This window comes from Cylas formicarius, unplaced genomic scaffold (assembly GCF_029955315.1).
Source record: "Cylas formicarius isolate icCylForm1 unplaced genomic scaffold, icCylForm1.1 PGA_scaffold_10__41_contigs__length_53128322, whole genome shotgun sequence".
NCBI lineage: Eukaryota > Metazoa > Arthropoda > Insecta > Coleoptera > Brentidae > Cylas > Cylas formicarius.
The window spans coordinates 50064126-50208304 of NW_026844214.1; the positions used below are offsets into that span (position 1 = coordinate 50064126).

A 144179-nucleotide genomic window follows, 5' to 3' on the forward strand; every position below is an offset into this window, starting at 1 on the left:
ATAACTGTACATTCAGTTTAAAGCAACTACTGAATATACTACGTGCAGCCTCCAAAAGATGCAAAATATGTTAATCAAGAAAAGATGAAATGTTAACCTCCACCTAAAATATAAATACCACATACATATGTAATACTTTTGCACAATAAATTTTATGAAATTATTTACTCAGTTGTCAGGCTAAAATTTGACACTTTGTAATGGCCAACTAATGTTGTTGCAATAGTGTTAGATAGGGTAAGAATGGTAAATATTGAAAAAGTAGGTATATGACTATTACTAAATAAGTTTTTCTAAGATATTTCAGAAATAATAATAATATACGTGTCACTTCAGAAAATCGAAATTTCTCCAATTTAAAATGGTCGAAATTTATTCCTTCAAATTCCGTTACATACAAGTTTTACGTCATTTTTGAATAACGCTAATATAAAAACGTAGCTAACTGACTACTTTTAAAAATAATGGCGCTATAGTAATTTTTTTCCAAGTGTGAAAACTAGTGTATTTCTAGAAAAATCAAAATGTTGGAAAAACTATTTAAAAGTTGAAGAATTTTAAAAGGAATCAAATACAAAACATCCAAGCAATCTTTATGATTTTTGCATTTACCATATTCTCATAACTTTTGAAACCAATTAGATAATGAACTTTATTCTAAAGTTGGCCTTGTACCTTGGCCTTGACCTTGTACTTAATGGGTTTACAACGGGTAGTAAGATGGTAAGGGCATATTTCTGTATAAACAGTGAATTTGAAATAAAAAAAAAAGAATGACAGCAAACGTAAATCAACTAGACATGCAAAAATGCCTGAAAAAAAAAATATATACGAAGAAAAAATAAAAGAGCAACTAACCCAGAACCTAGACGCTAAAAACAGGAAAAAGGTGGGAATAGAAGCAGCTAGAAGAGATTGGAAAATAAATACATATATATCAGACCCAACAAAAACATTGATAGAAAAAAGAAGAAAACTTAATGAGAAAGGAAAACAATTGAATACATCGAGACTAATAAAACTATTTAAAAAGAAATAAAAGAACAAACCAGGAAAATCGAAGAAGTGAAGATAAAAGATGTTATGGAAAAAAATATATATACATGGAATGTCTGAAAACCAAACTAGGAAGAAACGAAATTAACAAAAGTAAAGACCAAGTCGGAATAGAGAAGAACAGTAAGGATGATATTTTAAAAAGATTTTTAAGTATACTACACTGGACTATATCGCACAAAACAAGATACCCCAGAATAAACATAGAAACAACTAAAAAGAATTAAAAACGGTGACTCACCCTGTGGATATTGACAAACTAAATATCTTTATTATTATTTACTATTTTTAATTTGAATTTATGTGAATAATATTTGGTAGGCGCTATTCCCGTCTTAGTCTCTTGTCAACAAATAAACATTCAAAACAAAAAAAAAAGATCTCAAGGTACATGAACAAGGTGGCACGTTTTATTTCGAGATGCAAAATAGGTACGCGTTGACGTCATAAAAACGAAACGCCACGCTTAATTAAAAGATACTTATCAAATTAAGTGTCCCAAACGAAAACAAAACGAATTTGTTTGGCGAATTTTTTTTATACCCTCAGTGCTGCGAGTGCGTCATCCTCGGCCATGATTGTCATCATTTTTTCCGAGAAATTTTGCGACGTTTATTTGTTTTTTTTACGATCTGTCTACGATGCTTTCTCGGGAAAACAATTATTTAATATACGCGAATTAGCCAACGATCAATTAAAAACCCATGAAGATTTTCAATACTTTTTTACAACTTGACAGCTGTGCCAATACATATTTTTCAAATATTATTTTCGTAACCGAACTTTTAATTTTTAAAAAAGTAAGCAAACAATTTAAACCATTTCCGGTGGAACTTTAAATTTTGATAATTATTTTGTAGTATTATTCAGGCATTAAATTTTTTTTGAGCACTTTTTTGGGGTATCTCTGTTATTTTCTAAAATGAAGCGTAGGTTTGCGCGACACTGAGCTACTGTTTTGTGAAATTAAAGATGCCGTCAACAAAATTATCATGGCACTCTTCGTTTTTGAGATACAAGGTGAAATCAAAAACTAACGATTTTAACGTTAACGGTTTTAAAAACGTTCTTATAGGATTTTTTTCGGAGATTCCGTAGTCTTTCTCTAACCGTTTGTCGGTAATTAGGAAACATTTATATTTTTGAATGGAACACCCTGTATACATATTTTTTTCCTTAAAATTTAAGCTTTTCAGAAATATGTATTAGTACAAAGTTTTTTTGAAAACTAAGCTCAAATTACGAATTACTATTTGTAATAATTTTCAACTTATTATGATCCATTATTACATTCTTAATACGAAAAAATATTATATCTAATAGTATATTATGCAACAAGTGCGGTAAACGGTATTTTACTCACGAGTTTATTAGACACGAGCGGAGAGAGTTTTTAATAAATGAGTGTTAAAAAGTTTACCGAACGTGTTGTATACTATACCCTTTCTACGATCGTTAGTTTTTGAATACATTTTCGCGAAACAAGACGAATCCATTCACTGACATGACCGTCAGAATTGACAAACGTCAAAATTCAAAGCGTGGGAAATATCTCCGAAAACATCCGATTGCTCCCAAATCCGTACGGTAAAATCCCGGAAATATCCGAAGTGGCTCGGATTCACGGGAAACGAAACTGACGTGGTAAAGTGGCGTTTCTCGCACGCTAGATCGGTGTGTAATTAGGTATTTTACAGACGGGAGTAGAAAAAGGATATTAACATTATGTTACACCTGAAACTGATGTTCAAATTGGGGACCATGTTCTAGCACTTTTTTCTACATGCTCGTATGTTTTATATGCTTTATTTTGCATATGTCACCATAAAAAGAAATCTAAAACTGAAAGATCCGGAGATCGTGTAGTATCCATTTTTGAGAGAAGCTGTCATCTAAAAATGGTCTTAAAAGCCTTGCTGAAGGTATATTAGATTATAATATACTAAGGGAATATCGGCTAGGCTATTCTAAAACACGATACCCCAACCCCAAAGCGTCCTTGTTGGGGCCTTTTATAAATTTAACTGTATAAATAGTGAATTTGAAATAAAAAGAAGAATGACAACAAACATAAATCAACAATACATGCAAAAATGCGTAGAAAATAAAGATACATACAAAGAGAAAATAAAAGTGGCAACAGAAGTAGCTGGAAGAGATTGGAAAATAAATACATACATATCAGACCAAACAAAAACATTGATGGAAAAAAGAACAATACTTAATGAGAAAGGAAGTCAATTGAATACACTAAAGTTGAATAGCGGTTTTCCGTTCACAAGTTTTTCATGTTATGATGACCAAAAATTCCGAACTTGAAATGTAACATTCGTCGAGCCATATTAGAAGTCTCCCAAAAGAATCGTTGATTCGTGTTGGTTGTAAATGCCAGTGGCAAAACTGCGTCCGACACTCGGTATCCCCAGGATGGAGATCACTCTTAAACTGGATGGTATTTGTTTTCTTTTTTAAATTCTTTGGAGTCGTTGGATCCCCCTTCTGCTTGTGCAATGTGATGATGATGTGGCTTCTACGTAATCTAATACATTTGTTACTATTTGCTCGCTATTCTCTTTCAAGTAATATTTAGGACGTAGTTGAATAAAGTATGCGTGCTTAACTAGATTTATTTTCAGACCATCAAATATATCTATTATATATAAACAAAACACATTTCTATAACATAAAAATTATACTTACTATATTTCTTAAAAAAATAATAATAATAAACAGTCTTTATTGAAAATCAAAATATTACAATATAAGTTATAATACAAGAGTGGCGACATCACCAACACCATAATTGTCAAGAAAATACACACCCGTATATACATCGTAAATACAAGGAATAGACGCACCTCATACTCATACGCTTTTGCTAGATACCGGCGGGCCTAATAAACAATGTTAATGCTTTTTTGAAGGACTTTATTGTGGGAAGGGACGTTATAGGATAAGGTATTTCATTAAAAAATTTAACTTCGTTATAGCTAAGAAGAGAGTTACCGAAGTGTGTCTAGAAACGCAATATCTTAAATGACGGGTATCTCGATTATAAATTCATAAATTATATAAAAAATGAACGAAAAAATTATATTTCTAAATTATGGTCCAATATACCAGACATACTAATCTTGAGCGCCTAAGCGGTACAACATTTTTCAAATTTTTATATAACTTTTTTATTCAAAAAACTTTTTTTTTGCTACTTTAAGATTTCCCTTCTAAAGGTTGACCAAATTCCAAATTTTTTAAATAAAATTTATATATTAAAAAAGACAAATTTCCGACTTATAGGCTGGGGCATTGGGAATTGGAGTTTAGTAAAAAAACACATTTGGATAACTGAACTGTAGATCGGTTCTCCAGCTTGAGCCAACCCGAATCAGAGAGGCACTATGAAATAATGTCGTACTTTCTGAGATTGTAACTAAAACGAATAAAAGCATTCTGAAGCTGTCGGAGTCTCTTTTTATCTCGATTATTAAGTATAGCTGGCCAATAGAGGGTACTGCAATAAGCGGCATGCGATAAAACTCACATATCACAGAGTTTAAGTTAACTGAGTATCATAGGCGTATTGATGAGATTTACAAAATTTAAGAAAAGTAGAGACGTCAGCTGTATAAACTGAGAACAGAATGGGTGCCAGAATACTCCCCTGGGGAACACCCCTCACCAAAGCAATGACACCTGAATGAGTATTCCCTACAGCTACCCTTTGGTGTCTCTGACCAAGAAAATTTTTTAAAAATGAAAGAGCAGTAAAGTCTGTTCATAGATATAAGAAAGTGACTAACTGATACGATACGACGATACATCCTTCACTACATCTGCTCAGAGTATCGAGGAGTTGTCCGTTAGGGTTGGCATGTTGGAGGACAGGGCTAATGTCTGGTTCGAAAATAATTATCTTGAATTAAATTTAGACAAGACCCAGTGTATTGTGTTTTCCTCCAATTGCTTGGTAAATAGTGGACAGTCCGTCAAGTTGCTTTAGGATCGATGATAGTCTAAATTGGAAACAACATATCTCGGACCTTAAAAATAGATTATCCAGCAACATATTCGTTCTTCGACGACTGAGAGGCCTGATAGGAACAAGGACTCTGTTTATGGTCTATTTTTCTTTGTTGCATTTACCCTTATGCTATGGCACGGCACTATGGGGTGATTCAACAGCTGCTGTGGAGATTTTTAGAATGCAGAAAAGGGCCATTCGAATCGTTGCTAATATAGGATATAGGGACCATTGTCAACCTTATTTTAAAAAATTAAAAGTGATGCCCCTTCCTTGCATCTATATCTACTACCAGTTATTAGAGATACAGAGAACGAAAGGAAACTTTAGCGCTAATTCCGATTGCCATGCCTATTCAATTCGTTTGGGGGATCTCCTTAGACGGCCTAGGTTTAGACTGAGGAAGTCTGAGAACAACTCATTGAACCTGAAATTGTATAATGTTTTGCCAGGTACCGTGAAAAAGATGAGCAATAGAAAATTTAAACATACTATTAAAGAATTCCTACAACGTCATTATTTTTACTCCCTGCGAGCTTACATTGACACTGTCACTGGTATCGATGCGCTATAAAACTGTATACTACTGTCTAATTTTGTTTGTATTAGATGTGTGTTTTTATGTTATTTCTTAATTTGATTTTATTGCACTTGAATATCACTTCTGACTTGCTACAATTGTACGTCCCTTTTGTACGAAACGTAGTCAATAAATGAATCTATCTATCTATCTACGAATTAAGGAAAGACTCGAGCAAGCTGTAAGAATGAAATATGGCCGAACAGGTCCGTACTTTGCTTAGAATTTAATTATTTGGGGTTTTGTTAGCAAAGATATTAAACAATATTTATTTTTATTTATGTATTTATTAATGTTTAAATCTAAAATAATATTACAAATTATTTTTATTACCTACTTAAATTTCAGAATCGCTTCTTTTTTTCCTCGCTGAAATGTCATTATTCACAATTTTCCATACAGCTGATGTTGGAATTTTCGTCAATGTAACCGTTTCTTCTAAAGATGCTTACTTGCTGGCACCACGTTCAATGAGAGTCAAAATTTTTTATAACTTCCTTAGTTTCATTAGAATAGTGTTTCCTACATTTGGGCGCGAGTATCTCCTGAGGTACACTAGACTCACACATATTTTGCATAATTCGCCCACGATTCAACAAACTTAAACTAGGTAGTATACCAAACCAAAGAATATTAAACACAGGTAGGTATAAAATTATTTTCTATTACGGACCACAATTTTACCTGAATTTAAATTAAAAATTTAATAATCTTGTAGATGTTTATGTTACTGACCACCCTCGGAAAATTGGCCACTTTCTTATATCTATGAACAGACTATTCCTTTTATCCAGAATAATTTCAGTTTAGTTAGGAGAAGGAAATGTTCGAAGGTAATATAATTTTGAAGCTTCTTGGGCATTTTCATTGAATTGTATAAAATATGCCGACAGATAATATTTTTCAGAATTTTCATACACTGCTGTTATAACAGACGGAGCGTTTTTTGGTTTGGTCAGGGCCACTTCTTTAAAATAATAAATTAGAACAAAAATTTTACTCTAACAACTAAAATTAAAAACACGTGGCAAGGTGTTATACATATTCGGAAAGCCCATGGCGCATATTATGGAATACGCTGCTTTTTTTCGTTTTTGCTTGTTCCTCTATCTTCTCAGCCGACATAATTATTATTATTATTATTCAGTAAATTCTTCTGCTGCATCATATTTGTTGCTGGTTAATCATTCTTTTAACTATACAGGGTGTCCAAAAAGTGTGTCAAACTAAGATAACTCACTTATTATTTATTTTTGAAAAAAAAAGTTAAATATAAAAGAAACAATTTTGAATTATTTTCAAATTTACAGGGAAATTCGTAATTATTTTGAAAACCAAATTTTTATTTTATAGAACGTGCTGTATATTATTGCATCAGTAGATACCCATTGCGGGGTTGTTATGGTCTATAACGTGTGTTTTCCAAAAATTGTAATTGTATTATGCCAAAAAATTTATAAAGTGGTACGGTTATTTATCCTAAACTTTTCTTGAAGTTACTCCAAATCGTTTAAATAGGTTGAGTCAAAATGAAAAACGTTAATTTTCGTAAAAAAAAAACAAATGGAATATGTATATTATACTTCCATTAATTACTTCTTTCAATTCTATTAAGCATTCCCTATAACTGAAGTTCGTATCTTTTGAAGTATACACATTTTTACAAAGGAAACCCCGAAAATTTGTCAAATTATGAGAAAATATTGCAATAAGCACAGAAAAATAAAAATAAATTTACGATTTCGGCCTTTTGACTATAGCCCAAATTATTATTGTTATTATTATTATTATTTTAGTGCAAAAATAAGTTGGCCATGAAAATCCAAGTGTGCCATGCAAACAAACTTATATTTGACATGCAAATAAATAGTTATTTGAAACCTGGGGAAAACATTGTTGCGACGAATGGCAGATTTCAGTTGGTCTCAAACATGGTCAATGGGCTTAAATATACAGTGGTAAGGTGGAAGCCTTAAAACTGTATGCCCTAGATTTTTTGCATAATTATCACAGACGTATTCCTTTTATAGGTTCAAGCTTCGTAGAACCTCAATTAATTGCTCTTGTGTCACACGAGGAAGAGGTTTTAGTCAACTGTCTAGTGTAATAACTTGCATTGACCATTACAATGACGCTATTAGGAGGAATGTTTGGAACTAGTTTGTTTCTAAACCAACTTTCAAATAAATCAGCGGTGGTGTCTTCATGGTAATCCAGAGAACAATATTTCATTAAAGCGCGTTTGTTTTACACTTATCGGTTGAGTCAACCCAACCCTTTTCCGGGGTGTCATAAGTGTCGAACCCGGTTTCATCCAAGTAAATAATTGGCCTTTGTTGTTCTCTGTAAATCCTAATTTTTTCTAGATATTCCAGTCGCCATTTCCGAATTCTAGCACATTCCATTAAAACTTGCATTTTGTCAATTTTTTTAAATCTAAAACCCATGTGTTGAATACATTTCCATAAGGTAGTTCTGCCACATTTTACACCGGTTTCATTTTTTTCAAGCCTGCTAGTTAAGATATCTAATGTAGGCACGCTTTGTTCCTCGTATAACTGGTAAATTTTACGCCGTATTATATCTTGATCACTTTCATCTACACTCGAGAAAATGTCAGCATCGCTTCTTGTTTTCCTCGCTGAAATGGGATTATTCACAATTGTCCAATTATTCTCTATTACGGACCACAATTTTACCTGAATTTAGATTCCGAAACATTAGGTAATAATCCTGTTGCATTGTATGTTAATGACCACCCTTGGATAATCCCATTCAAAAGCAATTGGTCACTTTCTTATATCTATGAACAGAACATATCTTTAAGTAATGGGCGCTGTTCTTTTCTAAAATTTTGTTGCAATTTCATTTTTTTCATACTTGTTATCCTGATAACTACTTGGCTAACTTTTACTTTTTGATTCACGCGTATGCTGGGTAGCTGGTTAATTTTTTACATAATCCAAAGTGTTTTAGTTGACAACCATATAAGATATTGATAAATCATATTGCTTATTAAATAAAATTAAAAACCATCAATAATTTTAGCTGTGACAACAATTGGGCACACGTTTTTATTAAACTGCAATGATTTAGTTAAAATAATTGAGAACCTTTAAACAAACACATTCATGATAGGTTTGGCTCTTTGATTAATTAAAATGCAACTGAACCTTTTAAGATCAATCACTGTACATATTAACCGAGGAAAATTCTTTCTCCACGCTCCTCCCTCCCGCGCTGCCCCGAAGGAGCCCCGAACGCCCCAATACGATTTGGACAAATGAACATTTGGACGAATACGGCCATCTCACAATTTGCTACCATCTCCACCGCACGTATTTGAGGGCATTCGGACGTTTTCGGAGATTTGACCGCACGGCTCGAATTTTGACGCTTGTCAATTCTGACAAACGTTTGTGTTTTGCAAAAATTTATTGGGAGACTCTGTATAAAATAACCGCACGGAGAAGGAAAATGCCGTTTCGTGGTTTCAAATTCCAAGCGAATGGTTTCGCTCGTTACTAATAAATCGATAATCGTTTGGACACTTACTAGCGGTACATAATAATTAACAATGTAGACAAAAAATTAATAATTACGTGAATTCGACGAAAGGAAAAATCGTTAAACGGCGCAAAACGAGTCCGCCCGTGTCAAAACCAGTTCCATCTTGGGTCGAATTTGTTTGTTTCTAGATTTAATTAAAACCAGTTTCGGGCTAAAGCCCTACGTAGCGAGCCATAAGCGACCAGACGTTCGACCACGGTATATAAAAGGTCGGGCGATTTTTCGGCATTCATATTTCGCCGTGCTTGACACACGACTACTTGATTTTCACGCAAAGAAGTCGACATGAATTCCGTAATCGTTTTGTTCGCGACGGTGTGCTTGGCGCTGGTATGCGGCCAAAAATACACGGAAAAATACGACAACGTCGATTTGGATGCGATCATCCGCAACGACAGACTTTTGCAAAACTACGTCAACTGTTTGCTGGACAAAGGCAAATGCACAACTGACGGAGCCGAATTGAAAAGTGAGTATATACAAGGCTTGTTTTAAATTTAGGTGAATATTATTGAGCCTACTTTATATAGGCGTGTGTTTTAGACAGGGAGTGTAAAGGTCACTTTTTTTATCGACATCTAAAGTGGTCACATCTTTTACCCATCAAATTGGGACTCAGTGGCACCCGTAAGGGGCTTAAAATGAATAATTTTCTATAAAAATAAACTTCAGCAGTACATAATTGGGTATCTGAGAGTAGGGAGTAGAAAAAATTATAAAAAAAATATCTGAATTAAGCTGAATACCAAAAATTTGCTAAATATCTCCCTTTTTCGACTTTCCTTCCCTTGGAATTATTTTCTTGAAGAATCAAGAAGAAGAAGAAGAAAAAGTATGTAAAGATAATATTATATACAACACATAACTTATTAGTTAGTTAGTAGTACTTTAGTAAAAGCCATTTTTTAAATTTTGGACCATTTAGCATTCTGCAACTGTTATATTTAATATTTGTTAAAATACCCCCACGCAGGCCAGTAAATACAATTGTAATTACTAAAGATGACTCAGAATCACTTTCTAATGGAACGCTTCCTTAAAAGTGTAGAGGTTGAAGACGTTCATTTACAATTATGAGACTGCCTTTTTGGGGGTCTTTTAATACTTTTGCCCCTTATCCTCTTCGACATAATACTGTTTATGGATTTAAAAAAAATCATGTATAATTAAGTAGGCAACATACGAGAACCTTTTTTATTAATTGTTGCTTACGATAAACATTTACAATAAAAATTATGCACTTTGACTTAAATATTTTTAAATTTATTTATTGAAATATACCTAAACGAAATTTTGCCATATTTTGAATAGTTCCAAAAAAAAAGTTTCGTAATAATTACCGTCTTTAAAAAAAATGCTCGGAGGGTTATGCTTTGGTATATGTGTATAACTTTTAATTCTTCGCGAACTTTCCTAGTAGTATTTTGAAATTAGAGCACTTTTTATATTTTAAAAATTGAAGTGAGGTGGCTTTTACTTGATGAAAATCCATTTTTCAAAATGAATAAGAACTAAAAGTTCAGATTTTCACGAAATTATATATTATGACATGACAATTGTTTCGACAACACCGTGTCTTTATCAAATGTAATGTGTTGTCGTGTCATGTCATAATATACAATTTCGTGAAAATCTGAACTTTTAGTTCTTATTTATTTTTATATTTTACAACAATTTGACTTGTATCAACAATAATTGTATTTCAGTACAGCAATTAATATAAGAAATGTCTAAACTATCATTAAAAAAAACTATATAGTTGTACCCTGTTTCCTGCTACTACTAAGAATATTATCATAACCTAGAACACGAAAATGAGGTTTCTCTTTTCTTTATTTTCTTTACATGCTGTTTTTAAATGAATAAAAAAAGCGCTTTTCATGAGCCAATTTTATATAGGCGTATGTTTTAGACAGGGAGGGTAAAGGTTAAGGTTGAGGTAAAATTCGGAGTAAATTTTGCTGTCACTTGATCATTGCATAATTGGGCATCTAAGAGTGGGCAGTAGAAAAAAATAGGTTTTAAATATTTTTTAATAACAAAAATTGTTAAACAATTTTTATCTCAATTTTTTAGCTTTCCTTTTTTTCTAATTCCGAACACCCCTTATATTTAAAAAAAATGTTTCTATGAAATCTGCCAGTAATATAATGTAGAACACATTACTTATTAGTTAATTAGTCATACCTTTGTAATAACTGAGTAAACATAGAAGTATTCTGCAATTGGATACTCCCAAAATGGTTTCTGAGTTCAATATTTTCTTTGCAAACTAAAAATACTTAATATTTCTTAAAATGCTGCCACGCAGTCCCGCAAATAGAGTTGTAATTACTTTAGATGACTCGGAATTACTTTCTAATGGAACAATTCTTTAAAAGTGTAGACGTTGGGGGATCTTTTAATACTTTAGTTGCTTATCTTCTTCGACATAATATTAGTTATGGATTTTAAAAAAATCTGCATAAATTAAATGAAGACCAGATTGTGATGCATACTTTTTGAATTATTACAAATTTTTTATTTTGTTATGAGAATTTTTTACGAAATTTTAAATTTTGGGTTTAATATTGTTGCAACAAATAGTGTGTGACGGCCTAAAATATTTAAATTTTAAGTGTTCTTTTCAACACGTTTAGGTTTCATACAAAAAAATGATTACCAAATCAAAAAAAATGCTTGTAGGGTCATGTTTTGGTATACGGGTATAACTTTTAATTCTAAACGACTTTGCGTAATAGAATTTTGAGATCAGAGCACTTTACTCTTTTGTATTTTACAATCTAACATATTTACGATTTGACTTGGTTCAACAATTGTATCCTGCCATTTTTTTTTTCGTTAAAATAATTGCTACTAAAATAATTAAATATGTTAGCTACTCCTGCTACTAGTAAGAACGATGCAAATACACGTCCGATCAAAACCTAAAACACGACATCAAAGGCAGTGGCCTTCTATATAGCACTGTCAAATTTGTTTGCACGTATATGTTTAAAATGCCCAATTTTCGACATAAAAACAATATCTGCAAATGTCATTCTCAAAATCTCATTTTAAGTTATTTTTTAATGATAAGATGGGTCATGTGATGTGATAAGGTCTTTTCACAATCTATTCGCATTTTGACAATAATAAAACCTGTCAATAAACTCGTTCCTAATATTATGCAAGATCCAACTGATACAAAGTATTTAACTTCCTAAAAAAATAACGAACTTAGAACTACCGATAGAACGCCGATTAAATACTAAATAGAAACGAATACGAAAAAATATGTTTTGGTTAGTTTGACTCACTGACAAAATAGCTAATTATTATTATTATTTGTATTAAATTAAGTCGTAATTAAAAATATATTTATTTAACTTTTGTCTCGCAAAAGCTGGCTAATCAAAAGGGTACGCGAATAGAACATGAAAATACCTTTAACATGACCCATCTTACCATAAAAAAAATCTTAAAATGTCAAATTTGACATTTGAAGACATTGTTTTTATTTCAAAAATTAGATATTTTAATTCTACACATATACATCTTGTACGCCTCAAAGAGTGCTGCAGTGACACCCGTAAGGCGTTTTCAATCGATAATTTTGAACGGAAATAGCTACCACCGTTTCCTATAAAAACAAACATTATTGCTGTCACTTGATCAGTACATAATTAGGTATCTGAGAGTCGGGAGTGGAAAAAATATCTTTTAACAATTTTTTAATAGAGATTTAATGTATAAATGTATATTCTATAATGTACAAATTAAATGAATTAAACGAAACTGTGTGGTGTCTGTGGTCACCTAAGTATGCAACTAACGAGAACCTTTTTTATTAATTGCTATAAATATTTATAATAAAAATTGTACGTTTTGAGTTAGATGTTTTTCATTAATACAGATATTATACTTTGTTACGGGAGAGTTTTATAAAAATATAAATAAAACTTTATATAGGCATGTGTTCTCAAGCGGTCCTATCTTTTACGCATGTGCCGCAGTGGCAGTGGCATCCGTGAGGCGTTTTGAATGCATTATTTGGAAAGGAAAACCAAAAATACCAAAACTTGTTAAACCTTTTTTTGTTTCCCTTTTTTGAACTTTGTTATTATGTAGAACACATTACTTATTAGTTAATTAGTTGTACTTTTGTAAAAACGGCTATTTCTTTAATTTTTTTAAGCACATAAGTATTCTGCAACTGGCCACTCCTTAAATGGTTTCTGAGTTCAACAGTTATCTTTGCAAACAAAAAATAGTTAATATTTGTTAAAATGCCGCCACGCGGCCCCGTAGATAGAGTTGTAAATACTTAAGATGACTCAGAATCACATTTTAATGGACAGCTTCTTTAAAAGTGCAGAGGTTGAACAGGTTTTGTGACTGCCCTTTTTTACATCTTTTAATACTTCAGTTGCTTGTCTTCTTCGACATAATATTATTCATGAATTTAAAAAAAAATCCTGTGTAATTTAAGTGAAGACTAGACTGTGTGGTGTCTGTGGCCACCTAAGTGTGCGACATACGAGAACCTTTTTTATTAATTTTTGCTCACGAGAAACATTTACAATAGAAATTGTGCGCTTTGAATTAGATATTTTTTAATTATTACTGATTTTTTACTTTGAAAAATTTTGAATTTTGTGTTTAATATCGTTGAAACAAATAGTTTGTGGTGGCCTAAAATATTTAAATTTTAGGTGATTTTTTCAAATATAGATAAAAAAAAGTTTCCCAATGATTTTTTTTAAACATAAAAAAAGTGCTGGGAAGGTCATGCTTTGGCATATTTGAATAATCTTTAATTCTAAAGGGCTGTTTATAACAGTATTTTGAAATTACAGTACTTTACTCTTATTAAATTTTTATATTTTACCCTACAATCTGACTTGGACTCACAATAATTGTATTTTAGTGCAGCATTAATAAAAGAAAATTCTATAAATTGAACTGAGTTGACTTTTATTTGATGAAAATCCATTTAACATAATAAATAAACACTGAATGTTCAGTTTTTCACGAAATTATATATTTTCACATGACAATTGTTTCGACAAAATGTAATATTTGCAAACTACCTGCTACTATATATACCGAAAAATGACAATAAAACCTTAACTAAAGTTGTTGTGAGGATTTAAGTTTAATGATGGAGAAGTATTTAAATCTCATTGAACGTTAAGAAATACATTTGAATATCGCATTTTGTTGCTGCAATTTTTTGTTAACGCTGTTTTTTTGTTATTTTTTTCGATGGCAAGTTTAAAAGAACAACGTGCAGCTGTGAAATTTTGTTTTCTGCTCGGTAAAAGTGCTGCTGAAACTGTTTCAATGTTAAAAACAGCTTATAAAGACGATGCGATGGGAAAAACTCAAGTGTACCAGTGGTTTGACGAGTCAATTGATGACCGACCTCGTTCTGGACGTCCATCAATTGCTCGAATCGACGAAAATATTAAAAAGATTCGAGAGTTTGTGCTCACAGACCGTCGACAGATAATTGAACAATTATCAAAGATAAGTGGGTTCTCTTGGAGCACGGTTCAGCGAATTTTAACCGAAGATTTTGGAATGAAAAGAGTTGCTGCCAAGTTTGTTCCTCGTGTTCTGCCTGACATGCAAAAAGAACGTCGAGTTGAAACATGTCATGCTTTGAATCAACAGCTTGAAACGGATCCAGATTTTCTTTCAAAGTTACTGGTGACGAGTCATGGTGCTATGGTTACGATCCAGAAACGAAGCAACAGTCCAGCCAATGGAAGACGTCACTGTCTCCCCGTACAAACAAATGTCGTCAGGTCAAATCAAACATCATAACGATGCTGATTTGCTTTTTCGACATCAACGGCATAGTTCATGCAAAGTTCGTTCCACCAGGTGAGATCGTTAATCAAGCTTTTTATCTGGAAGTTTTAAGAAGATTGCGCAACAGTATTCGACAAAAAAGACCCGATTTGTGGCGGACAGGGGACTGGTTCTATCACCACGATAATGCACCTGCACACACAGCCATTTCTGTTAAGCAGTTTTTGGCTAAAAATGGCATGGTACCTCTGCCCCGTGCACCTTACTCGCCTGATCTCGCTCCGTGTGACTTCTTCTTATTTCCACGTATGAAAAGGGACATGAAAGGACAGCGATTTGACAACATTGACGAGGTCAAGAAAAAAACGAGGGATGAACTGTCGGTTATAGCCAAAGATGAATATAAAAAATGTTTCGAACAGTAGAAGCACCGCTGGGACAAATGTATTAGTTGTAATCGAGAGTATTTTGAAGAGGATAAGGTCGTTCTGTGATTTTCAAAACAATATGTAGTATATAAAAAGTGGTTCCGGTTTTTTTGGATACCCCCTCGTATATACAGAAAAATGACAATAAAACGTATCAAAACCTAAAGTATGAAAATATGGTTTCGCTTGTCTTTATTTCCTTTTCATGTCGTTTTTAATGTATTCAAGAATGAATAAAAAAAGCGCTTTCGGTTTAGGTGGACGTTTTTATGACTCGCATTAGCGGAAATCTTATTTCGCGCGCGACTGCGAAACGAATTTAAAAATTAAAAAAACAACATTTGTTAAAAGTTACGATCGCTTATCCATAAAACATTTCGACGGCGACGGTGTGAAAATATTAATAACAATTCCCGATAAATTGATTAACATGTCCTGTCAATTGCGTTAAATACTGACTATTACCGACTGTTTTTTCGTGTAATTGACGGCGACGATTTCCCAAAAAAATTGCAATATTTTGCTAATTAATAATCGACGTTGAGTCAGAGTTTAGTCTGAAATTATGTGAAAAGAATACTTTATTAAGTTGTTACTCATATACAGAGTGTATAGGGTGTGCTTGATCAAATTTGAAAGAGCATTAATAGGAGTAATTCATGGAAGCGAAGTAGAATATACAGGGTGTTCGATAAATGATCGTGCCACTTAATAATAATAATAAAATTAAAGCTGTCGGAAAAGTCGTCAAAAACAAAGAGTATTAAACATTGCTCATTTTTGACGAAAAAATGGCCACACATTCGAAAACACTCCATAGACCATAACAATCCATTGGGTGAGTGTAAAAGGGAGTATTTATTAATGTCATTATATAATGGGCGTTTGATCTAACATATATTAATGAATCTCCCAAATAATTTTAAATCATTTCTTTTAGTCGCATCTATAACTTTTCTATTCGTCATTTTCCTCTAAAGCAAATAATAAACGAGATATATTATTTTGACGCACTATTTGGACACCTGTACAGAATCTTTGAGCTTCAAGTTGTATAAGCCAGCATTTTGAAAAACAGGTGTTTAATTATTATAATTTTTTCGCACTTTTTTTTCAATATTGTCTCTTTCATTTATCGAAATTAAAGCAAAGCAACACTTAAAACGCTAATCATTATGGATAATTTTTATTAAAACCAAAAAATTTATTTGCGTTTTTAGTTTTTTTTATCTTTGTAACGTGTATCGTAAAAATTATATTTTCCGCCTAGGAAATGGAAAATTTCAGCTACATATTTTGGAATAATTTTTGTTTCTTTTAGTCTTTTAATAATTATTTTGCATTTCTTTTTCAATATTTGTCATTTTTATTTATCCAAATTAAAGCAAGGCAACGTTTAATACGACAATTATTATGTATAATTTTTAGTAAAAAAAAAATTATGTTCGTTTTTTTTATCCTTGTAAAGTGTAACGTAAAAATTATATTTTCAGTCTAGGAAATGGAACATTTTAGCTACATATTTTAAAATAATTTTAAATTTCCTTTTAGTCTTATAATAATTCTTTTGCATTTCTTTTCAATAAATGTCTCTTTCATTTATCGAAATTAATGCAAAGCAGCCCTTAAAACGGTAATTATTATGGACAATTTTTATTAAAAGCAAAAATTTATGTGCGTTTTTAGTTTTTTTTTTATCTTTTTAAATTAATGTTGCACATGTTCCACTAAATGGAAAATTTCAGCTACACATTTGAAAATTATTTTAAATTGTTTTTTTAGTCTCATCTATAACTTTTGTATTTATCATTTTCCTCCAAAAAATAAAAAATACAATAAAACGAGATATATTACTTTGACACACTATTTGGACACCCTGTATAGAAACTTTGAGCTTCAACTTGACTATGCGACAGCTTCTTCAATAGCAGATTAATAATTATAACAATATTTTGCATTTCTTTTTCAATATTTCTCTGTTTCATTCATTGAAATTAAAGGAAAACAAAACTTAAAACGGTAATTATTATGGACAATTTGTATTTAAATCCAAAAAAATATGTGCGTTTTAATTTTATTTTTTTTTAGTAGCAAAACATGTAAAAAGTATATGGTATAAATTGAATTTCTATCATATGTTCTAGAAAATATGATGAATATAATTTAGAACAAATTCATTTAAGAATCAAGCATTCAATTTCAAGAAAAATGCTCCCACACATCATCATCAATTAAGAAAATATACAAGGCTAATTCAAAAGTGGATGGGGATTATCCTCAAATCCTAATAAAATGTATAATCTTGTATTCTCATTACTTGTTCCTAGAAATGTTCTATCAGTTTTATTCACTGTGGAACTTGTAGCGGGTGTTTGTGGATATTTTGCGTTAAGCAAATTACAAACCTGCTCTTGAGTTCCCGTTTTGGCTCCATATTCAATAAAAACTAAAATTTCAAATTTCTGAGTTTCATTGTGCCGTAATTACTTCCATTACTGACAAAAAACTAATTATGACAATTTAATAATGTTAGTGGTACTAGCTACTTATCTGTTCATTTGCTCCTAGCAAGTAAGATAATGCAGAAGTAGGTATTGTTTCACTTTAATAGTCAAAGTTAGCATCATCCTGGGGCTTTCCTTGGCTTGAATAATTGGTATCTGTTTGCATCCGTTGTTCAAGAGGAAAAACTGATCCAAAGTGTTTTTAAATTTGTCTTGGACAAATTCCAGCAGACTTAAAGCCATTCATCAGCTTTTTCATTACTTGTGGTGTGCCGTAATTTTGGTGCCCAGATGGTTGACCATGAAGAATTCACATTCTGCGTTATAATCGCTGTGCAAATCGTTGAAATGATGAAGTCAATTAACGAAAATTGATTCAGTTATCCGGCCTGAGTTTGAAACACAGTGCATTTGTTTGCTTTCTCTTGAATATGGGAAATGGAGGAATGTATGTGCCTCCCGCATTATATAACTGTGGTCATTTACCTACTTGTTTAAATCCTTTCATCAACATTGTAGAATGACTTCAACTTAAATTGGTATTTTATCATGAATGTTTTTAAATTTTCCAAAAATATATCTCTTTCTTATCGATTAAATGCTGTGATTTTATTTATTTATCTAGCCCTAAAATTATAAAACCAATCTATACCTGCCATTTTGGTATCTTTACTATTTGCTATATTATTAGCAGCGGCAAAATGAAAAGCAATGTCCATACTCAGAGATGGGTTCGTGTATTTTGATGATATGATGAATGATATGCGAATATTTAAGTAGCTAAATCTACATGAAAAAAAATTTTTTTTAAATAAACTCTGTCCATGCAATAAAAATTAAAACAATACCAAAAAATCGGAAAATTAAGGCAGCTGCCCTCCAAACAGATACTACTGCAGCATCGGTGTGCCTTGCTTCACTTGCAATATTTTTATTAAACAATATTTTGCACTGAGGCCACACCAATTCCAAAACTTAAAGACCATTTCAGCAATTGTTTCGTCTGTAGCATAAGGCAAGCTTGGTTTCTAATTAATTCTTCAATGAAACTACCACAGGCTACTCTAATACTTTTTACAAAACTTCTAGATTCCTCCTACGTCACTTTATGCTGAGTCGAAATTGCTGACATTTCGCCTGAAACTATCAAGCTCTGAAGAAGCCAACAGGATGATAGGCGAAACGTCAGCAATTTCGACTCACAAAAATCGACGTAGGGTGGTTTTTAATTGATGTTCATTTTTAACAACCCACATGTTAGACTATTTTCCGGGTAATTAATCCGCTTACTGCGCAACCAGTTGATAATTTATTCTTTTCTTGTCGACGTATTTGATACACTTTCGCTATGTCTATAACGGTAGCAGTTTTTCAAAAATGCGACATTGTTTTGTACTGGAAAATATCATTATTCGGTAATTGGTACTATCTGGGTCGAGTGTTCAACACCTGGACGTAATAAACAAAGGTAGAACACTGGCAGGTATACTTGGACCAGAAATATAGTGCTTTTACATTGGACCCCGTGATTAACTTTGCCTACTGTTTATTACTCCAAAACCGCAGCTAGAACACCCTGCCGAGTAGACCCTTACCCGTAACCATTCCAGGACCGGCCTAGGGATTTATTTACCTACACTAAAAAGCGGGACATAGTCTCTTTTTCGCCGAGAAATTCTTGAAACATGTACATAAAAAAAATATTACAAGGTAACAATTTCTTACGTTCTATTTCGTTACATTTCTACATAGTATCATTATTAATATACAGAATATTAAATATAATAATAATAAAGTGTCAGTAACTTAAAAAAACGTCACTATCGCTACTGTCGTCACTTAGTTTAATGATCAACTCTGCCACTAGACCAATTAGACCAGCTTTGCACTGATATTTTAGCTATCACCAAGTTTTGGACACGTGTTATTTCTTCTTATACACGCGCTCAAGTGTCAATCATCTCAATTGGGTTAAATAAACAATAACGCTGGGGTAATCTCAAGATTTCATCTTCTTTTTGTTGTGCTATCGAATCGATTTTGTAGTCTTTATTAAAATGTTTTATTTTTAATAATTCTAGAAGTTGTTTTTTCGTCTAGCTCTCTTCAAAATATAAATCGTTTTCGTACAGAAATTCTTCAATTTCTTCTTTATTTGAAGAAGTATTTGGAATTTTTCTAATTTAGGCTGAATGATAATGACAATACCTCATTTATTCAACACAATAACAGTGTTTCACTACGGTTTTGGCGACAGTTATGCCATCGCAAATCGTACCTACTACATATAATGTATAATAAATATAATGTATAATATATATATAAATATGTAATTTAATGTATTAAAACCTCCATCCGAAACTCTTACGCTAGAGTCAAAACACAAGACGTTAATCATTACTTAAACAAATTTGCAAGCAATTATTAACCATATAATTTTTCTTAGGTTTCTATTAAATAAAAATAATTAACTAACATTCTCTATAATCATTTTACGCGAATCTTGCTTTCCAAATATACAAACCAGATAAATCAGATAAAATCGATAACCTTAAACGAAGGCACAGAATTTAAGGTTATAACCACTGATGACTCATCTATTGACGTATCTACTTAATATTAACCCAGTTCAAACCCAAGACCTTGCTATATTCCGAGAGCAATTGAAATGTTTCCACACGAATGGTAAACAAACTCAAAGACGCAACAAATCAAGTCCAACGCGCATTTCAATTTGTTTTCGCTTTTGTCTATTTGAATAAAAGATTTGTAACCCTCATCGGCAATTCGTGTTTTTAGGAATCCTGCCTGATGCACTTCAAACCGCGTGCAGCAAATGCTCCGAGAAACAAAAGAACGGCAGCAAGAAGATCGTCAACCACTTGATCGACAACAAACCGACCGTATGGAGCGAGTTGGAGAAAAAATACGACCCTCAGGGAGTCTACTTGAAGAAATACAAAGCGGAGGCCAAGACTCAAGGAGTCCATTTGTGATCATTTTAGTTTTTAAGTACCGAAATTGGAAATAGATTTGAATAAAGTACGATTTATGTCAGATTGCGTGTTTCCGTCAACAACGAACAAACGAACTCTTAACAAATTTAATTTAAATAATTCATAAAGTCATAACTAATAGCTTGGGCGGGTTCCGCTGGACAATGGACAATTTTACACGTAATTTTAATTTTAATAAAATTGCGGAGTAACAATTCTCGGGATTACTTGTCTGCAAAAAAGAACTGTATGATATCAGCGCAAAAGTAATAATTTAATTCCCATTGTTACTGTTTACTAACGCATATGCGCATGGGCGTAGCATGGGAACGGACGCCGACGAGTTTCCAAGACAATTCATATAACGCTGCTAAAGCAAATAAAATAAAAAAGGCAGCAATAAAAAAGCCACACTAGTGGCGATAAAATATAGTGACGTAATCAAAGGCCGTATGTCTTGGCTATATTCCTACCATTTTTAGTAGGTACGTTCGGATATGCAACGCCAAAAACTAAATAAAAATTCTATTTTGTAGGGGTTTTTTCCACATCGCCATGTAGTAAATGGTAGAACCTACTATAAAGTCTGCATTTTTTTTTCCTCTTATTTCTTCTATGTATGACTTATCATATTTTGTGTTCTGAATACGAAGTTCAATAAGCAAATAAGTACAGCCCACAGATTTTGCAAAAAATGTCCATTTAATTGAAAAATTAAGGTAACAACAATTATAAAAAATTAAAGAAATATTACGGTGAAAGTTTTACAGTGGAAAATGTTAATTTTACTCTTATAAGTTATAAAGATAACAGTAACAAGCAACAAGTTACTTTGTAGTTTTTTCTCTTCATCGTTTCCAGCTGATCATTTTCAATTGTAGCGCCTTTCAATTTGCATAATATCCTGATGAAACCTCTCACTATGCTCATCTGATACGGCACCTAGATTATCAGAAAAGAAATCTGCATAGGAATCAAAAAAATGAATTTTAAGTGACATATTGCATCATAAAACTTTATAAGCAGAAAGAAGCTCTCGAATGATTTGTCGGTAGTTGTCAGCTTTAGTATTCCCAAGAAAATTATGACATACATTTACAAAAACCACCCAAGTTCTGTTTTCTGCTTTGTTCAACTTCGAATTTAAAGCTCCAGCCGTCATAAGCTCGCGTATTTGCGGACCTACAAAATTCTCAACTTTATGTGAAGTTTTGGCAGAAAAATTTTGTCACTTGGCACTTAAGGTTAATGAGATATATTTTTGGTTCCCGGAATCACGCTTTTTCTTTGTGGCCATGTTTTATTTTTTCAAGGAATACCTCCAGATTTGCATAATTTTCATTCATGTTTGGTTGCATGCGCAACAGGGTATTTATTACCATTATGGAGTAAAACGGCTTTAAAACTTATCTTTGAGGCATCGATAAAAACTTCCATTCATCAGAATTTTCTACTAAATCATCTCCTTTCCAAAATTAACTCGTGAAATCTTCTTGTCTTGTGTCTTCTTGTCTTGTACTTTTATCCAACAAATCCCACTGTTTATCTTGATGAGAATAATGGTGCTTTAGATTTTGATAGCCCCAAGGCTCTAACAGGATCATTTAACTCACATGGTTTAAGTAAATGAGGTTGTTTTGATGGACTTGAAGATTCAGATAAAGTGTATGAAGGTGAAGATGTACAGGCAGAAATAAAACTCGATTGAGGCTGTAGGCCGGAAGTATATTCATATTCCATCTTTTTGTTACTTTTTTGGTGGAACTGGAGGTAAAGTGCCTTCACCACAAAAATAACGAAAACCCATAACGCACAGAGCAAAGAAGGGGAGCAATAACTAGTCATCATGAGAAAAAATATCTTCCTCCGAGTCGGACAACTTTTCCCTTCACTTAATAAGCCTACAATAGTTCATCAACTTTTTGCCAGAAACCTGAAACAAAGTGTTGTGCTTAGGTATTGCCTCAGCAAGTCTACAGTGATAGGATGCATTTGTCCATTATTATTAATGAAGGTTCACTAAGATTGGACAACTGAATGAACCACCTTTTAAAGTAAAAAAAAAATACGTCAGTCAGTTTTTTGCCAAAGCGTATTAGTATTAAAGAAACGAAAGTTGCCGTGTGTGCAAAACTAGAACATTTAACTCTGTTCATAGGTCAGAAAAAGTCAACTTCTGAGTCACGAGTTTTTTTGGCACGAGCGGATCGAGTATTTAATAAATGAGTTACCAACTTTCAGTTTTTGGGTACATTTTTGCAAAATAACACTAATACATTCATTGACACGACCGAATTGACCCACATCAAAATTCAAACCGTGCGGTAAAATCTCCGAAAATAACCGATTGCTCCTAAACCCGTGCGGTAATATCCCCGGAAATGTCCGAAGTGGCTCGGATCCGCGGGACAAGGAACTCACGTGGCGAAGTGACGCTTTCCGCAAGCTAGATCGGTGTGTAATTATGTATTTTACAGAAGAGATTAGAAAAAAGCGATCTTTAAAAATGTTTTAGTGTAAAAGCGGTTTCCTCGAAAGGTAAATCCAAAGATTACTGAAAATTGGTTAATACTGAAAGAAATCAAACAAAAACGAATATAATAAACGACAACTTAAAACGAAATGAATTTAATGTGTGTTTTAGCTCAGTCGCTGGAAACATTGCGAACTCATCAACCACCTGCCTTAAATACCATCAAAATAATCCAGTTTCATTTTATCTCCAATCAAAGTTGACGAGGTTTCCAATGCTATCAAAACTGATTATTTTAACATAAGCAGTATAATTCTGAACGTATAAACCGCTGCTTCACAGACGGTGTATACCCAGATTGTTTTAAATTTTCTCTCTTTAAGACAGGATACCCACCGCAAATGGAAAACTGTCTCACTATATCCATCATGTGTCGCAACAGAATATGCTGTGCCTCATAGGTCAATCTTGGGAGCAGCACTCCTTGTGATCTACATTAATGACCTTTGAAATTTTATAATACCAACCAACAACGCAATATCTGCAGACTATACCTCAAATTGTTAGGTATTACGATTGATGACTCGTTCAAATGGTCGCAACATGGATACTGTGAGGTCGAAGTTGTCTAGACTTTTATTTGTCATGCGACAATTGAAGAGCTGTTTAAAAGCGATTACTTGAGAAAGGTAGGTATACTTTGCTAATTTCCATAGCCATTCGCCTTCAAAACAGAGCCATTAGGTTGCCGGTCGGAGTCGGCCACAAAGAACACTGCCAGCCGTTTTTTGCTCTTTCAAGATAATACCCCTTCCTTCTGTATTTACCACATTTTGCTAGAGATTAATAGGAGATATTTGTTAACTCTACATTCTGATATACATCATCATCAGACAAGATCAGGTAACTTAGTAGCTGACAAAAACTGTCTTTACCTGAAACTTTGTAATTATTTTCCGTTAAAAATCAGAATGTTAAATTTTGATAGGTACAAAAATATAATAAAAACACATTTATTAAAATATTGAATTTATTCTATAGATATACATTTTACGACACCATTTAATAAATTAATAAGAAATGAAACACGTATTATCAAAAAAGGATCATGTATACATTAGTATATATAAGTATTGGATCCGGAAATTGTTAGTATAATTTTTTGACGTGTAATTCGAATATGGAAATGGTTTTTAATATTTTCAAAACAAATCCGCCTGATTTGTATTATATTCGTATATGTCCTGCTTATTATTATTATTATTATTATTATTTTTATTATTGTTATTATCATTATTATTATTTTTTATTTTTTCCATTTCCACATGTAATTACTTTGGACATGGATTTCAGCAAGTGCCCAAATAGTTTTATGATGTTAAATCTGTTTTGTTTTCAGGAATTGACATTCAAGATCCTCCGAGCAATGTGGCATGTTCCCAGTATGGCCGCCTTCTGAAGCTTGAGGTACAATTTCGATGATAATTGCAGCATTTGAAGACTCCATTGTAATTTTAGAGGCATTTCACCAGTTGCTCCCACATTTATTGCCACAATAACCACTTTTTCTTGGCGTTGGCGGCACTGGTATCTATTTGACCTAGTTCAATAGTAGCGAGGTACCGTCCATATAGTTCTTTTGCTTTCCATCTCTGCATCTTATATTCAACAGTGGTTATTTCAAGCAATGGTTGATAGTCTTTATCCGCCGTATTAAGAGGCGTGAGTTTCTTATCTGCATTCCCGATGTGGCGGTGGTACGTGGATGTTGTGCTTTTTTCATAAAAGAACCTTCTCAATTCGTCAATTCATTCTCGGTGGACATCTTTTAGGTCTTGTATACCTCTTGCTCCTTTCTTTCTTGGTAGATCAAATATTTATATGGAGCTTTTGGGGTGCCTGGCTCTATTTTTTGTGAATTGTACTCTCATATCACGGTTCATGCTTGGATTATCAGTGTTGGTCAATTTAATTAGCTCGAAGCTGTATGCGACTGCTGCCATAGCATAGGTGTTGATCGTTTTTGAGGTGCGTTTTCAAAATAAACCTGGTTCTGCCCATTAGTCGATTTGGTTAAACCTCTTTCATTCTACAGTGGCTTATCCTCCTCGCCTGGTCCATTCCTAGGTATTGTTATGTTTCACGCCTGTTCATGGCTTCTATGGTTCTATCTAATTCCATATTGAATCCCTCCTTTTCATTGCACTGATCTTGCACTTCTCGATTAGAAACTCCATGAGCGCGTCATCATTATATTATTATTATTATTGTTATTATTATGTTTTTTTTGCACCGAACTTTCCTGGATATCAATTTTTTTCCGGTGCTCTCGTACATAGACAAAAAGCTGGTCGGACTTTGAGTTAGTCTGTAGAGAGATAGTTTGTTTTTTAAAAAGTTCATTACTTTGCGTACTATTCCGCTAGTTTCTATCAGAACGATTTTTTGCATGATGTTGATTGTACTTTCTCTTATTTTCAGGTCTACTAGGCTTCTCAATGTGACGTGCGAAACTTCATCAGTGGCTCCGAGAATGATTGGAATTATGATTACGCTGTCTTGATCCCACATTTCTTTGATTTCGTGGGCTATTGGTAAGTATTTTTTAACTTTTTCTTTATGTTTTCGTTGTAAGTTTGTTGATAGTGGTACCGATATGTCAATAAGGTAAATTTGTTTGGTTTTTTTGTCTACGAATTCCGACTCAGGTTTGAATTTGTAATATGGTTCTTGTTTCGTCGCTGAGTCAAATTTTTCTGTAGCTCTTCGTATACTGCTTTTCCTACATTATCGTGTCTTTTCGTGTACTCGTTGGACGCCAGTGTTTTGCATTCACCAATTATGTGATCTATTGACTCCGTTTCATCCCCACACATACGGTATTTGTCGGATTCTATTCTTAATTTTATTATGTAGTTTTGGTAGTTCCGAGTCGCTATTACCTGATCTTGAATGGCACATACAAATCCTTCCGTCTCAGGAAACAGTCGTCCTTCCTTCAACTAGGCCACCGAAGCTTTCTCGTCGATATGATTTTGCCTGAGCAACGCAGTTTATCGACCCTAATCAGTTTTCCATATAATTAGTCGGTGCTCTTTCTCTAGGGTTTCTGTTTTTTAGGTTAAGTGGAGATACATTTTTATATATGTTTACTATAGCTACATATAATCTGTTCTCTTCTGCTTTTTTGTGAAAGTATATGCGAAGATTGGTGATTTGCTTCTGATGTTGCTCCGATGTTTTCATGAATCCCCCTCCACCAACTTCTCGAGGCAGAGTGAACCTTTCTATTGAGCTTCTAGGGTGGTGATTTCTGTGTTTTGTTGCCATTCTTCGGATCTCTCTGTCAAATTGTTCTAGCTGTTTCTGACCAGCTGATGATTCCATAGCTATATGTCAACACAGGTCAGATATTGCATAGGTGTTAACAGCTTTTACCATGCTCTTATTAATATTATTATTATTACTATTATTATCGTTATCATTTTCATTTTCATTATTATTATTATCATTATTATTATAATTATTCTTTAATTCACGCAGGTAAGTACGGTTCAAGATTCCAGTGTCGGTGAAGTGTTGTCACAAAACATTGGAGTTTTGCGTCTAATGTTCGATTGTGATTTTGTGGTTTAACACCTTTCGCATTATGCTGCAGGTTGCTTTCTGGAGTTGCGTTGATCGTCCCTGCACACCAGGTCTGCTTCATTTCCTCAGCGCGTGACATGTACTTGTCAACTTTCTCCTGATGTTTCTTGTCAATGTTAGTGGGGGAAGGTACGGAAATGTCAATCAAAGTAATATTTCGTTGGTCCTTGTCATATATCATGATGTCTGGTCTGTTGCGTTGTACCGGTCTATCTGTTTGTATTTGTCTGTCCCAATCTTTTGTAAGGTCGAGTTTGTGGCAAATCTCGTTGTGTATTATTTTTGCAACGTTGTTGTCCCTGGTCGTATACTCGCTCGGTGCCATTATTTTGCATCCACTAAGAAGGTGTTCTATGTTTTCGTGACACTCGCCACACATACGACATCTTGTATCGGTTATTCTTTCATCCTTGACGATGTATTTCAGGTAAGATTTTGTAGGGATGGTTTGATCTTGTATTGCACATAAGAATGTTTCGGTCTCTGGAATATGTTGCTCGATGTTAGCCATTTCATCGTAGCTGGGGCGTCGATATATTCGCTGCTAAGGAGGTGGTGGTATCTGCCGATGCTTGAATTAGCCTATGGCCATCCGACTCTTGCCACTCTTCCCTTCTTATGCAGTTTGTCTTACATTTGTCCAATCCAAATCTCATTCTGACATCATTAGAGAAATTCTCAATGCACTTGATCTGCTTTTTAGGCCTTTTTCTGTTGTTGAAAACACTTTGATGTTATCCATGTATATCAGATGATTTAGCGTAACGTTGTTCAATAAATCGTACCCATTTCCTATGTTCCTCAGAGCAGTCGATAGAGAATTAAGGGCGATACAAAACCAGAGAGCGCTCAAGGCGCCCCCCTGGAAGATTCCTCTTTGGATCCTAATGGTTATTTTTTCGTTCTCCATCCTTCCATTGTTGATAGCGAGTTGTGTTTCCCACCTGCTCATCATCACTCCGAGAAAATCAGTTATAGTCGGGTCAATTATGTTTGTAGATAGGCATTGCAACTGTCAGTCTTTTCTGTTTTTTACGGCATCTCGGGTAACCACCTGGTGGATCACAAGCTGCTCCCTGCAGCCTTGAGACCGCTTTATTATTATTATTATTATTGTTATTAATATTATTATTATTATTATTATTATTATTATTATTATTATTGTTATTATTGCTTTGACTGAATTTTAGTAAGGTTCCTTCGCTAATCACATGTTTTCATTTGCACGCCTTGTCCTCAGTACAAATCAAACGGGTAAAACTTTTTACAGGAACGTGGCAACAGCTTGTTTAATTGAAATAGGAACTCGTTGTTAGGTTTGGTTAGTAATAATAGAAATTTTAAGAATTTATTGTTATATGACATCATATTTCCAAAATTAATAAGGACAAGTCAAATTGTCGAAGCCCATTTATATAAAGAAATGTTCGCCGGGTTTCCGGTCACGCCACTGGCTCATTGCAATACCCGAATGCACTCATTCGTGGATAATAAAACAAATACGTACCAACGTATAAATTGAAAGTTACGGCGCAAAGGCAATAAATTTGAGTAATCACTGCCGCCAAGGTAATCGAATACATTAAGTATGGTAATAAAAATATAAAATGATTTTATTAAATTAGCTTTGGTAAACTATTTTTTATGTAAATAACTCGATCGGTTCCCAGTTTTATTCATTTATCAACAATTGACAATGTCTGTTGTTGCTTCACGGTCCGAGTGAACACTGAGAACAAAAAAAAAGCCTTTAAGCCTTAGAAAAGATTTCCTTAAATTGCAAAAGTTGTCCGCAGATATGCCGAAAATAAATGGCTTGATATTAATGACCGCCAGTTCCAAGATATGTTAGTTTAATTATGACAATGATTGGGACAATGTTTTACAACTCTCAGTTGATGAATATGTCTTTAAATATCATACGTATTGTTCTATAAAGCGTTCCGCTCCATCTTATTATTATTATTTAGAGAACGCAGGGAAGGGGATAGTCGTAAAAGCAGAAATATCAACAACATCAAATATTCTGGCAAGACTTGCAACTAGTGATGGATAGAATCACAATCGTATGTGAGCGGTATGGACTGAAAACGAACACAAGGAAAACTAAATATATGATTATAATTAAACAAACTTCACTACAGGACAACGACCTTCTTGCCGGTAGAAAAAGTTACTAAGCACCAGAAATAAGTGTGGTTATCAAACGCGTTGGCTACAATATTTTAGACACATCATGCGAAACCCCGATAAGTATTGACTTCTACATCAAATCATGGAAGGAAAGATAAAGAGCAAAAAGGCACCGGAGAAAGAAGAGCATCATGGTTGAAAAAATAAGGTCAATGGTGTGGTCAGTTCTGCGTGGAATTGTCTGGAGCAGCGATAAACAAGACAAGAATCGTCAACATGATAGCCAGCATGATAGGTAACAATCGTTAAAGGTTACGGCACTACAAGAAGAAGATTATATATGGTTTCTAAGGAAATATAATTATTGCGATAACGAGGATTTTGAAAGTTCACTATCTCATTGATTCAATGAAACATAGATTTTCTTCAATGGAACACACTATTTTTAAATTTTGTTATGAATTCGTTTTATTTTTATATAAAAATACCAAGCTAGTCGTTACAATATTTCAATTTAAACATTTTATCGATATCTTCATTTTTCTAAAAAAAATGCTAGTTTTCACACTTGCAAAAAAAAATTGAAATTTTGTTTCGAATTATTTCTCAACCTTTTTATTAATAATGATACATAGCTAAACCTTTTTTCGATATCCTAATCTTTCTAAAAAAATACTAGTTTTCCCACTTGCAAAAAAATACTATTTTCAAATTTTGTTTCGATTATTTTCGCAACTTTTTTATTAATAATGACACACAGCTAAACCTTTTTTCGATATCTTAATATTTCTTAAAAAATGCTAGTTTTCACTTGGACCTTCACTTTCACTTGCAAAAAAAATATTATTTTCAAAATTAGTTTCTAATTTTTTCTGAACCTTTTTATTAATATTGATACTTAGCTAAAGCTTTTTTAGATATCTCAGTTTTCACACTTGCCAAAAAGTTTCTATTTTCAAATTTTGTTTCGAATTCTGTCTCAACTTTTCTCTTATTAATTATACATTGCTAAACCTTTTTTAGATATCTTAATTTTTCTAAAAAAATGCTAGTTTCCTCTTGCAATTTCACTTTCACTTACAAAAAAATTATTATTTTCAAAATTTGTTTCGGCTTGTTTCTCAATTATTATTAATAAGAAGGCATAGCTAAACATTTCATCGATATCTTCATTTTACTAAAAAAAAATGCTAGTTTTCACACTTGCAATTTTTTTTTTAAATTTTTGTTTCGAATTCTTTTTCAATTTTTTTATTAAAATGATACATAGCTAAATCTTTTTTCGATAACTTACTCTTTATAAAAAAATACTAGTTTTCAAACTTGCAAAAAAATTACCATTGTCAAATTTTGTTTCGCATTATGTCTCAATTTTTTTATTAATATTAATACATTGCTAAAGCCTTTTTAGTTATCTCAATTTTTCTAAAAAAATGCTAGTTTACACTTGCACTTTCACTTTCACTTACAAAAAAATTATTATTTTCAAAATTTTTTTCGAGTTCTTTCTCAACTCTTTATTAATAACAAGGCATAGCTAAACATTTCATCGATATCTTCATTTTACTAAAAAAAATACTAGTTTTCACACTTGCAAAAAAAGTATTCATGTTTAATATTAACGTTATTCGAAAAGTATGAAAAAATATATGCAACGGATTTTGTTAAATGTCACACCATATATATTATATTTTTTTATGAAAGATATACTATCAAAAACCTACTACTTTTATTACCGTACAACTATTTTTAATACTTTCGAATATATATATATATATATATATATATATATATATATATATATATATATATATATATATATATATATATATATATATACAGGGTTTTTCACTTAAAACTCCGCACGCCAATAACTCCAAAACGAAAAGAAATATTTAATTTATATAAAAAGTAGTCAAAGTGTGGGGTCAAGTAGATATTTCCTAAAGTTTAAAAAATTCGACGCCTGCAAAGAGCTGGGCGTCGCGACGCGTCGAAAAATTATTCGATTGCAGGGACTTTGGAAATACGCGCATACAAAAGTACATATTATTTAAAAACTTTTTTGTTATTTACTCAAACTTATTTACTTTACCCGTTTCTAAGTTATACCGATTTAAAGTAAACATTTCTTGATTAATAAAAAATGTGATTAACGCTTATTTTTACAAAATGCGCAAATACTAACGAGGTATTTGAACCGAGAATATCCCAATAGATGGTTTGGTACTAATGGACCGGTAAGGTGGCCGGCGAGGTCCCCGGACATTACGCCACCAGATTATTTTCTTTGGGGCTACCTAAACAACGTTATCTATGAAGAACCTATCGAAGATATGGCTGATCTCATTAACAAAATTAGTGCAGCGTGTGCCGCTATCACAAGAAGGACTCTCCTACAAGTGACCCAAGCTCATCTGTTAAAAGTTTTTGATAGTTGCGTTCGAGCAGATGGACATAATTTTGAACAAAATTTTTGAAATGTCTTATTATGTAGTTAATTGCAATAATAATCTTGGTTATTAACTTGTAGGTATTTTACGGTTTTTTCATTTATTTATCATGTTATCAGAACTAAATCGATAAAAAATAATAAATAAAATCATACTAAAATAGTTGAAATCTATTGTTTGTAATTGCACTTAAAACAACTGCGATAACAATGGTTGCCATAGTAACTAACATTCATGGCATACTTTTAAAAATAAGCATTAATCAAATTTTTTATTAATCAAGAAATGTTTACTTTAAATCGGTATAACTTAGAAACGGGTAAAGTAAATAAGTTTGAGTAAATAACAAAAAAGTTTTTAAATAATATGTACTTTTGTATGCGCGTTTTTCCAAAGTCCCTGCAATCGAATAATTTTTCGACGCGTCGCGACGCCCAGCTCTTTGCAGGCGTCGAATTTTTTAAACTTTAGGAAATATCTACTTGACCCCATACTTTGACTACTTTTTACATAAATTAAATATTTCTTTTCGTTTTGGACTTATTGGCGTGCGGAGTTGTAAGTGAAAAACCCTGTATATATATATATATATATATATATATATATATATATATATATATATATATATATATATATATATATATATATATATATATACAACAACACAACAACACAAACATATTCCCACAGAAAGAAATCTAATGGTATCTCGAACTGCCTACATTGGTCTCTTTCAGTCACGATTATCGTATAGACTTCTGAGCTCTGCTGATTGGGAGCGATTATTTAAAATACAATTCACGGAATATAGGATTCTGAACTTGCAAGGTCTGTTTGTCTATTAGTATCTAATTTCTATTAGGTCGAGAAGGTCGGGCTACCTAACTGTCAAAGATAGGTATATCTATGATACAACCCATAAAAACTATATATTTGTAGCTATAAAACTATTTAATTTACTCCACCCTCCCCTCATAAGAGAGCCACTAACTCAAAGAAAGCAGAAATAAAGAGAATAATCCTCGAGATCTCACTGCACCCAGTGGACGAGTTTTTTGCTGGATAGGCGTTGGTCAGAAATTTTAAATGTAAACCTTATCTATTGTGTTAGTTAAATTTTTATCTATTTATATTTTAGTTTTTTTTTCATGCTTAATTGATCACTATTATATACTTTGGACGATGCCGGACATGATGTAGTGTGGAAAAGCAAATAAGTTATTATTATTATTATTGTTGTCTCGTCTATTCTTCGCCTTGTAAAGTCTGACTTCTAACAAAGTATTTTTTCCGCCTCATCCAGTATATAAATAATGTCAATTAATGTTAATGTTAATTAATTAATTAATTTATTCGGTTGTCAGGTAAAGAATTGACAATGTAATGTTATGTTACCATACACCCTAAGAAACTGCTGAGTGCTCGCATCATATTATGATGGGAAAGATGCTCAGCTGGTAGTCAGTTGGAAATATTTATGTAGTAATCTTCTAAATTTGTAATTCGAAAATTAAGTTATTTTTAAAAAATCGGCAACCACGGTGTAGTTAGTTAATTGGCGCATTCGGTAGGATTTTTGTGAATCTGTAAGTATTCGTATTCGATTTGTTTAATGATTCGTTTAATGTAAGTGTAATTGATAACTTAATGACAAGTGTCTGACGACATCATTTGCGAATTTGGTAAGTGGCGTTTAAGTACCCATTCAACTCATTCTGTTTCAAATCCAGAATAATTATTTCCAAATGAACTAACCATTCAATTGATAACTTTTCTCAGCACAAGAAAATGACTCATTTTTACGATATCGGCACCACTGTCTAGTTAGTTAATTGGCGCAGTCATTAGGATATATTTACGTTGTAATCTTGTAAACTTGCAATTCGAAAATTAAGTTTTTTTTTTTAAAGAATGGTAAATATTGGAAAAGTTAAAATAAACGGAAAAAATATTAAAAATAGGTCTGTGACATACAAGGTTGTAGGTTTTTGTAATATATTTCAGAAAAAATAATAATGTATATGGTGTGCAATTGTAATTAAAAAATCTAGATTTTTTTAAATAAATTTCCGTTGCATATATATTTTACGTCATCTTCCAAAAACGCTAATGTCAATTAATAATAATAATATTAAAAATAATTGCGCTGTCGTTAATTTTTGCAATTGCGAAAACTAGTATTCTTTTAGAAAGATAAAAAATATCGGAAAAACTGTTAATTTTAGGCATGTATTAATACTAAAAAATTGAATAATTAAAAATAAAATTTAAAAATAGGTTTTACCTCTACAAGTTTTTTATTTAACATTTTCTCATGACTCATGCTGTACAGTATTCTTCTTTTTCTGTAACCTTATCCATGTTAACGTTAATTAGGAAATATTAAATTAAGATCAAAAGGCTACAATCAAATTCCTCATCGCCGTCGCATTGAACCAATCCAGAGTGACATCCATTTGCAATTTTCCTGATCCATAACGTTCTACTACCTTTCTATACTCAACTATCGAGATCTCAATCGATATTCCGCAAACGGACCTAAAAAATACTTCTGGGAACCAGACAAAAATTAATTTAAGTTCAAGAGATCGAGCTGCCGCAAGATTTCGAGCAAAATAGGTATTTCCACCCGCAAAAAGTTATGCGGAATATTCCAATCACCCGTCGAAAAAAATCTAATTAATATTAACTCGTTTGATTGCATAATTTGAGTCGGTTTTTGCTTGCAAGATGGAGAACAATGTTAGATACAATCATTGTTGTCATGTAAACAAGGTAAAATAATATTCAGCGTCGGAGAGGATTTTTTTTTTAAAGCGATGGGAGAGGGTGGGGCAAGGTGGCCCACTTATTTTTTTTATTATTTTTTGCGGCTTTTAACCATAAAGTCGATTTTATTTTTGACTATTTAACTAAATTTACACAAATTTTGACCCAGCTTCAGGCCGTCGTCTCCCACATATCGTCCATATACAAGAGAAAGCGACCAAGTTTACTATTAACAGTTTTAAGCTATTAATATTTGAAGATTTATTAACAAGCATAAAATTGAATTATTTTTTGTAAGTCTATTATAGTGGAAGTACATTTTGAAAGTAGGTTTTCGTTAATCTACTGCATAATCAACAAATCTTGTATTGTTCGAAGAAAATTAAAGTCAATTTGTTCCCCTAAAATTTAAATAACAAATTCACGATTACAACAAATTATTAAACAATAATAATTACTAATAAGAAAAAATAAGTGGCATTAAATAATCCTAATATTATACTTCATCATCACTGCTTTCATCTTGTGCAGGTTCGGGGCATTTGTCTTTTATGGAATTATCACTTGGGAAATTCGTGTACCAGCCATGACACTCGTTGGGAATAATTCCAGTTCGGCAAAGTTTAACTCTTTTTGGATATTGGCAATGGTTCTGAGTAGCACTTTTTTTAATTTGATTCTTTCGGAGTACTACTGGATCTGCCCTTTACTTTTCCTCTTACATTTACAACTTTGTATTCTTCATCGTAATTGTACCTGAACAATATTAAATTTTTGGTTCCTTTTTCACATCGGAGTTGTTTGATCTTCAGCCATTCTACCCTTTGACAGCGTATTTTTTAATGTTGATTCTTTAAGATTGATAAAATCATTGTACGTCAGCTGGTGAACATTATATACACTTGAAATTTTATTTTTTCCTCTCTTGGATCGTGCTTCTGTCATAATTGTTGTCCAGTCAGCAAAAGACAGGGATATACCTTTTGGCTCGTTCTATTGCACTATGCATCGAATCTGCTTCCATGTGTGAATTGACTTTATCTAAAAAGTGATGTGTTCCTGTAAGAAAAACTTGAACGATAAACAAAACAAGTGCAGCTATGTATTCGGAGTTTCGTAGCAATGATATCAGGAGAACTCTTCTCTTTTTTTTTTTAAATATGGGCTTGAACAATTGCAAAATATCAAGTGATGGAATTCATTTATAAAAAAAATGGGACTCATCAATTCTTTCTGTAAGTATATATTAGGTTTCGAACATTTTACTGTTGCAAATAAAATTCTAGAAAATTCGTTTTGGCCACTTCCTTTTGTATATCGACGAAAATAAATAAATAAGTATATTTATTTATTAAAAAGCAGTTACTGATTAGTAACTCTTTTTCAATAGATTAATTTTTTTTATTGGTATTTATAAAATTTACTATTATTTAATTATGATTATTTAAATGAATTAATAATTAAGGATTAATTATTCAATAAATAATTTTGGTTAATTTTTGAGGTTGGCCCGGGGGGGTAGCCTTGCACCACCCGCCCTTACAAAACATTGTTTCGTTTACATTCGCGTCCCAATCGAGATGAACGTAAAAAATGTCACCACGGAAACCGACAATTTACGACGCCGCTGGACAGTTCTTTCCCTTCTCGAGCATTGTTTTGTGTAACTATTGTATAAATAATAGTTATTCGTGTATTTTCCGTTCAAATCTTTCCCGAAGCAAGGGCAACACGTTTCGCGATGAGGTTGTGTTTCGTATTATTCGTAGCATGCTTGGGCATCGCCCTCGCCAAACCCCAAGAAGCCAAATACACCACCAAATACGATAACGTCGACTTGGACGAGATCATCAAGAGCGACAGGCTCATGAAGAATTACGTCAATTGCTTGCTGGAGAAAGGAAACTGCACCCCAGACGGAGCTGAATTGAAAAGTAAGTTTTTCCTCCATTTTTCTTTAGCGTAGACCGGGCCTAGCTGACGTATTTCCATTACATTACTCTTGAATTTTTTTTAACCTTCTATGTAACGTGCGTTCAGTTTATCTTGATTTTAATCGGCTGTAACTTTTTCGTTTTTTTAGATATCAAGGTAAACAAAAAAACAAAATATATGGTTAGAAGTCAAGTTTTTCACGCACATCATATTTTTTAATGGAACACCCTGTATATCATATATGCAAAATACAATGATGTAACACACTTTTGACAAATCGGCAAAATTAGGAAATTTTTATATAATTTCAAGGAGTGCCCTGGCTGACAAATAAAAATATGTAAACAACGTTGATGGTTGAATTATTGTCCAAGTCATTATTGTTAAAATGGTTTTTCTCGAATAATAAAAGTGCAAACGCCAAGACTAGCAAAGAAATTTGCAGAAAACGGCAACGTACTAAATTGTAAAAAGATATGCCGAAATCATAATTTTTTGAATGAAGAAAACAAGGCAGACCTATTAGGATTCTATGAGGCACATCCAGTTTCCTCTATTAGCAGAGTATATGTCTACTCAGTTTTGAAAGAATATAAACATAATGCATCTAAAATTCATAAAACTCAAAAACAAAGTGCGGAACAATGTCAAAGGAAGGTGCATTTTTGTTTGGATTTTTTATTTAATGAGAATAATAGTTTTTTGAAAAACTTTTTTTAGAATTATGGTTAATTCTTTCTTGATCATTTTGAATGTAGTTAGTAAACACCGGACATTCTGAACTTCTGACTGTATGATCGACAGTTAATTCCTTTTTAAATGTACAGAAATTCCTTTTAGAAAATCAGTTTGCGTAGTACAGGTAGTACTTCTATAATCAAATTTATTTTATTGAATTCCTTCGATTGTACAATTATTTTTATATCCTTTCTAGCAAAATCGGATAAATCATTCGAACCTATTATATTATCCAGTATTTGCATCTCATTTTCCAAACAACGTAATTCAACATTTTCTTAGGCAAGTCTGCTGTAATGTTTGTTACATACTAGTATTAGCCTAAGTAAACGTCCTTGCAAATATTACTCCACTGACTGACAACATAAAAGCAAGGAACTTTACGCATTGTTTACGCAGGTTACTGAATTGGTGACCAGAATATGGAAACATGTTCGAGCTTAAATCTAACCAGCGAACAATAAAATATTGACTATAATATTAGTGTGTTGAACAAACGAAAGCTGTGAATTGAAAATCACACCTAAATCTCCAATAGAGCTACATCTGGATAAAGTAGTGTTATTTAATCCGAAGAAAAATAAGAGCACTTTGCGATATTGATGGTAAGATTATTTCGTTCACACCACTTTTTAAGTCATTCGCAAATAGCAGAAAGTCGTCGATAAAGATGGAAAACAATAATGGTCCGAGATTACAACCCTGAGGCACTCCGGATGTTGTGACAAACTGCACCGACTTGAATCCATTATAGTTTATTGAGAGCAGTCTATTGTGTAGATAACACTTAAATAGATACAAAAGTGGAGGTCCAAGACTTCAACAATCTAATACACTATACAATATCAACATCAACCAGCTCCATTATCTTCGTAGTAGTAGATCATCCTGCTATGTTGATTATTATTATTATTATAGAGGGGAAACGAAACTCGAAGCGCAATCCCTAAAAATAAAGCCCAAAACCCTGTCACATCCAGCTGTAAGTTTGTGGTAAGGTGGTATCACCTTTGAGACTATAGAGAGTACTAAAGTACTCTGCAGTACTGTAATCAGCGATATAGGGGTCCTAGAAGTACTCGTTTGCCATTTAAATAGCTCCAAAATATTTTAAGTAGCAACAAAAGTCTCCGCATGCCTCAAATAAATATAAAAAAATGAAATAATAATACACACGCAAGTATATACATCGTAAATACACCGAAGTGTGTCTAGGAACGCAATATCTTAAACAATGACGGGTGTCTCGACGAAGAATTTTACTTTAGCTAGGATAAGGAAATGATTCAAGGTGTCGAACACTTTGCTATAGTCCAAGAGTATGAGACATTTAGAATCCGCTGCTCTCAATAAATCATCAGTAACATGAAGTAAGGCAGAGGTAGTGCTGTGAAGAGGTCGAAAACCAGATTGAGTGTCTGGGAGGATTTTGTTATCGCATAGGAACGGACGAAGTTGTCTAGCTGCAATTTTTTTAATAATCTCTGAGACGGTTGGCAGCAAAATCGTTAACGCTACTTGGACACTCTTTCTTTGGAACGGGTATAACTTCAGCCTGTGATAGTGATATGATCGATTAAATACGGATTAGTCTAAAGAATCATTTTTATATCAACATTGTCTGAGATATGAGGGTTAGTTTTAATGCTAATCAAAGTTTTAGTAACTTCCTCAGGGTAAACTTTAGCAAAACGGAATGTTTGAAAGTCAACTTGTAAGTTTATATCATCAAATATGACTCAGATTTCGTACTACAGAATTTATAATAATTGTATTGACTATTAGCTGTCCTAAATTTTCTGTAATATAAAGATTTTGATTTTAAACAGTAAGCTAAATCCGGTGGTTACCAGTTAGGTAGCCGCGTTTGTTATTACGAAAAATGGGAACCGAACCGTCAAACGCAGTGCACAGTTTTTCATAAAATGGCTGACCCATACTGTTAACATCAGAAAACTCCCCCAAGAAGTCAGGACAATTAGCTTCCCTAAAGTTGACCGAACTCATTCAGATATTAACAGGAGCAGACCCAAAAGCCGCGTCACTATTTAACTCAATTTTAATCAACAGTGTCAACAAGCCGACAAACTGCATTCCAGAGATGACCACCTCAATAGTTCTTGCATGGGAGTTAAGTACAGTATTCACTGTACGCATAATTACAAATTTAAGAAAACGCGTGATTATTCCGGTTTTTGCATCAAGAATATCAGTGATAATAAAACGACTTATGTTAAATTCACCGACTCTACCAATAATAAAATAATAATAAAAACTCTTTTTATTTTTACTATATACTGGAAAAGAAAGTGAAAATACGATTGATACCTCAAATTTTTCAACAAGCTGTACAAAACAAATTGTTGCCAAGTGAATGTCCGATAGCTCTTTACCAATGTATGGAACCATGTATAGAATTTGGTTTTCCGCATTTTTACAAACACTCGACAGAAAGACACAAACAAAATTCACTGTACAAAAGTATATATAAAAGTATACGATTCAGTTTGCAATATTATGTCATTAATTTACCAAAGAACCTTTTGCTCTTGTAGTATATGTTTATCGTGAGTAATTCTATGAATCTATTTATATATAAGAAACCAGTAAACTAGTATTGCGATTTAATGATCCAATAAACACATGCCGTGTCGAATTGGGCAATAAAATGCAATAAATTCTCTATTATTCCAAGTAATATATAATGCAACAAGTGCGGTAAACGGTATTTGACTCACAAGTTTATTGGACACGAGCGGAGCGAGTGTTTAATCAACGAGTGAGTTAAAAAGTTTACCGAACGTGTTGCATACTATACTTTTTCTAAGACCTTTAGTTTTTGGCTACATTTTCGCAAAGCAACACGAATACATTCACTGACATGACCGTCAGAATTGACAAAATTCAAAGCGTGGGAAATATCCCCGAAAACATCCGATTGCTCCCAAACTCTTGCGGTAAAATCGCGGAAATGTCCGAAGTGGCTCGGATCCGTGGGAAACGAAACTGACGTGCCAAAGTGATGCTTCACGCACACTAGATCGGTGTGTAATTAGGTATTTTACAGACGGGAGTAGAAAAACATATTAATCATTCTTAGTCAAGGATGTAGCTTTCGGTGGCATCTCGAAGTGATTTCAAGAATCTTCGAAGCCCATGGTCTGATATTAAATGATTAAAAGACGCAGGCTTGTTCCTTTTGATAAGAGAAAAGAGGAAATTATCTAGGATAATGATTTGAAACCCTCCTTGAATGGTACTCCGCTTGATATGCTCATTCTTAATTCTCACTTGCCTTATTGACTACAGAAGTCCTACGGTAAACTGGAAGTACTCTACCTATCTACTGAAAATAGACTAAAATTGGGCGACTCTTATACTCTCCCTATTGGGATCTCCGGAGGTTTTATATTGGCCGGCAGTACATTATTGCTTGTTCGTCAACTTCTACATTAAGCAGAAACCGAGAGAGAGGCTGAACGGCTGAGGCTTTTCCTTTTACGCGTTTTCCATTCACTTGCTTATGCTTATGCTCATGCTTATGTTTTCGTTTTTTTTGGGAACATAAAATGTTTATATTCATCTCCCTTTAAGCGGTTTTAAATTTGAGCAACATCGATTTGTGAATTTGGGTGGATTTAAGAGCTGCTATTTATATAGGGTGTTCAAATATGATATATTTCGTTTATTTTTTGTTTAACAGAAAAACGTTAAATAGAAAAGTGTGACTAAAAGAAAGAATTTAAACTTATTTTCAAATATACATTGCAATTCATAAATATATGGAAAATCAAACTTATTTTTTAATGGAACAGCCTGTATATTATGACATTAACATTTTTATACTCAATCACCCAATGTAGGGTTGTTATGCTCCATACCGAGTGGTTTGGAATTTAAGGCCATTTTTTAGTCAATACCCTACATTTTATTATGCCAACGATTTTATAAGGTGAAACAGCCATTTATCATATAATTGAAGTTAGGTCGAATCGTATATACCGAGTGAGTAAAAAAGAAAAACAAATTCGGGAAAATCCTGTATATTATACGTCCTAATAATGCTCTTTCACTTGTATTAAGCATCGCTACACCAAACTTAATATCTTTTGCGGTATACATATTTTTACTAACAAAACTCCGAAAATTTGTCAAATTATGATAATTTATCGCAATAAGTCAATAAAAATAAACATAAATTAGTAAATTTTTAATTTTGTAAAAAAAATGTTTCTTTCTTTTCAGTAATTTGAGAATTCTGTCTGTCTTACTAAAATGCTAACGATTTTATGATGACATTCAGGAAAAATGGTCTAATTTTTATTAAATTGCACGAAATTTACAGCAAGAATACTGGAAATTACTTAATAATAAAATTACCGCAGGATGTTATCATTAGCATAAATTATCATTAAGATATGTTCGTATTTTATTATACCAATTACAGGTATAAAGCACTTTGGAAATAGATAATTAAAGCAAATATGTGATATAAATTGAAAGAGACCTAATAGTGTAGGTTGCTTTAGCATTAATTATTACAAAATACAATTTTTTTTCCAGTCAAATTTGGACCTATATTTAAAAATACAAGGTTATTTTTATTATAATTTATAAAATGCAATTGACCATCTTTTAATATCAAACTTTTCATAACACAAATATCCCTTTATAACACACAAGGTTATTTGTTTTATAATAAATATTCGGTCTCTATTTAAATACTCCAATTGTGATTTTATTACAATTAACGCAATTGATTATCTTTAACCATAAAACGTTTCGCAAATCAATTATTGTCCTCGGCCAGTTACTGGTAACAATATCATTAAGCTGGAAATTATAAATATTCAAAACTTTCATTAGCGTTTACTATAGCGATGGCACTCCACTGAAATTATATGTCTATTTTTCAAAATTTTGACACATCATGTAGAAAAAGTTCGTCATCACTCCTAAAACGTAGTGCCAGAAAAAGTTTGCATTCTTTAATTTTTAATGTTGAAAGCCAACAGTTCCTGATATTTTGTATTTATTGACCATTAAGAAAAAAACTTTACTAATTCTTCGAAAAATTATCCCATTTGCAATATCATTAAGCCGAAAATGTCAACTCAAGCGAAATTGGAAAACTTGCTCCGCACCTGATAATGCCAAACGGGTATCGACTAATTATAGTGGTTTTAACATGTCTTGAAATCCTCTTAATGATTCGACAACTTTACAGCCATACTGGAGATATACTGTTTAAAATTTATATATTCACCGTGTAATTCGCGCTTGTTAAAAATTACAGCTACAAAATTTGCTGTGTCTATCTGCTCGACACAACGTACATCAAAAAATGCCATTTTGGTGAACCACAATTTCTAATGCTCAGAGTAGATAGGCTGCTTTCATTGCAGATACTGCTGAATGTGTTGCATACCCAAGATTTAGTGGAATTTAATTACACTCAAAATACTTGTTATTCGTGTTTCGTAATTATATTTTACATCGATAAATATAATTAACCACCTGTTTAATATATTCGAAATTCGACGTCAGTGCGGAATATCTTGGTTATGAGTAAAACTACGTTTTTGCGGTACAAAAGATGACCGCAGGAGAATTTTCTTATGCCATTGCCTTTTTAAGCTACAGCCCATATCTCTGCTATTGGAAAAATCAAAATACTTCCATAGAGATTTTTTTTACGTAGAATAAAATGAAGTAGCTACACACTTTACAATTTGTTTTTAATTTAAGTTGTTGAAGTGCGATTTTTGTTCTAATTTATTATTTTGCGGAATTGGCTCAGACCTTAATCCGGTTTTCAATTTATTAAATAAATTGTCCTAAGCATTACGGCTCTAAAAAAAAAACTTTGAAAATGTATAAAAATATGACATACTGTGTCGAGAAAATAGGGATGAATGCATCTGAACTGCTTTTGCACAGGTTTAATGGACAATAAAGTATGTTTTACTTTTATGTCACTTTTACAAATGTACTACGAAGGTATCTAGAACGAAGACCACCTAATAAATTAAAATTTGGTAAGCTCAAAGCCAACCTAATTAATTTTTGGTCATATAGTAGCCAAAAACATATAATAATTTGTATTGGGAAATTATTGAAATTAAACAACAAATTCTAGAATTGAAGCAACTTTAAAAAAGCACAAGTGTAAACTCTATAAAATTAGATTAGTTCATAATTTGCACCGACAAGGCTAGAATTTTTTCATTGGTATGTACCAAATGTAAATAAATAAACAGTTGTTTAATTTCCAGCACATTTAAGCAAAATACAAGAGAAGAACGAAAAACAAAGAAAAAAATTCTAACTAGAGTGAAGAGTGCCAAAAAAAACCCGAAAATCACTTGACTATTTTACAAGTAAAAACAGTCCTGGGAAAGTGTAAACAATTTTTTAATTTTCCAACATCTTAAATAACTAATAGACCATACAAATGGAAAAATATAATAATTATGAATTAAACAAGTAGATTCGAATAATGGACTTTTATTGATTTTTGAAGCATTCAGCATTTTTAATTTTGTTCTTTAATACCAATTATTGTTCTGCAGTTGATCACTGTGAAGAGTTTTTTGCTTGCGTGAATTTTGACAATACTAAAGATTCGCAGACAGTTTTTTAATTTTTTGACATGTTTTTCCAGCCGTGAATCAATAATTGAAATATATATATAGTATTTTAGGTTTCTAACTTGTTTCGTTATCAAGATTTACGAAAATTTCATTTCAACATTTCTTTGTTCCCAACATTTTTGGCAATTATCATGAGAGAATGACTATTTGACCAATTAACAGTGCTAGATATGTCTTTGTTGATGATATCCGCAGATCTAACGTGCAGGAAGCGTCACTTTACCGCGTCAGTTTCGTTTCCCACGGATCCGAGCCACTTCGGACATTTCCGGGATTTTACCGCACGGGTTTGAGAGCAATCGGATGTTTTCGGAGATATTTCCCACGCTTTGAATTTTGACGTTTGTCAATTCTGACAGTCATGTCAGTGAATGTATTCGTGTTGTTTTGCGAAAATGTACCCAAAAACTAACGGTCGTAGAAAAAGTATAGTATGCAACACATTTGGTAAACTTTTTAACTCACTCGTTAATTAAAAACTCGCTCCGCTCGTGTTGCTTGCCGTTTACCGCACTTGTTGCTTTATATACTATTAACAATGAATGTATTAAATTATAAAACCTATTAAAACATGTTTCGCTACAAAACGGTGTATCTCCTATAATAACAAAGATTATGAAGTAAACTGAAAAAGAAAATGTTCTTCTATTGTCCACCGACATATCTTTTGGTTGTTGGTATAATCACTATTACGAATTTTCGGAAAAGAACATAACATTTTCACTAAATAAATCGAAAATGAACTTCAATCGTTCAAATAGGATTATAAATTTAGAAAAAAAAAACAGGTCTATAATTTTGCCTTAACTTTGTCTAGGAATTTATATGTATCCTTTAAAATTAAAATAATAGTAATTATAAAAAAGTATAATAAAATTTTTTTAAAATTTTACAATTACAGAACATTTGCCGGACGCCCTTCACACCGACTGCTCCAAATGCAGCGAAACCCAAAAGAACGGCAGCAAGAAGATTATGCGCCACCTGATCGACAACAAACCCGATTGGTGGAAACAGCTCGAAGACAAATACGACAAAGAGGGCACCTACAAGAAGAAGTACAGGGAAGAACTTAGCAAAGAGGGCATCCAGTTGCAATAATTCACCTAAATCTAAGTTAATTAAATGTTATTTTGGAATGAAACGCTATAAACAACACACAAAAAAGTCGAAGCTATGTATTTCTTTAAACACATACGTAGGAAATTATGTTTAGTTTCATTTTCACATTTACTTCGAAATTATTGTTTATTTTTTGTATCTGTGGATAAATGAATTATACCTTAGTGACTCGCTAGCTTATTTTATTGTACAAATAAATCCAACTCTGCATTGCCATTGATTTACAGATTTACGCATATTTCTTTAAAAGGTACCTTGGGCAAATGTATAAATTTGTTTTTATTTTCTATCATTACTATCATAGCTGCGGATATCGTCGGCTATCATTCTCGACGCGTATAAAAAACCACAACTTCATCATGGAGAAAACAATAGATTATAGACTATTGGATTTTAAGAATAAAATTTCGTCTATTAATAACTGCTTAAATTTCTTAAAACCTAATTTTCAAAAGGTTAAATTACTTAGAAAAAAATATTTACAGGGGAATCGACCAAGAGAAAAAGAGCTGGAAATTATTTTCAAGTTCCTAAAATGACCGCTAGGGGGCGCAATCTCTACTATGAAATAGAAAAAATGGGGTTTCTCATAAATATTCAAAATTAACCATATATCAAAATTAGTTTTTGCGTAATCTACTCGAGATAAGGAAACTTCTGTTTGAACAATTTTATTCTATCTTGTCAAATTAAGGGTGGGCGATATTAATTCTTTTACGAGTCGAGAGGAGGCGCTTGATGTCAAAAACCGTTATTTTTATGATTATCTAGAAAATTTTAAATATAATGGTATAAATACTGTTAGCCTACATGAAAGAGCATAAAAAACACTCAAGGCAGTGAAAACGGAATGGCAATATCTTTTTTCCCCTTTGAGATATAAGTAAAAATGTGTTTGTTAAACATTAACCGTAACATAGTAATAGTAGCAGAGACGGTAGACGTGACTGGGGATGTTTATATTTTCTACTATAATTAAATTTGATTTTGTCCTGTTTGTTGTCAATCATAAAAAAAAATAAATCGTCAATATAATTTATTAATATATTATTATTTATTATATTAATTATTTTATATACATATTTCAACATCTACTTAGAAACATTTTATATAAATATTTAAGAACTACATTTAATGTTTCAAATAATCGGTCATTTTCTTTTGAATTTTTTTAGTATGCCAATACGCATCTCGTACTTTGGCTTGCATTTTCACCATTTCTTCGAGAGGGGCATCCTTCCCATGATACATAAAAAATTTCTTATCTTAGATTATACACAAAAAAAAACTTTAGCAGCTTAACTGAATATAGGGCTTGTTGGCTGGTTGGTGGTGGTCCCAGATCAACTTCTTCATCTTCTTCTTCCTCTTGGTGCTCTACCTCACCTCACCTCAAATCCTGATCTATCACCATAGAATCTTGCAACTCCTCACTTGTAAACGTAATTGTTGTTTAAAACTGCTTTATCCACTCACTGATCATCTTCCAAGTCCTGTTCGCATTCTGTCTCGGTAATAAGTCCTGCATGACAATAGGAGTATTGAATTGTTTCTGCTATCACCTCTTTGCAAACTTTACTAATAAAGTTGACTGCATCTAGCATATTAATGGCAAATTTGTCTTCGGGCTCTACCATTTCCATTAAAATGTTTTTCCTGTATCGACTCTTAAGACTTTTTATTATGCTCTGGAAATTTAGGAGTTTTATTGGGCCTCATTTTGTAAAAAATACCAGTTTCGTCAGCATTAAATATCTCGTTAGCGGGGCAGTTTTCTGCTAGTTTTGGCCACGTCTTCTCCAGTCAATAGTTAGTGACGTTTATGTCGACATCACGGGCTTCGCCACTTATCTGTCCATAATTTATACCATGGCTCTGTGTGAACTTCCGGGATTAAGCTTTGTATGAAGACCTGATAGTACAACAAATTTGGTTCCTAATACAGAGATTTACGTTATACAGAATTTCGCTATAGGGAGTTTTCACTGTATTTAAAGAATAAATTAGTTACAGTTTTATACCTATCATTTTGTTCATTTCCTTAGATACTGACTAATAAACACATACTTCTACAGTCTATTAAAGCGTAGTTTAGTTAGTTAAAGTTTGCATTTTTTAAAGAATTAAATTTTTTAATGCCTTCAGGTAGACAGTTATACACTTTTGGAGCAAAGTATCTACGGCATCTCGATGCTATAGTCTTCTCAAGAACTATGAAATTTGTATTTGTTAAGTTTGTTCCTTTACTGATCCCCGAGCGACTCCATGATTCACTTGTATAATATGAGAATATCCTTGACTTGTTATATACTGGTTTCGATTTGCGAGATATGATTGACAATTTCTCAGTTCTAGTAACATTCTACTTTTTTTGGTAGAATTTTATGTTTAAAGCAGTTGAAGGTTATTCTGAAGTCGAATAGAGTGATGGACATTCCGGGGACACTCCGGAAAACCCCAAAAGCTCCACGACGACTCGGTCGATAAAGTCTTAGCATTAGATTCCACTTAAATGGAAAAAAGGTAGGGTAAAGTCTCTTCATAGATATAAGAAAGTGACTAACTGATACGAGCTGTAAGAATAAAATATGGCCGAACAGGTCCGTACTTTGCTTAGGATTTAATTATTTGGTGTTTTGTTAGGAAAGATACTAAACAATATTTATTTATTTATGTATGTATTTATGTTCAAATCTAAAATAAGATTACAAATTATTTTTATTACCTACTTGAATTACTTAAAATTATTCACATAATATATCAGTATCACTATCGCTATCATCGCCTAGTCTAATTATCAATATGGATATACGCTTTTTCTACATATTTAACAGAATTTGCCCAACTTTGTGGAGGGATGTTAGAAACTTCGAATGGCAGATTTCAGTTGGTACCAAACATGTTCAATGGCATTAAATAGACAGTGGTAAGGTGGAAGCCCTAATTTTTTTGCATAATTGTCACAGGCGTATTCCTTTTGTAGGTTCAAGCTTTGTAGAACCTCAATTAATTGCTTTTTGGTATAATCTTTGCGAAAATAAATTTGGTTATTATTGGATTGTTGCTTTTGTGTCACATGAGGTAGGGGTTTTAGTCAACTGTCTACTGTGATAACTTACAAGGAGAAATGTTTGGAACTAGTTTGTTTTTAAACCAACTTTCAAATAAATCAGCGGTGGCGTCTTCACGGTAATCTAGAGAAGAATCTTTAATATTTTTCGCAGACAGAGAAAGTCCATTTGGAATTCAACCATCTTTAGAGCCAGCATGCAAAGTAGTTATTCTTTTACCTCTTTTTGATTGCGCGTTTGTTTTACACTTATCAGTTGAGTCAACCTAACATTTTTCCGGGGTATCATAAGTGTCGAGCCAGGTTTAATCCCAGTAAATAATTGGCTTTTGTTGTTCTCTGTAAATCCTATTTTTTTCTAGATATTCCAGTCGCCATTTCCGAATTCTAAAAGATTCCATTAAAACTTGCCTTTTGTCAATTTTTTTAAATCTAAAATACACTTCTTTTATTCCTCGCTGAAATGGGATTACTCACAATTTTCCATACAGTTGATGTTGGAATTTTCGTCAATGTGGCCGTTTCTTCTAAAAATGCTTGCTTGCTGGCATTACGTTCAATGACAGTCAAATAAACATTGTTTATAACTTCCTTAGTCTCAATAGAATTGTGTTTTCTACATTTGGGCGGGAGCATCTCCTGAGATACACTAGACTCGCACATATTTTGCGTAATTCGCACACGATTCAACACACGCTGTATTACACACGAAATAAGAATAATTACTAATAAAATTAAACTAAGTAGTATACCAAACCATAGAATATTAAACACAGGTAGGTATAAAATTATTACGGACCCTAATTTTACCTGGATTTAAATTCCGAAACTTTAGGCAATAATCTTGTTGCGTTGTATGTTAATGACCACCCTTGGATAATTCCATTCAAAAGCAATTGGTCATTTTCTTATTTCTATGAACAGATCACAATATATATGCCAAAAAATAATCTAGCTAGGTTTTATTTTAAATCGAAAATGTCCACTTTTGAAAAAACCCAATATTATCCTTATTATACGAGCTGAAATGTTCATATTTTCAGGATATGAGTAAAAGGATACGGCAATGCAATTTCCACATTTTCAAAATCCTCTTTAAACATACTATCCGACCATGTGTAACACATTTATGTTTGGTCCCCCTACATGCCGAAAAATAACAAAAATAAGATTTCATTATAGTAGGCTTTGATATCGCTGCTTTTGTTTTCCACCAAGTTGGCCATGCAAGCGTATCCCAGGTGATTCGTAATTATTGGCAACAGTCACTGTCAGTTGTGTGAAGTGTAAAATGAATTACTTTTCAAATAGTTAATAAGTATGATGCCAGAGTGTTTTTTATTCTCTGCCGTAGAAACGAAGCAAAAGCCGAAGAAATGTATTTAGGCGATGCATGTTTAGGCGTCTGTAAGACAACCTCGTCGCCTATGGGAATTCTGCTAAGGTAAAAAGGAACAAACTTTCGGATGAAAATAAAGAAAATTTGATCTTGAAAATTGTAATTTAAATCGTGATAAAAGTCATCCTTATCTTCAACTGCCTTACCAGGGACTTCAGACTCACGATACTGTTTGAAGAATGACATTGTGCCAGTGGTGAATTCAAAAAAATAATGAAATTTGAAACTTTTTCTTAAATGTCTTGATGAGTATCGATTTTCTGATTGTGGACTGTTTAATCAAAAGAACACTTTATTTTGAGCAGATGTAAATCCACTGTTAGCTCGTGAAGTTAGGCATCAAGTGAGGTTTAGATTTAACGTTTGGTTTGGTAATTTGGGTACAGAAAAATTGAACCATGTTTTTTCGCCGATGACATAAATTCTGAGATTTTTAAACTTAATTTTTAAACTAAAAAAAAAACGTAATCTGCGACAAATGTAGAAATTTTCACACCGTGTATACTACTATTGAGATCATTAGGGAGATTCCTTCGAGTTAAACAATTTTTCTAAATTTCGTATGAGACAGAAATAAATAAAATAGTCAATATTTCAGAAATTATTCGCAAATGCCGTAAGAGAAGATCCACCCAAAACACCGGAAATTTAAACTAAACCCGGCATATTGTTTTAATCAAGTTCGCATTCCACGCAAAATTCTAAGTAACCACTAACTACGTCCGAAATTAAGTAGCGATTAAAACAACGTGTATTTTTCAGGTTTTGTCAACTTTACCGAAAAAATTTATTTCTGTAGGTTTCCCGTCTAATTGCCTATCGATGTTACCGGGAAAAAATCGCCCATAAAATGTTCTAGGAGCTGCGTCGTTATATAAATTTTCAGTTAAAATACGAAACCGGACGAAATTAAAAAACAACATAGTATAAGTCATCCGTAAGAATTACCTTAAGAGTGACCTTAAGGCGAAATATATCACAGTCCTTACTTCGTTAAACGTTTGCCTTTAATAATATCGCATTTGACGAAGAAAAAGACCGTTTATTTCGTGTTTGCAATTTAAAGACGTCTTTAACATATTTTTTCGCTTGCAATTAGATGCGGACGACCTCGTGTTTCATACGTCAAGTTGAGCAATGTAAATAATAGATTGCATTAAACTTGCGTTTTAAATTTTAGGTAAATCTAGATACGGGTCGCGCTAATATACCGGGTGTTCACAAGATTACATTCGCGTATGTATTATTTTCAAGCAAAATATTTCTCCATAAAATTTCGATATTTTAGGTGGTAATTTGATGAAAAAAAACACAAAAAAGTTTGCTTTTCTATTTTGGACACCGATTGAACCATATTTTTCAAAATTTGTGATTTTAATTTTTAACTAAAAATAAAACCATTCAAATAAACATGTTTACAAGTTTTTTATCAAAATAACTTACAAACAAGTGTAAAATAATTCCAAAGTGTAGGCCTTTACTTTTTCTTTTATCTTTATAAGTACTGTCTCTCGATAAACCCCCATGTTTTGGAAATCTATATCGAGATGAGCATGCAACATAAATACGTACTTTTAATGACATCCTGCAGCGGCCACAGCCTTAAAATGTTCTAGCATGTTCTCAACTACATTTTCGTAGTTTTCAGCTTTGATATTTCCTAAAAATTTTAAAACTACTGCTCTAAAACTTGCTTTTTGAATGCGATTTAGCAGCGTTGAAAATTCAGATCGGCGAAAATCTGTCTAATTTGCGGACCCACGAAAACTCCAGCTTTAACCTTTGCTTCTGATAACTTCGAAAAGCTTCTGAAGTTTCCATACAATTTCTTATCAAATTGTTTCATCAACCCCAACGCATAGTTCGGTTCTTACTAGCCATGCTCGTGCTTAGGATCCTCTCTGCTGTCTCATAAGCACAGATAACAGAGATACTTTCCAATGCGGTTCCATTAAAAATCCCACTTCTCTCACATTTCCAATTAGCTGCCAACTATACTCGTGAAACTTTACCGATTTAAGCAAGATTTTAACATCTTCATTATTTTCTTTTAGATGTACTGAGTGACCCATTGGAACAAATGGAAAGTTATTTCCGTTTTGTAATAAGGAAAATCAAATTTGACATAAAATAATATAATATAATAATATAATAAAAATAAAAGTATATCTGCAGTGTGCCATTTAAAAAAATCGAGTTTTATGATCCGCCACTATAACACTAGTATCAAAGATGAGTGATCTACCTTCAAAAATAATGGCGCTTGCGTAATTTTTTGTATGTGTGGAAACTAGTATTTTTTTGGAAATATTGGAAAAACTTAGATATACCGGGTGTTTGAAAGTCGATTCTCGCCATCTCAGTAACGGTAAGAGATAGAGAGTTACTTAAATTAGGGCACGGTTGCGCATGTTCCGTTATGAAATTGAAGTTATTTTTGTTTCTTCCGGAAATATGACGGAAAATCTTTTGGTTTTTGCTATTTTATATCTTTATTTTAAAACTTGGCACAAATCTGTAAATATTGGGTTGTTCGGAAAGTCATTTCGTTTTTTTTATTAAATTATATATTGGCCATTCTGGTCCAACACCTTTTGCCATCTTTCTGGCAGTAACATAATTCCCCTCTCATAAAAGTTTTGGTCCTTGCTGGCAAAAAACTGGTTCAGGTGGTTTTTGACATCTTCATTTGAGGTAAAGGTTTTGCCATCCAAAAAATTTTGCAGGGACCGGAACAAATAGTAGTCGGAAGGCGCCAAATCTGGAGAATATGGTGGATGTTGCAGTACGTCCCATTCAAGCTGTAAAAGTTTTTGGCGAGTGACCAAACTTGTGTGAGGTCTCGCATTATCCTGGTGGAACACTACACCCTTCCTGTTGATTAATTCGGGCCTCTTCTCTTTAAGTGAATCATTCAATTTGTCCAGTTGATGACAATAGACTTGTGAATTAATCGTTGTATTATCCGGCAAAAGCTCAAAAAAAACGATTCCTTTCACATCCCACCAAACGGAGAGCATCACCTTTTTTTGGTGAATGTTGGCTTTTGACACGCTTTGACCTCTTGCGTTTAACATTGTTGTATACAACCCCTTTTTCGTCCCCAGTAATAATCCGCTTCAAAAATGGATAATTTTCTTGACGTTTGAGGAGCGAATCACACACGTCAACGCGACGACACAAATTTCGCTCCGTAAGGACATGGGGCACCCACACATCGAGCTTCGAGGTTAAGCCCATGCCTTTCAAATAGCCATAAACAGTCGAATTCGACAAATTTAATCTCTCACCGATCTCTCGTGTGTTTATTCGCCGATTTGCATCAACTAATGCCTTTATCGCATCTTGGTCAGCTTCGACCGGCTTTCCAGACCGTGGTGCATCAAATCAAAATTGCCGGATCGAAATTTTGCAAACCAGTTTTGGCACTGGAGTACTGTTAACACGCCTTCTCCATACACATCCGTCAATTTTTTTCTCGCTTGGTCAGCATTTTTACCATTTCTGAGGTAAAAAAGTAAAATATGACGAAAATGCTGCTTATTGCTCTCCATATTTAAAAGGGCACCAACCAAAAACTACTGCGTAGAATTAGTAGAACTTTTTCACACACAAGCCTTGCTATATCAGCTCTCAAGACATATAATGGTTATGCGGCTCAAGTGTGAAGTTGGTTTCGAAAAAACGTAATTAAGTCCTCTGACGGGAAAAAACGAAATGACTTTCCGAACAACCTTATACATTCTCATTGGAACTTTTCAGGCTTGATCTTATGGCCAGGTCAAAAATCCCTTAGGACGATTAGTTTTTCGCAAACCATCATCAACTTTTGTTTTCTTACGGTCGCCATATTGGATTTTTGCAGTGATGAATAGTCCGTATTATTACCTTTTTATTGATGTATCACAAGTTGTATTTATATTCCCTCAAATTCGAGATTTTGAACAAAATCTTCTATACCATAGTAAACTATGCATTTTCAAATCTATCTGTGATATTCTAATATCAATGAACTTTGCCAATGAAGAAGAACGAGATATGGTAAAATTTTATTATAAAATCCATAGAAACAGTGCGAAAACATCGGAAATGTAGTTGAATATATATCCTGAAAGACGTCAACCTTATCGAACTTTGTTTAAATTATTGGGTAGAAATTTCGCTGAGTTTCCTTAGTTTGAAAAACTCGAATAAAATTAATACGATTCTCCATTCGGAATGCCGTTAAGAAAATGTGGACCCCAAAATCTTGTCTTTATAAATACCCGCTAACCAAATTGGACTTGCGGTCGAATTTTTCAAAATTGCCTAACCACTATTTCTAGGAAAACTGGAAAATCGCGCCTCCCTTGTAGCCAGTTACAAAATTTGTAATCGGTTTTCGAGATCACCTGGAGGATTTTTGTAGTACTCGAAACCACATTTTTTAGGTGTCTCCAAGCGTTCCGTTCATATTTTTTTACAAAATGCCAACTTTTATTGAAAAGAATAAAATAATCAATCCTAATACATTCTGCCTCCATATTATTGCCTTAGTTTCTCAAACGAAAGAAGATTTCTAACCAATAATTTAAATAAAGCTTGATGAGCTTGTCCTCCTTCAGGATACATGTTTTAATACATTTCCGATGTGTTTCTGTTTCTGTTTCTATCGCTTTTCTTCATTTTTAACCACACAGTAATGCAATTCTTCTTGACGTGCCATATTTTTTTTAACCGAATGTTAGCAATCATGTTGGCTATCAATACTTTATTTACCGCTGTCCTAAACAGCGTATTAGTTGATTGTCCGAACCACTGTCGTAGGTTTTTCAGTCAAAATGATCAAATGCTGATTGTTGTATGTTTCAAGGTGTCTTATTACCTGGCTGAAGTATGTTAGTTTCTTAATCTTGATGTTAGCAATGATTTCTTTATTTTTCTTCATTCCGTTCATGACTTCTATACTAGCGTCCCGATCTATCCACCTTATCCAGCTTTTTTAAGGTAGTCTCTGTGAGAGTTCAAGATTCTTCTTCATACAACAGAACTGAGAACACGTCCATGTATTCAAACGTATCAACCTTTCTCTTGCTTTTTTGCTTTTAACGCTCTCAAGTTTACTTTGGCCGATACAGCCAGTACTTGGGCGTATGGTTGGACTCTAAGTTGACCTTCCAGGAACATATAAGATCAAGGACCAGGTCGGCCTTTGGAGCTCTGTGGGCGTGCCGGAGAGCGGTAGGGGGCACTTGGGGCCTGGGGCCGAAGATCATGCGGTGGATCTACGGTACCATGGTGGTGCCTATGCTCACGCATGGGGCAGTGGCATGGTGGCCGGGGACCAAAAGAGCGGGAGCAAGGCTAGTTCTTGACAGACTGCAGAGATTGGCTTGCCTCTGCATAACGGGCGCCATGAGAACGGCGCCCACGAGTGCCCTGGAGGCTCTGGTGGGGCTGCCCTCTCTGGCGGATCGGGTGCAGATGGAGGCGGCCAGGACAGCTGTGAGGCTGGCGAGCTGCGGGCTCTGGAGGGAGGGAACCTTCGATCGGGGTCCGTACGACATTTTAGAGGGCTGTCGCGGGGATCGCGGGGTCATGGGCATGCCGAGTGACGTCATGAGATGACCTTCTTTGATAAATTGACCTTTCTCTTTCCATCAAGGGAAGATTGGAGAGAAGGCAGAGTCGGCTCCTGGGGTGGACTTGTCTGGTACACGGACGGGTCCAGAATGGGAGATCTGGCCGGAGCTGGAGCGTACTGCGAGACGACGGGATCAAGCTTGTCGGTCCCTCTGGGTCAGTACTGCACTGTGTTTCAGGCGGAAATTTTCGCTTTATTGATGGCGGCCAGAGAGGTGCTTCGGCTCAACTACGGAAGCAGGAGAGTCTTCTTCTGCTCGGATAGTAGGGCTGCACTCATGGCGCTGAAGTCAGTGCGTACGCGCTCCTTGTTGATAAAGGAGTGCAAAGGTTTACTGAGGAGGGTGGCTGAGGAGAGAAAGGTCACGTTGGTCTGGGTCCCGGGTCACACCGGTATCCGGGGCAATGGAGCAGCGGACGCCTTAGCCAGGGAGGGCTCCTCGCATAGGCATATAGGGCCAGAGCCCCGCTTGGGGATCACCCCGTGTGTGAGGCGGGGAGCTCTCGAAGCCTGGGCGAGAGACCGGGCCGCGGGGGGCTGGAGAGTTGCTCCGGGAATGAGGCAGGCGAGGCTTATGATGGATGGGCCCGCCCTTCCTCGGACCAGGGAGCTGCTTAGACTGACCAGAAGGGAGTGTAGAGCACTAACAGGGGCCTACACAGGACATTGCAGGCTTAGGAGGCATCTTTGCTTGCTAGGCATTGGGGACGACCCGGAGTGTAGGTGGTGCATGGAAGGGGAGCAGACCCCGTATCATCTGCTCACCGAGTGCCCTGCCTTGACATGGGCAAGATTGGGAGTCTTCGGAACGGCCCTGATCGATCCGGACTCAGTGCACGGTATTGGGCTAAAGGAGTTGCTGACCTTCAACAGGAGGGGAGGCAATCTGGACGCCCTCTAGAGCGGCCTGGGGGCACAACGGTCCCATCTGGTGGCCTAAGTGCTTGGACGACCGCGAGGGCGCCCCCCTTTAACACCAATACCAATACCAATACCTAGGCCCTTACCGAATCCGGACTGGGTATCTTCAATGTGTTCCCCAATTTTGGGGTAAATTCTTTGATGTGCTATTTTTAGAAACAGTTTTAATACATGACTCATCAGACTTATGGTGCGGTGTTCATTGCAATTTCTAACCTTTGCTGATTCAGTCAGAGCCAGTCAGATGGTATATCTACTTGTTCTTCCAATATTTTTATTATCTTTGTTGGGATTTCGTCTGGTCCTGTTAGGATTTTTTTTTTTGTTAAGTAACGCACTAGATATTAAAATGTAAAGGACACATTTTAAAATTTGTAGCTTACTATGGTATAAAAGTTTTGTTCAGTATCTAGAATTTGAGGATACACAAATACTACAATAAAAAAATCCATTATGGCGATCAGAAGAAAAAAAAAGCCGATGATGGTTTAAAAAAAAAGAAACTTCGTAAGAGATTTTTAAAAAGTTCCAAAGAGACTGTATTAATAGATTTTTGTTAAGTTTTAAAATAAAGACATACAAAAATAAAAATGAAAACCGGAAGTTTGAGATTTTTCGCGATATTTCGGGAAGTAACAAAATAACCACATTTTTTTGTATTATCGACAAGAGAGAACGGAAAAGAACTAGAAATTTTGATACTAAGTGAAAACTCGTACCTAGGCTTTCTTCATGGAATTGTATAGGGTGGGCCGCTTATCTTAGGACACTACCGTATCTCAGAAACTATAAGGGAGGGAGGCAAAAGATAAACACAAAATTTAATTATTTTAATTAAATTTAATTTATTTTAATTTTGTACATAAAACTTTCTTATTTTAAATTGAACGCCTGGTATATTACTTTATTTTTGAATTCTGTGCAGAGTTCTAGACATATTTTGTGTATAGTGTCCTATACCTAAGTCTAACCGTTGCAAAACTTGAAATATATAAATAAGTTTTGTTGTAGACAATGGACTGGAATAACGGATTTCATAATAAATTTCGATACATAATAATACAGGGAACGCGTAAAATAAGATTAAAAATGTAATTAAAAAAAGTTGTATATGCCTAATATTTTCATTTCTTGAAATATATCTTTTTAAACATTTTGCCTTATTAAGTTCAGTTAGTGTAAGGTGGCTATGACGGCATTTAAACAAAACAACTGCTAGAAGGCCGCTTGCGTATTATGTTTACCACAAAGGAAAAGATTGATATGTTAAAAAGTTACATATCGTAGAATAAAAACCAGACCCTGGCTCTTACAGATTACATTAGAAAATTTCCATTAAGGAAGCGCCCAGATAAAAAGATCTTCTACAGGATTTACCAGCACTGTAGAATACATGGAACTTTGAACTTAATGCTTTGTTGCATTTTGCAGAGATCCCTGAAGATTAAAGCCGAACCTTATTATGTACTTAAAAACACTTTATATTGCTTGTATTGCTCAAAGGAACGGACATATTGGACAACTGTTTTAATTATTATTATCTTTTGTAAGCTATTAATTTTTTATTGATCATTAATTAACAAAAACATTCCTTGGTCTTATTTTGTATAAATAATGCATGCATAGTCTTTGGATCTTCATAAGCACATCAGAAAGATTATGGTCAACTGTGGCATAGTGGCAGCACTTTAGAACATGTTTTGTTCAAACGCCGTCATAGCCACCTTACACTAACTGAACTTATATTGCAACAGCATAATATTTATGATAGACAAATATTTCAAAAATTAAATATATTGGGCATATACAACCTTATATAAAATTGCCTTAATTTAAAAAATGGGTAGTTTCAATCTAAAAAAAAAGATTTTTCGCAGGTTTTTGTACTCTTATTTTTCGCGTACCCTGTATTAATATGTATCGAAATTTCTTATGAAATCCGTTATTCCAGTCCTTCGTTGACAACAAAACTTATTCAAGTGAAACAACAAATGCTTCCGAATGAAGAAATTTTTAGATGTTTGAAGTCTTGTAAAAAATGTCAAAAACGGTTAGATTTAGGTATAGGACATTATGCACAAAATGTGTCTAGAATTTTATATAGAATAAGAAATAAGAAATTTAAGACTCGCCCACGAAAAACCAAACCATTAGTAAAACACAAATCACAAAATTAAAATAAATGAATGGCTTATAATACCCCAATTAACTTTTGTATTTAACTTTTGGCTCCATCTGAGATAACGCAGTGTCCAAAGATAAACGGCCCACCCTTTACTTAATCGTATTTATATAGTACATATTTCTCAAGCTTTTAAAAGATAAAAATTAACATCTGAAATTGCATAAATGGCGCAAAAAATTAATACTTGATATATCATCAACGAACTTGCAGCTCGTAGGACATTAGTACATTATAAACGACCCCTGCGACTTTTGGAAACGATACTTTGCAATATGGCCTTTTTGATGCTCGAAAAATTAGCCGAAAAAAAGACCGACCTTTAATTTAACAAAAAAAAAACAATTCTCGCGAAAACTGTTCGCGACGATTTGCGACGGCGTCATTCTGATGACGCAAAAAAATTAATTGGCGTCCCCTCTCCCTTCCCCTCCCGGACGCGAAACAATAGGTCGATATAAATGCATTGGCGGAGGAAGCGGCCGTTTAAAAATTTCAAATTAACATTTCGGGAAGCATCAACCTGACGAAAATGAAAGTTTTATTGTTATTGGCGTTCGCCGCCGTATGCGGCTTGGCTTCCTGCAGACCGCAGGAGGAGAAGTACACCACCAAATACGATAACGTCGATCTGGACGCCATTTTGAAAAACGATAGACTGCTAAGGAACTACATCGACTGCGTGATGGGAAAGAAAAGCTGCACCAAAGACGGAGAAGAACTTAAAAGTAAGTCAAACGATGAATAAAAAAAAAACGATTTTAATTTTTTTTCCTTAACTTGTAATTTCATCAGTTTGTCGAATTTAATTAAAAATTAACATATTTTTGAAATATTTTACAATTTTTCATTACGACGTATCACAAGCATTAAATATTAAAAAATCATAAAATTTTTAACTAAATAAGTATATAATTTTTATTTCGCATGAATATTATTGCGGAATAATAATGCTATCAAATGAATATTTTGGAATAATATATTTCCTATATCATCCCATATTACAGGGTACCATAGTATGGTATGGACGGGACAATTAAAAACAGTCGGTTTTTATACGTTTTTTTCTCGAATTATTTTTTTGAATTGGTTTGCATGAACCAAATTATATGTTAATGTCTCATTTTGTTAATCTCGATGGCTTCTAATAAATTTAATTTTCTACTTTTTGTGGCTATATGTAAAATATCAAAATTGTTGTCAAAAATGTGTTTTTCTGTGTTTAAGTGTGTAGCATAATTTTTCAGCTTAGTGCTCAGAGACGTGTATCCACGTCTTGCGGTCTTGGTGGAATAATTAAATGATAATAGTTTAAAAAAATGGTTATTTCATTACGTTCAGCAGCATTGACAAAAAAAAACGAGCAATCGAAATATCAAAAGAAATTATTTAGAAAAATTCGGAAAAATTTTCAACACAAACGGCCGGCTGGTTTGAACAATTTTCTTAGTACAGTTTTGACATTTCCTCTTTTCTCTTTCCCACCTGCCATTTTCTAGAGCTTGTAGAGGAAGTGCAATAACACCATTGACTCAAAATTGACACAAATTTTGGTCTGGATAGTAAATTTCATTCATATTCTTATTAAAATAATCGCGACAGGTCTCGTTTCGAATAATCGATCATCTGGTCTTGGTTCTTCATCTCAAGATGGCCATTTATTTCATTCAAAGCTATTTGAGTAAACGAAGTCAAAGAGTATCCTTATGCTACTTATTTTCATCATTTTCTAATATTACACGTAGGGTCCCTTAGTGTTTTGCGCCCACACCACACCTGAAATCATATCAGTATGCTGATGATATGCAGTTATATTTATACTTTATGGTTGAAAGCTCACTGCTGGTCAACAGCGAAATTAATTTTGATTTGCGACTGGTTTCAAACATTTCTAGTGCCCATGCTCTTACAATAACTGAAACGAAAACTAAGGTATTATTTTTTGGAAAAAAACGCTAGATTACAGAATATTGATTTTAGGATTGTCACAAACAATGAGAACATTAATATTACCGATTCTTGCAGGAATTGTGGTGTGTTTTTCGATGGCAATGTTCAGTCATCTTGTTACTTACTTCAGAGAACTTATCTTTCTGTAATGTAGTATACTGGCCTTACCATATCTTGGTCTAGTTTAGTTGATTTGCTTACCGAATTTTTATATGAAACTTTAAGGTCTAGAACCACATATGAAGTAAAGTAGTAGAGTAGTAAATTATTCACTAATATCAATATTACAAGGGAATTTGAAAACATAAAAAATATTATATAGAACAAACACTAAATTTTACGCAAAAAAGACCAACATATTATTCCTATTATTTTCGTATTCAGTATAAAAAACATTTGTTGTCAGTAAAACTTTTAAATATTTTTTGAATTTCTTTTGCTCTACATCTATGCAGGAAGCATATTATAGCGTAATTGTAACTTTTTGGATTGGGTGGCTAGTTAAAGTTAGTTTTTTCACAATTCCTTTTTGTTTTTCTGGACATGGGGCGCGACATTTTTCAGTTTCCTCAATGCTTTTCCTAGCGCTTATGGTGCCTTAGTAAAGGTTGTTTTCACTTCCTTCTCTTCATTGATTTTCTTTTCTTTTAACTTTTAACTATAAACTCTCTTCCTACTTGCTTCTCGTTACCTTTTGACTTTTAAAATTACTGGTGATATAAAAAATTATCTATAACTTTCTGCTTTTGCAAAAGCTCTATAGAGTTTGTGTCTTTTTGAATCTATTTTTTTAAATAAGTTGTACTTAACTCATTATCGTTTACTTTCTTTAGCACGCATTTTTCTGTGGGAAAAATTAAAAATGGTGTGGACATATTGCTAAGAACGGAACATATTTAAATTACCGATTTAGTCAACAAGCTAGTATTTTTTTATACAAGTATTAGCATAAAATATTTTGTTGTGTTGCTAAGTTATAAATATATAAACGACATCCAAAAAATTATTGTCGTCCTAATCTCCAGTTTTGCAGCAAATTAAAAAAGAAATAATCATTTTTACTTCTAGTTTTGGCATAATTAGATAGTAAACGGAAGGACAAATGTCATAAATGTATCTAGGGGTAAGAAAATTATTATTGTTTTAAGTTAATATTAGTAAATAATAATAATATTATGTTATTAAATTATTGGGTTGTTCGGAAAGTCATTTCGTTTTTTTTGGGGAACATGAAAGACAGTTTTCGTATAATGAATAAATATTTTATTAAATTATATATTGGCCATTCTGGTCCAACACCTTTTGCCATCTTTCTGGCAGTAACATAATTCCCCTCTCATAAAAGTTTTGCTCCTTGCTGGCAAAAAACTGGTTCAGGTGGTTTTTGACATCTTCATTTGAGGTAAAGGTTTTGCCATCCAAAAAATTTTGCAGGGACCGGAACAAATAGTAGTCGGAAGGCGCCAGATCTGGAGAATATGGTGGATGTTGCAGTACGTCCCATTCAAGCTGTAAAAGTTTTTGGCGAGTGACCAAACTTGTGTGAGGTCTCGCATTATCCTGGTGGAACACTACACCCTTCCTGTTGATTAATTCGGGCCTCTTCTCTTTAAGTGAATCATTCAATTTGTCCATTTGATGACAATAGACTTTTGAATTAATCGTTGTATTGTCCGGCAAAAGCTCAAAAAAAAACGATTCCTTTGACATCCCACCAAACGGAGAGCATCACCTTTTTTTGGTGAATGTTGGCTTTTGACACGCTTTGAGCCGGTTCATCTTTTCTGCTCCATGACCTCTTGCGTTTAACATTGTTGTATACAACCCATTTTTCGTCCCCAGTAATAATCCGCTTCAAAAATGGATCATTTTCTTGACGTTTGAGGAGCGAATCACACACGTCAACGCGACGACACAAATTTCGCTCCGTAAGGACATGGGGCACCCACACATCGAGCTTCGAGGTTAAGCCCATGCCTTTCAAATGGCCATAAACAGTCGAATTCGACAAATTTAATCTCTCACCGATCTCTCGTGTGGTTATTCGCCGATTTGCATCAACTAATGCCGTTATCGCATTTTTGTCAGCTTCGACCGGCCTTCCAGACCGTGGTGCATCTTCGACATCAAAATTGCCGGATCGAAATTTTGCAAATCAGTTCTGGCACTGGCGTACTGTTAACACGCCTTCTCCATACACATCCGTCAATTTTTTTCTCGCTTGAACAGCATTTTTACCTTTTCTGAAGTAAAAAAGTAAAATATGACGAAAATGCTGCTTATTGCTCTCCATATTTAAAAGGGCACCAACCAAAAACTACTGCGTAGAATTAATAGAACTTTTTCACACACAAGCCTTGCAATATCAGCTCACAAGACATATAATGGTTATGCGGCTTAAGTGTGAAGTTGGTTTCGAAAAAACGTAATTAAGTCCTCTGACGGGAAAAAACGAAATGACTTTCCAAACAACCTTATATATAGATATTAAACTATAGTTATAGAAAATACCCCCAAAGACGTAAAATAGAAATAAATATGCCATTAGTATCAGAAAAAATGCAATTTTAAAGTGAGTGATGGAAAAACATTTAATAATTAAATAATTTAATAAAAAAGAAAAATATACAATAAAATTTCTTCAAAACCTTAGGTCCATATCGTATCTGTACCACTGGCACCATCTACAAAGTTATGTATGAAACTGCACTATAAATAAAACATATGATTAATCACAGAGCGCGTTCTACCCATAAAATTTTACAAATCCATGGAGTCCGGAAATTATGAGCAAAAAATTTAAGGGGTGATCCTCCTGGAGACATTCATATTACAATTTATATATTAATTATTCAAAAATAAATATTTTGAATTTTGTAAATTTCCGAATACGGACTAGATCTTTTTTTCAATTTAAATAAATCCTTTCGTCTCTCTTAAAATACTATATGGCAACCTTTTTATAATTTATATTTATTTAATCCAAATATAGTTCTGTACTACTATTTTTAGATGAGAAAGTAATAAAATAAAGAATATTATAGAATAAATGTTTTAGTTGCCAGTTATTAACGGAAACTTCCATGAAATTAAACATAAGATACAAAAATAAAAACAAATCAGGTTACATAAATAGTTTGTGCTATACTATTTTGACACCCATATTAAAAATAAACATAACTTAATAACCATAAGTGTTCAAAGAGATAACATTCTGTATGGATGCATTTGCCTGCTTTGCCTTGCATTTTTAATTGAGCTCCATGAATTGTTCTGTTTTGCCGTAATACTGGAAAATTGTGTGACGTGTATTTTTAAATAAACGGTTCTTTAAGATATTTCCAATATAAAAAATTAATGGGACTGAGATCTAGGCGCCTAGCGGGCCAAATTACAAAACCATTGGTTAAAGAATTGCGTTTCATTGTGGGTAGAAGCTCCGTCTTGCTGCCACCAAAGATTGGTTATCTAGAGCATGCAAGACATCATTCCACAATTTCTAATTGAATGAAGTTCCCCCTTGAATTTGTACCTGCTTTTTTATTCTTGGATTGTCAAGAGACCAATAATGTGCAATTGTTTCTATTGAATAGTGCGCTAGTTGAGAAGCTCCATAGCTCCAAGCTATATATATATATATATATATATATATATATATATATATATATATATATATATATAAATATATATATATATATATATATATATATATATATATATATATATATATATATATATATATATATATATATATATATATATATATATATATATATATATATATATATATATATATATATATATATATATATATATATATATATATATATATATATATATATATATATATATATATATATATATAACTAACCAAAACTAACTTCATTAATAATCTGTTGCTCTTCTTCAGCAGTTACACGCGATGAATATTTTCTTCTTGGTTTATGAAATATAAAGCCAAATTATTGTCTAAAATAGCGAAACGGCTATAAAGAGACTGCGGTCCATTCACTTGCTAGTTAAGAATTTCGATTGCAACTATTTCGATAGAAGACAATACCATTTTTCTATTAACTAGAGTCAAGAATATTATGGATTAAATTTTTTTTCGTAATTATAATTATAAATTCTGGTTATTTGTCCATTTTTAGCCCTTTGCCAGGGTTAAAATGGACCGCTCGAGAGTTCTAAACAAAGCTATTCCATATTATTATACAATTACAATTCGTAATCGCAGAACATAACATCAGTTATTTTTAGAATATGTCAAAACTTCCTTCTAAATCACCCAACTTAAAATTTGAAATTACCCAGCCACAATTTTAATTTTCGACCATCTTGTCAAAAACCCCAAGTTAGACTTTCCATTTAATCCAAATATTCCTCGTTATAATTTCACACCTAGGAATAATTTTTTTAATTTTCCATCACAGGCAAGAAATATATAAGACCGAACTTGAATAGTATACCCCAAAGGTTCCCTACCAATTCTGCTGTTTTTAGTAGACCTAACCAAATTAACCCAAATATTTAGACCTCACCAGAATAAACCATTACCCCCACCTCAACCAATGAGTGTTTGTACTTGAAATGTTAGACCTACACCACCGAAGTATGTACCGAAGTTCTTCAGACAGTCTCAACCAGAACAAAGTCTAAAAGTCACAGAGTTATATAACACTGCTATGTTATCTGGTTCTGACAGTAAATGTAATTTGTTTGTTAATTCTATGGATTTAGCCTAATGTCAGAGCTTTCGACGATCTTGTAAATACCAATAACAAATATTTTAATCGATAGAAAAATACTAATATTAATAAGTATTCAATACTTTTTAATAAATAATTATAATTATTATAAATAACATTATAAATAGGTAAGAGTGGGGCACAATGGCCAGAAGCTTTGCCAAAATTTGGGTAAATTTAGTTAAAGTAGTAGACTTGATGGTTAAAAGCCACAAACCCCCTGTATGTAGTTCGTATCAATACCAAAAAAAATATATGATTATTTCAAGAAACATAAATATGGTTGAAAATACCGCCATAACATTTAACGAATGCCCTTAGAGAGGGTGGATAAATTCAAATATCTGGGGGTGACTCTTTGAAGACTGGGAATCAGACAAAGAAAGAAAATGTCGCATTGAACAAGACCGACAGGCATTCTTCAAGATGACTTTCGAAAAATCGTCGCTGGGTGGGAATTTCGCAAAATCGATGTATAAAGTGCTGTCATGTATAAAAAATTTCAAAATTGCAAAAAACTTTGATAAATATAAAAAATTGTACAAGTATTAACGATTTCCGATGATATTCCAAACTTTCTCGATCCAATTTATGACACTGTTTAAACCAAATTATCTCGTGTTTTATAGGTTTTCATTAACGGCTAATAATTTATCTTTTTTTATCTTTATCTTACTTCGTACTTCTCTGGCAAATCTGAAGTCGATAGCTGGAAATTTAGGGCAACTATTACGTTTTTTAATATTGCACGGAATATCGGTGAAAACCTTAAATACAAAAATTTTGAGCTGGGTATGCGAGCTTTATTGCCATGTAAAAGAAACTAATATCTGAAATACAGTCCTTTATTTATCGCCAATCTTCAATAATTTAGGGACCCATTTTTCAGATTTTTTTAATTTGCGGCGCACCCTCTACGTTTTTGAAAAATTTGCAGGCATAAGAAATTGTGCAGCCAAATTTTCTACGTGTTCTCGTTCAAGAATTTTTTCGCCTTCGTAAACAGTTTTCGAGAAATGATCCCTTGCAAGTTTTTGTTTCTTTTTAAGTACTTCCAGACCCCCCCCCCCCCCCCCCAACCACCGCAATTTTAATAGGTTCCATTAGGGGACCAAACCCTATTTGCCTGCCAAATTTGAAGTCGATAGCTTCAAATTTCGGACACTTATCGTGTTTCATAGCAATGTCCAAAAAACAGTCGGAAATCGAAAAAAAGAAAGATGGACGCCGAAGCTTGAACGCAAACATTTTTATATATCCTATGTGCACCGTGGACGGTTAAAAAGGAGCAAAATTTGAACCGTGTACCTCAAACCGTCCCGAAGTTATCATCGAAAAACCCTGAAACAGAGAACGGAGAAACGGAAAACGGAGAACGGACATACAAACAAACAAAAATTTTTTTTATGCTGATTCTACACATCGTAAGATCCTTAAGGCACCTGGACGGCTAGATTAACAAACGAAGAAATTCTAAGAGCAAACAACACTAACTATTTCAATTAATTAAGAAGAGAAAAATGGCTTAACTAGGGCACATCATGCGAAACAACAAATAACAGTTTTTGCACCTACTGATCGAAGGTAAAATTGAAGGAAATAGAGGAGTTGGAAGGAAGAAAATGTCTTGGCTGCTAAACATCAGGCAGTGGACAGGACTACAAGATATACAAGATAGAGTGGATATGCATCGAAAGAAGAAGAAGGAATTAATTGAAAAAAAAAATCAGTTCCGTATTTAAATACCTTATGATGATGATGGTCCCCAGCAGCCTAAACGTCAAATCAGAATTGCAGAGCAAAAAAAAGTGCTCATGAAAATGTCTTTTAAAATTTAAGTTATCTTAACAAATAGACAGTAGAAACCAAAATAAAAAAATTCGGTTTTCTTCGGATATTTTTGGAATTATTCGGAATTATTCAAAATTCAAAAAAGTATTTTATTCAGCATTAAATTGGGCGACTTGGCTCCCATTTAACCGACCTCGTATCTCTTCGCGAAAAATTCTAATGAATATCAAGAAATTTCGCGTTTCATGGACATTTTCTTTTGAAATTTAGCACACCCATCATTAGTGTTCTTTGTATTTTTCTACCAACATTGACGTAAAACCCTTTATTACAAAAGGCCCTAGCTTTGCCACGACCTTAAGAAAATATCCTCAAGCTTTTGGTTTAATCATCAGTAAAGATTGTTAAAAATTTAGTGCTTAGTATTGTATTTTGTTTCTTCGTTTTCATATACTCTATTGTACCCGCATTAGCAATTTTACTTGTTTTGCAATGGACTGAAGTTATCTTTTAGAATGTTAACTATGTTTTGAAGCTATTCTTTTGGTAGGTTGTATTATTTCGTCTCATTTTAACTATATAATTAATTTTTAATTAATGATTCATTAATTTCCCAATTTCAAGTAGAAGTTTGTAATAACTAATTTGTCAAAATTTATAAAATTCACATGGAAAGCATAAGAAAGTAAGCAAATATCATCAGCGTTTCGAGAGAATTCGATACACCGTGGGTATTAACTTAATTGCCCATTTAAATGACATCGGAAATAATTGTAAATCGGTAATGGGCTATTTCCACACACAAAAACAACGCAATTTGAATTCCCTAATTAGATATTAACGTCGAGTGGTACTAAGGTTGAAGTTCCTTTCGCTTCAACGTTGTATATAAAAGTGTTTCTGTATTTCTTTCTCGCCTGTAATACCAGTTGCCTTAAAAACACTCTTTATGGTAATCGCTGAACTATGTTTAACGATGTTTTAAATTTGAACCAACAGAAACCTCTGACCAAAAATAAGCTATTATTATTTCGAATGTTTTAAAAAGTTGCTACGAAGCTTTTGGAAGTCAAGTATGGATAAAAGTATTTTTTTAAATTCAAATGTCATTATTTATTTCATTTTTTCATGTATATAATGTTTCGAAAAATGGGTTAAGATCTTACAGTCAGATTACTTATTAAAATAATGTTTGTTCAGCTATTAAAAATGTAATGAAATCATCCCTTCAACAATGTACCATAATCATTGAATTTTTAAGGTGTAAAATGTTTTGAATATGGAGTAAAATAAATCACGCAACAAAAAAATGATGTTATATCAATAGTCCAACATCATTATTATTTATTTATTTATTTTTATGTATAAAATGCTTTGAACAGTTGCTGCGAAGCTCTGGGATACAGATACAGAGTCACAAGTGGGTCTTTCAGTTAGGATATTTATTAAAATTGTGTTCGTTCTGCTTACAAAAATGAAATGAAATCATAGCTTCAATTTGGTCTTCTATTTCCCATATTATTATTATTTATTTCATTTTGTTATGTATAGAATGTGTGAAAAAGTGAGTTACGAAGCTTTAGGAAATCTTCGAAGATACAGACTCACAACTGGATCTTACAGTTGGGATATTTATTAAAATAGCCTTTGATCTGCTTAAAATAATGCAAAAAAAACCATCACTTCACTTGACCGATTTTTTGTTCTGATTATAACTTGGTTAAATGTTTTGAAACAAAGAGGAAACTTTAACCATAAAAATAATCTTTATATGCTTAGCTGTTTTTCGTATAAGTCTTCTTGTAATGTTCTCTCAACAACACAATTATTTATTTCATGTATTTGTGTATAAAATGTTTCAAAAAGTAGGTAAATAAATTTTGGGATGTCTGCCAGGATACAGACTCACAAATGGTTCTTACAATTAGGATATTTGTTAAAATAACGTTTCTTCTGAATATAAAAATTAAACGAAATCATAGCTTCGATTCTTTGTTCTTATCTTTAAATGTATGATGTTTTTAGTATAAACCTTCTAATAACTATTTGAATGGGAGGTAAAAGAAACCACCAACAAAAAATAATGTTATGCCAACAGTCCCACATTGTTATTATTTATTTATTAAAAGTTGCTGCGAAGCTTTGTGAAGTTAAGTGGAGATAAAAGTATTTTTTTAAAATTCGTATGACACAGATACAGAGTCACAAACAATGAAACAAAATCATCACTTCATCTTTAAGGTGTAAAATGTTTTGAATATGGAATAAAAGAAACCTTGGAACAAAAATTGTTATATCAATAGTCCAAGATTAGGTTATTATTTATTCAAATTTTTCCTGAATAGAATCTTTCGAAAAGTGGGTACGAAGCGTTAGGAACTCTTCCAGGATACGTGGTTCTCAGGTTATAAAAGTGGTCTTCGTTCTGCTGCAAACAATGGAACGAAACCATCACTTCACTTGACCCATTGTATGTTCTGATTATAAGTTCATTGAATGGTGTCAAACAAAAAATGTTTAAAATAATATTTGAATGCTATGCCGTTTTTCGTATAAAGTTTGTAATAATGTTTTGAATGCAGAGTAAAAGAGGCCACACAAGAAAAAAATGATGTTATATCGATAGTCACACATTAAGTTATTATTTATTTTATCTACAACCATTTAATAATAGACGCATAATACTTCTGACAGTGAGAGTATTATGCTACGCATAATACAACAAGTGTAATTATATCATAAAAAAACAAGTGTAATTATATCATAAAACAACAAGTGTAATAAAATATTCTGGAATTCTTAATAATCCGGGCTTCAATTAATCGGCGCAGAATTCACACATTTCATTTATTATTTTTATGAAAATTTACTATAAAGTTACCCATATTAAAGTCATACACACGTTACCAATTCAATTCTATTATTCAAAAACAGTTCAAAAAATACAAACCAATATGACAATAATTAAAAAGAATTAGTAGGCCGTGCAGGCTAAATCTGACAGCGCGCAGCGGGTATCCATAGCGACAGCTTACCCGACGCGACGCTCATCGTGAATACAAACATTTTCTTTCATGAAATAATAATTGTAAAGTAAATAATATTCATATAGAGAAGCTTTAAAATTTCGCCTTGCAATTAAAACATAAGATTTAATAAAAATGGATTCTGAAAACGAAGTACTAACACCCCCGGAAATTCGAGCGGCAGCGGAAGCTGCGTCTCTGGATTTACTTCCCAAGAAATCAAGAAACAATTATGAAATTGCCTACAACAATTTCATGGATTGGCGATCAAGAAACAAGGCCACCTCCTTCTCTGAAGATACATTATTAGTGTATTTCAAAGAATTGGCTAAAAAGTATAAGTCGTCCTCCTTGTGGACGTTTTATTCCATGCTGAAAAGCACACTTTATATTAAACACAATGTCAAGATCGACCACTACGCGAAGCTACATGCTTTATTAAAAAGACAATCAGAAGGCTATCAACCCAAAAAATCTAAGGCATTTACCGGACAGGAAATAAATAAATTTATTTATGAAGCTCCTGATACAAAATATTTGGCTACAAAGGTAAGGAATGATAAGACGTTACATACCTACGGTATTTACCAAGAGGTGTTAATTTTTTAGGTTGCATTAATTATGGGAGTGATGGGTGCATGCCGCTCAAATGAACTACATGCAATGAAAATACAACACGTTACATTTTATGAAGGTTGCACTAGAGTAATAGTTCCCGTTACGAAGACCAAGATCCCTAGGAATTTTACTATTACTGAGAAGTTCCATGATATTGTTAAAAAATATGCAAATCTGAGACTGCCAAATGCATCAGATTCTTTTTTTATGAATTTTCAAAATGGAAAATGCACAAAACAAGTTATCGGCATTAACAAGTTTGCCAAAATGGGCAGAGAAATTGCAAGTTTCTTACAAATCAAAAACCCAGAAAGATATACCGGGCACTGTCTACGACGATCTTCAGCCACATTGTATGTCGACGCAGGGGCAAGTATGACAGCTCTGAAGCGCCACGGAGGCTGGAAGTCGGCTTCTGTAGCTGAAGGCTATATTGCAGACTCGCAGAAGAACAAGACCGATGCAGCTACTAAAATATTAAGTCAAATCAACCCTAATTGTAATATTAATAACAGTACTTTTGTTTCTACCCCCTCACAATATCCAGGTATGTCTACTATTACGAGCGAATCTTCTCATAACACTTTTTCGATTAGTAAAGACACCACGGACATTAGTATTGGTACTACACCAACTACTATGAATTTCAATAACTGCCCTAATATAACAATCAATTTTATGAAATAGACAGAGTAATACATAATGATCCTATTAAGCGTCAATTTAAAAATAATTGTGTGCTGAAGTGTAAATGTTAATTAAATATTATTAAACTTATTAAATGTTCAATCCAGGACTTTCATTGAATTTATTCCTTATTACATCACAACTCATAACACATAAACATATAACATAAACAGCATACATAAACAGTAACCAGTGTTGATATTGAGTGAATGGTAGAATCTAAAAATGTATGATATTATGTTCCATTTCATATAAAGCAAGTTAACATCCACTTCCGGCCTAACCGGAAGTGCCACCATCTTGAGAATATTCTAGCTGAATTGCTCTGCCATCAGCATTAGCTTCCTACCGGATTTTCAGGTTTCTCCCATGTATAGTTTTTTTTCACAATAAAATGACACATTTCAATTCCGGTGAGGTACCCTATATAAGTGGATGGTTGTAGATAAAGTATAGTATTTGACTCGAGTATTATGGACCATAATAAACTCAGATGATTATAACACTCGCCGCAAGCGGCTCGTTTTATAAATCATCCTCGTTTATTATGGCCTTCATAATACGCTCGTTAAATAATATACTATTATTCGTTGATATATGGAATGTTACAGGGAAGGATGCAGACACACAAATGGATCGTACAGTTAGGATATCCAATAAGATAGGCTTCGTTCTGCTTAAAATAATGCATTAAAACAGTCACTTCTCCTGACCAATTGTATGTTCTGATTATAAATTCGTTGAAAGTTGTGAAACAAACAGGAAACAATACCTTCAAAATAATCTCCACAAAAAAAATTTTTATAGCAATAGTCCTAAGTTAAATTGTTATTGATTTCATTTTTTTATGTATAGAATGTTTGAAAAAGTGGGTACGAAGCTTTAGGAAGTGTTCGAAGATGCAGACTAACAAATGGATTTTACAGTTGAGATATTTATTAAAATAGCCTTTGATCTGCTTAAAATAATGCAAAAAAAAACATCACTTCCCTTGACGATTTTATATTCTGATCAAAATTTTGAAGAATTTTGTGAAATCTTGAAAATAATCTTTATATGCTGAGCTGTTTTTCATATAAACCTCCTTATAATGCTTTGAAAGTGGATTAAAAGAAATGATATTATTGCAATAATTCCACTTCAAGTTATTATTTATATCAGTTTTTCTTGTCTAGAATGTTTGGAAAAAATTACAACAACCTTCAATCCGTTATGAAACAAACAGAAAATTTTATATTTTAAAAATAATCTTCAAATGCTAAGTGTTTTTCGTATAAATCTTAAAATGTTGTTTTCAATGTAGAGTAAAAGTAATCCCGCAAAAAAAAAAAGATTTTATTTCCCACATTAAGTTATAATTATTTCCGTTTTTTCGTGTCTCAAAAAGTGGATAGGAAGCTTAAGGATACAGATTCATAAATAAATCTTACTCTTAGGATATTTATTAAAATAGTCTTCTTTCTGCTTAAAATAATACAATGGAATCATCACCTCGCTTGACCAATTGTATGCTCTGCGTGTTAATCCACTTTTTAACCTATTTTTATTTTTTTTTCGGTACCCCTGTCAGTCGAAAAATGTACCCTATAGAGTTGAATTTTTATTGCAGGGGTATTACCGGACGCCATCAAGACAGGCTGCTCGAAATGTAACGAGACGCAGCGAAACGGCGCCAAGAAAGTAGCCAGATACCTAATCAAAAACAAACCCGAATGGTGGGCGGAACTGGAAAAAACTTTCGATCCAGACGGCACCTACAGGAAAAAATACGAAGCGGAAATCAAATCCGAAGGTTTTTAATTATATTGAGACAAATTTTTAACGTCGTGTTATATATTTATAAAATAAAAGACAACTATCGATCAGCCTTTTTGTTACTTTCTGCTCGGTATTTTGTGGTTCGAGTTCAAGGTCGATTCGTTTTTTACACGCCTAGGCAACAAACTAATGCATATTAGTGCAAATTAACAGTTAAAAAAAATAAAATTATTTTGTTTTAATTTGCGGTCATTTAATAAGAATCAAGTGGATAGGCAGTAGCTTCATTAGTATTTTAGTCGTCTGAATATGATCCAAAATTGTTATTCAAGGAAGAGCTGGACGATTTGTTTACTTAACTATATTTGTCATGGTGCTGCTAAATGTGCGTAATAATTTTAATGATTATATGTCTACGCATTAATATCGCAGGAAAATTAAAAACATATTAAGACGTTCTTTGATATGTGAAATAGGGAACTTGAACATTTTTGTTATTTCTTTAGTGCATTAGTTTATGTATACCAAATATAAAAACTTAAAACCCAATATTTAAGTTGCAATAAATAATTCAAGTCGTGACGCCCGGCAAGTCCGTTTGAACCACGCTAAACGCGCGGAAATGATCGTGACGTCATACCGCTTTTTTTCGACCAATACAATATGTTATAGTGTTATTCTCAGGTTATGGGCTGAGAATTACATTATTTACGTTTATTTTTGGTTCGTGTTGTTTATATTTAACCTACGCCAGTTTGTATTTGTGCTCAGTGTGCTTTATATGTATATAATGGAAGTAACACAAAAACAATATGGTGTTTGAGTACAACCCGTAAAACGCTAGATAAACTCTTTATTCATCTACCAGATGTCACTTTAGCCTTAACCCTGCAAACACTTTGAACTCTTCGAAGCTGCCCCCATCCTATTGCAGTCCTCACAGGAATGGCTTACAAATCTATGTAAAATAAGGAACACTTTAAGTTAGACTGCTCTGCAAAAAAAAAATTCTCTCCTTCTTGTTTTCATGCATTAATTCATCTTATATTATGCTCTAAACACGGAATCTGATATACAAATAAGTACCACACCTAGGTTTTTAATTTAATATTTACTTCATCAAAAAACAATATTATTAAAGTATAAATTATTATAAGGAAATAAACAAATGTGGCGGCTTGAGTTTTACAGTAAAAAATATAGCTTATAAGCTGTTTTAACCGGATCGGTTTAATTAACGACAAGTTTTCACTGAACTGTTGTAGTGTCACAATGAATACTGCGCATGCGCTTATTTACTACCATAAAAATCACCTTCGGCACTTCCCTCCTTTCTCTTACAACTCTCTGAAACTCATTTTGTATGTATATTTACTGTTTGTAACGTTGACGAATAAAAAAATTGAAAAAAAAAAAAAAACAAAATTTTGAAATATAACAAAAAAATCATATCGAAAAATCTAGACGTGATAGAAAAAATCGGCCTACGGGGATAGATTCAAAACGTTTGAATCATTATATTTATCACGAAATTTTTTAAAGGAGGATTTACTTTAATACGGTCACAGCCAATGATATCGCGTTTCAAAGAGGATTTAAATTGTACAATTTTTAATTGCTTATATTTGTTACAGAGAATTTCGAAATTATTTTTTTTGTGAACTGTGCTTCTTTTAATAGTATAAACTGACTTTTACAGTCAATATTTTTTATATTTAAATTTTGTTCAAGTTGCCTGTTTGATTGCAGTTTGATTCGCAGAGTGTTAATACTGAAGGTTGTTTAAATTTTAAAAATAAAACTTCACTGGTATCTTCGGATTATTTTATTTTATTATTTATTTTATTTTATTAAATATTTATCTGTCTATCTATCTCCAGCCCCCAGATTACTTAAATTTTGAGAGTTACATTTCGGTACATTGACTAGTATTTTATGTGGAGAACCAGCTGCTGCATCACCGGTATAAAGTTAAATTTAACCACGGAGACCCATTCAAAACCAATTGGTTATTTTTGGCATTTTCGTTTTTTTTTTAAGGAAAATGATTTTTTTCCAATAATAAAGATAATAATAAAACAACAATAAAACTTTTACGATGTTATTACCTATTGTTATTGGCTAGAGCCATATAGCTCTAAGATAATATATACGGTAAAAAGTGATGCGCCGCAGGTGGCTATGACATTTTCGTAGAGAAGGTGTCTTTTGCGCATGCGTCACCCCAACTAACCGAATTGTCACATTGCCGTAATTTTCCTGCAAAAATTGACTATATTTCATAAGAACGCAAAATCAGTCTCTGAAATCCGAATATAATTGGCAACACCGAGCTAGGAATTCTATTGGCAGAGACTACTAACAGTCTGTGACATTTTTGTGTACATTTTTGGTGGTTATGATTATCTATTTTTGGTTATTTACATTTGAATCCAAGTTGCAATAAAATATGGCTAAATTATTGTGTGAATTTATACTAACATCTAATGCCCGGTAAACACAATGCAATTTCTACATGTATTTTTAATATTTAACAGTTGCTGTTAAATATTTTCAAAGGAGAAATTTTTGCGGTAGCCGCCATGAGACAATAAACTACACTTTTCAGGATTTGGTTATGTTAATTCTGTTACATTTAGAGCTAATTGTTTATTGACTTGTTTTATACTAGTTTTTAATTTTCTTGGTTAAATGCCTCCGAAAACATACGATTGCTCACAAATCCATGCGGTAAAATCCCGCAAATGTCCGAAGTGGCTCGGATTCGTGGGAAACGAAGCTGACGTGGAAAGTGACGCTTCCCGCACGCCAGATCGGGGGGTAATCAGGTATTTTACAGGCGGGAGTAGAAAAATTTAATTTTAAAATACTACAATCCTACTAACATTGTGTATTTTATAAAGGCACCCATAACTGTAAAAATATGAACATTCTTTGTTCTAATTAAATTGTGCTAAATAGACTTCGTGTAATATCGCACCAATAATAATGGCTACCTTGGAAAAAAGGTTCACAAAAAATATGCATGCGTATCAGCTATTAAGTCAAAAATTACAACTATTAACGTCAGATTTGATATCAACATAAATAGAGGCGTCACTTTTCCGACCAGTTTAGAAAACGAGCGTCATTTACACGATGAATATTACGGGAATGATTTTTGTGGTTTTCCTCGTCATAAATTTATGCTACGGCCACCCATACGAAGAAAAATATTCAGCGAAATATGATAACGTAGACATCGACGCGATCTTAGCTAACGAGAGGCTCTTGCGAAACTACATCGACTGCCTGCTAGACTTAGGGGCGTGTACTGCCGAGGAGGATCAACTTAAACGTAGGTAAATTGTAGATAATAATTTGTTATTAGGTATGGTAAGTTTAAAAATAATAGTATTTATTTGATAATACTAAAGTGATCATGTCTTTCTTTTTAGTGGTTCGTTCTATTGACAATTGTCTGAGACGAGCGTCATTAATTTTATTTGACTTTGATCGGCTGGACTAGAGTGGTTAGGACCGGTCCTTATTTTCCGAATTCGTCCCAATTAGCTTATATACTTAAAATTATTTCAAATTCTTTTGAAATTAGATGGAATTCCTCTGGCATTGCTTAATAATACACAGCGTAACACCTCTTATCGTCGTAATTTCTTGCAGTTTATCTGGAATTTCTGGAAGAATTTCTTGGAATTCCTCTGAAGTTTTTTGCAGAATTCGTTATAATTCCTTTGCAATTAGATGGGATTACTCAGGAATTGCTTAATAGTGTACACCCGTATAGCCACAATTCCTTGCATTTCATCTAGAATTTCTAGAAGAATTCCTTGGAATTCTTGTGTAATTAGTGTAATTATCATTCAAAATATTTGCCATTACTCCTTATAATTCCTTTGCAATGTGATGGAATTCCACTAGCATTGCTTGATAATTGAACCCTAATGCCTTTTGTACGTATAATTATCCTGGAACTCCATAGAGTGGTTCTATATTTAGTTGAAATTCCTCCGAAATTCCTGCAGTTTATCTCTTGCCCAAGGTTCTATAGATTTACGTAGCTTTCGTTTTTAGATTGGTTGCCGGATAGCATAGAGACCCACTGCAGTAGATGCACGGAACGACAGCAGCGTAACGCTCAGAAGATCATCGATTATCTGATCCACGATCAACCAGCATGGTGGGGAGAATTATCCGCTAAATATGACCCAGAAGGATACTACCTTTTACAATTCAAGGAAACCGTGGGAGTTAAATAACCTACATTCGTCTCATATCCACGTTAATAATAATAGAATTAGAACCTACCTGAGGCTTCAAGCTGCAGGCTCTTGCTGCAAATTTCCTTTAAGCATGTTACATAATGTTGCCGAACGAGCTAAATTAAAATGAAAATAAAGTTTTATGTTCCTGTACTTAATATAAAATAAAATAAAGCGATTCGGGTGATGAATTCTTCACATTATTTTTTTTTCTGTTCAGTTTTGGTCAGGTAGGTTAGTTTTTTTAATAGTTAGATGGCGGCTCGCACATGAAAGTTATAAGTCATTTATAAATTTAATTGGTAAATTACAGGTAGTTGGAGGAAGAAATAAACAAGCCATATTGATATATTTAGACAAGATGTTATTGCCAAATCTAATTGTCTCGTTGCGTTAGTTAATTTGGGGCATGATTAATTTTAGTTTGTTGTTAACCCAATTTATTGCGAAGCCACTGTCAAATAAAGCCAATACAGGGTGAATAAATGAGAGACGAAAGAAAGAAAAAAAGGAAAATTTTAAATTTTTTTTAAAGTATACGTGGTGGCCCAAAAAAGCGTGACGAATAAAACTAAATAAAACTCTCTATTTTTGAATTCTTGGGTCGAATTCGTTTTAAAGTTCTTAAACTTTTTTATAATAATAAATAATAATGCACACGTAATCCTAATAGTTTATCCAGTCTTTCAATTTTTCTAAAAAAGTACTAGTTTTCACGCTTGCAAAAGAAATAAGATGGCGCCTTTATTTTTGAATGTAAATCACTCAGATCAGTCATAATTGAAGTTATTCGAAGATGACGAAAAGATATTTGAAATTGATACTAAAGGGTGTTCAAAATATTTGGATCATTTTAAATTGAGAAATCTTCATTTTTCTCAAATGGCTCGCCATATATATTATTAATTTTTAATACTTTGCGATTTATTTGAACTTTTCCAATACTTACCCTTCTTTCTGTCTAAGACTATTGCTAGAATATTAGTTGACCATGACCGAACTAAAACATGAACGGAACGGAACTTTGGAGCCGTGGATAAAGCCGTAGTTAAAGCAAAAGTTATTAGCAATTTTTGTGAAAATCACTGTAGAAAAAATGTGCTAGTTAGTCGAGTTACTCGTTTGCGTGCCAAAAAACTATTTTTTGACAGAATGGAGGGACAAAAAAAATGGAATTCATGACTATGAACAGCAGCATGAGGTCGGCCTCGTCACGACGAACTTTAAGCGTTTTCCAACGTAATGAGTTTTCAAGAGCCACATAATCAACGTTAGCCAAGTGGACACAGGTTGCTGAAGTTAGCTCGGGATTGGGATTGAAATCTGCGCCAAATTACAACGGACCGAACAAACACTGGTCAATATTTATAAAATGATGTATTAACCTTATTTTTGAAGCAAAATTAATTTCATATTCCACATATTTTTGACACGGCACAAAATCGTCTACAGTGTGAAATATTCAATATTTTGATAAAAATATGTTTTTCGACACCTTCGAAGCAGCAAAAATTACAAGCTGCCTAGTCCTATTAAAGAAACCAAAATTAAGTTATTTCATATATTTATCACACACACACACACACACACACACACACACACACACACACACACACAAAATTGTCTAGAGGGTGAAACATTCCATCTTTTGATAAAAATATATTTTTCGACACCTTCGCTGGCACAAAAATTACAAGCTGCCTAGTCCTATTAAAGAAAGCAAAATTAACTTCATATTTCACATATTTTTGAAGCAACACAAACTCGTCTACAGGGTGAAAAATTAATTTTTTTGATAAAAATATGTTTTTCGACACCTTCGACGGCTCAAAAATTACAAGCTGCCTAGTCCTATTAAAGAAAGCAAAATTAACCTCATATTTCACATATTTTTGAAGGAATACAAACTCGTCTACAGGGTGAAAAATTAAATTTTTTGATAAAAATATGTTTTTCGACACCTTCGACGGCTCAAAAATTACAAGCTTGCTAGTCTTATTAAAGAAAGCAAAGTTAACTTAATGTTCCATATATTTTTGACACTGCACAAAATCGTCTACAGAATGACAAGTACAATTGTTTGGATAAGGGTAGCATTTTCAAGGTTGCACATTTAACAAACTGACCAAGCTTTTTAGTAGTCGCAGGTTGTTCAATGGTAGTCTGTTTGAAGACTTTCACTACTTCATGCTGTACCGAGCAAACATAATATATACCCTTGCAAAAATTATGAAAACCTATGAAAAATGTCAATTTGACAGAAACCATTTGTAAATATATTTATTTGCCAAAAGAGAGCATCGCGTACTATACTATACTATACTAAAAAAATTAATGAATTTTAACCTTAGCTGCAATCTTCAAACAAGAGAATATAGTGTTTGCCTTTGAAAACAAATACTTTTTTGACAACAGTGTGTCTCAGGAAATTTATAATTAATAATTAAGTAATAATTCAACGTTTATTAACTACTTATAAAATTATTATTTATATATTAAAAAGAAAAAGGACGAATTTTATTTTACTTTTAAATAAAGAAAATTAATAAATAAAAATCATACCATTTATTGTAAAACACTTTACTGCAGACTAAATAGTTCCAGCTTTAATTTGTATTTAAAAGCTGCAAGAGAAGACGAGTAATCAATAGCAGTAGCAATAGGAGAAGAAACGCTTAAAGAGTTCTTTATAATATTAATATTGACATTTTGAATATCTATTCTATGGGCATTGGTATTTTGGTATTTTATAAACGAAACATGTTGCATGCACAAGAACCATGAATTACACATATCCCATTCACAGACCGACTGTGAGTGAGAAAAGTGCGTATTATCAGTGTATTAGCTGTTATATTAGAAAATGATTTTTAATTTACCTTTAGAAATAGAACTATATAGTATAGAAGAATACAGTACCAATTTATAACATATGACAGCCACTATAAATGACACTTTCAATGTGATTATGCTTTGAAATGATTGTTTTCTTAGACGGTCTTTGGCACAATTGGTGTTACTCTCCTGCATGCTATTTTCCATATCTTCTGATGTTGTAGGGGGGATTCACACAAACACGATCTTTAACATATCACTTAAATTATTCACAAATTCTCAAGCTTCTCAAGCTTCTCTTTTGAAGAAGTTGAGGTAAATCAATCTGCAGAAAGTTTAAGTATCTAGTCCGTTAAGTGTTTCGCGAAAAAAATATGGTCCAATAACCATTACCTTTTTTCAAAATCGCGGTATACAAGTTCTTAGTGTACTTGACGGCAATTTCAAAGTGAAGCGGAATTTCGAATTTTTTTCCTCATTGGTAGCATTCCGGTTTACCACTTTCCGTTTTTTATATTCAATATTACCACTAGCTTTCGGCACATTAAAAACGGAAGACATTGGTTAGTACATGTCTGTAAAATGAGGCTGCAAGTTCTAAACCTGTTATTCGAAAATTAAGTTATTTCTTTAAAATCCGTATCCACGGTCTGGTTATTTAATTGGCGCAGTCGGTAGGATGCGTGACCAGGGTTGACCTATTGATCTTAATTATTTGCGAATTAGGCAAGTTGAGTTGAAGAATTCTTACCATTCAATTGATAACTTCACTCACAACAATAAAATATTTCATTTTAGACCACAATCTCTAAATTCTGTACCAAATTTTGACGACTAAGTGTTTCGCGAAAAAGCTATGATCCAATAACTTTGTGTTTAACAAAATAAATAAGAACTTTTAGTTCTTATTTATTTTGAAAAATGGATTTTCATCAATTGAAAGCCACCTCAGTTCAACTTTGTGTTTTATTCTTAATCACACATTAAGCGACCAACAGTTTTGGTTTTGCACTTCCCGTACCCAGAATTGATTAAGTGTTGAATTATAGTGCATGTTATGACGATTTACTGCACCGTTACTGCGAAAAGTAGCTTCATCGCAAAACATTATTTTAGACATAAATTTGGATCGGCCTCTATTGCTTCATTTATAACGGGGTGGAAGTTTACCCTTTTTTCAAAATCACGGTCTAGAAATTCTTGGTATAGTTCCATATGGAAGGGACGATATTTGTGTTTCCTAGTTGTGTAATTAACGATATACTGAAAATTGTAGATCATCCTAAATTTGAAGTAAAATTTAGAATTCTTTCTCCTCATTAGCATGAAACCGATGCATCAAACACTGAAGAGGTTTTCTAGTTGATATACGTCTATTAAGTGACATCGCTTTCACACAAAATAATAACATATAGCGTGTTATTAGGATTTTTCAATTTAAAATTAAAAATATATTCGTTTCTTTTGAACACCCTGTAGTATCTAATTCAAATTCCATTGAATTTGTCTTTTACGTCATCTTCGAGAAACGCTAATATCAAATATGAATAACGTACCTTCAAAACTAATGGCGATAACGGATTTTTGCAACTGTGGAACTAGTATCTTTTAGAAAAATTGAATTATTGGAAAAATTAATCATTTACAATACTTACGTATTATCATTAAAAAAAACGTTGAAGAATTTTAAAAGTAAAGGAAAGGACAAGTGTATTTGCCAATTTGCCATTTCGTAGAAATAAATTAATCGGAATTCCGACAGATACATGTAAACACTTTAAGTAGAGAAGTAAACAACAGGAAACGTTACGCTAAATGGTTAACTAAACGTTGACAGAACAAAAATGTTTTGCCGTACATAGGGGGAAATGATGTGAACGCTGCTAAAATAAAAAAAATTATTTTCAAAAACACAACATAGATACAATGAGGTAAATTAACTCTAGATTTTCAGGAACTCATTGAAATTCTTCGCGTGGACATTCTGGGGATCGAATTTTTTCCTGATCCTAGCCCAGTCGTCGGGTCTGTTCTTCATGATGTAGAGCGAACCTTTCCTCACGATGTTCTTCTGCGAGTCTGTACATTTTGAGCATTTGGTCGACACTGCTTCCGGAATATGTTCTGAAATAAGATTTTAATTTGTTTTATTAATGTTTAATCAATGTGATTTGGTCAGGTCACTTTATGAGATCTGGTTCACCCATATTCAACACTTATAACTAATCGTGAATATTTCCGCATACGTTTTATTTGACCTTCGTCGTACCGCGGTTAAAAAGTTACGCACTCTAATTTGAACGCTTTGTGATATTTGATATAAAATGTAACAACAAAATTAAATAGTTAATGTAAATAAAATGTGTATAATGCATATTATGTTTATTGAAAAAGTTGAACAAAATAAACAATTTCCAAAAATGTTAAAAAAAAGTTAGACCAACTACTCTACGTTTTTCCGTACATACTCTGCAAATTATCTGTTTTACACTATGGTCAGTGCATGTAAATTTTTTGCAGTCGCAACATTGTTGCCTGGATTTGCATTCTTTCTTTCTATTGCACAAATAACATCGTCTAATAACAGGTCGTTCAGGTTCGTCGGAATGGATTTCATGGTGGTTTTCCAATTCTGGAAACATTTCTAGCACATATGATTTGACGCTATTGGGAATTCTTGGTTCTGTTTTAAACCTTCTTATGACATTTTCCCTAATCGATGACTCTCCTAAGTCCAAAAGAAATTTTCTTCTACTGTCTTTGCTTTTTGATTTTTCATTTGGAAATTTTGCACTCCATAAAATAAATGCATGGGCCATCTAGTACTAATTCGACGAGCTGTATATTCTTTTACCATTTTATCGGTAGTGTCTACAGCACCTTTTGTTTTATTATAATGAAGTATTATGTCAGGCTTGTACTTCATATTTTCCCCCGCAACAGAATCATCATAATGTTCCGTAGACAACATAAGAACAGCCTTATTCTTGCTAACCAAACCAAACATGGGTTTATAAGAGTTCTTCGGGACTATAAGATTTATTTTTTCGTAATGTTTCGCAAAGAGTCATTTGTTTCTCTAATAGTTTATCTGGTATTGACAAACTTGTAAAGAAATTATCTGTTGTTATGCCATATCCGGTTCCTAGATCTCCTACAAGATCTAAGACGACTCTTTCGCCTTGATTCTTTACTGCTGTATTATTAATTTTTTCCAATTATGGTTGCATATTGATAGTGCATGAATTTTCACTATCTGCTGCCGCCCAAATATTCAGACCATATTTATCTTGTTTACTTTTCACATAAACTCTAAATGAACAATGACCTGTAAATCAACTAGTTGCTCATCTACTGTAATATGGCTTCCGGGATTATAACACTTTTTGCTATTGTCCACAAAAATGTTGAAAGCTTCTCTTACCGGTGCAAGCTTATCAGTTTTCTTTCTGACTTCCCTTATTTTTAAACTCGTCAACAATTGAAAATGTAAGCGACACATAGTTGCAGGAATAACTGGTCTAGTGTAACCTCTTTTGGTACACCACACATTACTATCGGTTTTTTTGAAGCTTGAAGGGCACCTAAAATTAAAATGGGGCCTTTATTTCAACATCTGTTGATCTCCATATGCGTTGTAGAGGTTGTGTTTGATTTGGGTGTTTTTCATTCATTTCAAGTTTGAAAATATGACAAATTGGACAGGGATAAGTATTATTAGTGAATAATGTCATATATTGCCTTATCATTAGTATGACGGACTATCATTTCTATAAATTCGTCTGTCAGAAGTAGTCTAAATGAATCAAGTTTTGAAGCAATATTGATAATGTGTCCAGGTTTTTTTCCTAATTATATTTACAACTATTTGTCGTTTTTGTCTAGGTGGTATTTTATATCATTTTGTGTTATATTTGGTTCGATAAAATAATCTACCTTCTTCTAAGATTTCTTCAATATCGTCAGCCCCTATTACACTGCTCACAGCACCATTGTCATTTTCTTCTTCTATAATCACATCTTCAGACACTATTTCACTCATTATCACGCATCATCACTATCTTTCTCACTATCGCAGAGTTCTATGTCAGCGTCATTGAGGTCGTCATTCAATAATTGTTCTCTAAACTCTAAATCGGTTAATTTATTTGGATGGCGAAAATTTATTTTATCAGACATTGTGTAACATTTCACGCTAGCGATATGATTTCAAAAATCAAAAATGTCTGACACCAGCTGATATTTACTGTATTGCGCATGACCGTGAGTAATCAGAATGAGTATCTTGGTAAGTGTTTTTGATGCACGTCGTAACTAAAATATATAGAAAATGAATCTGTAAATACTAAATGAAAAGTTTAAAGTGTAAAGTTTTTAAAAAGATATTAGAAAAATTGAGTTGTTGGGGTACATTTGTACCCCACACGGTACAACGAAGGTTAATTAGTATTAAAGAGTTAGATGGACGCATATACCATTTTTAAAAATTAATATTTCTTAATTAAAAAAGGCGTCAAGTGCTGTTGGTCAATATTAATTTTCAATGTCAACCAGTTCCGAAATTGGATTCGGATTTGCGGCGAAACAACATTGAAATCCGCTATGGTCGCTAAAAATCCGCCAGGAGAAATGCGTAATTAAAATAATTAATATATAATGTTAAAATACAAATACTGAAACACACTCGAGTAGTTCGATCAGTTAATTAGATAAGATATTTTCGTGTTTCAATATGACTTAGTCATCACGGTCGCGATCTTTATTTGCCTCTTAAGGTGGACTAAAATATTTCCTTTTCAAGATATAGGGTATCAAAGTTTATACGTTTCTTATATACAGGGTGTCCAGTATAAGATGATGTAAGAGATACAGCGTGTCTCTAATGCTTTATCTATATGCCAAAAAATAATCTTGCTTTGCTTCATTTTAAATCGATACCTTACTTACAGGAAAGAACCACGATGTTTTCTGAGCTGAACAGTTCAAAATTTCAGAAAATGAGTAAAAGGATACGGTGATGCTAAAAATTGGGTCAAAAAATTTTGGGCGCCAAATTGAAGATATTTATGTTTGGACGAGATAAATTCGAAGAAAGAATAGAAATAAGATATCGGGATAGTAGGCTTTGATATCGCTGCGTTTGTTTTCCATTAAGTTGGCCGTGCCAGCGTATCCCAGGTGATTCGTAATTATTGTAAACAGTCAGTGTCAGTTCTGTAAAGGCGTTTGAAAGACAACCTTGTCACCGGAGTTTCGATAAGGTGAAAAATAACAAACCTCCAGGAAGAGGCGTTGCTCGGTCAACAACGAATAGTATTTTAAACCGTCCTAGATATCGTAGTTATTGTATTGTGACAGTGGTTTATTCAGAAAAATAACTAGATATCCAATTTTCTTTTCCCTAAGGTCGAATAAGTGCCGATTTTTAGTTTTGCGTCAAGTGAGGTGGGAATGTAACGTTTGGTTTGGTATTTTGGGTACCCATAAAATATTTTTTCGAGTCAATTGTTCGAACACGCAAAACATTAGACCCATTAAATACAGCTGAAATAGAGAACGTGACTACAAAATTCTGCCATGGTCCATGGTCCGGTTAGGGCAAAACGGGAGACATATTGAACATTTACATTAATTGTTACATTCAATACGGTATTTATTTGGCACTTTTGTTATAGTCTCTCTCTATCTTCATCGTGCTGGCTTTTGCTCGCAAAACAATATATTCTCTTTCTTATTATGGTCTGATGACTGTTGTCTATAATCTTATCGACTATAGTGCCGTCTTTGTAAGTAGATAGGTTTCTTTAAAAGTTTCATACACATTTTTCACAACCTGTTTTGAATCAGGCGACAAGTGATTTGGACCCTACATTATTATATTCTCGTAAAATAACTTTTTCGAAGCGCACAGTAAAAACAATTATTCAACACTGCCACAAACGGTCAACACTCAAAAAATATATCTTCATAATCATCATAACATCGTCAAAGTTTCATTGGGGAGGGTCCGTCGATGAAGATTGAGACAGACTGTAACAATTTTATAAGATAACTTTTTTAATAAGGATAAATTAATAAACAACGCACTGTATAACTAGAAGATATGTTCTAAGTGTATCAAATGCATAAAACCAAAATTAAACAAGTATACAGTATGACAAGACAAGATGACGATGGATATCACGGGAAAATTGGAAACCGGAACAAATGGTAAAATTAAAAAAGTAGCAAAATTTAAAGGTTCTCTAAAATTATAAAAAATTATAAATTATTATATATTAGCACTTTTTGAAGTCTACAAAATGACATTGAAAGATTTTAAGTACGACGTTTCAAACATTAAAATACGCCATGCAGCAATGGATCAATAAAATTAATTTGACATTTTTTCAACGCCCTCGTGTCGGCTCCTTCTACACCAAAACAATGAAAATTTAACAAAAGCCCCTCTTTATGATTAAGACAACGTGTTGTGTCGTACATCGTTATATTCGTAGTTTAAATAAACCTGGTTTTGTAAAGCTCAAAATTAGTAACGAAGAAGTGACTTCATTTTTTTAATTCACTTCAATTAACACCAGAAAAAATGAAAACGAAATCGCAAAATTTCTATTTTTTTTTTTGGAGATGTTGATAATTTTTTATTTTTCCCAACAACACGCTATTAACCTCTAAATTTTGCAACTTTCGTGGGTTTGAATATCCCCATGACATACATCCGCATCTTGGACAGACTGTATAAGTGTATTTTGTAGTTTCAGCTGCCCTTTCATTCCTATTTTAGAAAACACTAAGCCTCGAACTATTCACGCTTACGCTATGCACCTATTGCAACAATTTGTTGAAATTTTCCTAATTATACTCAAGACAAGCTGTTTAAAATTAAATACTTTTTCTATTAAAAAAAATATTTACTTTTAATATTAATTACTAATTGGTCCTCTGATATTTAAAACGGTTTTAAAAACAAAAAAAATTATTTAGAATTAGTAATGCGCAAATGCAAATAACATTAAGATAAAATCAATTCTATTCCAAAAAAAGGAATTGCGTTTCATTTTAATTAACAATTAGCAGCCGTCGTGAAAGTTACATTTCCAATTTTGGTTTTATTACAGCTGATATTTAGAGGGCTTCTTAAAATTTTGAGAAAAGTTGTTTTTAGAAAAACATGTCATTTGCAAGTAATAATATGCAAAAACATACAACATTGAAATAAAATACAATTGTCAATATCGCATTCACTGCAGCTGATGTTTAAGACGCTTCGAAAAATAAATCATTTGCATTGCCTTGCATATCATTTGCAAGTAGGAATGTGCAAAAACACACAACATTAAAATAAAATCGAATTTATCCAAAAAAATAAGGTATATCTTTAATAATAAAAGCCATGCAAGCTAAATTATTCATTTTGGTTTCAACGCAGCTGATATTTAAAACGTATTAGAAATTAAAAAGAAAATTATTTTTGGGAAAACATGCCATTTACAAGCTGCAATGTGAGAAAATAAACCTCATTAAAATGAAATTAAACGTATTCCAAAAAAAGGAATTACATTCGATTTTAATTAATAATTATAGGCCATGTAAGTTAAATTGTCAATTTTGATTTCAATGCAGCTGATATTTAGAGCGCTTTTAGAAATTAAAAGAAGGTATTTTTAGAAAAACATAATCTACAAGTAGTAATGTGCAAAAACAAACAATATGAAAATAAAGTTATACTAAACAAAGGAATTACCTTAAATTTTAATTAATAAATAAAATTAAAAACAGACGTTTTTAATAAAACATATAATATTAATTATTATTAATTAATAAAACATATTTACGAGTAGCAATGTGCAATTGGAAACAAAATTAAAATAAAATCAAATCTATTCAAAAGAAAAAGAATTGCCTTTAATTTTAATCAATAATTAGCTTTCATATAAGTTAAATTGCAGCTGATATTTAAAATGCTTGAAAATATTTTAAAAAAGTTATTTTTAGAAAAACATATAGTAACTTGCACCTACAATTCTGAACATTTTTTTTTTATAAAGTAATGGGACTTTTCTCTGTTGTTGAGCTCGAAATATTTCAGACAATTTTATTGCAAATTTTAAAAACGACTATGTTTCGGATAATTTGTACCATCTAAACAGAAACAATATTATATTTACATTTATGACTAATAAAACGCCTTAAAAGGCAAACTCACTTCTAAGTTCCCTCCCTTCGGATGTACAAGGCCCTTCGTCTAATATGCACTTGATATAGTTGGTCAACACACGCTTGTTTGATAAAATCGACTCGATATCCAAATTATCGTACCTAGTCGAATACTGCTGAGCCAAGCAAATTGCCGATTGACAAAGCAACGCGACTATCAACAGCTTGTTCATTTTTTAAATGCTCGCACAAACATCGATCGCTCCGAATCGATCGCCAGATGTTTATATACATTTGGAAGGAGGTAGATTCCCCAAGACGCAAAGATCGATTACGAAGCAAAATAAATAAATACTTGTGACGCGGATTTTTAATATTGACGTTTTTTTGCAGCCGTTTTTTTACCTGCACGTTAATTTTAATAAATAATGGGGAATCGGTCCGCATGTTTGTGATTTAGGTAAAAAAATACCATGCTTGATTAAATATAATTGAAATCTTAGTTACCTTTGATATTTTAAATTAATGAGGTCATCAAAAAGTCGTCTGCCCGTCTGAAATATAGCGTAAACGTAGCATATTATATAACCTAGGTGAGAAATACGTATATGATCGTTGTCCGTGTGTTTTTGTTCTAACTGTAGGATAGACGTCCTTGTTACTTTCGAAAATCGATAAGTATGAAATGGCGCTGATCCAACGCCGGTATCCATCTTGTTTTCGCGATTTACGACTGTTTTTTGCACCTTGCTATGAAACACGATAAGCGTCCGAAATTTGAAGCAATCAACTTCATATTTGGCAAATATATGGAGCTTTGCCCCGTGACAGAGCCTGTCGTGGGGAGGCTGGGGGGTCGGGAAGTATTCTAAAAAACATCATCTTTCAAAAACTGTTTATGAGACCCAAAAAATTCTTGAACTAGAAGAAGCAGCAGATACGGCTCTACAAACTTTTATTCGTGACAATTTTTCAAAAATATACAGGGCGCGCCGCAAATTAAAAAAAAAACGAAAAATGGGTCCCCCTATTATTGAAAATTGGCAATAATTTCCGCTTTTGTCTGGGAATTATTGACGATACATGAAAAACTTTTAAAGATGTGTTAATGTGATATGAACAGTGTCGTAAACTGTGTCGAGAGAGAGAGAGTTTAAGGTTTCGTCTATAATACAGGGGTCGCGAGATATTTGAAAAAATATAATCTAAAATTGCAATTACCAGTAAAAATTTTAATATTTGCCGAAGTGTGCTGTAACTTTGAAGTTCGACGAGATGTGAATGAAACTTTATTTAGGGTGTATTCACAATCAAATTGCATCGATTTTGCGAACGTTCCATAGTGGTCCGCAGGAGCACGACAGAAAAACATTGCGTCCCTCTAGGACAAGCATCCGCGAAGCGCCTGCTTTTCAAAATAAAAAGGTGATTCCGCGCTATTTGCTACGAATTTGCCCGGCTCACTGACGATTTTTCGAAAGCAATCTTGTTTTGAAAAATTGAACTTTTAGTTCTTATTTATTTTGAATCTTGTTTTGTCTGTTAATGGTATGATTAGTGTGATTACCATTAAGAAAATGAATTTTTCCTTTTTGGATGTTTTTTAATATAATCGGTGTTTTTTTTTTCGATGTATTGAACTTTAAGTTGTCATTACTGTTCAAGATGGCGACCGACTTAACAGCTGTCAAGTGATTTATTCTCAGTTTGGTTTGGCAATTCATCATGAACAGACTCCCGCCTGAACAACGCTTGCAAATAGTGCGATTTTGTTTCGAAAATAATGGTTCTGTGCGGAATACATATCGCGCATTACGTCCATTTTATCGTCGACAAAATCGTCAATCAGAGCAGTTAATTCGATTAACCATGGAACGTTTTCGCACCACGTTTACACTTATTGATAACTCGCATCCCCAGAGACGCCGTACGGTGCGTACAGAAGAAGCTATTGCTGCTGTAGAGAGTAGCATCGAGGAAGACCCGAATGAGTCCATCCGCCATCGAGCACAGGAATTGGATCTGTGTCCATCCGCTTTATGGAAGATTTTGCGGAAGGATCTTGGTTTACGTGCATACAAAATCCAACTCGTGTAAGAATTGAAGTCAAACGCCAAGGCGTAGATTCGTCGAAAACGAGATTGCCGTTGTTCCCGAATTTCATAAGCGAATTTTATTTAGCGATGAAGCGCACTTCTGGTTGCATGGCTACGTTAACAAACAAAATTGCCGCATTTGGAGCGAAGCTAATCCTCAAGAATGAAATCATGATTCATTAATATATGCATTAGAAATGTTCAAATTTTGTTGTTGCAGTATTTCAATCCGGGAATATCTGATGGAATTGCTGGCATAGCATTTTTGGACAAGTGTTGGGTATTTGGTAAAGGAGGGTCTAGAGAACGCATTCGGACAAAATATTGTAAAGGAGTTCCCTATATAATTTAACATGCTGGCTCTAAAAATGGCTTTATGGAGTATGCCAGTTTTATTTCTCAATCGGGTCGAAAATCAGGGGACTACCATGTTTCAATGAACACTGAAAATTTTGAACAATGATTTAGATTTCTTTTTTTAAGGGAAAAGTAGACTTTTTCTAACCTAAGAACAGAGATAATAGATAATTTTAGTTATTATAATAAGTTTAGTTTTAGTGTTGTGTCCGTCAGAAGCCATTCAATAATTTCATCAACTGGTAGAGAGCACCTTTAATCAAAACATTGGTTCTTGGAGTTACTAGGTGAAATACAGGTTACTGTCCTTGAAGGAACATGAAAAGTCAGCTGTCTCAGCAACTCAGGCCAATCCACTAATGCAAAGTTTATATAAAATCTAAAATGAAAAGCACCTCCTATGATTGAACAGTGAGAGAACCTTCAACATTAATAACAAATCACTCTGTGGCAGTCCCCTAGCTGGGGAAGAACCATTTATTTGAAATTTCAGAAAATTTCCCTGCACGTTTTCAATTTAAGTGAACCACATCGTTGAACCATAAATAACAGTTTTAAAGTATGTCCCCTAGCAAAATCTAGAGAATTTCTCTATGAATGCCAGCAGTTTGAGTGCACCTCCACAGGTTTCATCGACGTGATTCCGAAAGGAGAGCTTTGTGTGAAACGTTTCACCCAGGTCTTTAAAATTGTCACATTTTGTTAGAAACACGTGATCCGGATGGTAATTAAAAGTTATAGAATCAATTTTGTTTGAAAATAGTATTGCGAAACAATGAAACACATTCCAGTTATCGAACCATTACTTAGAGGGTCTAGATATTCAAAGTTCTTGGAGAATGATTTGCATCAACTTCTTCAAGAAGTTGAAAATATTTAGATAAAACAGATGAGCTCCTCCGCATTTACATCGAGAAGTTCGAGAAATTACGGTGGAGGTGGCCTCCTGGATCACGTGATATAATACCACTACATTTTTTTTGGTGTAGATATGCTGAAGAAGTGAATCGATTTTTTGCGGATGACACACAAGCGAATCGTGGTGTTTTTCATGAATAGGGATTCGGAAGTTTAGAAAATAAACCCGCAATAGCCAGAGGTCTGTCGAATTGTTCTTTTTTACCGACCGGTAGACGCGAGCAGCTCTTTACTAATTTAGGAAGGAACTCTCGCTTACCGGCCCTTAAACATCGTGGAATTTCGGCACAGGTGCTTCGGGTATCCACTTGAACGAAAAATTTTAGAATACGTAGTGATGACCCGTGGTGTGCTCCAGGGTAGCATTCTAGAACCAGTCGTCTTCATGTGTTACCGTGAAATGCATAAGTTATAAGAATAATATTTATTTTGATTAAAACATGGAAGAAGTAATATTATCTACAAAACTATTTTTTTTTACTTTAAAAGGTGGTTCAGTCAATAGCTGTTTCCCAATCTTAGTAAAACATCATTAACAATAATGCACAATGCATCGTATTAGAGAGATATTCGCAAGTTCGATGCTGTTTTCGTATAAATACGGGGCAGAAAATACCATTCTCAACTGAAATCTGCTCCACATCAAAAAAAAAAAAACCAATTATTTGTCCGAGAAAGAGTGGTTTCAAGTTCATATGTGCATTTTTCAGATAGATTTCAAGATAAAACATTCTGAATATAAAAGTCTTCCATTTTTATTTTAAATTGCTTAAAAATTATGTTCCTAAGATTATAAAAATTTGTAGTAATTTTTAGTATTGTATATCATAACTGCACAACATCTCTGACTGGAGTATACAACAAGTGGGACGTGCAAAATGACGAAACATTGATACAATAATAAGAAAAGTAACTAATAACTATTAGACAGTCATACCTATCGATCTCCCAGAATATATTTCAAAAACCAACAATTTTCTTAAACCAGAAAGAACTTTTCCTTTGTATCAAACACGATCCTACTGAGTTATATCAAAGACAAGTCAAGGATGTAATTACTAACTCCACATTATTTAGTGACAAAGACAAATGTTTTTTAACAATTATGAATTCACAACCGCCTAAATTACATTCTTTAGTTAAATTACATAAACAAGATATGCCCATTAGACCAGTCGTGTCTTATGTAACAGCTCCAGCAGTTAAACTGTCTACAAAATTAGTAAATATTTTAAAGTTCCACACAGATTTTAAACCAAATTTTGCAATAAAAAATTCTTTTGAATTAATCAACAAAATTAAAGATATCAAAATCCCTTCTAACGCAACTCTATTGTCTTTTGATGTACAAAATTTATTTCCCAGTATTCCACCTATGGGTGTGATAGATTTAGTAGATTTTACCCTAATTCGGAAACAGGTTAACCCATTGGTGAAACAAGATATATTAGATTGCTTAATAGTATCTTTAGACCAAAATGATTTTGAATTTAATGGACAGATTTATATCTCTAAAGAAGGTATGATTATGGGAAACCCACTTAGTCCTTTGTTAGCCGAGATTTTTATGGATAATTTGGAAAAAATCATACTAGAACATCCTTTAAGTAAAAGTTTTTTATGGTGGTATAGATATGTGGACGATGCCTTTGCTTGCTTTGTTGGAACGGACAGACAATTGAATTCTTTTTTAAATTACATTAACTGAATACATAATCGTATAAAATTCACTATCGAAATTGAACAGGATAACTCTATTAATTTTCTAGACTTAACTATTACGAAAGTGCAAAACAAATTAGATTTTTCAATTTATCATAAACCATCACACACGGACAGAGTCATACATAACAGCTCAAATCACCCTTATACACACAAAATGGCTGCATTTAACTCTTTTACTTCTTAATACGCCACTCTCAACAGAAAATTACAACAAAGAAGTTAATATCATTAAACAAATAGCACTGAACAACGGCTACAATCCGTCCATTATAGATAAAATTATAAATAAAAAACAAATGCAGACAACAGTAAACTCTATTTATCTGAAACCAAATACAGAACACGAACAATTTAAAACATAGGAGAATTTAGCGAAAAAGTTTCAAAATGTGGTTTAAAAATAGCTTTCAGAACTAACAACATAATAGGAAAATATTTAAAAAACAATAAATCGAAATGTTCAAAATCCCAAAAATCAGTCTAGATGCTAATTATGCTACACACTTGAACACAGAAAAACACATTTTTGACGACAATTTTGATATATTACACACAGTTACAAAAAGTAGAAAATTAAATTTATTGGAAGCCATGGTGATTAACAAAGTGATACATTCAAATGTATTGCTTAACGATCAATTACATTTAAATACCTCTCATTTATTGAACTTAAATTCTCGCAACAACATTAATAAAGGTTCAATGGTCATTTTTCGGTATATATAGTAGCAGGTAGTTTGTAAATATTACATTTGATAAAGACACGATGTTGTCGAAACAATTGTCATGTCATAATATAAAATTTCGTGAAAATCTGAACTTTTAGTTCTTATTTATTTTGTTCTATAAGGGGTTGCGCTTTTTTAGTAATAACCAGTATGCAAAGTTAATTACGGGGCATACTGTATAAGTGCATCAAATACAAAATTTTAATCAGTAGGTAGATCGTAAAATTAGAAAAAAGTTGCAAATTAAAAAGAGAAGGTCAATCAATAAGTGATGTCAACGCTAATAAACTAAAACTTTTTATTTCAAAAGATGCAACAGAGAAACAAATAGAAAAAATAATTGTAGATTCGCAGGAACAAGTCGATATTCTTGGCGTAGACATCCCGTGGATCGAATTTCTTCCTGATCCTAGCCCAGTCGTCGGGTCTATTTCTCATGATGTAGAGGGAACCTTTCCTTACAATGTTCTTCTGCGAGTCTGTACATTTCGAGCACTTGGTCGACACTGCTTCCGGAATATGTTCTGAAATAGGATTTTAATTGTTTTTTTTAATGATTAATCAATTTTAATTGGCCAGGCCACATTATGATATCAGCTTCATTATCCTAATACTTGCAACTTATTGTTAATATTTCTGCTGTTAATATATCTGAATAAGAAGAGGCAAGTGATGTTTGTCATCTTGTTTATCCCACATACGAAAAAATAAGTTCTTTCAAGGTCAACCAGTTCCGAAATTGGATTTGGTTTTAACGGGCGACAGCAGTGGTCACAAAAAATCGAGAAATACGTCATTGTAATCATTAATATATGATGCTAAAAAACAAATACCTAAACGCACTGAATGAACAAAAAAAGTAATCCCTCAATCTAAACCAGTTCCTAATTTTCTAAAAATGTGTCGCTTCCTGATTGGAATTTTTTTTTCCGATTTTATAGGTATTTTCCGTAGCTTCATTCAAATTTTCCATGCAATTAAATTAGACCAAAAATATTCAGATTTTCACAGTGTTTATGACAGCTGTTTCGGCAATCATCAATATTCTGACATCTATATATATATATATATATATATATATATATATATATATATATATATATATATATATATATATATATATATATATATATATATATATATATATATATATATATATATATATATATAAACTGATAGTGATCGATTAATTACCGATAATAAATTCAAATATCCCATTTTGTTAATCTCCATAGCTTACATCAAATTTAATTCTTTGCTTTTTGAGTCACTATGTAAAACATCAAAACTTGCTGACGTTTCGCCAATCATTCTGTTGGCTAGTTGAAACAATTTAAGTTAAGCTGTGAAGAAGTCAACACAATGATTGGCGAAACGTCTGCGAGCTCAATTCAGCAACAACTGACGCTGGAGGAATACAGAAGACTTGTAAATAGTATTACGGTAGCTTGTGGAAGTTTCTTTGAAAAATTACCAAAATTCTCGTCAAACCTGCTCAGTTCTGAATTGAAATGGTTGGCATAGTTAGAATCTGAACATTTATTTTTATACCTGTTTTGCCGATATAAATTTTGGGACACGATTCACAATTCACCTTGTTGACTCCGTATTTTTGAGTTTTTCGTAACTTACTTTTCTGTTTAATTTTTCTATGGTGTTTTAAAAACAATCCTAACACCAAATTTCAATAGACGTATCGAAAATTTCTTGCTAGGTTCTCCCATATATTTTATTGTTTTTATAAATTTTGGGTTCGGTAGAGGTCAGATTTATAGTTAGTTATGATCTTATCAAAAAGGGGAGGGAGGGTAACTATAGTTAAAAACTATTTATTTTATAATATTCAGTTCTTTTCCCAAATATTCTGTGGAAAGGACAGTGGAATAAAAAGCAGTTGTTTGTGCGTGAGGGTGATTTAAGTTATTCTATAATACTGTGTCCGCGTGGGAGTATTTTTGGTAAATGGAAAAATTTGATTTGTTCTATAGTTTAGTTACAGTTAAGCCAGGCAAGTTTAAGAAATTATCTAGTTCGCTCCATGTGATACATTTTATGGTTATTAATTATTATCATGATTCAAGAAGGACTGCAGTTGTTTTTCCTTTGCAGTCAAATACGCAAAATCATCATCGTATGTATACCACCAAAGAAACAGTTTTGGTCTAAACGAACTAGTCTTGTTTTATGATAAAGTTGACTCGTCTCTGAGTGATAATAATGTCTATTGCGTGTATTATTTCAATCGGTAAAATGCTAGGAAATAGATTTTGGACTTCAAAGCACACTAAAATTGACTGAGGAAGAATTATAATGTCTTTAACCATGTTGCTTAGTTGGAATGAATTTTTGATAACATATCTAGACTTAAAAGCAGTATGATATTCTAAAATTTTTATTAATCTTGTTGAAAGTTTAACTGATGGTGCTGTTACAGAAGAAATTACTAAGTCTTATTTTTAAATGTATTAAAACTTAACTGAAGAATCCGAAGTTTACAATTTGAAATGTGGATCATGTCCCAAAATTTAAATCGGACAAACAGATAGAACGTTTAAGAAAAGAATTAATGAACACAAAAGAGGAAAGACTTCAAAAACGTACAATTTTGACGATGTATTTCACAGAATCAATCACAAAGCGGAAAAATTAATTTGTTGGAAGGTATGGAGATTAACAAAATGAGATATTCGAATCTCCTAGAAGTCCTACGTTATGCGCAAATGGAAGTTTATGTCGGCACAAACTTGGAATCAGAGACAAGATTGGATGGCAATATAATCCCAAACTTATGGCCACCTAGCTACCCGGAACTTAAGCTCCGTATGGTTCGCAGTTGAGCGAGAGACCAATAAACATCCCCATAACACTATTTCTTAGCTGAAGGATACTGTAATAACCTAATTAATCAGCAAGAAGAAAGAGCATTGATGTTATGTAAAAATTCCGGGGAATTATAATAAATTTTCCAATAATATTGAACAAAAAAAATAATAATATCAATTCTTCTTCAAATATCGTACGCACTCTGTAAATGTCGGAATATTGTCATATTTTGAATTTGATAAAGACCGAAACAGCTGTCATAAATCAATAAATAACTGTGGAAATCATTTTTTGTTCAAATTGAATTGTGTTAAATGGATTTTTATCAAGTAAAAGCCCCCTCAGGTCAATAAATGTTTACGTATATTTGAATACATAGTGTGCAATTTTTTTTCGCTTGCTGTAAAATGATGTTAATGGATGTAGATTTTTTTTTAATCAACGATATTTTATGTCATTATTATTAAATACCGGGAGACACTCAAGTCGTTAGCTACCAAATTACTGCCTGCAAAAATAAATACGAAGTTTCTTATTTAATAAAACCAGCTTAATAACAGAATAATTTAATGCGATATGTAATATTCTTCCTAAATTAGCACTTACTTGTAAATGACGCTACTTACGTGCCTTTTTGTCACTTGGGGATTTACCCAATTACGTACGACTCATTTTAATTGAAAATTAGCCGCTAAGAAAGTCCCCAGATTTCCCAATTTTGGTTCAAATACAACTAATATTAAAAAATATATTTCTCTTTTTGGGGTCACATTCCCGAACTGGAAACATTTCTGAAAATTCAGTTGCAAACTTCAAAAATTGCTAGATTTTGCAAAACTTATACCACCACAACCAAATAAAGCATCTGTGCATATGTATTTCGATGCAGTAACTAATACGACGATTTAAAAAATATACTTACTTCTAAGTTCCCTGCCTTCGGATGTACAAGGCCCTTCGTCTAATATGCACTTGATATAGTTCGTCAACACACGTTTGTTTGATAAAATCGACTCGACATCCAAATGATCGTACCTAGTCGAATACTGCTGAGCCAAGCAAATGACCGAATGGCAAAGCAACGCGACTATCAACAGTTTGTTCATTTCTTAAATGCTCTCACAAACATCGATCGCTCTCAATCGATCGCAACATATTTATATACATTTGGAAGCAGGTGTCGATACGGTAAATTCCCCAAAGACGCAAGGATCGCAGGCCTATTTGTGTGCAAGTGATTATGATTACGAAGCGAAATAATTAAATACGTTGTGACGTCGATATTTAATATTGATTTAATGTTGGAAAATAATTTCAACAAATAAATGGGGAATCGGTCCTTATTGAATAATTATCTATGATATTGAATGATTATTTTTCAGTTTTTTCACCGAAAATGAAATACACTGGCCACCAAAATGATATACATGCTGTCCAGTATAAGATGATGCATAGGGTGGAATACAGGGGTTGCCTAGCGTTGGGAGTAGTACCCAAGTAATGGCAACAGGTAAGGGTCCTATACTTGCCAAAAGTAGGCAGGACGATGGACCGCACTCCAAAGGCATATAGACCCATAAGCCTATCCTCATTTATGCTGAAAACCCTACTGAAAAGCTACTGGATAGGTATCTCAGGGACAACGTAATACAGAATTTCCCGCTAAGCGAGCGGTAATATGCTTACCAACCGGGAAAATTAACGGATCTAGCTCTGGATGACCTAAATAGGCTGCTCTCCAAGACACTGGAAGACAAGGAGATAGCTGTGGCAACCTTTTTAGATATAGAAGGGGCGTTCAACCACGCCTTAACAAAATCGATCACAAAAGCCTTGGAAAGGAGAAGAGCTCCAAAAACGCTGTGCAAATGGGTAAAAAACAGTCTAAGGAACTGGGCCATAATATGCACACAAGGACAAACCACCATAAAGGCAGCAGTGAGGAGGGGATTTCCACAAGGAGGAGTACTCTCTCCTCTGCTATGGGCCATATTGGTGGATGACCTACTGCAAAAACTCTCTGCAAAAGGCTTCTACTGCCTAGGATATGCAAACGACGTCGTGATTGTGGTACGAGGAAAATTTACCAATACCCTCTCAGAGAGAAGTCAGGAGGCTATTAAAATCGTGGAAAACTGGTGCCAAAACGAACGGCTAACAGTTAACCCGAAGAAAACGACAGGACTGAAATCGCCGGTGGTAAAAACAAGTCTACACTTCTCCAGGGAGGTAAAATATTTAGGAGTCAGCCTTAAGAGACATCTAAGCCTGATGGAAGTGGAAGAAACACAGAATGTAGATTCTGTCAGGAAGAGGAGGAAACAGCCGCACACGTACTGTGCCATTGCGAAAGCCTAACGAGCGTGCGTTTCCATCTGCTAGGCGATAACAAACCAGAGGCAGAGAGCCATACGAGGGAGCAATTATCGAAGTTGTGGAGTCTGGTTAGAGAGACGAACCTGGATAAAGCTCTGTAGGTATGGAGAGAGTCACAATCGATCCTCTGGGTCGCAGTGATGAACAGGCTGACTGCTAACTCTCCCAACTGTTAATCTTAATCTTAATAGGGTGGAACGCTACCTTGTCTCAGAAACTATATGGGATGGAGCCAAAAGTTAATAATTGGGATATTAGAAACCCTTAATTTATTTTAATGTTATATATACAGAGTCTCAACTTTCTTATTTTAAATGGAACACCAGGTATACTACTTCATTTTTGAATTATATACAAAATTCTAGACATATTTTATGCATAATGTCTTATACCTAAGTCTAACCGTTTTTGACTTTTTTAATTTTTAATGCGAGTCAGTTTTGTTGTCGACGAAGGACTGGAATCGCGAATTGCTAAAAAACTTTTTTTTATGGAAGCTACTCATTTTTATAACCTTCTCATATTTAGCATTAAAAATGAAGGCAATTTTATATAAGGTTGTATCTGCCTAAATACTTTTTGAAATATTTCCTTTTAAACATTAGTCTATAACAAATAATACACTATTGCCATATAAGTTCAGTTAATTTAAGGTGGCTATGACGGAGTTTGAACGAAACAAGTGCTACAGTGATGCCACTATGATTAACCATTTCATAGTTGAGTATAATCTTGTCGATGCGCTTATTTATACAAAATAAGCGATAGCGTTGGCGATTGTTTTTGTTAATGAACGATCAATAAAAAATTAATAGGTAACAAAGGATAATAATTATTTTAACAGTTGTTCAATATGTCCGGCAGTTTGAGCAACACAAGCAGTATAAAGGGTTTTTAAATACATAATCGTATTTCTAAGATTCGGCTTAAATCTTCAGGGGTCTCTGCAAAATGCAACAAAATGTTAATTTGCTCTCCATTATTCAAAATATGACGACGTCTTTCTTCAAAATTCCATATATTCTAAAGTGTTCGTTTATATTGTACGATATGTAAACTTTCTAACATATCAATCTTTGCCTCTGTGGTAAACATAATCCGCAAGCAGCATTCTAGCACTTGTTTTGTTTAAACGCCGTCATAGCCACCTTACACTAACTGAACTTATACGAGGTTAGCGCCAAAATTTCCCGGCCTGACATAGATCACGGTAAAACTTTGTCTTCTTTTAAATATATATCTTAGTATGCTGCGAAAAAAAAAATTGAAGTCTTGCGCCAAATAATTTTTCATTAATAGCATTTTAAACAAGACGTGTCCGAAAAAATGTCGCAAATAACGCAAATTGAGTACAGAGCAGTCATAATGTTTTTGACAAAAGAAGGGTTTTCCACCTAAAATTATTAAAGAAAGGCTGAATGGTGTGTAGGGCCAAAGTTTTCCTTCGTATTCTGTAGTGTAGATTCTGTTCTGTAGATTTAAGAACTGATCGACTAGTGGAGGCCATAACGCAAGATTAGTGACGGAGGTTATCATTAAACTACGTGACGACAGTAGCGATAGCTACGATTTTTTAAGTGACTGATACTTTATTATTATAATATTCAATATTTTGCATATTAATAGTTATGCTATGTAGAAATGTAATGTAATAAATTGTTACTTTGTACTATTTTTTTTATGATGTACATATTTTAATTAAAAGATCGAAAACGTACTTATATCCCGCTTGTCAGTGTTGGTAGATAAATTCCTAGTACGGTCCTGGAATGGTCACGGGTAAGAGTCTGCTCGGAGGGTTTTCAATAAGGGGCTGCGGTTTTGGATTAATAAACAGTAGGCAAAGTTAACCACCTGATTGGTTGTAAAAACGCCATATTTCTGGTCATGGTATAATTTTTATAATTTCTGGCAAAAAGCCAGAACGATGAAGATTGAGACAGACTATACTTAGTAGATCCGAGTATAGCATTTTTTTGGTCCACAAATAGTGAAAACGACGAGTGAGCTCCATAAGTTAGTTTAATTTGTAGGTTTAGTAATTATTTATCTTATATTATTTTTATTATTATTATTTATCTTTATTTTTATTAGATGCATACCTACACTAATACATACGAAAAAAAACCAATGTAATTTGATATCTATTAATCAGATCTATTAAAAACGAAAGATTTCATAATAAATAACGTAATCTAATAGTTATAAAATAATAGAATAAATGTATAATCTTTATTGTCTAATGATAGGTATGTAAATGTTATTAAATATATTCCCCAACCGGTAGGAAATGTGAAAGTATCCATAAGTACACACAGGTATGTGTGGCGTGCTGCATATAAATAATAATATATTAATAATATAAAAGGATAAAAAAACTCGAGACAGTTGGCTGTTATAACTGAAGTTTGTCGATAAGAATAAACGCAAACATAGACGCTGTAGTCGCGCAGTACACATTCAGAAGGCAATGATACCGGACGAACGCAAGAAAGCAACACAGGGTCTAGATGCTAGAGCAATGTCCGAATGTAAAAAATGGCGACGCAAATGTTAGTCGGGTAACAAGCTCTAATGTCAGCTGCACCAAATGGTTGACTAAAATTGAACAACCAGCATCTATTAATCGGCTAAAAAGACTAACACAAAAGTGGTATCACAATTTGGAGACCTACAACCATTCTTTGCGAGAGTGGAAGAAGCTTTTAACAAATGCTTTTCCCCATCATCAAGATTTGCCGACTGCAATAAAAACCTTTCAACGAAGACGAAAAGGTGCCACAACTGTAATGATACAGGACGTCTCCAATTACCCCAAGCCAAGAGAAGAGTGTTAAATTTGAAAAAGACCAGGTGCTACAGGCTAGATCTACCCCAAATCCGAAAATTGATTTTGGTTCAATACCTAAGTTTAATCCAGCATATTAACTGACATAATTTTAGCAGGTACCAAATAATAGGCATATATACAAGCTCACGTCTCGTCCTTTCTTACCGTACATCTCTGCACAAATGGTGCTTGCGCCAGTAAAACACTAAAAAAAAAATAGAAAACATGTTTATAAATCAGTTTTAAGAATATTTATCGGTCACTCAACTATTGTACAATTTTTGCACCTTGCGCTTTACCTTAAATTGGGTTAGGTGCTCATCCTAATAAGTGATAATCGGTTTTGCTCAATTTCACAGGTTACATCGAGGTTTCCAATACAAATGGTTAATATGTTTAACATTAACTACGCTTAGAAGCAAATTTAAATTACTAGTTGCGTTAGCTAGTCGTACCTCTAATTCTCGCTTATCTCAGCTACAATGTCAACAAACGTTACTAAGGTTAGTCAATGCACTCTCGCGTAAAGTAGAGGAGAGCAATTTACTTTCGGTTAGATGCTTTTCCTCGACCAATGAAATCTTTTTCTATTTTTTTTGTAATTTCAAATAATAATAATAATAATAATAATAATAATAATAATAATAATACAATATAAATTAAATTAAAAGAACAAGCTCGTACCGTTTTTTTTTTTTTAATTTAGAACGCTAACGTGGATATAACCCCTTGAGTTTTGCACCCATATTTCAACGTTGATTCAGTTGATATCACGATTTGTGCATTTGAATATATTGGTAAGTCGAGGCACGCCACTAACAATCTGGTAAGCTCGTTATACCAGTTATTATCTTGAAATTTCACTTTTTGTTCCCTGTCATGTGGTCTCTTCTGGCGCGGCATGACGCAACTGGGTACTTAGGATGGTTCTGCTTCCATTTAGGCCTTTTATTTCGGACAACCAGCGACAGGCATTTTCTTTTGTCAATACCTCCAAGAAGGTGAAAGGTGAAGCTCGTGTCTCGACGACCTTTAAAACTGAGGAACATCTATTGCAGAACATTCTAGACGGTCTAACCGTGTTTAACTTATACTGCACAGATCTTAAAGATACTTACAAAAGCTAGTTAATACCTTTTATAAAACTTCTGGATTCCTCCTGGGTCGGTTTTTGCTGAGTCGAACTTGATGACGTTTCGCCAATCATCCTATTGGCTTCTTTAGAGCTTCAGTCAAGGTCTGAAACGTCATCAAGTTCTACTCAGCAAAAACGGACGCAGTTTTGTAAGTATTACAGTAGCCTGTGGAAGTATCTTTGAAAAATTAAAAGCTAGTGCAATCTATCTCATATATGTTTACTCGTAGCTGCACTTTATGCGCATTGACACCGCCACTGGACAAGGAATGTGAATCATGTACACCACCGTTTACGTCACCCTCACACTATTCTTTACTGGTTGTTCTTCAACTGACTTTATTGCTTTGGAACTTTTCTTCGTACACATTTGCCTCGCATGGCCAAATTTGCCACAGTTGTGGCATTTCTTTTCATTTTGAGGAGCTTTTGCACACATTTGCCAGGTCCAATTTTCTCTCGACAATACTTATTTTTCTTTTCCTTTCTCTTAAAATGTTGCTTGGTTTTGTTTACAAAAGCCACCTGAATAGAACTACTTGCAAAGGTTAGCTTATCATCGCATAAGAGCTGTTTTGTATATGTAATGACATATGCTACATACGAACCTGTCCCCTCAAAGCGTTCTCCAAAAACTGGCAAAAATTCTACGTGTCAGCTAATTTTTGTGGCTTTACGTTTTTTTTTTACTAAATGGACCCATGTTCGGCAGGCAGCTTTTATTTAAAATCCATAATAATTTCTCTTTTTGAACCCTTATCTGCAAAGTTTTGGTATTATCCTGTCAGTCCTAAAAGCAGCGAAAACCCAAGCAACTCTTATTAGTTTATTATGGAAAAATGCAAGCTAATCAAGTTTCTTTTTGATCCCAATCGCGAAGAAAATATGATTCATATCTGATTTAATCAGCATTATGACTCAGAGTAAACACTTGAAAATTGTTATCAGATCAAGTATTTTGGTTTAAAATTTCATGTACTGGGTGACATGAAAAATACTTATTAGTTTTTTTATGCCTAATAAATTCACTAGAGTTGTAACTCATCAAATATTAATATAATCAATGAAAGGTCGATATGTTGACATACCTAACACTTCTACATGTTGGTTTAATAACCACTGCACATGGATGCGATCAAATGAATTCGGCGTCAATAATTTTCACCGCTAATCTTTCAAGGACCTCGATTCATTTATAAAATGGACGACGGATCGATCAACTTTAACACAATGTTTCAAATTTTATTCCAACTAACTTTATTAGTGTCTGCGGTGAGTTGCAATTTTTCATTTACTACAAGCGAATCACAAAACTATAGCACTGCTTTATATTTTCGTTTTTCCAGTTAGCAGATATTATTGTCGATATTCCTGACGGCAAAATCCGTGGTCATGAAATCAACGCTTCAAACGTCAGCTTCTATGCTTTTGAGGGAATTCCATTTGCCTCTCCACCGGTGGGAAAGTTAAGATTTCAGGTAAACTATTTTTATACTTTCATCATTTGATATTACTGCCAGTATGGGTTTTTATTATTATTATTATTATTATTATTATTATTATTATACGAGTACATCTCAGCTCTTACTGGCCTGTTTTCACCTGAGGCTTTGCTTGCTGCGGGCTCTCTGAACTGGTGAGAAAACAGTTCAATTCTTCCCACTCAATTCAGAAACTTACGAACAATGTGGCATGTCTGTAGTATGACAGCCTTCTGTCCGAAGTTTTTCGAGACAATTCCCTCCGCCGAAATTACAAATGGGTAGATAAACACTTTATTGAGCTGCCAAATATTTTTCAGTTCCACAGCTAAATTTTCGTATTTTTGTAATTTTTCTGTTTCAGTTTTACTGATATTGTGGGAGAGTGGAACAGCGATATCAATTATGAGGGCATTTTTCTTTTCTTTGTTTATAAGAACGATATCGGGTTTATTGTAGTCCACTGTTCTATCCGTCGTAATAGGTCTATCCCAGTACAGTACAGCTCTGTCATGTTCGACTACAGCCGAGGGCTGATATTTATAATACGGTTGGTATGTTTCTAGAAGGCCATACATTAAGGCTAGTTGGAGGTGGATAATTTTTGCAAGTTGGTTATGATGGTTCAAATATGCGCTCTCTGTGAGAACAGGGCACCTGGCAATTATATGTTCGATTGATTTTCCAACTGATTCACATTTTCTGCAGTTGTCCTCCACGTTGAGTTTGAGGCAGTGTTTTTCATAATTGCGGGTTCTCATGACTCTGTCTTGAATAGCCATAATAAAGCCTCCAGTCTCGGGATATGGATATCCAGAGGCGACCTTATCAATGTGATTCTGCATCCAGACTTCTAGGGAATTTTCCATGTAGAGTTTGTTGTCTCCACAAAGTTTGGTTTTCCTGTTTCGTGTTTAGATCAAACGTGAAAAACCAAGGTATTTATAATCTTCGTGAGCTAACAGACATTGCATCACTTCTCCGTTCTCCACGTAATATCCTTGGATTTGGGATAAAGTATCTTTTTCATCTTACACTTCTCAATCCCAAATTCCATGGCTACCGATTTACTAAAGTTTGTTGTTAAGTCGAGAAGTTTCACAAGTTGTATATTGGATCTAGCAAAGAGTTTTAAGTTTTTCATGTACAATGGATGGTAATAAAGGTATTTTATATCGTTTTTACCAAGCGAGAAACCACATTCTGTCTCGTTCAGCATTTTACTTACGGATTTAAGCGGGCGCAGAACCACAATGCTCTAAGAGATTCTAACTTGAATATACCCCTTGATATTTTTAATTTTCTGGAAGTAAGCATTTACGAGCCATTAGAGATAAATAGAGTTGTTGACCATTGCTTCATGAGATATCTTAAGAGATCTATGATGTTTGGATGGACATTATAGATTTTTTCTATAATCAATAAACGCCATTCTTAAATTCCTTTTTTTCTTCACTGCCTGCCTAACTATTACTTCGGGAGTCTCTGAAAGACGTTTTTGTTGTTCCGTCATGATATTGTTGGTTTGCAGGTGCTAATATACCTTATCAGTGATAATCGAAGTAAGCAGGTTATTGGCCTAAATTTGAATGCATCTAAGGCATTGCGCTCTTTTGGCAACAAAAAAGTTTTCCTACTGGTCAGTGTTGGCGGTATCGCTTCGGAACCTCTAAAGATGTTATTATTATTATTATTATTATTATTATTAATATTATTATTATTATTATTTTCTGTTCGCAACCGTGTTCTCGAAAATAATTACAAATTATTTTTATATATATAGATCAATATCACTATCGCCTGTTCTAATTATTTTTTGTTCTATATTATTTGCAATATGTTCTGCTTTTTTTATATGTTTAACAGAATTTGCCCAACTTTGTGGAGGGATGTTAAAAACTTCGGTTTCTATAAGTTTGAGACTATCGGCAGATTTCAGTTGGTTCCATATATATTCAATGGGATTAAATATGCAATGGTAAGGTGGAAGCCTTAAAACTGTATGCCCAAGATTTTTTGCATAATTATCACAGACGTATTGCTTTTGTAGGTTCAAGCTCTGTAGAACCTCAATTAATTGCTTTTTGGTATAATCTGCGTAAAAATAAATGTGCTATTATACGTGTAGTTTTGGATTGTTGCTTTTGTGTCACATGTCTACTGTGATAACTTACATTGTCCATTACAATGACGCTATTAGGACGAATATTTGGAACTAGTTTGTTTTTAAACTAGCTTTCAAATAAATCAGCGGTGGTGTCTTCATGGTGATCCAGAGAAGAATCATTAATATTTTTCGCAGACAGAGAAAGTCTATTTTGAATCCAACCATCTCTAGAGCCAGCATGAGAAAATAGTTATTATTTTACCTCTTTTTGATTGTGCGTTTGTTTTACACATATCAGTTGAGTCAACCCAACCCTTTTCCGGGGTATCATAAATGTCGAACCAATTGTTATCCAAGTAAATAATTGGCCTTTGTTGTTCTCTGTAAATCCTATTTTTTTCTAGATATTCCAGCCGCCATTTTCGAATTCTAAAAAATTCGATTAAAACTTGCCTTTTGTCAATTTTTTAAAATCTAAAACCCATGCGTTGAATACACTTCCATAAGGTAGTTCTGCCACATTTAACACCGGTTTCATCTTTTTCAAGACTCCTAATTAAGATATCTAATGTTGGCACGCTTTGTTCCTCGTATAACTGGTAAATTTTATACGCCGTATTATACCTTGACCACTTTCATCTACATTCGAGAAAATGTCAGTCAATGTCAATGTCAATTTTCCATACAGTTAATGGAATTTTCGTCAATGTGGCCGTTTCTTCTAAAGATGCTGGCTTGCTATCACTACGTTCAATGGGAGTCAAATAAACATTGCTTATAACTTCCTTAGTCTCAATAGAATAGTATTTTCTACATTTGGGCGGGAGCATCTCCTGTGCTACAATAACTTAAACTAAGTAGTATACCAAACCGAAGTATATTAATCACAGGTAGGTATAAAATTATTTTCTATTACGGACCACAATTTTACCTGAATTTAAATTCCGAAATTTTAGGTAATAATCTTGTTGCATTGTATGTTAATGACCACCCTTGGATAATCCCATTCAAAAGCAATTGGTCACTTTTTTATATCTAGGAACAGACCATACCTCAGGCTAAATGGTTTATATCTCCCTATCCTAGGACAAGTCGGATAATGTGGACTCTCTTAAGGAGAGTACTTTTTTACAGTATCGCAATCGTGTTTTCGTTTTTACCCGATATTTTATTGAGTGTCTCCGCAAGGTTTTTGTGGATGGTTGCTTAGATAATGACGGGGATAATAGTTATTTTAAGCCCCCACATTCTCTGCACTTCATCTGTATTTTATAGTCTTTTCGGATTCCTTCTATTTTATTGTGGCGTCTGATGGTATGGAAACGTAGACCAATAGGCATGTCTTGATTTGGAAGTCCCTAATTATAATATCTGGTTTGTTTGGCATCACAGTCCTGTCTGTTTGTACTTGCGTGTCCCATATTATTGTGATTTCCCCTTTGGCTTCAACATCTTTTAGCTTGTGTTTGTACCAAGAGTCCTCTACCTCTATACCGTAGTGCTTACAGATATTGTAATGTAGTGTTAAGCATACTTCATTGTGACGTTCAAGATATTCTTTCCTAGCTAGGACTCGGCAGCCTGCGAGGGTGTGCTTAATTGTTTCATCATATTGTTTACAAAGTCAGCATCTTGGCTCTACTTTTCCTTTAAATATTTTTTCATTGATATAGTTGACTGAAATGGCCTGGTCTTGAGCAGCGACTATCAAAAATTCTGTTTCCTGTTGACAGCCATCTGAATGTCTGCCTCTTGTCCACACCATCCTTGTCGATTTTTCTCCCATACGGTCGATGCATTTCTTAGTTTTTTAATCTTTGTTCTGTTTCCTCGCTAATTTTCCTCCTGCGTCGTTGTCTGAGCCTTTTCGCTTTCTGGGCTGCCGCGGTTCCGTTCATTTCACTTATAGCTTTGTTTTTATATTGTTTTGTTAGTTTCTGGCCTTTATTCATCATTGGATATTTTTCCACGACGACTCCACTACTCTCACAGTGTGCATAAAAAAATAAGAGAGTTTACTGGAACTACTTGGAAGCAAAAATCATATACTATTACAAATGAAGAGGGAAACATTGTGTTGGATATTAAAGATCAACTGATTCTATGGCAAGACAACATTAAAACCCTCTTTAACGATTAAAGAGAGGAAATAACTGCCAACACTAATAATGAATCTGGGCCATCTCGTCTAAAGGAAGAAGTACAAGCAGCAATAAAATCAGCCAAAAATGGGAAAGCACCTGTCCCTGACAACCTACCTGCAGAAGCGCTCAAGTTGATTGAAGAACAACACTTAGATGCTGTAACTTCCCTGTTTAATAAGATCTATGAAACAGGAATAATACCAAAGGAAAGCCTAATGCCACAAAATGTGAGGAACACCATATGATCAGCCTTATGAGCCACACACTGAAGATCTTTCTCAAAGTCATCCACCGCAGGATTTGTAAGAAGCTGGAAGAGGATATAGCAGATACTCAGTTTGGTTTTAGAAATGGTTTCGGCAGAAGGAAGGCTTTGTTTGAATATAATGTCTTGATGCAACGGTGTCTTGATGTCAACCAAAACATATATGCCTGTTTTATTGATTATAATAAATCATTTGATAGAGTGAGACACAAGCAGCTAATAGAAGCAATAGAACGAAAAAACCTCGGCACAAGAGATATACAAATAATAGTAAAACTATATTTAAACCAAAGTGCGTCGATTCGCGTCCAATCTGAAAAGAAGAAAGCAGTGGAAATCAAGCGAGGAGTTAGACAAGGGTGTGTTCTTTCACCACTCCTCTTCAACGTCTACTTAGCGGAAATCTTCACCAAAGCCCTCGAAAATGATACCGCTGCGTTACCGGGATGATACAGTACTTCTCTCCGAAAACATGTAAGACCTGCAGAACATGTTAAATAATGTCGTCAAGACTAGTCGAGAATATGGTCTGACACTCAACGTTAAGAAGATCAAGTACATGATTGTCACCAAAACCAAAGTGCTCCATGAACATCTGTATGTTGAAAACCAAGAGCTGGACAGAGTCGAGAGATATGATTACCTGGGTATGAGTGTCGACTGCAACGTGGATTATTCTTCGGAAATAAAGATCCGCATTGAGAAAGCCCGTTCAGCCTTTGTGAAGATAAAGAAGCTGCTCTGTAGTCGCGATTTGAGCCTAGATCTGAGAACTCGAATGCTCAAGTGTTATGTATTCCCCGTCCTTTTGTATGGTGTGAAAGCTTGGACCCTCAACCTGTTTTGTGAGCGGAAACTGGAAGCCTTCGAGATGGAGTAGGATGCTGAGAATACCATGGACGGAACATGTGACCAACGTGGAGGTTCTGAGAAGAATGAAGAAAGGTGTAGAGATCCTACAGGAAGTGAAAGAAAGGAAATTGCAATATTTCGGCCACATCATGAGAGGACCAAAGTATGAAATTTTACAATTCATAATCCAGAGAAAAATTGTGGGAAGAAGATCTATTGGAAGAAGAAGAATATCCTGGCTTAGAAACCTGCGAAAATGGTTTAATGTTACATCATCTGACCCATTTAAAGCCGCAGCTTCCAAAATCAAAATAGTAATGATGATAGCCAACCTCCGAAGTGGAGACGGTACATGAAGAAGAAGAAGAGGATATTTTTCTTTTCTCTCCATTTTTTCCCGTAAAATCCTTGGCGTTCTTTACTTGCTCTAACCAATTATTAGTAATGAATTAGTATAAAGTTGATTCGAAAATTAAGCTCAAAACTTTATTTTATTTTATTTTATTTATACCGGCAAGCCATGATTAACCTATTAAAAACAATGTCCAAGAAAACAATTATTAACATACAAGGAACTCAATTATTCAAATGTGTTTTATATATTATAAACTACTATTTGTAATAATTTTCAACCTATTAGGATCAATTAATTATTTGTTTACTTCTCGCTATTCACAAAGACATAATTATAGTACTATTATAATTATTATTTAACTTAGCCTGCAGATTTTTGGTTTTGATTAGTTGTCAAAAATAACACATTTTTAAAACAATTACAAACATAGATAATATGGTTGCTATCAAGGCAGACGTGACCATTTTTAAGCAATTGTCCAGAAATTACTCAAAAATGACCACACGAAATGTCAATGTTTTTGAAATCAGGAAAAAAATATTTACTATTTAAAAAAATGATGCTGCTGTCATTTTGATAGTATGCGATAGTCGTTTGTTTATTCTGACATTTGCATAAGATGATAGAGCAAAAATCTGCAAACTTGTGTATTTACAATTTTTTTTTCTATCTTTGAAAATTAACCCTGCAGGTGGGTGTCAAAATATAATGAATAACCCTGCACATTATCTTATACTGGACAGCACGTATGGCATTTAGTGCCCCAAGGGTAACCTCGAACGTGGAATTAAATTAATTAAAATTAGTGCATTCGATTAAACGATTAAGAAAGTTAATTCACCATTTTCACCTCAAATGTTATACACAACTAAGAAGAGAATATCAATATATGATTCTAAGCACGTTTTGTTTTGATCGCCGTTTAGGCTCCTGTTCCACCTGAACCATGGGAAGACATTTTAGAAGCTAATCGATCTGGTAAATGTTGTATATCAGGATATCCTGATCCATCGGAAAGTGAGGATTGTTTATTCCTCAATGTCTATACGCCTCCTCGAAATGTAAGTGAATACATCTAGAAAAAATTACTGGAAATTTTCACTAAAATTTGACAGATCACAAAACAATTGCCAGTCCTAGTTTGGATTTATGGAGGTGCGCTTCTAGCGGGTTGTTCCTCTTTTGAAGAGTTCGCGCCTGGAGATCTCGCAAATGAAGACGTGATAGTAGTCACGTTTAACTACCGATTAGGAGTCTACGGTTTCTTATCTACTGGAGACGATGTCATTCTGGGCAACGCCGGCTTGAAAGACCAACTTTTCGCGTTTCAGTGGGTGAAAAAAAATATTGCTTTCTTCGGAGGCGATCCGGATAAAGTCACGTTGTTTGGGCAAAGCGCAGGTGGAATATCTATCGGAATCCATATCGCGAATAAAAAATCTCAGGGTTTGTATAGGGCGGCAATTTGTCAAAGTGGTTGTTCGTTAACGCCCTTATATCAGAATGATCCCAAAACTAATGCGTACGCCATAGCGAAATTAATAGATTCGACTATAACAGATGCCAACACCACTGTCCAAATAAGAGATTTCCTTCAAAATCAGTCGGTGGATGATTTAAGTCCTGTGGTAAACGTTAATTCTTTTTTTTTATAGACGAATCCAATCCTTTTGGTTTTTTTATAGATTGGCATTGTATTAGAGGTGGAAAACGACGATGCTTACGTGACGGATCTGAATTTTGCGCTAATAGAATCCGGAAATTTTGTTCGGGTACCCTTGATGATTGGTACTGTTGCGGAGGAATCTCTTGGGCAGTATTCGTGTAAGTCTTACAAGCGGTATTCGAATGTTCAATTGATGGTATTCCGTACTACTGAGGTGAATAGTCTCGCTGCTTTTTTACACCACCATATTATATTCATATTTTCAAGATATGTGGAAGTATACCCTTTGTTCAAAATCACGGTCTACAAATCCCTCTATTGGTCTGTCCCACGTACGTCACGCTGCACGATCCCCATGCTACCCTTGGCTTTCCAGTGCAATTTTTTGTTGTGGGTTTCTTAGTATTGCTGCAATGGTATGATCAGGTTTATATGCAATGTCGTGTTTCTGTAATATTAGGCCGATTTTGTCAGTAACCCCTGCTGCGGCTGCTGTTGTTTGCTGATTACCTTAGTGATGATGCGCCTTTGGTATCCGTTTTGTCGAAGAAATGTAATAATTTTTTTCAGTTCGTCATCTCTGTTCTTCTCGTTTGTGAGCCTGAAGAACCGAGCAATTAATGTATTTGCCACTGCCTGTATCTATGATGGGTGGTGATGAGATTTAGCGTTCAGATATCTATTGGTACGTGTTGGTTTTCTATAGACAGTGTGTTCCAAGTATCCATATTCGATCCTTGTGATGTGCACTTTCAAAAAGGGCAGACTATTTATCCTCTTTAAGTTGTATTGGAAATTGAATCCTTGGGTGAATGGAATTCAGATGTACTAGGAATTTCAAAAGCTCCTCCTTGCCAAAAGGCCATACAACAAATACGTCATGACCGTATCTTGTCCATAGTTTTGACTTTAGATTTGCCTTCTCTATTGCTTTCCTTTCGAAGTAAATCATGAAACGGTTGGCAATCACAAGTGAGAGAGATGATCCCATTGTGTTCGAAATGTTTTCGGAGCGCGAGCCTTGAAGATGCCAAGTGAGATTTTGGCGAAACGTCTGCAGGATTCCAGTCGGATGCAAGATTTGCAGGATTCCAGTCGGATGCAGGATTCCAGTCGGAGTTCAACGAGCGAACGGATGATATCCCGGAATATAGTGTCATCACATTTTTCCATCCGTGAATCAATACTTGAGAATATGTATATATATATATATATATATATATATATATATATATATATATATATATATATATATATATATATATATATATATATATATATATGTGTGTGTGTGTGTGTGTGTGTGTATATATATATATATATATATATATATATATATATATATATATATGATGACACTATATTCCGGGATATCATCCGTTCGCTCGTTGAACTCCGACTGGAATCCTGCATCCGACTGGAATCCTGCAGACGTTTCGCCAAAATCTCACTTGGCATCTTCAATGCTCGCGCTCCGAAAACACTTCGAACACTGAGTGTTCGAAGTGTTTTCGGAGCGCGAGCATTGAAGATGCCAAGTGAGATTTTGGCGAAACGTCTGCAGGATTCCAGTCGGATGCAAGATTTGCAGGATTCCAGTCGGATGCAGGATTCCAGTCGGAGTTCAACGAGCGAACGGATGATATCCCGGAATATAGTGTCATCACATTTTTCCATCCGTGAATCAATACGTGAGAATATATATATATATATATATATATATATATATATATATATATATATATATATATATATATATATATATATATATATATATATATATATATAATTGTATTTTATATTTAAACAAATTCTAGTGCCTGTAGAAATGATAATAAGTGCAATTAGCTACGATTCCGACGTAAAAAACTTAATACCTGGAAGTTTGACACCGTTGCCAGGAACAAATTTGACCGAGGTTGGAAATATAATCAAGGAAGCGTACATTGAGGCGAACGGATCCTTTATCCTAGATCTCGCAGCAACTGCGGAGGTAAATATTGAAATAGCGCGAAAAGAAACTGTGACAAAGTCAGTATTTAGTTGTCCAGCACCTTCTTTGTGAGACCTACGTTCAAACAGGCAGAACTTCAGTCCAATTACACTCCAGTGTATTTATATCAGTTTTCGTTTTATGGGACCGCCAGTGAAAACCGAACGATAATTGAAGGTGCGTACCAACAAGCTAACCAAATTATAATTTCATGTTAGAGAATAAAAGTAGCAAACGATTATTCAGATAAGCTCAAACTGATTATTATAATTTTCATGGAAGCAAGTTGCATCCAGGAATTAGAGCAGAGCAGATTTAAACAGTTATTTATTGGTTTATCTCAACTGTTTCGGCAACACCCTGCCTTCATCAAATACAAAATATGACATAATACAGAGTGTTAAATAAAAGATATTTTTTTAGTATCTATAATACCACCTTAGATATTTTATTGAAATTTGGCACTACATATCAAGAGACATTATTTAGTGCAAAACATTTTTTTTAATAATATAACAGTGGCGGTCATACGGAATACGGAATGGTAGGCCACTGATTTCTCTTAAAAGAAAAATTATTCTAAAAATCTCCAATTTTATTTCTTTAATCCGATGTACGATAAAAAAATAAAAATAAATGGGCATGACAGCATGCAGAGAAATTCGTTTTTACTTTAAACAAAACCGCCTCATAAATGAATGCAAACAACATATTTTTTAAGGAAATCAATGGTGTACCACTTATAGATATTTAGTTTTTAATTACTAACTACTGACTTTTAGAAAAAAATATTAGAAAGTATAGTCTTTATTAAATTTTAAAATTTTTTCTACTCCCGTTTTTAAAATACCTAATTACACACCGATCTAGCGTGCGAGAAGCGTCACTTTACCACGTCCGAGCCACTTCAGACATTTCCGGGATTTTACCGCACGGGTTTGGGAGCAATCTGATGTTTTCGGAGATATTTCCCACGTTTTCAATTTTGACGTTTCTCAATTCTGACAGACATGCCAGTAAATGTATTCGTGTTTTGAGCAAATGTACCCAAAAAGTAACGGTCGTAGAATAAATATAATATGCAAGACGTTCGGTAAACTTTTTAACTCACTCGTTTATTACAAACCCGTTCCGCTTGTGTCAAATAAACTCGTGAGTCAAATGCCGTCTACGGCACTTGTTGCATAATATACTATTATCTTTTCAGAATCATGCAACACGAGTGGAGCGAGTTTTTAATAAACGAGTTAGTTAAAAAGTTTACCGAACGTGTTGCATACTATACTTTTTCTACGACCTTTAGTTTTTGGGTACATTTTCGCAAAACAATAAGAACACATTCACCGTCAGAATTGACAAACGTCAAAATTCAATCCGTCGGGTAAAATTTCCGAAAACATTCGATTGCTCTCCATACCCGTGCGGTAAAATCCAGCAAATGTCCGAAGTGGCTCAGATTCATGGGAAACGAAACTGACCTGGTAAAATGACGCTTCCCCCACGCTGGATCTGTGGGTAATTAGGTATTTTACAGACTCGAGTAGAAAAATTCTTTGACTTCTTCTTTATTTCAACATGTTTGAACGTTTGGCAAACAAAAATAAGGCATCTTCCACCCAACCATTTTTGGACCCAGCATGAAGAATTATCATTCTTCGAGATTCCATTATCACTTGACGTTTATTAATTCTTCGGAACTGAACATTCATTTTTTTCAAAAAAGTAAGCAACTACTCTTTGAGACAACTAACGCACCAAGAAGAATGTTGTTAATCGAACGTCCAACAAGATTATTTTCAAACTTACCAGTAAGATAAATAGAGTACTTAGCCTTACCCTTTGAACTATCTAGTGAGATTGGCTCCGCATGGTCAAAGCTCAAGAATCAAGTACATAAATGCGTACTTACCGGAAGGACCACACTCAAATACCTCCTTAAAATTCGAAAATAACCCGCGGCACACGGTTTATCTACGTTTTAAAAAAATCAAGTTTCTACAAATATTCGTTACGGTCCATCTCAGGCAAAACCTACTTAATGAGACTGTAACATACTTAAAACGTCAAAGCAAATATTCTTCTTGTATTTTTTTTTATAAAATCTCAACAACAAGATAAATAATATACGATTCCCTAATTTTCTTCATTTTCCGTTTTCATTTGGAGACATATTTGTCTTTGGCTTTCCTTGCCACGGTCTTATTTTTTACTATCCGGAGTTTGCTTTCCGTAGGCGCACCTGTCGTTCCACGCGCACAAAGTATAATAAACGTGCGTGGTATAATTATTTTTATACACTCTTTTATGTTGGTAAATTCGCTTCTTCAATGTTCTTGCATGTTTGTACGATATACTTTTTGAGGAATGATGTCTAGCCGAGAGAAACACCAGAGGCAGTAGGTTTGTCCAATTTTTCCAAGAAGATAAACTAGTAGTTAGCCAAATGCCGCTTGTAAGAACGTGTAAGATCGAGACGGCAATATTGTAAGAAACCGAATCGTCTTTTAGTTATTTATTATGATAAATGGATTTTCATCGAGTAAAAACACGCATTAACGCGTTTTACCATAAACCGAAACTCGCGCGTTTCGCCAACCAATTTGGCATCTTCAGGAGAAGATTAAAATTAAAATTGTGTATTAGTACAGTGCAGAAGGTTCCAGTCAAGAGTTTGATAACGATGGCTTCACGGTCAACGGAACTTAACTTATACCACAAGATTAGCGCTAAGATTAGGCTAATAGGAGCAGATATATGGTTTCTAAAATCCTGTAAAAAACATTCAGTTTTCCCAATGTTTGTAAACATTTCCGTAACAATTCATCTCATGTTGCCAAAAGAGTTGAAAAACTTGCAAAAGAAAAATGGTTGGATTTGGAAATCAAATACCTGTACAGTATGCTCGAATTGGAAGCATATGGCCTCTACAAAAAGTTAACACATATGTTAAGTAATTTAGAATTCGAATTGTGTGACTTCCAGAGAAAAATGTTTGTAGTCATTGAAAACAAATATGTTAAGAAGTTTTCGTCATTGAACAAAAAACTCAAAAATCCTGGTGTTAAAAAATCGAAAACGAAATCTCCGGAAACTATTACCATTGTTGAAAACTGTTCTTCTCAATGCTTTAACAATGGTGAATTGAATTTACCCAACAAAGGTTTGAATTTTGTCCCGCCGACTTCGAGGAGTATTCTGGAAGAGTCTGGAAGGATTTGTCCGAGAGGCGGTTAGGAGTCAAATTTCAAAAAATATTAGCAATCGAAATATAGATAATAATAAAACCAAAAAACAAAAACATTGTTATGGGATTAAAAGAGAAGAATTGTTTTTATTTAAAAGCAGATAAGGGTAATAAAGTTGTCATCTTAGACAAAGAAGACTATTTTCAACGAATTGATAAACTCCTTGAAGAGGATCCTTATAAGAAACTAAATAGAAATCCATTATCGAGAATGGTACAGCAGGTAAAAAGCACATTAAATAGTTGTAATAACCTTATTACCCCAAAATCTGAAATACAAATTGCAGACATCTAGTCCTACCTTGTCCAAATTATATTGTTTACCTAAAATTCATAAACCTGGAAGAACAATGAGACCTACTGTCTCACCTATAGGTTCTCCAACATATAATATTTCAAAGTGGTTGGTTCAGTTTTAATCTTCTCCTGAAGATGCCAACTTGGTTGGCGAAACGCGCGTCGGGTACGTAAAATTGAGTTTCGGTTTGTGGCAAAACGCGTTATTGTGTGTTAGTACAGTGCCGAAGGGTCCAGTAAAGAGTTTGATAAAGTAAAAAGCACCTCAGTTCAAAGAACGTTCTATGTAACCCACTCGGAGTAAAACTGACAACGCTGAAGTGCTATTGTATGTCCTTTGCTCTTATATGGATGTGAAGATGTAGAGGTACTAGGTAGAATGGATACTCTGACCCAGATAACAAACACAAAAGAAATAAGAAAAACAATCTCTCTCGGTCATATAATGCGACACATAAAATATGAACAACTACAAGTAATACCGAAGATTGAAGGAAGACGGGGAATAGGAAGAAAAAAGAAATCGTTGTTGAGAAACATACGGGACTGGACAGACGCAGATGGTAACACCATAATTCATCCATGGTTGCAACGGATTATTTTTATTTATTTTATGAAGTTTTAATTACTCTTAAGGTTGTTGCAGTAATTATTTGGAAGTATCGACTTTTTCTGTTTAGGGGCTGGAAGAACAGGCCATAGCGACGAATTGCCTTATCTTTTTAACATAACTGCGATACCTTTGGTGACGGATGCAGATTTCCTAACGAGGAGACGAATAATTAGACTTTGGTCAAATTTTGCGAAGACATTGTAAGTACGTAGTCTGGTAGCTCGCGAGTTTTACTAAACAATACGTTGTTCCAGGAACCCCACGCCTGATGAATCGGATCCACTTTTAAATGTAACTTGGCCTTTAGTTTCACCAAGTAATATACAGTACCTCGACATAGATAATACTCTCGAGGTAAAACCCAACCTAAGGGCTAAACAGATGGCTATGTGGAATCGCGTGTATTATACCTACGGCCAACAACCTTTTGTAGGATTTTAATACACAGAGTTAAATTTAATAAAAATAAAAATAAAAAAGTCGAAAACTAAAAACCGCAACATGATTTTTCAAAGCGTTTCTGAGCCACAGAGTGATTCTTAAAAATGTACGTTTCTATAACTGGTGAGAAAAATTATAATAACAAACTCCTAAAAGCAGCCCTTCTATTTTTTTCTAACTAAAATATAGAGTCAATTTGAACTGCGTTAGATTAGATTAGATTAGATTAACAGTTGGGAGAGCTAGCTATCAGCCAGTCCGTCACTGCGGCCCAGAGGATCGATTGTGACCCTCTCTATAGCTATAGAGCTTTATCCAGGTTCGCCTCTCTAACCCGACTCCAATAATAATGGCTCCCTCGTATAGTTCTGTGCCTCTGGTCTGGTATCGCCCAGCAGATGGAAACGCACTCTCGCTAGGCCTTCGCAGTGGCACAGTACGTGTGCGGCTGTTTCCTCCTCTTCCTGACAGAATCTACATTATGTGATTTCTTCCACTTCTATCAGGCTTAGATGCCTCTTAAGCCTGCAGTGACCCGTCAGCAGACGTACCATAATTCTTACGGCTTTCCTATTGTAGCTTAGTAGGTCCGCTATATAATTGGCCGATGGGCCCCTTAGGAATTCCTTGGCCTGTCTTTGCCCCTGCATATCCCTCCACCATCGTCGTCGGGATTCCCGGTCCATCCAATCTCTGATGGCTGCTTTTGCAACGGGTTTGGCCACCCCACAAAAGGGTTCTGGTCCAATCAGGCGCATTGACGACCGGGCTGCGTCGTCTGCGCCTTCATTACCTTTATGCCCTCCGTGCCCCGGTATCCACGATAGAGTAACTTTGTTCTGGCTTGCTATCTCGTTTAATGCCTTATGGCAGTCCAGAACTAACTTGGATGTTATTTTATTAGATTGCAGGGCCTTTATAGCCGCTTGACTATCGGTGTAAATTGCAATTGATTTGTTACGGATCTTCCTCGCTTTTATTTCTCTTGCACAGTATTCTAGTGCAGTGATCTCTGCTTGGAATACTGTTGCTAGCTTACCCATTTGAATAGATATTTTCGTTTTCGTCCTGGGTTCATATATTCCGGCTCCCTACTCCTTCTTGAGTTTTTGATCTATCAGCATACCAGGTTATTTCTGCCTTGATTGGTGGCCCGTTTTCCCAGTATTCTCTGAGTCCTGTAGTGGTTAACGAAGCAATACTTAGGTGTTGAGCTGTCCGTAGGCAGCTCTAGGACATTGTCCGCTCTTACCTCCAAGTAAAGCTTATGTTTAGTGCTATGTCCACCAATTATTGAGGACTGTCCTTGCAGTAATCCATATACTACGGATCTTGCTTCCCCTTGTATATAGATCTGTATTGGTGGGATGTTCTCCGCTAGTCTTTGCACGCTACTTAGCCGCCTTATCGCCTCCCCCTGCATGGTTCTTGTCCACTAGACAATCACCCCATATGCTAGCATTGGTCTCACTACTGCTAGATACAACCAAAGTGTCATTTTTGGGTTTAAGCCCCAGTTCTTTCCACACATCCTTCTGCATCTACCTAGTGCAGTTGTTGTCCTAAGCCTGATCTTTTGAATGTGCGCTCTCCAGATAAGTTTTTGGTCAAATATGACTCCTAAATATTTTACCTCCCTGGAGAAGTGTTGCCTTGTTCCATCTACCACCGGCAGTTTCAGTCCTGTGAGGATTCTCCTATTGGTAAATGGAACGACTGTCGTTTTCTTCTGGTTAACTGTTAGCCGCTCGTTTTGGCACCAGTTTCCCACGATTTTAATAGCCTCCTGACTTCTTTCTGACAGGGTATTGGTAAATTTTCCTCGTACCACAATCACTACGTCGTCTGCATATCCTAGGCAGTAGAAGCCTTTTGTAGAGAGTTTTTGCAGTAGGTCATCCACCAATAAGGCCCACAGCAGAGGAGAGAGCACTCCCTCTTGTGGGTATCAGCTCCCCACTGCTGCCTTTATGGTGGTTATATCATACATATATCAAAATAGTCTTTGCGTGCTTATTGAAGAGTGACAATAACGCGAAAGCGACCAAATTGTATTGTCACAAAATGTATTATAGATTAATAGTACTGATCTTCAATTTGGTCAGCTTCGTGAAACTTAGTTTTAGCTAACTTCAGTTGTTAATCTATCAGATTATTTTGTTTTATAGTTTGGTAAATATTAAGTTTTGGTTATTTCAAGATTCAGGTGTGGATTAACATAACCGCGGAAATATTTGAGCACTGGTTTGAAAATAAGCCAAAACTATCGCCAAATACTGTTATTGTGTTTAATAATGCCTGGTATAAATTCCAAATACTTCCTTAAATAAAGAGAAATTAAAAATTAAAGAGAGGTGCACGAAAAAACAATTTTTGGAACTATTAAAACTAAAAAAGAATACAAAATCTATTCGACAGCACAAAAAAACTATATGAAATCTTGAGATTACCCCCATATATTTATGTATTTTATGATTTTATGATTGAGATGATGTGGTCTGAGTTAAAAGGGTACACAAGAAGAAATAACAGTGCACCAAAATTTAGTGAAGGGTTAGCTAAAATATCAGTACAAAACTGGTCTAACAGTGAAAAACGACTAATAAAAGAAGAAAACCTTTATCGAGAACGCTTAGTGGCGGAGTTGATCATGAACTAGGTGACGACAATAGCGATAGTGACAATTTTTTAAGTGACTGATACTTTATTATTATTATATTTCATATTTTGTATATTAATTATGACACTATATAGAAATGCAATGAAATAGAACGCAATAAATTGTTACTTTGTACTAATTTTTTTTTATATACGTGTTTATGTACGGCGAAAAAGCTTGAAAACATACTTATACCCCGCTTGTTACTGTAGGTAAAGTCTGTTCATAGATATAACAGAGTGACTAACTGATACGAATTAAGGAAAAACCCGGTCAAGCTGTAAGAATGAAATATGGACTAACAGGTCCGTAATTTGCTTAGAATTTAATTATTTGATGTTTTGTTAGGAAAGATACTAAACAATATTTATTTATACATGTATTTATGTTTAAATCTAAAATAAAATTACAAATTATTTTTATTACCTACTTAAATTACTTAAAATTATTCATATAATGTTCTAATTATTATTTGTTCTATATTATTTGCAATATGGATATACGATTGTTCTGCTTTTTCTATATTTTTAACAGTATTTGCCCAACTTTGGGGAGGGATGTTAAAAACTTCGGTTTCTATAAGTTTGAGGACATTGGAGTTACCACGAATGGCAGATTTCAGTTGATGCCAAACATGTTCAATGCGATTAAATATACAGTGGTAAGGTGGAAGCTTTAAAACTGTATACCCTAGATTTTTTCCATAATTATAACAGACGTATTCCTTTTATAGGTTCAAGCTTTGTAGAATCTCAATTAATTGCTTTTTGGTATAGTCTTCGCAAAAATAAATGTCGTTATTATACATGTAGTTTTGGATTGTTGCTTTTGTGTCACATGAGGAAGGGATTTTACCCAACTGTCTACTGTGATATGACGCTATTAGCAGGAATGTTTGTTTTACACTTATCAGTTGAGTCAACCCAACCCTTCTCCGGGGTATCATAGGTGTCGAACCAGGTTTCATCCAAGTAAATAATTGGCCTTTGTTGTTCTCTGTAAATCCTATTTTTTTCTAAATATTCCGGTCGCCATGTCCGAATTGTAAAAGATTCCATTAAAATTTGCCTTTTGTCAATTTTTTTAAATCTAAAACCCATGTGTTGAATACACTTCCATAAAGTGACACATTTAACGCCGGTTTCATCTTTTTCAAGCCTCCTAATAAAGATATTTAATGTAGGCACGCTTTGTTCCCCGTATAACTGGTAAATTTTACGCCGTATTATATCTTGATCACTTTCATCTACACTCGGGAAAATGTTAGCATCGCTTCTTTTTTCTTCGCTGAAATGGGATTGTTCACAATTTTCCATACAGTTCATGTTGGAATTTTCGTCTACGTGGCCGTTTCTTCCAAAGATGCTTGCTTGCTGGCGCCACCTCTAACGAGAGTCAAATAAACATTAGAATAGTGTTTTCTACATTTGGGCGGGAGCGTCTCCTGAAATACACTAGACTCGCACATATTTTGCCTAATTCGCACACGATTCAACACACGCTGTATTACACACGAAATAAGAAAGATTACTAATAATTTAAACTAAGTAGTATATCAAATTTAAATTCCGAAACTTTAGGTAATAATCTTGTCGCATTGTATGTTAATAACCACCCTTGGATAATCCTATTCAAAAGCAATTTTTAGCACTTGGGAATGGGTACGGGTAAGGGTCTGCTCGGCAGGGTCTTCTATGGAGTAATAAACCATAGGCAAAGTTAGCCACGGGGTCGGTGGTAAAAGCACTATATTTCTGGTCGAAGTATAACAAATTTGGATGTCATATGCATACATATGATAATTACGGTGATTCATACATCGAGAAATTCTAATACTTTAAGTAAGTAGCCTCTAAACGCCGTTACCAAGCAACTAAAACGTCAATGATAATAAAAATTGGTGATTTTTCAAGTGAAAATCAAAACAGTCGCACTATCGTCGGCGTCATAATCTTCAGCATAATACTTCCACTTTTGTTTTTTTGCTCGAACCATTTTGCCCTACTTTAATTAATTTGATTAAAATAATTAATTTAATTAATATTTGTAGTTCTACCAGAAATTTTGTCTACAATCGATGTCGTCGTGTCAAATTGAAACCGCAAATGTATCAACAAAATGTTTATTTTCTGAACTGTTTCTTTTTTCTTTTTTGAAGTTATAGCTGTCTACTTGCCGTAACATTTTTGTACCAATAGGCAGCCTTTTTCCACGTTCGCGTCCTGTTTGGACTGCCAAAGTCCACCTGAATTAAGCCGAACTTCCTCCTAAAAATAACGCAATTTAGCACAACAACCTGTAGAAATTTAAACTTGTAACCCTCGTATCTCCGTTGTCCGTTATTTAACGTACTTGGATGATTTTTTCCGTTGAATCCAGTGGCGTAGTTTTGGTTTGTATTTCCACTTAGGGTTTATTAGTTATAAAGCAAACATATATTTTTTTAAATGGAACACCCAGTATATTAGTTTTGGATTAATTGGATATGATTTAAGTTTTTCAAAAATATGTATTATTTTACTTTACTAAACCCACTAAAAATAAGATACATCCAAGAAGTTGCTACTATACAAGAGACTCTTTACTTAATAATGGGATATAGTCAATATAATTTTTATTTTATAGAAATGTGTTTGGTTTATGTTAGAAAACATATTCACCTTTGCATCAATCAAACCTTCCAAAATATTTGAATGACCAATTAGTATAAGCAGCAAAATCGACTGCCCAAAGAATTAAAGAAATACAAATACCATCCAAGTTTAAAAGTGTTCAACATGGCAGTTGGAATTTGCAACAAATACGAATCAACGCTCCTTTTGCGGAGGCTTATAGGCTTAGTATGGTAAGACGAACGTTACCTTTCAAGTTCCGGAATGTTTAATCGCAATAAAAGGGGAAACTGGTCGACAGAAAACCACCATTTAATTTTTGAAAGGGCCCATCAAGGACGCTTTGGGGTTGAGGTATCGCGTTTAATTTTGGGACAACGAATAGCCTACCGAATTTATGAAGGTCATTTTACAGCACATAGATACCTAGGACGTTGAGAATATTCCCTTGGTATATTATCGGCAAGATGGTGCCCCAAATTTAACTCTGGAACTTTAAGATCATTTTTAGATGACACCTCCCCTTAAAAATCTAGAGTTATCAACGGAACTGTAAAATGGCCTGCAGGATCTCCGGATCTTTCAGTTTTAGATTTATTTTTATGGGGATATATACAAAATAAAGTATATATTATGCGCTTGTGAATCGGTCATCCCAAACAGAGCTTATGCCGCTCATTTAGCTCCGCCCCCCTCAAACAATACATACAAGATTCTTTGATTATAAAGTCAGAGACCCTTACTATGTTATATAATTAAAATTAAATCCTGTAATATACAGGGTGTCTCATTTAAGAAAATTGAGAAAAGTATCATTTTGCGAAATGTGGCCACACCGCGTATTTTAAGAAAATATTTTAAATTCGATAATTGCGTAAAGAAAAGCATTATTTTTGTAAAAATAATACATGGAAAAAAGTTTAAAAAGTTAATAGCAACCCAACAATGATGGTTTAAATATAACCCGAATTTTGCAGATGATCGCTAAATTTCGAAACGGTGCATCATATATATACATAGTTGAATTGGTCTTATCTTCCTAATTAAAAAAAAACGTAACTTTGTTTTACCACCCTGTATATAAAAAAGTGTCTATTAGAAAAAAATAAAGGCCATTTAAATAGAAACAACTTTGTATTTAATTTTTTTTGTAGCCCCCCTAGGTTTCGAGAGGTACAGACCCCTATGTACATGCCCTGCTTTGACAACATCGCACTCAGAAAGTGCAGAATTTACATCTTATACTAATATATGGAGTGAGTCGCAGAGTCCACATAAAACTTTACCTAAAAAAATCTGACTGGCTTAGTATGTTTGACAGATGTACCCTCCGCATCGCAACCTTTTTCTACCTGTATAACAAAGTTTGTTTTAGAATTGAATAACAAAATTTAACTTTACATTGCAAGGGGTTCTTGACTGTTCCTCAACATCGTAAAGAGAGTTTTAAAAAAATAGTTTTCATAGAATATAAGTTTTATTTTAAATAAGTTCAATATACTCGACTTTTCACATCTAGGAGAGGATACCGAATGGGAGAAAAAGAAATAAAAATAATATGCTACGCTGATGACGCAGTAATCATCTCGGCAAACGAAGATAACCTACAGAAGTTCCTATATAAATTCCAGAAATAAAAACAAAATCTCCTACAATATCTAAAGAACCGAGGAGATGCAAACTATCGATTTACGAACAGAGTGTAGAACATGTGATGCCCTTCAAATATCTAGGGACAAACATAACAAGATTGCTTTCGAAAAATCGTCGCTGGGCAGCGCAAGTTTGCAGCGCGTAGCGCGAAACAGCTTTTATTTTAAAAAGAAGGCGCTTCCCAGACCACTATGGAACTCTCGCAAAATCGATGTAATTTTATTGTGCATACACCCTGTATAAAGCGTTTTTTGCTAATCGCTGAAGTTCAAAGTCACAACAGACTTTGATAAATATAAAACATTGTACAAGTAATAACGATTTCCAATTATATTATTCCAAGTATCTCGCGCACCCTGTATGATAGACGTAACTTGAAACTCTCTCTCGGCACAATATTCCAGCACTGTTTAAACAAAATTATCTCATGTTTTATAGTTTTTCAATTACGTTTAATAATTTATCCACGAAAATGACAATTTTCAGGGTTTTTTTACCATATTCGCATATTTGCGAGTTTTGCGATCGAGAAAATGGTTTCCAATTTAAACACCAGTTTGGTTATAATTAGTGGAGCGCCGTAAGGCTTATACCTCGGAATCCAGGGTCAGTCAATAAATCTTTTTATAAACTTTGGCAATGTGTTTTTAATAACATATAGAAAAATGTTAAAAAAAATATTTTGTGCAATCTTAATTTTCTAATAATTATTATAGATAATTATTAATTTTTTTGAGTTTTCCTTAAGTTATATTAGTGTAAAATTAGATTTTAAAAAGAGGAACTATTACAAACTTCATCTTGGGTCTCAAGGGACTGCAGGTACAATGATCAGGGTGGGGAGGGGAATAGAGGGGGCAACAGCAGCTGTTGTTAGCTAACAGAAAGCTAAGAGATATTATAAAAGTCACAAGAGGAATACCAACACTGAAAACTGCTTCTGTGGAAAGAGGGGATGGACTTTCTCAGTATTTAAATACTTGCGAATTTGTCTACGTGCATTCAGTATGCAGACAAAAATATATCAATAAAGGATGTATTAATGCTTATTTAAAAAAAAAGAACACATCAACATGCTCTCCACCTAAAAAAAAAACTGCGAACGGCTACTTCTATTGACTTTGATTGGAAAAATAAGTGCTTTTTATGCGAAAAAGAAGCGAATGAAATGAAGGAAAGAAGAAAGTCCAAATCGGTAAGACAGCAAATCAGCTACGTAACTACTTCTGAGTTCAAGCAAACTATTTTAAATTTGATAAGCGAAGAGAAAAGCGAGTATTGTCGCAATATCCATAAAAGAATTGTAGGTGTGTTAGACCTAGTAGCTCAGGACGCTAAGTATCACGCGGATTGTTATATGCGTTTGAAAACTACCGTAAAACAGACCCAGAGGGATAAAAAAATGATGACTGCCAGTTTTCACTGGCAGAATTAAAAAGTATTGTGAGAATTGATCATATTCCTGATGATAAAATGATAAAAATGAGGTTAATGAACCATTATGAGGATAATATTGTATTCTCCAGTAAATTTGGATCTAATACAATCATTTGTTTTAAGAAACGACAAAATGAAATACGTCAGCTTTTTTTCAACGTGGCAAAAAGGTGTTTGAAAAAAATTTCGAAAAACGAACGGACTTGCAAAATGCTGCGACAGTTTTTAAAAATGAATGCAAAGACATCGATAAAATTTTTAAAGCTGGTGTTCATGCACTCTTGCTTTATACAACGCCCCCCAAAAAATAAAAGATCTTAATGCATTGAGATATAACTCTTTTTTGAAAGCAACTGCCAAAAATACCTCCGTTAAACTGCCGTCTTTACCACCCACTGCAGATGCCGCTTTCGAACACTTCAAAAGGGTATATTTACAAGTTCAAACATGGTTCGGAAAAGAAATTTTATCAGAAGAATGGGGTTGGAAAAACGAACGCGGAATATTGTTACCGCAAACAATGACGCAGCGACCAGCTCCAGAATCTTTACTAAAATTTATTTTTTGCGCATGCAAAACAGGATATGGAGCATCTTGTGGGTGCAGGAAAAGTGGATTGAACTGCACTGCAGCTTGCTTAGAATGCAATGGTGATAGCTGTACTAATCCTTTACCTACAATCTACATCAACGAAATCGACGACGACGACGTCAATAATGAACAATAATCGATATAGTTAAGGTTAAATTTTCTTTTGTAAATCATTTTTTTGCGAAAATCTAATAAATTAACATTGAATTTACTCTGCAAACATAATTTATTACATATTAAGATCTCTACTGTAAACATTTTTCCCCCTTGCGCCTTTCGTTTTTCAGTAAATTGTTTATAAAAATTGTTGTACTCGAGATCGGCCAATTTTTTTTTAAACATTTTTATTTGAGGTTTTAATAATGCAGTCAAACACTTGTTATACAGATTCATTGACTGGCCTTGGGTTCCGAGATTTTACCATTTTTATGCCTTACGGCGCTCCACTTAATATAATTTTAATAATCACCAGATATAACGTTATTTCGTATTAATAATTGTTATAATGGACTACAATAAGTTGAAAGTTATTACAAATCGTAGTTATTAATACGTAAAACAAATTTAAATAATTGAATTTTAGAGTATTGAATTTCTTGTATGATAATAATTGTCTACTTGGATATTGTTATTAAGAGATTAATCGTGGCCTACTGTTGAAAATAAAATAAAATACGAGAAAAAAATTGGCCTTAATTTTCAAAACAGCGTTTTACTAATATGTAGTTCTGAAAAGCTCATTGATTTCCAACTAATGTAAAAAAAAAACGAATAAAACGTTAGAGCAAGTAAAAAGCAAAAGCCACTGGATTCTACGTAAAAAAAACTATAAAAACGATTTTTAAACTCTTCAATAACTTAAAAGATAACGGACAAGAGGGGTATGATAATTGAATGATAATAAAACTCAAGACGTGAGAAATATCTCCGAGAACATCCGATTGCTCCCGAACCCGTGCGATAATATTCCGGAAATATTCGAATTGGGTATTTTACAGGAGAGAGACGTACGCTGTAGATCAACACAAACTTACGAATAAGTTCCCCACTCGAAATTGTCCATTAAACTCCAAGCGCTGTACCCTATGACGTTTACATAGTCTTCGTAGATGGCGTCCAATATGCTCGACAGGTAACCCTAAAATTCAATGTTTTTTGAGGAGGTGGGACGCCACCTATATAATTCGGCTTTGATTTTAGATAAACCTTTCCGCGTTATTAACCTGGATATATTGGATCCTGTCGTCATCTTCAAGTCCACCTCCGTTCTCCTTGCCGTTTTCCGTAATCATTATTTCACCGGGATTGTAACGATCGTTGATCCAATTGAGGAATTTTCGAATACCAGCGGGATCGTCGAAAACGTCAGTGACATTGACCCCGAGGTCGCTGTAGTAGCTCGCCTCACCAATTTCTTCATCCGGTATCCACGTGGTGTTCACCGTGCCATATCTGCAAAACTAAACCTTGACGAGTTTTGCTTCACTTCCCTTCAGCACGAATCATCTTACACGTTGAAGGAGTAGTAATCAGATGTCCCTTTGACGTAGGCGATCTCATCCTCCGTAAAGCTAGGCAGACGGGACCTAGCTAGACCTTCCTGTTGGCTCCTGTTGCCGATTCTGTCTTTAAGTATTTGGTGCCAGTCCCCGACGAAAATGGGATTCGCGAACCATCCTTCCTGCGGAACAAATATCAATATAGCAAGTGCCTACAGAACTGAAGAATATTCATATGGTTTACAATGGTCGTAAAAAGCGGACATTTGTTAACAACCAGATACCGATGAAGCCATAATTTGAACCCTGAATATTAACAGAAGGTGCAGTCATGATAAAAATTAAAACCAAAAGGAAGAAGGAAAGAAGAAAAAAGGACGAAGAGAAATACAAGTAAAAGTATTAGAACTGTTGGGGTTGGAGGTCGGGGTGTAGTGTTTCACTGGTCAAGTAATATTTGTTTCTTTATTCTGCTCTTCTTCTCTCTTCTTCTTTTTACGTTATGACGGGTCCTATGTTTTCATCAATGGCTTGCCAGGATTATTTCATAACATCTTATAGGTGGTCGTCCAGGAAGTCGTGTTGTGTATGGTTTCTTTTCCTTTTGCAATTTTTATTAATCGTTCATTTGATATTATATCAACATGGTCCCTCCATTCTCTTCTGCGACTCCCTTATTTCTTCATTTCTCTTTCGATCGAATAGTGTCTGTCCTGTTACTGATCTCAGGGTTCGCATTTCCGTTGTTCTCAAGAGCCGTTTTGTGGTTGTGTTCTGCGCTCTAGTTTCTATTGCGTACGTCATGTTCGGTCTTACGCAAGTTTAATATATTGTAACTTTACTTCTCGTACTTACATATTTATTTCGCCAAATTAAATCTTTTAGGTATACTGATATTAATGCTGCCCTTGTTGTTTGAGCTTTTACTTCATTCTTTAGGTTTCTATCACTTGTTACTTTCGAAAAATCGATGAAATCCACGGAGTGCATAAGATATATAAAAATGGCTGCGTTCAAGCTTTGGCGTCCATCTCTATTTTTTTACGATTTTCTACTGGTTTTTGGACGTTGCTATGAAATACGATAAGTGTCCGAAATTTGAAGCTATCGACATAACTATTAAAGTGGAGCGCAATTAAGTACCGCAAAGCATTTTTTTTTATTTTTGAATTTTTTTTTTTGGGTAATTTTGACTTCCAGAAAAACATGTTTTTCTCTATAACCATTCACCCGATCGGCAAAATTCTTTAACTGACAGACGCGGATAATCCAGTGCTACAACATTTATTTCAAGCATTTTGTCGATTATATACAGTTTTTTTTTAATTATAGACAAAAATCTAAAAGACTTTGAAAATTGTTCTTTTCCAGAGTAAATTATTAACCGCAAATCAAAAATCATAAAAAATATATCTAATGAGTTCAAACAGTGTCATAGGTCGCATCAAGAGCTAAAATTTTTGTATTTGCGGTTTTCGTCTATCACATACGCTGTTGGGGATATTTTTAAAAATTCATATTAAAATCACTATTTCTGTCAAGGCGCGAAGACGCATAACAGCATTTTACATGATTTTAGAAAAATCTTATTTGCTCGAAATCCATATACTATTTTAGAAAAATTCTTGGGCTAGAAAACGTGGAAGCTATTACCTCCATTTCAGAAAGTTTTTCAAATATGTACAGGGTGTGTCGATTATCGTAAAAAAAATTAAAAGACTCTGCAAATTGTTATTAGACGTAATCGAAAAGCGATAAAACATGGGATAATTTGTTTTAAACAGTCTCGGATATTGGGTCGAAAGAGAGTTAGAGTGTTTCAAGTTTCGTCTATCATACAGGGTGCGCGAGATACTTGGAATTATATATTCGGAAATCGTTATTACTTGTACAATTTTTTATATTTATCAAAGTTTGTTGTGACTTTGAAATTCAGCGATACGTGCAAGATGGTTTATACAGGGTGTATGCACAATAAAATTACGATTTTGCGAGACTTCCATAGTGGTCTGCGTCTATTATTTTTACGAAAATAATGCTTTTCTTTACGCAATTATCGAATTTAAAATATTTTCTTAAAGTACGCGGTGTGGCCACATTTCTCACAATGATACTTTTCTCAATTTTCTTAAATGAGGTACCCTGTATATTACACTATTTAATTTTAATTATGTAACATAGTAAAGGTCTCTGACTTTATAATTAAAGAATCTTGTAAATATGGGTTCTAAAATTCTAGATCACCAGATTGCGCACCATACTTTCACGGATCTTCGTCCCTGCTTGTTTACTTCCAAAACACAGACGCAGACGTTGTTAATATTGATTCACCGGTCCAAATTGAAATTGAAATATATTATGTAAACAATGCCTATCCATCATTAAATTGCAAAATTCGAGTCTTAAGTTGAAATCTGCATCTCCTTACTTTTGTACTTATGTGAGTTTCAATGGCTTATAACTGTCATTTTTTAAACATGTTTGAAGTCTTAGGTCTATATCTGAAGCGGCAAGGCGGGTAGAGGTCCCTGGAGTATTTTGAAAATGCAGAAGGATATCTAGCTGCATATTTTCATCCCTTCGGTTTCCACTTTTTTCGATAAAACGCTTCCATGGGAAAATTTGGCTCCATATCTCCTCCCTCATATACATTGTACAAAATAGACTCACTCAACAAAAATGCAAATCCGAGAAAAGACGTTTAAAATATTATAATACCTGTAATATTACCACAGCAGAGAACTACTATTGTTTTCAAAATTAATAATATCATCAATTTTGTGTTTGTGTCTTTCAACATATTTCATCATATTTTTTATATTATTCGATTATTGTTAATCTATATTATTAAAAATATGAATATTTTTTAAAATTTTCTTCGATTTAAGAAAATTATTTACAAGATTCTTAAATTATGAATGTAAAACAATTTATGTATTATTGTAAAATAATTGGCAATTAAGCAAAAACGGTTAGTCAGACACCCGTACTATGTTATATAATTGAAATTGGTATTAAAGTGGCTCTTCGAAAATCCAATAATATAGAGGGTGTTTCATTTAAGAAAATTGAGGAAAGTATCATTTGGCGAAACGTGGCATCACTGCGTATTTCAAGAGAATGTTTTAAATTTGATCAATGCCTAAAGAAAAGCATTACGTTCGTCAACTTAATAAGCAACCCAACAATGATGGTTTAAACATAACCGAAATTTTGAAGATGATCGCTAATACGTTTGAAACGGTGCATCACAAAATGTAACTTTGTTTTACCATCCTGTATATAAAAAATGACGACTAGGAAAATAAAAAAAGGGTCATTTTAATAGAAATAACTTTTGGATTTAAACTTTTTTGTAACCCCCGTTTCGAGACGAGGCACCTCTTAAACACACCCTGTACACACTAATACAATGATTCAGTTCTGATAGCATAACAGGTCAGAGCGGAAAATGTTACTCCTACGTTAATTCCCAGTATTATAAATTTGATAAAAAATGTAATTAATAACATACCAATTGAGAGCTGGAAAAATTCAGTACAGCACATTATAAAAGTTGAGGACTTTTACATTTTTATACAAAACAACACAAATCCTCATATAATTAATCTCAACGACGACTCTGATAGTGAAATAAAAATGTAATTATGTAAAGATTCCTAGCTATGAGCTTATTGTAGATATTTAATGTTATTGTTTTTCCTTGGTGTAATTTAATAAACAAAAAAAAAATTACGAAAACTTTTGAGAGTCCGTCCCTAATGATCTGTCCTTTAATATCTACCGGACTCGAGCTTTATTGACGTCGGCATAATTCCAACACCAGGTTGAGACAGACTATACTTATTATATCCGAGATTCGCATTTTTTTAATACGCAAATGGTGAAAACGCGGGAATAAGGAGCTGCTACTGTACCACAAACCCTGAATTGAAGAGCTCGTTCACTCGCTTCCTGATCAAATGCGCTGGACGGATCACTGGGGTCGTACCAGGGACCTTCCATGGCGATGCTAACCTTCCCTAAAATTTTACCCAGTATTTTCCGAAACTAATCGATATTGCCGTACCATTTTGGGTGGCTCTAAACTCCTCGTCGTAGATGTGGTACGCTCGAGCGTGAGCTTTCAGCAGTGTGTAGCTGCACCGATATATGCCATCGCCGATTACACCCAATGCGGGAGCAAACCCTTCCGAACCGTATCTAATTAAAGACTATTAAAGAAGATTCGGTTTTGTTTATCTAGTCGTACCCGTATAGGCATATTATCGAGGGTTCGTTGATGGTAAGCCAGTACTTGACGTACTGACCGAAAGTACTATACAGCAGTCTAGCGAAGTCGCCGAAATAATCAACTATAGCGTCGTTAAGGAAACCTCCGAGTTTGCTTATGTGCAATGGTTCGTCGTAATGGAAAATTGTGACCACCGGTTCTATGTTGTTCGATTTGAGGGCCTGTAAAAATTTTTCATTATGCTAAAGTTCTCGTTTTGTCACACAATTATCATCTCTAATTGTAACATGGAAACTTTTTGGATATATCTGATTTAGATCGAACTATAGCTCTTTGCTGATTTGAAGATGTGTAGATTTTAACGATTAAATAAAGAATAAATTATGAACTTTTATGCTTCAATTTCTTTCAGCGATAGGGAATCGAACTGGGATGTATAACTAACCGTACAGGGTGTTTTATAATTGAATTTCGATAATGAAGGGGGCGTTTTAAAAGAAAACTTCATATGAACATATTTCCTGAGCGTATTAACTTTTGAGATACAGGGCGGTAAAGTTTTCAAAAATAAAATATATTTTTTTAATATCTGTAATACCACTTTGCATCAACAAGGATTATTTAGTGTACCACTTTTTTTTTAATTTCACCAGATTTTGGTAGATTGGTAAACATTGATGGTACGCCAGTGATTCCTCTTAAAATAAAAATAATCGTTAATATGTCGTTAATCTGACATGAATGAATGCAAATATCATTTTTTTTAAGGAAATCAGTGGCGTGCCACTGACTGTCTATGAACAAATAGTATTTTGATTAATTAAATCGTCACGGCACTGGTCAAATCGAGAACTTTGTAAAAAATGAAATATCTGTCTAAAACAAAATAGGTAGTTTTTAGTTAGCAACTAGTATCCTCCAGAAAAACAAATTAGAAGACCGCTCTTTTCACTTTTTCAATTTTAATTAAATCCTAACAACAAGATAAATAATAAACGATTCTTATTTAAACATAAACACAACTTACTATTAATAATTTTTAACAAAATTGTGTGTTAATGTATTTATAACAACCTTCTTGAAAAAAAGTAGAACATAGAAACCATACAAGTTGTTGATAGTAATAATAATTCTCTGCGTGCTGTCATATTAATGATATCGTTATTGGCAATGGGAAGCCCACTAAGCCCGGTTATAGCCAACTTATTTATGGAACACTTTGAAGAAAAAGCGATCGAGACCTCAGAGTACAAGCCAGCAACGTGGTTCCGGTACGTGGATGACACCTTCGTGATTTGGAAACATGGTATGGACAAGCTCAACAACTTTCTGCAGCATCTCAACAGTCAGCATCCCAGCATCCAGTTTACTATGGAGACTGAAAATGACCAACAACTTGCATTCTTGGACGTACTAGTGAGGAAGCGAGGTAACAAGCTGGGCCACACAGTTTACAGAAAACCAACCCATACGGACAGATACCTGCATGCTCTATCCAACCATCACCCAAGTCAAAAGTATGGGGTTATCAGAACCCTGACAGAACGAGCCCGAAGGATTTGCGAACCGGAGAACCTCCAGATGGAACTTGAACACCTAAAAACTGCGTTCGAGGCAAATGGCTACAGTAAGAGGGAGATCGAGAGATCAATGAACTCAAGATCATCAAGATCACGGGATACCGAACAACGACCCTCCACCTCCCACGTATATCTGCAGTATATTCCGAGTGTCACCGACAGGATTGGCAGAGTATTGAAAAGACACGACATCAAAACAGTCTTTAAGCCTACAAAGAAGATCCAGCAGATCATCAGGTCAGCGAAGGACAAGAGGGGCTCACTTTCAGCTGCGGGAGTCTACCGCATTCCGTGTTCATGCGGAAAGGTCTACATCGGAACTACCAAGAGATCAATGGGAACGAGACTTAAGGAGCATAAAGCAAGCTGCAGGCTAGGACATACAGAGAAGTCTGCAGTGGCTGAACACGCACTGGGCAGCGGGGAACACAGGATACACTTTGAGAGCTGTAAGTTACTAGCATCGGTCAACGGCTATCACAACAGACTAGTCAGGGAAGCCATTGAGATTCAAAAACACCCACACAATTTCAACCGAAAGGAGGAGACCCTTAGACTCAACCAAATCTGGAACCCGATCCTTAGAAACGCCCGAGCAGTACCGATCGATATCCCGAGACCAACCGAAGCGGAACAAGCCCCGCCCTCCACCAATCGGCATAAATACAACCTGCGCAGGAGAAATCGTCAGTCTACGTCCAACATCGGAGATGGAAGGACCTCTGAAGAAGCTCGCCACTCGTGCTAGCGAAACGTTAGGAAGTAATTCCAATCGACGACGGCCTTTAAACCCGAATGAAGATAATAGCTTATCAACGGGCCGCGAAAGCCTTAACCAATTTATCATGATATCGTTATTGTTTTTAATTTTTTTAACCGAAATTAAATTTCTTTAGAAATGATCGAAGATTGTAAGAATAATTTTTATTTTAAGGGAAATCAGTGGAGTACCATCAATATCTGCCAAAATAGACAGTTGAAATTTCGTACGCCCGCCACTGGTATATTTTAAAACAATTATGGTACATCAACTAATGCCTTTTGATATACAGTATATATGTTCTAAGTTTCATCAAAATATTTAAAATAGTATTTCAGATATAAAAAAATATCTATTATTTTTCAAAACTTGACCACCCAGTATTTCAAAAGTTAAGACGTTTAGGACATATATCCATATGAAGTTTTCCTTTAAAAATGGAGTCAAATCGCCCCATTAATTATTCACATTCGATTAGAAAACACCCTATATGATAATGCTCCTATTGTACCTAGAGCAAAAGTTAAATTGGTAAAGTTTTAGTTGCTTTGATAACCGGATTCAGATTTGAAATCTTTCAAGTGGGACATGATTTATTTTAACATTTGCTTTAAATAATTAGTGGTATCCGTTATCAAGATGACTGTCACCTTCTTCAGAAGGATCTTCAAATTGGTAAAGATTTGGGAGTTTTATTTTACACTAAGCCTTCTTTTGTTGACCATATCAATCAAACTTGTAACAGTGCGTTGAAATTCATACTCCTGAATGCTAGAACTCTAGTTATGTTAGAGTATGGGGTCATTACAAGACAGCCTATTTTTAATATATATAACATTCAATTAGAAACTGTTCAAAGGAATTTTTTTTAAATATTTAGCTTTTAAGTGTGATGGTGTATTTCCACATAGATGTTTTCATCACAATTTCTCTTAAAGAGATTCAGAATAGCGGTATTAATTGATCGTAGGAACTATGCGTCAGTTAATTTTTTATTTAAATTATGCAGATCTTTTATAGACTGCTCTAAATGGTTACTTCTTGGTAAGAAGTCTACTCCTCAAAGCAACTGTGTTTGTAGTGAAATACATATCAATAATCTAAAACCGGCTCAGTTTCCTATAGCATTAAAAAATAGATTTTCACATTTCAGGTGGTTACTGTAGATTCGGTTTTGAGTTTTGTTTTTTGTTTTGTTTATATGGTTGCTTTTGGTTTTGTTGATTTTTAACATGTTGTTTATTGGTACGTTTTAATTTGCCCTGGCAACTACACTTAACGAATTAACTGTCTTGTCATTGAATGTTATATCTGTTAGACAAGGGAACTTATTATTATTATTGCAAAAACGCACTGAATTTTACAATGAGACATGAACGTATAGGATGACTTCTCGACAAGTCAGATGTTTTGTGCCAATTACCAACTGTGTGTTTTTTAAAAAGAAAAAGTTAAAAAAGTCTTCGTTAATTTAATTGATTTAATTAAATTAAATAATTAAATTAAATAATTAAATAATAATTAAATAAAATAAATAATTAAATAATTAAATAAATTCAATTAAATTAAATAAATACTACGCTTAAGAAGTTCCTGACGTGAATACTGTTTATTATTATTTGTGATTTTATTAACAGAAAACTACTATTTACTAACAACTAAATGTTCGAACGATTTAAAAAATGATAAAAAAGACATTTTTATATCTATTTAATTTTTTTTTTGCTTTGTCGAATTTACGCACATTACGATAGCACAGAAAGTGCTATCGTATTGAATTATTTTTTATTTCGCATCAATTAGATAGCAATGCAGAAAATTTCAAATGACTCGAGTATTGCAAAAATCAACAGTCGGGGATATTATAAAAAAGTATGGAGGGACCCGAAATAGATGGTGGTATTCTGGTCAAGATTTGTAAAACTAGCAGACGAAGCCTCTTACGACAAATTCAAGCCCAATGGAATCACGAGGCAAACTTAAATGTCTCCAGGGAATGTTGTAGGCAATGTATGCCTAAGTCGGGTTTGAGTTTTTATAAGGTAAGTTTACAATTTTTCCTGTTTCAATATAAAAATTATTGATATTCTATGATGTTAAAGGCAAAGGAAAAACCATTATTAACGTCTATTCAGAAGAAAAAACCTTTCGATTATGCAAAATCTAAAATATCCTGGACAACGGAAACGTGGAGTAACGTTACCTTCATCGACGAATCAAAATTTGATGTGTGTGTAGGCGGGAAAAAGGGTGATTCGTACAAAATCAGAAACCTTTCACAAAGATTGTCTAAAGCGCACGGTAAAATTTCCCCAAGGTTTTATGATATGGCGGTGTATGAGTGGTAAAGGGGTTGGCAACTACGAGTTCATTGATGGTACTGTAAATGCAGAAAAATACCAACACATTTTATCAAGAAATTTGATTCCATCAATAGAACGAACTTTTGGAAATGAAAATTTTATATTTCAACAAGACGGTGCGTGCTGTCATACTGCGAAAACAACGAAAAGTGGTTTGGAGACCACGATATGAAAGTTTTATCGTGGCCATCAAGTAGCCCCGACGTGAGTATTATTGAAACTTTATGGCATCGGATGAAAAAGACTTTGCGTAACAATCCTCAGCGTACAGTTCCAGCATTAAAGGCAAAAATCACCGAAATTTGAAACACTTTCACCCCCTATTAATGTAAGACGCATAAAAGGTGTTATTGCCGCGAAAGGTGATGTTACTTATTATTAATCTTCGATTTAAAGTAAAAGATTTAAATACGTCCGAATATTTATTTGTCAGCAAATTCGGTATGTTTTTGATATTTTGTTATGTAATTTATGTGAAATAAAAAAATAATTCATTACGATAGCACTTTTTGGTATAAAAATAAGTGCGTGATTTAATTTTTCAAAAAAAAACAATTTATAATAAGTATAAATATGTTTTCTTATTATTTCGTACATCGTACGAACAATTAGTTGTTAGGACTCGTATAAAAGACTTAAGACCCAACTTTACCAAGTGTGATATTATCTTTTCTGAACTTGTGAGACAAATCTGAATAGAAAATTTTATGCTTTTTCTAAAAATCGAAAAATCTTAAATGGCGACTATAAGAGAAACTTAAGGCGGGTTGCGACATAACAAAGGGCTATTGAGATTTGTCACACACGCTCTCTCGCTCGTCTTAAAACTCATTTTGACAGCTGTCAATTTAACCGATATTGCCAATCAAATATTAAAAATTTTCAAAATTTTAAAGTGATACCATCGATTTTGTACGAAAGTCACCAAAATAAAATAAAAATTGTAGTTTACTTAGGCAAATTATATATATAAATAATATCTGACTGATATCAGAATTCCCGAAAAATTAGAAAGAATTTCAGGAAATCAATTCAAAATTTCTGACTTATTTTTTATAAATTCTAACGTAAGTCAGATGTTCTGACTTATTTTCCATGAATTCAGCGTATTCCTCAAAAATTTGGCTACAAAGTTCGTCTAAAGTTCCTCCAAACTTATCATTACCTTTATTATGTTCATGTAATAGTCGATCCCTTTCTGATTGATATTTCCTAAAGTCCCATCGGGAAGTATCCTAGTCCACGATATTGAAAACCTAAAAAGTGTACAAATTTTTAAAATAACGTAGATTTGAGGACGTTGCATATTATTTGTCTATCTTAATTACCTGTAAAACTGTGCACCAAGATCTACGACATTCTGTATATCTTCTTCCCATTTGTGATAGGAATCGCAAGCCACATCTCCGGTCTCATTGCCTGAGGACACATTTTATAGATTAAAGTCCTCCAAGTATACTAAGAAAAGTAAATGAAATGTGAAATAAATAAAGCGACAGTAAACGTAAAATAAGAAACAGAAAATTGATGCGGAAAGTCGTCAGTTTCAAGAAAAATGAACTGCAGAGTTCTTTTTATTTTGCATAATGGTAAGCCTATTTGTTTGCCGTGAAGAAATCCGATATAAAGCATCCTACGCTGCACTCACTGACAGGATAAATAATAAAAGACAAAATCCAGAAGCTGAATGCAAATTTGGATAAACAGAACCATAAACAAAATAATGTTGTGAAATCGGCAATTTTTCTTTGTTTTATGTCCTGAAAAGAAAAATGAATTTCGAAAAATTGGTCTAGCAGAACTGTTGGCCAATGATATAAAAACAACATTGACTGACGCTCGTTTTCGCATAGCATTACACGAGAGCATTAATTTGTGTGAAATAGCTCAATTGCCTATATTTATTCGAGGTGTTGTTACTGAATTTCATCTGCCACAAGGAACCGCTACAGGGTAGGACATTTTTAATGAAGTTTATATGGTCAAAATTAATTTTTGTTTTTTTTTTTAAATAAAAAAGCCACTAAATTAAATGTGCAAAACGATGATTTTATAGTTCTTCATGTCATGAAATTCTCGCGCTAATGGGATATTTTAAGTATGGGATTTTTCTACATATTTTAGCTTTTCCAAGACAAATACATATTTTTAAACTTTAATATAAATAAGAAAGCTATTTATTTTTAAAAAGTAAAATTTCGTTAGCCGCAGGGAACATAATTTCAATAAAAAACATCACTTTATTTCAATAAGATACATAAAAGTGAAAACTAAACTAATATGGTACAACCAAGTCTAAAGAATCATTATAAATTGTTCCTGAATCCTCTTTACGGCTATGCCTATGGCTAATTACTCCCGAATTGAAATTAAATAGGATTTTTAATTTTATAATGGGTCTTGTAATAAAACTGAAAAGCTCATTACAAATATTCATTTATGAATGTTAATTTCAGAAGTAAAATTCACTATAAAAAGATCTTTAATATCATTAAAAAGAGAGGTACGGGGTTACCATTTTATAATGAGTAGTCGTGTTGCTTTATTTAACTGTTATTCTAATTCTAATAAATCAAAAACTTCAGGTGATAAAATGGACTTACTGCTTTAGGTAATTTTCTTAAACAGAAATAAAAGGGTCGAAATTTAAAAGCATTCGATGAAGATGTTAGAACACGAGAAATTTTTCTTTTATTTTCACGTTTACATAACTTAAGATTTTTATTTGAAAATGCTGCAGCTTGTTACGAAAGTTCCCCTATCGATAGACGTGCGTTTTCAATAACTTTAGATCCAGACAGGTAGGTAATACCACAGATAATTTTTTTAAAGGTTTTCTGTTTCTAAAACGTAATTCTGATATTTTATAGAGCTCAAAGCCTGTTTTTAGATATATACAAAAAAAGAGACGAAAATTGAAAAACGTCCCATACGAGGTGTGTTCAAAAAGTAAGGTGACTTTTCAGTTTCATCAAAAAGTTTTTATTTTTTAGTCAAAATTAATGTTGTCCCCTAGATATAATACCCTTGTGCCAATGTTTTTTCCAGAAGGATTTCTGGTAAGCACTTTTTGGTATAGCCTTGAATTCTGCCAGCAATTTTTTCTTTATCTCTTCAATGGCTCCAAACCTCTGTCCTTTCATGGGTTTCTTGAGTTTTGGGAACAGTCACAGGGGATCATATCCGGTGAATATGGTGACTGAGGCATGATTGTGGTTTTGTTTTTGGTCAAACAGTTAAGCACAAGCAATGATGAGTGAGCAAGTGCGTTACAGTGATGCAAAATGTACTAGAATTTTCATGCCCAAAACTTCAGTCACTTCTCTAATAGTGATTCGAAAATTTCACTTATAGCCATGTTCGTCATCGGCGTCTTCTCAGCCGTCTTGGAACAACTTGTACCATTTAAAAACATTTTTTTGTTCAAAGTAGATTTACTTTTTATTTTAATATAAATATAAAATTTTATGCAAATTCTTTGTTACATTTTTTTTCACACCAGAAAATTGCCGAGCCCACAAGACACGTCTAACGCTTCTGTCTTATAAAAAAAGTGTACCTGGAAATTAGCTGAAACTGTGAACATATTTTAGAGACATCCGCCCAATTACAAAAGTCGCCTTACTTTTTGAACACACCTCGTATCTCGGCTGGTAGTGAAGATATCCCCATTAACCATCAAACATTTCTCAAAAATCTCTTGACATGTAAGTCGATTTTGCTTTATCTAGTTCAGAAATATTTTTTTCCTGTGAACACAGTCCGAAAATTCGCAAAGAGATTGATTTCGTACGTTTGGTAGGACTTATAGCTGCAAACAGTTCTTTTAAATTATAAGAGTTGACAAATTAAAACATCCGGCAGGTTTGACAGTGGATATTTTGGAAAATTCTCCACGTCTTTGTATCAGTGAAACTAATCTAAAAATAGAACGATAAGTTTCACAAATTCTAACCTTAGTTTGTAATAATAATGTTGTGCCTATTTTTTTTTTCATTTCGTTTTGTTATTTTAATTAATTGTATTATAATAACAATGTCGTAGCATTTAATGTCTGACATTTATCGAAAAAAATAATGAACACTAATTTCAAGAATTTATTCACCTTGAGTGTGGTAGAAAAAATCAAAAACGTTTTCCCCTTTGCCGTCTTCATTCCATGCCCCTTCGATTTGGTATGCCGACGTTGCCACGCCTAACATAAAATCGGGGGGAAAGGCTCTTGTATCGAGCAATGCTTGAGACCTAAAAATAGTTATGTCAAACTAGATTTTCAATACTTAAAAAATAGATAAAAAAATGAGGCTATTAATGATAGTAATTTCCATTGACAAGACCATGAGTCAACTATTTCAACGAAACTTATATATCTCTTTAACGGTAAGTCCTGCGGGACCGCTATTGGCACAGAAATGATCAGCGTCGAAAGAAACTTTTTTTTCTGTTCTCAGTTCTCCGTTCTCTGTTCTCCGTTTCTCTGTAGATGGGGAATTAATTGGCTTTTGAACGGTTTGCCACAGGGCCTTCAGAGTTCTGTCCTTTTAAGCAGTATAGGAGACACATAAGTGATGATCAGATTCCGGTGTGCATCTTTTTTTTTTAGATTTTCGACTGTTTTTTGACCTTTGCTATGAAACACGATAAGTGTCAGAAATTTGAAGCTATCGACTTGAAACTTGGGAAAGATATGGAACTTGGTTCTCCAATGAAACCTATTGAAACTGAGGGGGTCGGGAAGTATTTAAAAACAATTAAAAATGTCATTTAGAGAGGTCTAAGAAAAAAATCATTTTTGGAAAAAATTCTTTAACAAAAAATACAGAAAGTTTAGTTTCACAAATTATTATTTTTGATAATTTTCCAAATATATACAGGGCGTTTTTATGGGTAAAACTATAAATCATACGATAATTTGGTTAAAACACTATTATATACTGAAGCGAGAGAGAGTATCAGGTTTCGTCTATCATACAGGGTGAGCGAGATATTTTGAAAAATATCATTGGAAATTGATTTTGGAATCAATTTTTTTATATTTATCAAAGTTTGCCTTGACATTGATGTTTTGGTGAGACGTGAAAGACACTTTATATATGCGTGCACAATAAAAAAACAATGTGGCCCTCTAGGACGAAAAGCCTTTAAAATATAAAACTAGGTAGTGATTGTGTAGTACGGAGCAGACGCTTCGCACAGCGACGAGATTTCGAAAGCAATCTTGTTAATTATTAACAAAGTACTGTTCCAGTTGGTATCTAATAGGAGCGACAGTTTTCTGACATGCTTAGATGTTCACCTCAAAATCCAATATTAAGCCAAACCAATTTGTCTAGTATCCAAAAACATGCGATATTATTTTATGTGTTATCCTCAATTATATGCAAAGTATTATAGGTACTACTCTTAATTACCTAGGTGTCGTAAAGAAGAGATTTGAGAAGAAATAATATGTATCCTTACCCCGCGATGAAGCAAAGCAGCAACACTTGTAACGCTGTCATTTTGTATCTAAACGATACTAAAAAACATGCATCACATTTCATACTTTTGTTGTTATCATTCAAAATAGCCAGTGTTATTGCTAGACACTTGAGATAGATTAGGTAAAAACACACGATTGTGGAAAAATGTTAAGTGATTTGATTATATTTTGGTCGATATTTATTTAAATGTATCTAATCAACAGCAAATATGCCTTCTGCAATGTGATTGATTGAGAGTCTAATTCGTCATTACATAGAACCTTTACATTTGATGTTATAAATGCAGATTCCATGAACCAAATTATTTCATGAAGTATTTAAATGGCACAATCCACTTGAAGAGATCTGCATAAGAATTTTTTTTATCATTTATAGCTGTATGAATTTACTTTCTTACATTTTGCACCTTTAGCCGAATATCAGAAGTATGAAAAGGTTAAGTACCAAAAAAGCAAATATCTATTTTCCTCTGAAATGGATGAATATGGTCCTATTGCTTCTAGAAAAGTTTAATACAGGTTCAAGATTCAACCTCCATTTATTAAATATATAATATAATGTGCTCATTTCTCTTGATTTTGGCGCTGTTGATGCCCCAGTGACCCACGTTGGCCACTACACTAATAGCGTCCAACGCTCACGCTTAGGGCAACAATTGCACTAGGTAGATGCAGAAGGATATGTGGAAATAAGTGGGGCTTAAACCCAAAAATGACACTCTGGTTGTATCTAGCAGTAGTGAGACCAATGCTAGCGTATGGGGCGATTGTCTTTTGGACAAGAACCATGCAGGGGGAGGCGATAAGGCGGCTGAGTAGCGTGCAAAGACTAGCGAGTCTGTGCGTTACGGGGGCCATGAGCACAACGCCCACTGCAGCGCTGGAGGTCCTACTGAACATCCCACCAATACAGATCTATATACAAGGGGAAGCAAGATCCTCAGTATATAGATTACTGCAA

The 144179-nt window shown here is 33.8% G+C and overlaps 7 protein-coding genes across 7 annotated transcripts; 5 read left to right on the top strand and 2 right to left on the bottom strand.

Moving 5' to 3' along the window:
- Positions 1-9339: 9339 nt before the first annotated feature.
- On the top strand, positions 9340-45098 carry LOC132704258 (uncharacterized). Its single transcript, XM_060674164.1, has 4 exons — positions 9340-9696; positions 20758-20952; positions 36116-36364; positions 44658-45098. Exons 1-4 carry the CDS (start codon positions 9513-9515, stop codon positions 44855-44857), a joined length of 828 nt encoding a protein of 275 aa, XP_060530147.1. The 5' UTR covers positions 9340-9512; the 3' UTR covers positions 44858-45098.
- A 13444-nt stretch (positions 45099-58542) lies between these two features.
- On the top strand, positions 58543-72758 carry LOC132708081 (ejaculatory bulb-specific protein 3-like). The gene is made up of 2 exons (XM_060680190.1): positions 58543-58801; positions 72503-72758. The coding sequence occupies exons 1-2, from the start codon at positions 58606-58608 to the stop codon at positions 72691-72693; spliced, it is 387 nt and encodes a 128-aa protein (XP_060536173.1). The 5' UTR covers positions 58543-58605; the 3' UTR covers positions 72694-72758.
- On the top strand, positions 69724-71218 carry LOC132708080 (uncharacterized). Its single transcript, XM_060680189.1, has 2 exons — positions 69724-70137; positions 70198-71218. Exons 1-2 carry the CDS (start codon positions 69724-69726, stop codon positions 70891-70893), a joined length of 1110 nt encoding a protein of 369 aa, XP_060536172.1. The 3' UTR covers positions 70894-71218.
- A 2991-nt stretch (positions 72759-75749) lies between the features above and the next one.
- LOC132708082 (ejaculatory bulb-specific protein 3-like) lies at positions 75750-77101 on the top strand. Its single transcript, XM_060680191.1, has 2 exons — positions 75750-75988; positions 76723-77101. The coding sequence occupies exons 1-2, from the start codon at positions 75790-75792 to the stop codon at positions 76905-76907; spliced, it is 384 nt and encodes a 127-aa protein (XP_060536174.1). The 5' UTR covers positions 75750-75789; the 3' UTR covers positions 76908-77101.
- Positions 77102-78849: 1748 nt separating this feature from the next.
- Positions 78850-97682, bottom strand: LOC132704324 (uncharacterized). The gene is made up of 6 exons (XM_060674277.1): positions 97472-97682; positions 94041-94250; positions 92392-92394; positions 91533-91640; positions 87952-88137; positions 78850-81869 (listed from the first exon to the last, which is right to left on the bottom strand). Exons 1-6 carry the CDS (start codon positions 97653-97655, stop codon positions 81688-81690), a joined length of 873 nt encoding a protein of 290 aa, XP_060530260.1. The 5' UTR covers positions 97656-97682; the 3' UTR covers positions 78850-81687.
- A 6420-nt stretch (positions 97683-104102) lies between these two features.
- On the top strand, positions 104103-118502 carry LOC132701099 (acylcarnitine hydrolase-like). The gene is made up of 9 exons (XM_060668783.1): positions 104103-104162; positions 104237-104368; positions 111021-111155; positions 111210-111722; positions 111780-111918; positions 113578-113753; positions 113804-113930; positions 117975-118107; positions 118162-118502. Exons 1-9 carry the CDS (start codon positions 104121-104123, stop codon positions 118346-118348), a joined length of 1584 nt encoding a protein of 527 aa, XP_060524766.1. The 5' UTR covers positions 104103-104120; the 3' UTR covers positions 118349-118502.
- Positions 118503-123117: 4615 nt separating this feature from the next.
- LOC132701899 (myrosinase 1-like) lies at positions 123118-143286 on the bottom strand. The gene is made up of 11 exons (XM_060670194.1): positions 143197-143286; positions 141842-141981; positions 139065-139155; positions 138902-138992; positions 133052-133254; positions 132869-133002; positions 132724-132821; positions 128812-128981; positions 128524-128752; positions 128335-128438; positions 123118-123274 (listed from the first exon to the last, which is right to left on the bottom strand). The coding sequence occupies exons 1-11, from the start codon at positions 143277-143279 to the stop codon at positions 123166-123168; spliced, it is 1452 nt and encodes a 483-aa protein (XP_060526177.1). The 5' UTR covers positions 143280-143286; the 3' UTR covers positions 123118-123165.
- Positions 143287-144179: the final 893 nt, after the last annotated feature.

Bases quoted from the DNA above. Each gene is read 5' to 3' on its own strand.
- LOC132704258 (XM_060674164.1), top strand. From the start codon at position 9,513: ATGAATTCCGTAATCGTTTTGTTCGCGACGGTGTGCTTGGCGCTGGTA. The intron at 9,697-20,757 runs GTGAGTATATAC...TCGTGTTTTTAG, and splicing joins TGACGGAGCCGAATTGAAAA to GAATCCTGCCTGATGCACTT. The intron at 36,365-44,657 runs GTAAGTTTTTCC...TTACAATTACAG, and splicing joins AGACGGAGCTGAATTGAAAA to AACATTTGCCGGACGCCCTT.
- LOC132708081 (XM_060680190.1), top strand. From the start codon at position 58,606: ATGAAAGTTTTATTGTTATTGGCGTTCGCCGCCGTATGCGGCTTGGCT. The intron at 58,802-72,502 runs GTAAGTCAAACG...TTTTTATTGCAG, and splicing joins AGACGGAGAAGAACTTAAAA to GGGTATTACCGGACGCCATC.
- LOC132708080 (XM_060680189.1), top strand. From the start codon at position 69,724: ATGGATTCTGAAAACGAAGTACTAACACCCCCGGAAATTCGAGCGGCA. The intron at 70,138-70,197 runs GTAAGGAATGAT...TTAATTTTTTAG, and splicing joins CAAAATATTTGGCTACAAAG to GTTGCATTAATTATGGGAGT.
- LOC132708082 (XM_060680191.1), top strand. From the start codon at position 75,790: ATGAATATTACGGGAATGATTTTTGTGGTTTTCCTCGTCATAAATTTA. The intron at 75,989-76,722 runs GTAGGTAAATTG...TTTCGTTTTTAG, and splicing joins CGAGGAGGATCAACTTAAAC to ATTGGTTGCCGGATAGCATA.
- LOC132704324 (XM_060674277.1), bottom strand. From the start codon at position 97,655: ATGAACAAACTGTTGATAGTCGCGTTGCTTTGCCATTCGGTCATTTGC. The intron at 88,138-91,532 runs GTAAGCGAGAGT...CGAGCATTTAAA, and splicing joins TCCACGATGTTTAAGGGCCG to AAATGAACAAGCTGTTGATA. The intron at 81,870-87,951 runs GTGAGTTTGCCT...ATCTTATTTCAG, and splicing joins CGAAGGGAGGGAACTTAGAA to AACATATTCCGGAAGCAGTG.
- LOC132701099 (XM_060668783.1), top strand. From the start codon at position 104,121: ATGTTTCAAATTTTATTCCAACTAACTTTATTAGTGTCTGCG. The intron at 113,754-113,803 runs GTAAATATTGAA...GTCAGTATTTAG, and splicing joins ATCTCGCAGCAACTGCGGAG to TTGTCCAGCACCTTCTTTGT. The intron at 118,108-118,161 runs GTAAGTACGTAG...ACGTTGTTCCAG, and splicing joins TCAAATTTTGCGAAGACATT to GAACCCCACGCCTGATGAAT.
- LOC132701899 (XM_060670194.1), bottom strand. From the start codon at position 143,279: ATGAAATGTGATGCATGTTTTTTAGTATCGTTTAGATACAAAATGACA. The intron at 132,822-132,868 runs GTACGGCAATAT...GTAAAATTTTAG, and splicing joins GTTTAGAGCCACCCAAAATG to GGAAGGTTAGCATCGCCATG. The intron at 128,982-132,723 runs GTTTGTGGTACA...TTTGTTCCGCAG, and splicing joins AACGAGCTCTTCAATTCAGG to GAAGGATGGTTCGCGAATCC.